This window comes from Tasmannia lanceolata, unplaced genomic scaffold (genome assembly GCF_043159265.1).
Source record: "Tasmannia lanceolata isolate RefF3 unplaced genomic scaffold, GAP_Taslan_0.1 ptg000011l, whole genome shotgun sequence".
NCBI classification, from domain to species: domain Eukaryota; kingdom Viridiplantae; phylum Streptophyta; class Magnoliopsida; order Canellales; family Winteraceae; genus Tasmannia; species Tasmannia lanceolata.
In genome coordinates, this window is record NW_027518688.1 from 27,326,603 (window position 1) to 27,449,897 (window position 123,295).

General features: G+C 38.7%; 8 protein-coding genes and 1 pseudogene across 15 annotated transcripts; 6 read left to right on the top strand and 3 right to left on the bottom strand.

Moving 5' to 3' along the window:
* The first annotated feature begins 2,284 nt into the window (after positions 1-2,284).
* LOC143886874 (pyrimidine d) lies at positions 2,285-17,467 on the top strand. 2 transcript variants are annotated; one of them, XM_077391042.1, is made up of 11 exons: positions 2,285-2,607; positions 5,018-5,100; positions 9,670-9,993; positions 10,187-10,442; positions 12,171-12,251; positions 12,354-12,461; positions 12,548-12,577; positions 14,308-14,429; positions 14,579-14,616; positions 14,701-14,800; positions 17,063-17,467. In XM_077391042.1, exons 1-10 carry the CDS (start codon positions 2,470-2,472, stop codon positions 14,796-14,798), a joined length of 1,278 nt encoding a protein of 425 aa, XP_077247157.1. In that variant the 5' UTR covers positions 2,285-2,469; the 3' UTR covers positions 14,799-14,800; positions 17,063-17,467. The 2 variants fall into 2 exon arrangements, with proteins under 2 accessions (XP_077247157.1, XP_077247156.1); XM_077391041.1 differs by having other exon boundaries at positions 2,287-2,607; positions 14,308-14,445.
* Positions 17,468-19,330: 1,863 nt separating this feature from the next.
* Positions 19,331-23,821, top strand: LOC143886876 (pentatricopeptide repeat-containing protein At3g09040, mitochondrial-like). The gene has a single exon (XM_077391043.1). It carries the CDS (start codon positions 19,440-19,442, stop codon positions 21,831-21,833), a length of 2,394 nt encoding a protein of 797 aa, XP_077247158.1. The 5' UTR covers positions 19,331-19,439; the 3' UTR covers positions 21,834-23,821.
* Positions 23,822-27,148: 3,327 nt separating this feature from the next.
* LOC143886877 (uncharacterized) lies at positions 27,149-41,571 on the top strand. 4 transcript variants are annotated; one of them, XM_077391045.1, is made up of 12 exons: positions 27,149-27,314; positions 27,406-27,474; positions 29,663-29,721; positions 31,798-31,888; positions 32,450-32,504; positions 32,660-32,750; positions 32,875-33,085; positions 33,169-33,285; positions 33,902-34,193; positions 34,333-34,440; positions 34,567-34,731; positions 41,239-41,571. In XM_077391045.1, the coding sequence occupies exons 1-11, from the start codon at positions 27,225-27,227 to the stop codon at positions 34,608-34,610; spliced, it is 1,227 nt and encodes a 408-aa protein (XP_077247160.1). In that variant the 5' UTR covers positions 27,149-27,224; the 3' UTR covers positions 34,611-34,731; positions 41,239-41,571. The 4 variants fall into 4 exon arrangements, with proteins under 4 accessions (XP_077247160.1, XP_077247159.1, XP_077247161.1 ...); XM_077391044.1 differs by having other exon boundaries at positions 27,150-27,314; positions 34,333-34,427; XM_077391046.1 differs by having other exon boundaries at positions 27,150-27,314; positions 34,333-34,427; positions 34,580-34,731.
* Positions 41,572-50,145: 8,574 nt separating this feature from the next.
* LOC143886878 (uncharacterized) lies at positions 50,146-52,144 on the top strand. Its single transcript, XM_077391048.1, has 2 exons — positions 50,146-51,900; positions 52,034-52,144. Exon 1 carries the CDS (start codon positions 50,799-50,801, stop codon positions 51,789-51,791), a length of 993 nt encoding a protein of 330 aa, XP_077247163.1. The 5' UTR covers positions 50,146-50,798; the 3' UTR covers positions 51,792-51,900; positions 52,034-52,144.
* A 597-nt stretch (positions 52,145-52,741) lies between these two features.
* Positions 52,742-57,226, bottom strand: LOC143886879 (peroxidase 41-like). Its single transcript, XM_077391049.1, has 3 exons — positions 56,546-57,226; positions 55,023-55,221; positions 52,742-53,634 (listed from the first exon to the last, which is right to left on the bottom strand). The coding sequence occupies exons 1-3, from the start codon at positions 56,756-56,758 to the stop codon at positions 53,060-53,062; spliced, it is 987 nt and encodes a 328-aa protein (XP_077247164.1). The 5' UTR covers positions 56,759-57,226; the 3' UTR covers positions 52,742-53,059.
* Positions 57,227-69,430: 12,204 nt separating this feature from the next.
* LOC143886880 (myosin-1-like) lies at positions 69,431-98,032 on the top strand. Its single transcript, XM_077391050.1, has 23 exons — positions 69,431-70,917; positions 77,144-77,248; positions 77,380-77,523; positions 77,625-77,775; positions 77,896-77,923; positions 79,365-79,530; positions 79,915-79,978; positions 80,124-80,137; positions 80,228-80,312; positions 80,798-80,901; positions 81,026-81,164; positions 85,388-85,506; positions 85,594-85,746; positions 85,822-85,911; positions 87,587-87,664; positions 88,562-88,720; positions 88,813-89,016; positions 89,384-89,589; positions 89,687-89,822; positions 90,658-90,787; positions 90,889-91,035; positions 91,318-91,397; positions 97,138-98,032. Exons 1-23 carry the CDS (start codon positions 70,444-70,446, stop codon positions 97,828-97,830), a joined length of 3,669 nt encoding a protein of 1,222 aa, XP_077247165.1. The 5' UTR covers positions 69,431-70,443; the 3' UTR covers positions 97,831-98,032.
* A 1,501-nt stretch (positions 98,033-99,533) lies between these two features.
* Positions 99,534-102,016, bottom strand: NRPB12 (DNA directed RNA polymerase, 7 kDa subunit). Of its 2 annotated transcripts, none has more exons than XM_077390289.1 (4): positions 101,878-102,016; positions 101,462-101,530; positions 101,246-101,338; positions 99,534-99,762 (listed from the first exon to the last, which is right to left on the bottom strand). In XM_077390289.1, the coding sequence occupies exons 2-4, from the start codon at positions 101,502-101,504 to the stop codon at positions 99,740-99,742; spliced, it is 159 nt and encodes a 52-aa protein (XP_077246404.1). In that variant the 5' UTR covers positions 101,505-101,530; positions 101,878-102,016; the 3' UTR covers positions 99,534-99,739. The 2 variants fall into 2 exon arrangements, with proteins under 2 accessions (XP_077246404.1, XP_077246405.1); XM_077390290.1 differs by lacking the exon at positions 101,878-102,016 and adding an exon at positions 101,714-101,848.
* Positions 102,017-103,005: 989 nt separating this feature from the next.
* Positions 103,006-113,069, top strand: LOC143886881 (pentatricopeptide repeat-containing protein At2g13600 pseudogene; annotated as a pseudogene). Of its 2 annotated transcripts, none has more exons than XR_013253936.1 (2): positions 103,006-104,975; positions 112,699-113,069. The product of XR_013253936.1 is annotated as a pentatricopeptide repeat-containing protein At2g13600 pseudogene, transcript variant X1 (transcript). The 2 variants fall into 2 exon arrangements; XR_013253937.1 differs by having other exon boundaries at positions 112,704-113,069.
* On the bottom strand, positions 105,844-118,241 carry LOC143886102 (uncharacterized). Its single transcript, XM_077390072.1, has 8 exons — positions 117,908-118,241; positions 113,446-113,724; positions 111,731-112,113; positions 110,583-110,672; positions 110,242-110,345; positions 107,601-107,647; positions 107,395-107,471; positions 105,844-106,390 (listed from the first exon to the last, which is right to left on the bottom strand). The coding sequence occupies exons 1-8, from the start codon at positions 118,239-118,241 to the stop codon at positions 106,097-106,099; spliced, it is 1,608 nt and encodes a 535-aa protein (XP_077246187.1). The 3' UTR covers positions 105,844-106,096.
* Between the last annotated feature and the right edge of the window lie 5,054 nt (positions 118,242-123,295).

The window sequence follows — 123,295 nt, forward strand, 5'->3', positions numbered from 1 at the left end:
GAAGCAAATAAATACGTGGATTAAAGAACTAAACAATCAAGAGAGCAATCATACAAGAGAACACGAAGATTTACGTAGAAAACCCTCTAACGAAGAGGGAAAAACCACGGGGCGAATCCGACGAAATATCCACTAATCAAATAAGTAATACGACATCTCTTTTTCAAGTTTTTCACCCAAAACTTGAGACCATACAAGAAATAAGAGAGATAAAATGTTGCCTCGTTGCGAACAACAAAATTCACTTTCTTACCAAAAATATTCACTTCGATCTTCAAGTCGAAGAAACCCAAATCCTCACAAAGTCTCCGTGCAACGAGAGGATTCAACGGCATGGTGAAAATCTCCAGGAAGAAACGCTCCAAACGTTAGGTTTTGATCCCACACAAAACCCCAAAAAAAGAGCACAAGAAAAACCCTAGTTTTCTTCTTCTTCTTCTTCTTCTTCTTCTCTCTCTCTCCCCTCTTTTTTTCTTTTTACGTTTTATCCCAAAATGTAACCACACAACACACCCACACTATCTCACGGCTTTGCTTTTCCAAATCGGAAAACAAGCCCACGTACTTCCTTTCTCTAATACAAAGCTTGGGTTGCCTATTTTAAAAGGGTTTTTATGTGGGTGTGGGGCCTACATGGGCTGGACCCCACAACATGAAGATTGGTACGGTTGGATTAATGTTTTGATGGCTCAAAGTGTGCGAAATCATATTCGAGGCCTTCTCACATGACTTAGTGCACTTAAGTCATCAAATGCCATTTCTCGTTACTTTTCAGGTAAAACTAGAAAATTTTTCACGAATAATTTGTGAAATATTGCCAGTTATAAGATATAACACAATGGGGGTGCCTACAGAAGGGAGCTACTATTTTATTTTATTTTCCTTTTTAAGATTAGCGGTTTCCTTTAACAGAGCGCTAGTGTTTCAAAAGGCATGATTTTCCGTTAAAGGTAGGATATTGAATTATTGATTTCCAAACCATGGTGCCCAGATTTTTGTACATAGGCATAGATTCTTGCAGCATAGGAATCTTGCTGCCCGTTAATATTTCTGGCTACCTCTTGGTAAGCATGCCCTGATTTCCCACCGCCCTGATTTCTCACCGCCGTCTTGGTAATCATCGCCCATAAATCTCTCTTTCCCTTTTTATGCCAGCCAAACATACTCTGGAATTGGAAAACTTTTCGATGGCAACAATTTCCATTGCTTCCCTTTTCTTATAGGCCAAGCCACTTTTTTTCTTCTCTTATGGCATCCAAACATAGCCTTAGTATTTTTGTTTAAAATGTCTATTTATTTGATGATTCATGCAGTGGGCTCATGTTGTAATTTGACTATTGGTATCACATGAAACTTAGTCAATTTGAGCCGGACAGATCCTTTCACCTTATGCATAAATTTTTTTCTAAAGGATTCATTAACCGACCCCAACTAGTTTGGGACAAAGGCTTAGTTGAGATGACTTGGTAGCACATGAGACCCACTAATTAGCCTTACAAATGGGTGAAATATAACTTGAAATATTTGGATAAACTAGTGGGCCAAATCTTCCTTTGTTTGGTCCCACCCCAGTCGAGGAACCATTAACCTTGCATTATTTGGACTTACTAGTGAGACCCACAAACCTACTTTATTTGGACCTACTAGTCGGGCCACATACCCCTTGAAGCAATGGTAAACTATTGAATGTTAAACTTTAGAGACTTCAAATATTTGGAGCTACTAGGGGTGCCCCCAAACCTTACTTCATTTCGATCAACAACTCGAAAACTTACTATTTGTAGCACATGAAACCCACTAATTAGGCCTGGACACAGGCAAAATGTGAAAACAAATAGTTGGACCTGCTAATAAACCTTCACGTAGTTGGACCCATTAATGGGCCCACAAGCCTTTCTCTATTTAGACTCGCTAGTGGAGCCCACAAACTTTCCTTCATCTGGGCCCATTAGTGGGGCTCATAAATGTTACTTTATTTGGACCTATCCTTTATAGATTGGAGGGCTAAGATCATCCCAAGATAATTTATCATCCGTTCCCCAATAGAGGGTCGACCACCGTGGTCTTCATTGAGTCCACTAGTTGTATGTATCAGTGAGGGACCACTACAAACCATGTCGGCCGATACTTTTGGACGAAAGAGAGAACCCCCCCCCCCACGGTCTATAGAGGCGCGAATAAAAAGGGGCATTTCCGAACACAAAACCATCCTTTATTTTCTCTTTGGCGCTCGCGCAAAGCACACAAACGAGAAAAGGCCGCCCCCTCCTTTTCCACCTCAGAAACTCCCCTCCCCGCCCCCCCCAAAAAAAAAACTCGAGCTTTTCCACTTCTACTTTTCTCAAGCATCATATTCCTCTGAAGAAAATTTTCCGGTAAATTAGTTTTGTTCTTAAACTCAGAAGAAGAGGCTACTTTCAGACTATTTTTGAGCGGGGTTTTGTGGATTATTATTTCTGTTGTTTTTCCATGGCGGGGAAGTTTTCAAGGAATTTTCTGAGAGAGGTTGTATGTAGAAAGCTCAGATTCGGAGGAGCTCCGGCATGTCTGAGACGATTGAGTACGGCCACAGGATCTGCTCCGTCCATTCCTCACTCTTCAAAAAGGGTATTGCGGTCTCTTTATCTTTTCTCTTCCTCATTATTTAAACTTCATTGCACTCCCAAAAAAATCTTTTTTTTTTGTGTGTTTCTGTTAATTTGATTTTGTATGTTTTTAGCGTTGGATTGAGTTTTATGCATATGCATGTATTTGCATTTCTACGCATTTTATTGTAATTTGCACACTTTATTTGATCAGTTGCATTTTTCGCCTCCTTTTTTTCTTCTTTTGAATGGTAAATAATCGATTTTTTCGCATTTCTGTGTTTCATTCTCTATGCATTCCTGAGAATTTGTTTTGGGTTTGGTTGAGATTTTCTTGGTGGTAGCTATTCAAATTTTTTTTTTTTTTTTGGGTGCTCCGTTGAACAAATATTTGAGTATTTTGAAATACAGGCCATTTGCATTGTATAGTACTGTCTTATTCACTTACAAGATTTTATAGGATGGGTGCATATATTTTTCTTGGGGAAAATATGGCCAGGAAAAAGTACAAGGAGGCAACTTGTTCAACGATCCAGATTGTTTATCTGCTATGCTTTGTTATGGATGGGTCATGCACTATAATGTTCCCCCATCCAGCTATCGGAATCTTTTTGATTTGTGGGGGTTTTCTTAACGGATGGAGATCAATGGGGTTATATTTTGTAACTATTCATAGAAATGCAACAAATTGGCGGCCTAGAATTTTCCCATGGGGGGAGAATTTTGGTGCATGGCTAATCTATAGCTAGGCCTAGATTTTAAATGTTTTGGATCATTGAACAAGTGCCACCCATTTGTACTTCTGCTGCCGCATTTTTTCCATAGAAAAATATAGGCATTCATCATGTAACAGCTCTGCATTTACACACCTTGTTTAGGAGAGGATCTGAGAAGAAAAGTTCTAAATTTCCTAAATCCACTTTAAGCACAAGTTTAGAGCTCAGATTTATTGTTAAAGATGAAACCAAAGTAAAATAAAATAATCCTAACCATAAAAATGAAATGGGTTGGTAGAATATGCTCCTTGTTGTGGTGATTTTGATGAAAAGCAACAAGTTCAGCATTTGATAATGAAATCTGCATCTAGAGGCTTAGGTTGCGAATCTAGTTTATGAGCATCAATTATGTGGTGTTAGATTTGGATAGTTTGGGGTTTTGTAATATGCTTTGGCATGTGTACGGTTTTGTGTCTAAAGATTTTTTTATCCAATTTTGGTAAAAATCCATGGAAGTTTTAATGGGAAAAGCAAAGAAGAAAGTTTGCTGCATTCCCCTGGTATCAACCTTAGTTACTACAACCACTAGTAAGCAAGAGGTTGCAGTGGCTACAAAAAGTAGAAAAGAAACTATTTTATGACAGCTTTTATGAATTATAAGATTTGAAGCCTGAGCAGCACTCAGGTAGATTATTTTTGCTCAACAATAGTTTGAGCCTTGTAGAAGACTAAAGAGATTTATGTGCCTTTAGAGGGTGTTGCCACCACGAAATCTGTTTAACTTTGATTCTCTTGTTATATTCATGGGTTTTCTTTGGTAGGTAAGCCTATATTGAACCCACAACCTCATGGTTGTGACTGAAAGCACCTTTCAACTGAGATATCGGCTCAAGTAGGTCCTCATCGGGGTTACTGAGGTGCCCTACCATTTGATTTTTGGCATGAAGTCTTCCTGTGCGTGTCCCTACCATTTTTTTTTTCTAAAAAAAGTTGCCTTTTTGTGGAACCTGACTTATAAAGTCTAAAGAGGACAATGGGTTATAGGGCGGTCCCATGATGCTCTTTATGGTGCCAGCCATGGCTGCCATCCATCTTATCATGTTTGTTTGTTGATGGTATTCATGAGTTTTCTTGGAAGTAAGCCGGGATTGAACCCTCAACCTCGTGGTTGCTAATCTGCAACACAAAGCTCCCTCCAGCTGAGAGTCTGAGATACTGGCTCAAGCTGGTCCTCAGGGAGGTTACCAGAGTGCCCTACCATTTGATGCCCTGCATCAAGTCTCCTTGGGTGTGCCTCTGGCTAAGGCTATGGTCTTTCATTTGCGTCTCACTTGCCTTTTTGTGGTACCTGTCTTGTAAAATCTAAAGAGGCCAATGAGTTGTAGAGTACTCCCATAATGTTCTTTATGGAGCAATCCATCTTATTTTGGCCTTGGTTGAAGTTGTGCCCAAGTATCGTGGTCTCATTGGATAGTTTGCTTTATGTACTATGGGGAGGTCATTATGAAAGTTGATTTCATATTTTTATCATTGCTCTATTAAAGAAACGAACAAATGCAAGATCTTTATTGTATTACATATGCTCTTTCATTTGTCTATAAGTTCATTTTGTAAGGATTTAAGATCTGTACCTGCAGATTCTTTTGACAGTTTAACTTTAATATGTTGACTGTTGAAAATGACATTATGTTATATCTGATTGATTTTTGACTGTAGGGAAGGTTATTGACTGGTGCCACAATAGGCCTTGTTATAGCTGGTGGAGCTTATGTGAGTACTGTGGATGAGGCAACCTTCTGGTACATCAATTTGAATCTTTCAATTATGATATACCACACTTATTTTGTTAATAGATCCTTGTTCTTTAATAATTTTGCATGACAAATCGTCTCTTATTGTATGTCATGTCATCTTTTAAACCCTTTTAGCAATTTTTTTTCATATACGAATAAAACTTTGATGGAGCTTGTATGCTTCAAACTGTCGGGTACAGGCGTACAGCAGACTCTTGTTAGTAAATTCATTGGTGGGCCATCTATTTTTTCAGCTATTCGTACTTTGGCAACAGAAATCCAGAATTATGTTGGGTTGAGCCTATAGCTAAAATCGACATGCTATCCGTTGAAACTGTGAGGTTGAGGATTCGATCCCAGCTTTGGAACCGAAAAAAGGAAGTCAAGTCTTTCCATACCCAGGTTATATGATGTGGTGCATTGAACCACTATAATATTTAGAGGATGGTGAGTCCAACATAGGTTTTGTTTCATTCCTCACTTTAGTTGCAATTCCCATTGGAAGATACTACAATATTTTTTTTCACTGTCAGTTCATCCTTCATTCTGTTGCTTCCATAGTCTTATTTTTGGACAGCATTCTGGATAATGTAAAACCTGGCACGAGGAACGTAACTTTTATTTTGTAAAGGATTTTCGAGTCCTGATTGAACGGATTTGTTTGAAGAGGGCTTGGCATATGAAGCTCGGAAGTTCATAATGCTTTCTTTCATAGAAATAACCTCCTCAGCTAATCGCTGTAGGACCAGGTGAACTTATATGAATAAAAAAACTACAAAAAGGGAACAAGGAAAACTGTTTATATTTCTTTGAGGAAAAATCATTCGGTTGAATCTGGCATGGCGTGTGATTACTGTGGCACTTCTTGGGTGTTCTCAATGTCTACTTTGGAGCTCGTGGAGGTGTTTGATTTTGGACCTCTTGGGACTAAATATAAGATGCTTTGGATGATCAAATTATATGTGGTTATTTGGGGTTTATGGGGTGAAACTTCTGAGAATTTCATTCCATAATCTATATATAAAAAAGGGACCAAACTCCTTACCTATAGACTTTACCAAGCCCATAAACCAGGTGGGTGTGTGTTGTAGGACTAATTTTATCATCACTAAGACATAAGACCCAATCACGTCTTGCCACTTGGACAAGGAAAAAAAACATGGACTCTTTAATTGACTAAACATGTAAAATAAAATCTATATAACACTATGACTCTAATAAGAAAAGCACACTTAATTTTTTTGTAATACATGATATACCCTACTTTTGTAAGGTATTCACTTAAGTGACCCGTGACCCCCGCCCACACCACACACACTCTCTCTCTCACTCACTCAACTTAAAAACACTTAAATGTCACTCTACAATTAAATAACTCTTTTAACTCTAATGATGGGCCCCATCTTCCTAGTTACGTCCTTGATTGCCGTGAAAGATGGTCCCCATCAAGGCATGAAGGTATTTAATGACAATTCAAATAGTTCTTTATGCGTGGAATGGGATTCGATGGGCTTAGGCCTTTAGTAAGTGCCCAAACTCATGACACTTTCTGAATATCCTATCTCAGATTAGAGAGATGTATAGAGTTAATAGAGTTTCCTCACTTATCCCTGATTGCATTGTTGACATCTCGATGGCTTAACCAGAGAGGGGTTGAATGTATAGGTTATTTTGTTCCCCCTTTTAATGCCTTTGTTTCCCCCTCCTTTCATCCAATATAATTTTTCGTTCTCCCTAGCTCTCTCTCTTTAAAAAAAAAAAAAAAACTCATCTTTCCTTCTTAGAGTCAAAATCTCTATCAAGTTCCCTCTTCGGACATAAAGGAAAAGTGGGACAATGCATATAGTGCAAGTAGGGTGTCAACACCAGCTTTATGGCTTTATAACGACACCCATACTCTCTCTCTCTCTCTGCAACATTTCACCACAAGCAGTGAAGCGGCCTTCTCAAGGCAAAATCAAGGAGGAAGTGAAGGAAGTCAAAACCATAGAAGTCAATAAGAAGAACCACATCCCGTATGCTGTTTAAGGATCTTTCTAACAAAATCACACGCTTCACATCTCTTCATATTCGTTACCTTCAGCTTTTCTTTCATTTTTAGATTTCTTTTATTGATTTCTTTTTATTGGATTGAGCATTGTTTCTTTGTGCCCTGTTTGGTTGAAAAAAAAGTGGAAGACGGCTGAGCATTTTATGGGATATGGAATGCCAAATGTTGTTTGGTTGTCAAATTTGAGCTCAAATTCCATTTGACTTCAAGACATTAAGGGGACATCATCATTACACTTTTTCCTAGGTGGCGCTGATGTGGCGGGAGTTGTCCCCTCTACTAAAATTCCAATGCCAAACCTCATTTTTGGAGTTTTTTTGTGAGAAGAAGAGTGTAATTTGTTTGTCTTATATAATCATTGCCTTTTCCCTTTCTTTCTCTTTCTTACCTTTCTCTCTCTTTCACCACCCATTTTGATAATGACACCCAAATATTTCCACACCTCTTCTAGCAATCAAATGCCTTACCGCTTTTTTTGTTTTGACTACCACTCTTCTCCCCTAGACAAGCCTACACATCCATGCTTGTCACCTCCCCCTTTGACTACTTCTTCCAATAAAATCCCAGAAACCAAACAGGGCATTAGGCTTTAGCTGAGTGAGGAAGAACAAACATGGTTTCCTTTTTTGCTGGCCTTTTATTTTCTCACTTTAAGGATTGTTTTTTTTTTTTTTGAATGATAGCCAATTTTATTGCTGTCAAAGAGGACCGAGATGGCCAATTAACAGGAATAACAAAGACATAACAGAACAAGGCAAATCACCACAAAAATGGAAAAAGATCAAGGCAGAAGAGAGTCAACTCTCTAGCTAGACTATCAGTCACTACATTGGCAGGACGACGAATATGCTGAAAAACAATAGAAGAGGATCCCACCGTTAGTTGTAAATTCCGTTCCAGTGGCCATTCCGTTTTGGCCACCGAAACGGAATTCGGGTGGGATTTCGGTCATTCCGGTGCATTCCGGTTGAAACTTTTCGGTCACACAAATCCCCTTTCTCGAAATTTTGGTGGGATTTCTGTCATTCCGGTGCATTCCAACAGCCATAAAATGGTCATAAAATGAGGGTAAAAGGGTCAAAAAGCAATCCCAACGGCTATAATGGCATTGTCGTATTCTTTTCAAAAAATTTGTGCATTTTCAGTCGATTCTGGGCGAAACAGGGCATTCTGCCGGAATGGGCCGGAATGGACCGGAATTCTGGCCGGAACGGAATGGAATTGATAACTAAGATCCCACCCAATCTTGTAATTCATCAAAGAGTCAATCAAATCTCCAAGGGTGAATTTGCGAACCATTGAGCCATCGGACGACATTCAAAGAGTCCCCTTCTACCACCATGTTATCCAGACGATCTCTATCTAACAACTTTAAATCTTGGTAAACTACTCTCACCTCGGCCTCAGTAGCATCCGCCACTCCAATGGGACCCGCAAAGGCCCAAATCACCTCCCCTAGCTGCTTCCTCAGGACACTCTCCTTCTTCAGGACACTTTCACCAATTTAAGTGTTTTTTCTCAATTTAAGGATTAGAATCCCTCACCAATGTCTGACCTGTATTGCATACGTATCGCCGTATTTGAGGTTGCAGAAAAAAGGCCCAAAGTTTGGGTATGAATTAGCCATATCTCATTCCCATATCCAAAGTTCGGGTACAAATTAGCCATATCCCAACCGTATCCCATACCCATATCCATACTGTATACTGCTTCGGTCCGTGGAGATAAGGCAACATTACTCTAGCAGTTAGAGATTGTGCTTCTATTTTTGAACATATTCATAGAAGTTTGATTGTGATGGAGGATGCAATGGCTAGAGAAGCAATTGAGGGAGTATCTTTTAAATATTCATTGTGCCATCACCTCTTTGATCTTTTAGTCATTTTTCTTTCTCATTGTTGTTATTGTTTTGTGGGGATATCTCAGTCCTCACTGTAATTCCCAATTTCTTTAATATCATGTCATTATCTGTCAAGAAGTAAACGGAAACTGAATTCAGTAATGATGTTAAAGATAGTAGCTTCAGTTATTTTATTTTATCTTTTTGAATGGTTATGGAGTGAATATATTAAAATTGGATAAAAAAAGGAACTACAGGGATTGGCTGAGGTCTTCAAAACAAACGTTACAAAGGAAACTATAAACAGAGAATACCACAAAGGAAATCTTAAGTTACTTTTTTAGATAAAATGATTGATTTTCTTGTATCCTTTCCTGTATTAAGTTATTTTCCTTTGTTATTTTTGAATGTAATGGAGTTACTATATTAAAACCTGAAGAAGAAGCACAAGGATTGACTGAGTGGTCACAACGAACATTACAAAGAAAATGATAAATTGAGAATACCACAAAAATTAGGAAGGTTTAAATTATTGTTGTTAAATAAAAATATAAAATGCTTGATTTTCTTGTATCATCTTCTGTATTCGTCCCTGCATTTTGGCAATTCGTGTTCTTGATATGTTCTATATTAACTGCCTTGTTTTTCATATGAATGGACTTATCTTGATTGTTATTTGGTACAGCGGGTGGCTATTTTCAGCAACAAAACTTGTGAATCCATTCTTTTCCTTGCTAGACCCAGAGGTTGCTCATAACCTAGCTGTATCAGCAGCGGCTCGTGGCTGGGTTCCAAGGGAGAAGCGGCCAGACCCATCAGTGCTGGGTCTTGAAGTCTGGGGGCGGAAGTTTGCAAACCCGATTGGTCTTTCTGCTGGGTTTGATAAAAATGCTGAGGCTGTTGAAGGTTTGCTAGGGCTCGGCTTTGGTTTTGTAGAGGTTGGCTCCGTGACCCCTATTCCACAGGAGGGTAATCCAAAGCCTCGCATCTTCAGATTGCGGAACGAAGGGTAAGCATGTACATCGTGTCTTGTTTTTCTTGTAGTCTAAGCCGCGGTCATGACTTGTTTCTAATTTGAATAGCATTGCTACACATATGCTTCCTTTTTGAAGTTGTCTGTAATAGGCGACATTTATTTATTTATTTATATATTTGAATGGCGACATTTATTCATTTATAAAAATGCTTCACTTTGTTTGCAGTGCTATCATCAATCGATGCGGCTTTAACAGTGAAGGCATTGTGGCTGTTGCTAAGCGATTAGGTGCTCAGCATGGTAAGAGGAAGATGGAGGAAACTACAAGCTCTTCACCTTCCTCCAACAATGAATTAGAACGTGGAGGAAAGGCGGGCCCTGGCATTCTTGGGGTCAACATTGGCAAGAACAAGACAAGTGAAGATGCTGCTTCTGACTACGTACAAGGAGTTCATACTTTATCCCAGTTTGCAGATTACCTGGTATTTTCCCCTTTCCCGTTCCTCATTTATATAAAGGCTTTTTTGCAAAAAGTGTCACGCCCCAAACCCCACCCCGGGCGTAAGACATGACAGCACCGTACACTTGCAAGATAAATCCCACAAGCATACAAGGCTACAAAGCAATAACAGAGCTATACTTGGCATTCCATAACTAAAATATCAAAGTCTCAAATAATAAGTACTTAACATTACCGAATCCAGAGCTTAACACTCCCCATAACCCAATAAAAACAAATAATCACATACGTAATCTTTTACAATTTTCCAAAATACTTATTGTCTTAATAAAGGAAATAACTAACTAAATCTCCAAAGCAAAACTCTTCAGAATCTACGCTTCCTCTTCCTCGTTTGCCTCACGAGGATCAAAATATGAAAATATTATAACCACAGTCAGCTGAAAAGCTCAGTACATAATAAAATATTACTCTAAGTGTTGGTGTAAGCATGCCATAGCTCAAAGGATCAATCAAAGGGATCAAAATTGTATACTGAATATTTCATAGGTTGCATAACAGATACCGAGTAATAAATAGAATGGAATAAAGATAATGGTATCAAAGCGGAAATCAAAGCCAAAATCAAATAGAGGTCAAAGTTTGAAGATGTCAAAAGTACAGTTTCACTTCAAGATCATCGGCCTGGTCCAGAAGACACATTATTGCTTATACCGACCGTCCACTATGTCGGAACTAGTTCCTGAAAGTTCAGATGCAAGTCAACAGGGCCAGCATTTTATCCCTCTGACGGGCCAGAAGTTCCAGTATGCTACCCTCACGGCGGGTATCAGAAGTTTGATGTACAACCCCCATGACGGGTATAAGAAATAATCCAAGCCTCCACAGAAGTGTCCATATAATATGTCCAAGGTCCATAACAGATAGTTTCAAAGGTTCAGAACTTCAGATTACAAAACATGGGTTCATAACAATTATTATCAAAAGGTTTACATCCTTTTTTTTGTAAAACCTTTCACCAAACCCGATTCAGAAAAGATTTACTCCGAACCCCTGTTTTGTAAGGGGAATCGTGGGTGCCGTAGAGTTTCTCATAGAAATACAAAAATGCATCACCCACTTCCTACAATCTCCACTGAATTTTTAAAAATGTACACCGAAATGTTACAATTTCCACCGAAATAGCCGAAATTTCAACCGAAATCGACACCGAAATTTTAGACATTTCAGTTGAAATTAAAATATAAACGAAATCATAATCATATTTTTACATGATTTCGGCCGAAATTTCGGCCCGAAACCAAGACATTTCGGTTTCGGTGGTGGCCGAACGAAACCGACACCGAAACCGAAATTTAAAACCTTGCAGATACCATGCTAAAGCAATGGTTAGGAATCTTTGTCAACCATTAGTGAAGAAGGATAAAAGCTAGGAGGAAGGAAGAAGAGAGAAAGGAGAAAGAAGAGGAGATGAAAAGTGACTGTGGGAGTGCAACTCCAACCTGACCACTAACCTTTATATAATTACTTTTTTTTTTGAAAAGTACCTTTATATAATTACTAAGTTCCACTAATTACATAAGTTGCCACTAATGTTAGGCCCTATGCCCCTATCTTAATTACATGAATTAACTTATAGGAAACATGACATAAATATAAACCAACATAAACTATTTTGACTCTAACAACATAGTGCCATTAATTTTTATACTTATTTGTGATATGTCTTTACTCTCGTTATTTGCTGCAGGTTATAAATATTTCATCACCAAACACTCCTGGATTGCGTAAACTTCAAGATCGAAAACAGCTGAAGGATCTTGTTAAGAAGGTTGTGGGCTTCACTTTTTATTGTTTTCTTGTTCTATCTGATTGATAACTGTACCACATAGCTATTTCTATTGATCTTTCGTATCCTAATACTTGTCATAAGGTACAAGCTGCGCGTGATGAAATGCAGTGGGCTGAGGAGGGCCCACCTCCATTGCTTGTGAAAATTGCTCCTGACTTGTCTAAACAGGACCTTGAAGATATTGCAGCAGTATGTGTAAATCTAGTCTAATCCTTTTTTTCCATCTCTAATTTTGTTATAAAGTTCTCTTATGGTTTCTTTTTGTGTTTTTCTAGGTTGCTCTTGCCCTCCGCTTGGATGGATTGGTAATGTTTTCTTCATCATATGCGTTAATGCCTTAGCCTTCTGCATTTTGAATTATAGGATGCTTTAATAAAGCCAATTCTTAGGATTATTGTGAGTTCATTATGGTGGTTATTATGCCATATGAATATATGTTATTTTGTTTTGACCTAGCTCGTATGCCATTGTTTAATGCAACAGTTTGCACCATATTTCTATCTAATGTAAATTCCTCTGAATTTCTTTAAGTTTCCCTTTCCGATGTAAAAACTTCTTTAAATCTTCAAAGATAATTCTTTTATTTGTAAACGTGCTTCCTGAATGCATTTTTCTTTTACCTACGATTAACTCAGACCTCTACGCTTCTCCATGTTGCAATACAAACTATGGTCGGTATATATTTGAAAGCTCAGACGGAGAGAATATACGGACTCCTTGAGGCTACTTAAGTAGTGCGGAGACTCTATCATGATCTGACGAATCTACAACTCTCTTTACTGAGCGAGAAAATAAGTCAGATCCCTCAAGTATGGTTTTATGTTTCATCTTGAGGCTGTCTTTTGTAGTTTTTATATTTCTTTTGAGATAATTTTTATTATTATTGCACCGTCCACATAAAAACAATTCTGATATTTCTAGCTTCCTTCTAAACAAAAAAATCAATAGTTGAAGGCTAAAAGGATTTTTTCATCCATCGTCAAAGCACTAAATAAGACATAATCCACATTCATCATTGTCTGGGAACTTGAAAGAATCTTCTAAATCTTGCTTTTGATGCTTACTTTAGTGCTCTTTACATCTTTAAGAGTTGAAAATTTGATGGAAGAGGTCCATCAATGTAGCCATCAATATTTTGATTATGGATTACCAGAAGATTTGATTATTCAATGAATAATAGCTGGTTCAAAGAACAATAATTGAAGGGGTAAAGTCCGACAGTTAAATATTCAATAGATAAAAACACAGGCAACAAAAACAACTTGGATCCAGGTTGAAGATATATTAACTTTTACATAAAAATATAAGGGGGAGCAAGGGAAGAATAAAGGGGATGATGGGAAAAGGAAAATGAATCACATTAAAGAAAATCGTCACGTATCTAGACAGGATGTATCTAGGTAATGGGATGTCAATGTGGTATATTTTTTTTACCTCAGGACATTATTTCTGCTTAAGTCAGTTAGAGAGCATCACATGAAATTTTACTTATTCGCCAAAGGCTAAAGACAGACATCACCACAGTCTTGCACGAGTGCATGTATAAAACAGAATAAAGGGGATGGTGAGAAAAGGCAAATGAATCACATTAAAGAAAATCGTCACTTACCTAGACAGGATGTATCTAGGTAATGGGATGTGGTATTTTTTTTTTACCTGAGAACATTATTTCTGCTTAAGTCGAGCATCACATGTAATTTTACTGATTCGCCAAAGGCTAAAGACAGAGATCACCACAGGCTTGCATGTATAAAACAGGATACATGCATTGTTGTTACTCGTGTAAGAAAAGAATCCATCATTTGCTTGTTGGTTTGAGTGGTTCAGTTTGCTCTTCCATTAGTTCTGCGTGACTTTCTATTATTTTGAAGTTTAACATGTGACGTATTGATTGAATCTTTTTAACTATTTCCCTCTTCAGATCATATCAAATACAACTGTTTTTGCTCTTCCATTACTTCTGCCGGTCTTTCTATTATTTGAAATTTAACTTGGGATGTATTGATTGAATCTTTTTAACAATTTGCCTCTTCAGATCATATCAAATACAACTGTTTCTAGACCAGAGCCTGCAAATAAGAATCCATTGGCCAATGAAGCTGGTGGATTGAGTGGGAAGCCTCTCTTCGATCTATCCACCAAAATTCTTAAGGAGATGTATATTCTCACTAGAGTATGTTGATGATACTAGGAAACATCATTTCTTTCTATAGTTCAGGGTTGCATGTCTCTCTTGCTTGTTACTTTTTTCCTTTCTCACACTAACGTAGGTCCCATAATTGTTCATTTGATTGATGCTGTATCAGGGAAAAATCCCTCTTATCGGATGTGGGGGTATTAGCAGGTATCAGTAGCTCATGGTGTCTTCTTTCTTACTGTTTATCATGAGGAAATATTCCACTTTCTGAAACTTGTTGGAAATGTACAGTGGCGAGGATGCATACAAAAAGATACGGTCTGGAGCAACTCTTGTGCAGCTTTACACAGCATTTGCGTATGGAGGACCTGCACTTATTCCTCAGATAAAGGTATGATCTTATAGTAGCTCAAGTTTTAGGTGCTTAAAGTGGAATGCATTGAAGGCAATAGATGCTAAACTTTTTTTATATCTGAGATTTTGTGAAAATCTGTGTGGAATGAAAAAGAAAAGTGTTCCATAATTTTCTCAGATGAATAGCATTATGTATTTTGATGCATGTTGTCTCCATCAACTGACATCATTTCAAACAGAAGGGTTACATGCTTTTAGTTACTATCTACTGCCTAGTGCTTAGATATTCTTGCAGGTGATATCGAGAGTAAGGTTTGAGATACTGAAGAACACCTTACGGTTGAAGTGGTTAAACGGCCAATTTAATTGCAAAACTCAAATTCTCACCTCATATCCTTTCTCTCTATTGTAATTTCATATAATTTTTCTGTCATTCAGATCTGTGTTATTTATTTATTTATTTTTTTGAATGGCAAAGATTATATTAAATAGAGGAAAAGGCGGGAGGCCCCGTGACTGAGATGTTCAGTACAAAATAGCATAGACTAAAGAAGAATACAAATAGAAGAACAAAACCGTCAAGGAGGGATATAACCAAACATCTCTAGGCTCTCGTTGCATAACCCTACCCTAGACAACCTATCAGCATCGCTATTTGCTAATCTTTTGACATGGTGGAATGAAATGGATGAGCCTGCTACTTGGTCTTGGATCTTGTCAAACCAATGAGCAAATCTCCAAGGGAAGGTATGACTCTCCTTTAGCCACCTGATAACATTAAGAGAGTCCATCCACTATCACTCCATCCATGAGACTGACTTTAAGAATCCTGATATACTCTGGAAAACCCGTCTAACTTCCACCTCATTATTGAAGGTACCCTCAAATTGCAACACACTCAAATATAGGGGTGGCCAACCGGTTCGGTTCTCGGTTCCATGAACCGTAAGAACCGAACCGAACCGTAGTACACAGTAGGACCGAACCGAACCGGACCGAACATAATCGGTTCGGTTCGGTCCGGTTCTTCGGTTCTAATGGCTAATTATTAATTATTAATTATAATTTATAAAAACTTTTAATTAAAGTTATAATATAAGTTACTTTCTTATTATAAGAATAGTATTAACTATTACTTATTAATATTATAAGTAATTTATATTATTATGTATATGTATAATAGAAATATAAAAATATTATATATATATATATATATATATATATATATATATATATATTCAAAGTTCGGTTCTTCGGTTCCGGAACCGAACCGAGAAAATTAGACCCGGAACCGAACCGAATAATTTCGGTTCTTCATCAGTGGAACCGAACCGGACCAAAAATATTTTTTTACAGTTCGGTTCCGGTTCGGTTCTTCGGTTCCGGTTCGGTTCTTCGGTTCTGGTTCGGTTCTGGCCACCCCTACTCAAATAATTGAAGGAATTGCCAAATGAACTCAACTCAATCAAGAACCAGGTTGAGTTAGTGCGGTAAAAATCAAGTTTTAGAAATCTTGGAAAAACTTGAATCAGTATTCGTAAAAATAGACAAAGTACACGGGAAGCTAGACTGGGTACTCGAAAAGTTTGTTTGGGTTGAATACTCGCAACAAAGATCTAATTTTATACTAGAGAACTTATAAAATCGTATTAGAAACCTACGATATAATACAGGATGGGACTCCTGGCCCCAATGTAATTCTAATATCAATGAAAATATGTCAACTTTCAAAAAAAAAAAAAAAGCCTACGTTATAAGCCTCTTAAACCCAAAAAAAATTCAGTTGTGTAAAGTTTTGGCTTGGCTTGGTTTGGGCTCAAGTTGTTAACTTTTAACCTTGGTAATTGCTATGTGAGCCCGATACCAAGGACATGGATCATAGAAATGGGGTAGAATGAAGTACTACATGAAGTTCACTAATCAAGAAAACATCTCTGTGGGAGCTTATCGCCTTTACAAGCCTTCACAAATTCTGCGGAGACTGATCAGTGTTTCAACTCTCTAACAATTCATTTTCTGGTTCTGTATTTGTTTATTATCTTCGGTGTCACAAGCAGGAACTTTTTTTTTTTTTTTTGTTGAAAATTAACAGAATTTAATAAATTCAAAAGAGCGGGACAAGATGTCCCAATACAGAGGTTAACGGAAGGCATAATAAGCCATTACATCCAAGCAGGAACTTCACCTTTGTTCTACATGCTATTGAGATGCCATTTTCTTTGGTGGGGAGATTGTGACATGCTTTTGTTTGTCAAAAAAGAGCAACTTGTGTTTATATTTTTGTTTTATTTTCTCACAGGCGGAATTGGCAGAATGCTTGGAAAAGGATGGTTTCAAATCAGTCCATGAAGCAGTTGGTGCTGACTGCAGGTAGCCTTTCTGTTCATTGATTCCATGAGCAAGAGAAGAGGTCAAAATTCAACCTTTTTAACTTCCAAGATTCATACCATACAATAGGATTTCAGAGAACAGGCTTCTTCAAAATCCCTTTACCCTGACTATCAGGACTAAATTTTGCCATCTGGTTTTGGATGATATACGTTTTATAGGGACCATTGAGAAGATTTTGAGACATTTTCTAGTGATTTGGAATTTGGGTTATCCCAGATTCTCATAAAATTATAAAATTTAATTATTTGTTGTGGAATTGAGCAAATGCATTACCATTCAAAAGAAAAATAAAAAAATAAAAATTGAGCAAATCCATTCCTTGTTCTTTTCGTGTGTTCTTGAATGGCTAGTGTGAAACAAGCAGTTACTCCAAAAGCTTAAGCAGCTGGAGATAGTGTTATTAAAAATCTTATATGCTTTTAACCCTCTCCCCCCACATGTGGTTCCTCTCTTTAGGGTTGGCCTACACGTGGCACATGTGGCCCCTCTTTTTGGTTGGCCATTATATGTGGAATTTTAATGTCAAGGAGTATTGAACCCAGAACTTATGTTCTAATACCACTTGAAACAACCAATTACTCCAAAAGCTTAAGCAGTTGGAGATGGCGTTATTAAATCTTTGAGTGCTGCTATGGAAACCGAGAGTGGAACCTGACAAATCCCCACATGCCACATGGCATGGGAGAGTACTTATGCCATTTTCATGGAGAAGAAAAGCCAAAAATCTAGGGAAAGATTGTTAGGTGTTACGAGGATATTTCGTTCGGTTCCACTCTTGGTCCCCAAATCGGTTACCATATTAACAGCTGGTTTCCACTGAGGAAAACAGAACAATTAGAATACTTATGTTGTAATCTACTGGGCCCACAAAATCTATGGTCCGGATGATGCTAATGTCAGTGGATAGGTGGCTCAGTTATGTGCACAACCGGGACCACCGATCGGCGCATCTCTTCAAGCAATCGTATCCGTTAATCAGTGGCTAGCAAATGGACCTCTAAAATGAAGGGGGATAATACTACAAGAAGAGTAATCTGTGCCCACTCTTATATGACAGTAGCGTGGTTTAGACCTTTCATGTAATAAGGCCTGCTGTATATATGATGTGAGAACAAAACCGGGCTTATTATCAAATGATCCTGACTGTAGAATCAATGGCTTGAAAGATGGACGGCTAAGAAACTGAAGGGGTCCACATTCGGTTTAGAATCAATGGTTAGAAATGTTCTCAACGCCATTCAGATCAGATGGATCAACAGTTCTGATCATGTAAATGATGTAGAATTGAAGCTCAATAAGTGCCTTTGAGGAAGGAGCATAAAACTGACATTTTTATTCAGTGTTTTTCCACGCCTACCAATAGGGGTGGCAAAATTGGCCGAACCGAACTGGAACCAAGCTGAAACCGAACCGAAAATTTGGTTTCGGTTTGGTTTAACCAAACCGATTCAAATTTTGGTTTGGTTCCGGTTCGGGGATCAAACCGAACTGAAACCGAATATTTCCAATGCTTATGAGTAAGGGGTGGCAAAATTGGCGGAACCGAACCGAAAATTCGTACCAAACCGATTCAAATTTCGATTGGGTTCTGTTTGGGGGTCAAACTGAACCGAAACCGAACCATTGCCACCCCTAATAGTAGGTCTTTCATAGTTTCATTTGATTAAAAAAAAAAACTAGGGTATTTCTTGTGTTAAAAATCATTACATATGTGGTATTGTACACCTGGCACATTATGGGTGGTCAAGACGAGTTAATGATCATGTTGATCAAGGTATCAATCCACGGTTAGGATCATCCAATCACAATGAGATTGAGATCAACAGAGCCAATCATCACAATATGCCATGTATCGTGTGTGCCCACCATTGATGTCGCATGTGTATTGTCATATGGTCCGTTGATTTTGTGGGCCATAACATTTTTGGGCCATTACTCCCAAAGCGAGATCCAACCGTGGTTTCATGATCATCACAATGAACAAAAAGTCCGATCTAACATTTTAGTCCAAAAAATGACACCTTTGATCAAGTTGTTGATGATAGATTTAAACCCATCCGATCAAGGTGGGACCAGGAGGACATATGGTCATCTAAGCTCCACGTGTCCTGCTAAGAATTTGTGTTACCAAAACATCGACTGAACTGTTTCCTACTAGAACTCCCTCTCAGGCAGTCAGGCGTACTCTAAAACCAGGGGGTGCTAATATTAAAAGAGAAGGATGTTAATTTATTATTTTCCCTTGACGCAGTTCTGTTTTACACACACTCCCACTCTAAGCCTTCATGAGAAAACCATTCCACGTTCTTCCATTTCCATTCAAAATCAAAATCCCTTTGAACTCTAACCGTCAACTCCACACTGCAAAAGCCCTCTCCTTTGAAACCTTTCCATCGTTTTTCAATATCTCTGAAAGAAAAGATCCAGCTGCCTTTGCAACTCTTCTCTGCTTCTCTTCAAAAACAAAGTCACCCTTTCTGGGTAATCAAATCCATGCTCAGATAATCAAACTTGGGTTCTCTAATGACATCTTCTCTCAAAACAATTTACTTGTGATGTACTCAAAATGTGAGGTTTTAAGTTCTGCACTTGGAGTGTTTGATGAAATGCGTCATAGAAATCTTGTTTCTTGGACTTCAATGATCTCCGGAGCTATTCAAAATGGTGAACTGAAAATGGGTTTGGAGCTTTATGTAGAGATGACAAGATCCGGGTTTCGCCCGAATGAGTTCGCTTTCGGTAGTGTTCTGAAGGCATGTGCTGGTTTGGAGTTAATAAGGTTTGGTTCTTTGCTCCATTGTATTGGTTTAAAGATAGGAATTGATTTGAATGTATTTGTTGGTAGTTCTCTTTTATATATGTATGCGAAATGTGGGGACATTGAAGCAGCTGAGTGCTTGTTTGGGGGTATGAGTGATTGCGACATTTCTTGTTGGAATGCCATGGTTGGAGGGTATGTATGTAATGATTATAGCTTTGAGGCGATGAAACTCATATCCTTTATGCATCGGAAGGGAATTGCCGCCGACCAATTCACCTTCACGAGTGCTCTTAAGGGATGCTCAATTTCCGGGGATTTGAAATTTGGCCGACAGATCCATTGTTTGATTGTCCAAAATGGGATGGAATATAGTTCGTCGGTGATGAATTCACTTATAAGTATGTACTTCAAGGCTGGTAGAAACGACTGTGCATTGACCGTCTTTAATAAGATGCAAAGAAGAGATATTATATCTTGGAATAGTTTGATTTCTGGCTTTGCACAAGATGAGAATGTGGGAGAAGTTATGAGCTTGTTCTCTAAAATGTTATTGACAGGATTTAATCCAAACCATGTTACTTTCTCAAGTTTATTTAGGCTATGTGGTGCTTTATATGATATTGCACTCGGGCTTCAGTTCTATTGTCTTGCTTATCGTCTTGGATTCCTCCACAATGCCCTTGTCTCAAATTCACTCATTGATATGTTTTCTAGATGTGGTGTGATTGAGAATGCATGTTTTGTATTCGAAAGACTCCCTACTAGAACCATAGTCACTTGGAATGAAATGATTTTTGGGTATAGCTTGAATGGATATAGCATAGAAGCATTAAGACTTTTCTGTAATTTACGAAAATCTGAAATTAAAGCAGATGAGTTCACATACTCGATTGTTTTAGGGGCTTCTTGTAATATTGAACATCAAGAAATAGGTAGACAAATCCATGCTAGTATACTTAAATCTGGGTTTGATTCAAATTGCTTCGTGTGCTGTTCACTGATAAATGCATATGCAAGTTTTGGAATGGTTGAAGCCTCGTTTAAGATTTTCCTTGGTATGAAGGTACTGGATTTGGCATCTTGGGGGGCTATGGTTTCCGCCTTTTCGCAGCAAGGCTGTAGCTATGAAGCTCTATTGCTTCTCAACGATCTTAGAGAATCCGGGGAGAAGCCGGATGAGCTTGTATTAGGTAGTGCCTTAAATGCATGTGCCAACGTCACTGCTTTTAACCAAAGCAAATGCATCCATTTATATGTCATCAAAGCCGGATTCGAGAAGCATTTATGCGTAGGTACTGCCATTATAGATGCTTATGCCAAATGCGGAGATATTGATAGCTCGAGGATGGCTTTTGATAGTTTGAACAGACATGATGACCCAGTCCTTTTCAATACCATGATCACAGCCTTTGCACAGCATGGTTTTGTAATGGAAGCTATTGAATTATTTGACAAGATGAAACAAGCTAGTATACAACCAACACATGCAAGTTTTGTGTCACTTATTTCTGCTTGTACTCATTTGGGCCTTGTCGACCATGGATGTAGGTTCTTTGCTTCAATAAGAAACCATGGGATGAATCCATCTGCGGAGAACTATGGTTGTTTAATTGATTTGCTTGCACGCCATGGGTTTCTTGAAGAAGCAAAACATGTCATTGAAGATATGCCCTTTGAGCCTTGGCCTGCAGTTTGGAGATCGTTACTGAGCAGTTGTAGGATTCATGGGAATCGAGAGTTGGGAGAGTTGGCTGCTGAGCGTTTGCTGAATTTGGTTCCAAACAATGATGCAGCCTATGTGTTGTTGTCGAAGGTGTATGCAGAGGAAGGAAGCTGGGAAGATGCGGGAAGGGTGAGAAGGATTATGAACGAAAGAGGAGTTCAGAAGGAGGCTGGGTACAGTTGGGTTGAGATATAGGTATGGATTCATAGAGAATTGGAGGTGAACATTTGTTACCAGAGAAATATTAATGCTGGAGGATTTCATTCTCTGGAGATTGTTACATGCATTCTCAATTCATCGTTTATAGGGGAGAGTTGAGATGAACAGTTGAAGCATGGGATTATGCATATTATTCTGATTTGGGAGTATTACAAAGAAAGAAAGAGATGCATTCGTTGTAAAGCCAATAAGGAAAGCATCGATCACTTATTCATACACTGTTCGGCAGCTAAACTGATTTGGAACTATATTCTCATGTGGTTTGGTATCTCTTGGGTGCTTCCTCTATGTTTCCTTTCTCTGTAGGAAGGGTGAAATTGTTTGCACCTCGGTCAGAAAGAGAAGATTTTGTGGAGCTTGTCCCCATTTGCTGTGATTTGGTGTATATAGTCGGAACGAAACCTTAGAATGTTTGACGTAAAAGAACATCAGTGTTTTGGCTTGTATGGTTAGGAGGAGGATTATTTCTTGGGCTACTGGAAGGAAGGAATTTTCCTACCATTCTATTGGGGATATTTCTCGGTAGTAGTCTACCTTCTTATCTGACTTTGTGCCCAAGGCCAAGTGGGATCCTCCTATTCTAATTACCATTAGGCTCAAATTTGATGGTGGCTCCTTAGGTAACCCTGGTCTGGCTGAGGTGGGATGGTCTTTTATTGATCATTTGGGTGTGATCCTCCTTGCGTTCTAGGGGCCAACTGGGTGGAGCGAATCCAATGAGACTGAAGTTTGGGCCATCCTCACCGAGCTTAGAAGTTACATCCGTTTATTTCATGGCTAGCAACTTTTGGTGGAGGATAACTCTTCAAACACTAATGGGTGGATTAGAGAGAATTCTTTGGGGCCTTGGAGGTTCACCAGCTTCATCAATGAGATTAGGATTGTTTGTGATTGTTTTCAAAATATTTTGAGTTTTTGCCATGCCCTCCGTAATGTTGTTGATTTGGCAGATGCGCTCGCCAAGAGGGGTGTAGTTTAGTGACTTTTTATGTCAGCCAATCTCTGCCCCTTTTGTAATGAGTTCACATTTTTATTGAACTTTTTCTTTTCTCAGGAAAACAAAGAAATGAGAAAAGCTTTTTCGGACTAGTTTGATGAGATATAAAAAATGGGAGATATTTTGGGAATAGGCTATGAGGAGAATGTTAACAAGACGAAAAAAATGCTCTTTGATATTGAGAGGAGGGACACAGAGGAAAAGAAGCGAAGGACCACGGGCCGAGGAAGCTGAGAGCTTAAAGCTCTTAGGAAATGAAGGGGGTTTCTTCCGTGTAATAGCTTTTGGGTGGAAGTCTGTGTTATTGGAAGTTTTTGGATATTGCTATGACTCTGGTGGTTTAGTGTTGGTTGGACGTATGTGTTAAGAGGTTGATGAAGATAGTTTTATTGGAGGTATTTAGGTTTATCTGAGTGTGCAAGGACTCTGTTCCTTAGCTGTCGGGGGATCCCTCCACCCAACCCCTCCCCCCCCCCCGGATGACCGTACCTTGCCTTGGGGGGTGCTTGGTGCTTTAGCTGTACATACCAAGATGAGTGGAAAAAAAATGAAAGAGAACCTCATGTGCTTGAGAGACTTTTGTTTTTCGTGAATCGGGGCATATTTAATCCTTGATCTTTGTTGGTGGATGATGGAAGTTATTGTGGGTTGTTTCTGTCGAAGGTTATGATGGTGGCTATTTTAGACGGCTGTGGGTGTAGAAGAGTTTTTTCTATGTTTCTTTTTGGTCCAGGGGTATGTTCCTGGATGCTCATGCTATGTAAACCGGGAGGGACTACTTGTCCCCAATGTATCTTTCATAGTATGAATATATAAAGTCATCTTTCAAAAAAGAAAAAGAAAGAAAGAAAAAGAAGTGAGAAAATCTTAGCTTCTTCTGACACATACCTAACACCTCACATCCTAAAAAAAAAAGATTACCTATCATGAGGGGAGGGGTTTGTTAACAACTTCTAGGACATAAGACTTAGACGCAATCTGAAGGAGTCTGAAATTGAACACTTTGGGTGCCTCATCAACAAATTATCGGGTGCCTATTTATCTAGATATAAAGCCGATCGGTGGGTATGGACACCCGATACCCAAGGGGGCTTTTATGTTAGGTCCTTCTTCACAAAGCTTAACAACGATGATGGGGTTGTGTCTCGCCGCGCTAGAATTTGGAAGCCGACTGCCCCACCACGTATTGCTGCCTTCTTATGGACGGTTGCTCACCGTGGTGTTAACACTTGTGATCGTCTCAAAAAGTGTGGTGTTTGCCTGGCCAGCCGCTGTGTCCTTTGCTACAATGCCGAGGAAACGATCGATCATTTATTCTTGCACTGTCCGTTCACGTATCGGCTTTGGATGAACATTATCAGGTTCTTTGGCATGACTTGGGTTTTCCACAATAGGATTACCAATGTCATTCTCGATTGGGGTGCTGCATTTGTGGGCAGCTTGGGATACAAATTGTGGTTGTCTATTCTCTACGCGGTTGTTTGGCATGTATGGGCTGAACGGAGTAATCGAATCTTCATTGGAAAACAGCGTGGAGGACTCTATACGGATCTTGACATCAAGCTCTCTATTATCAATTGGTCAAAGGCTAAAGGCGGTATCCCATATTCCGTTGGTGATGCTCTTCGTAACTGGAAATTGGTTACTAATGAAAGGTGTGTCCGCAATCGTATTGCTCCGAAATGGGCACCTCCGCCGGCCGGGTGGTTCAAGCTTAATTTCGATGGTAGCTCTCGGGGTAATCCGGGAGGTGCGGGTATTGGTGGTGTCATTCACAATCATTTGGGTAATGTAGTCATGAAATTCTCTGGCCTGGCGGGTGTTTGTGATGCCAACGAAGCTGAGGTGTCTGCACTTTTGTTCGGGGCTGCGGTGGTATGAGAAACATAACCTTGGCCCTCTTATTATAGAAGGAGATTCGGCGAATACTGTGGCTTGGGCGTCTAATCGTATTTGTGGGCCATGGAGACTGGCTCTCAAGATCGACGAGATCAGGGACTTGGTAACCATTATTCGTCCACTGATTACCCATATGAGAAGAGTGGCTGTTGAGTTGGCTAAGGCTGGTCTTGATTGTGACAGCATGCTCGTTGAGGAGTGGATTGAGATGGGGCGGACTGAAATGTGATCCCATTTGTTTTTTTGTGTTTCTAATTATATGTATGGCTTATAGCCTGGCTAGTTGGGGGACTCCTGGTCCCTTGTACATTTGTTTTTAGTAATAAATTGGTTGTTACCTTTCAAAAAAAAAAAAAAAAATCCTAAAGGAGCATTCTCCAGAATGAGTAGTACTGGAGAACATTAAGTTCAAGTTATCTATATGGAAATCCGATCTGGTGAAATTTGAGGATGACTAGATGGTGATCACGACCTCATAAGGGGCCGGTCAGCGCCGTTAATTCAGTTCAAACCATTATGACTATTTTCATTGGGATGAGGCTCCTTCTTAGCTCATATCAACACACAGATTTGGTAACAACTGGAGAAAAAATCAACTCAAGAACAAAGCAGTGTTGCTGTAGCTGGCCAATTTCTTCATCCATGAGCAAGTTTCAAAGTAACAGTTCATATCAATTGAGGATTCTGGGTTCTGATTATTATTTTTTAGAGCCCAAATAATTGCAGATGGTTTGTGAGGGTTCGTTTCCCTCTATGCAACATATTTTTTGGTGGAATGTGATTGTCTATTCCTTTCAGTTTATTGTTTTCTTTGATTGCTAGGAATATGGAAGAAAATCAACATAGTTAACACTTATTTGAGCTTGACCTCTGTCTATGTATCACTTCGAATTGTTTACATGTATTCATATTTTTCCTCTAAAAACACGTATTCATATTATTTGTAGGGAGCTATTTTGATTAATAACATGCAAGTAGCTTATAAACATCTGCTGTTAATCTTTTTGGAAGCAGTTATAATTAACTTTTAGGGGCCATTTGGATACGTGGATTTTAGAATTCAGGTTTTTAGTTTGAAAACAGTGTAAAAGAGGGTTCAAGATCAAGCTGATGTATGCTGTCCCGAGTCCTGACAGCATTTCTTGGATTTAAGTGAGAAATTCAGGTTTTAAAAACTTATCCTGCATTCTGAGATTTCTAAAACCTGAAAATATGGGAGGATCTGCTACTCTCTTGCTGATGGAAAGAAGAGCGAGAAGTCAAAAACGACGGCTGGTCCGCTTCTTCTCTTGTCTCTTAGCTACAATTTTGAAGAAATCCCGGATTCTAAAATCCTTGTATCCAAACAGCCCCTTAGGCTCCGTTTCTTTCTTTGTAAAATGGCCGTAAAACAAATTTTACGTCCATTTTTTCACTTAAAAATGGGTGTAAAACTTGTTTTACACCCATTTTACGTTGAAAGAAACAGAGCCTTAATAGAACAAAGCTAAAAATTACTGAGGGGGCAGGGATTGGCCCACAGAGAACACAACCAACACTTCACCCAAAGAACACAATCAGCAACCTTGTTTCCTCTTTGTAAAAGCAATGAGGAAAGAGTCGGTCGTTTATTCATCCACTGTTCATAGGCTAAACTCGTTTGGAACCATATTCTCGGGTGGTTTGATTTCTCTTTCATTGTAGGAGGGAATTGTTTGCCCATGAAGGAAGGATTATGTGAAGCTTCTCATTGAGAGTGATTCGGTGTGTATGGTCAGAATGGAACCTTGGAATATTTTAAGATAACGAAAAGAACACCAATGTTTGGGCTTGTATGGTTAGGAGGACAATTATTTCTTGGGCCAGTGGAAGGAAGGAATTTTTCACCATCTTATCTGACATTCTGACTTTGTGCCCAAGGCCATGTGTAAGCCCAAGTATGATCCTCCCATTGGCGGAGTTCTTTTGATTGAATGTGTACCGTTCATCACGTTGTAATTTTAATCCTTTTTTTCGCACACCGCTAATCACATGTTTAGCATTGTTTGAGAGATTTAGAGCCTCCTTGGATGCAAGCAAAATTGATTCTTACTAATCTTAATTGAAAATAGTGCATTAAGGTCTCATTATTGTTGACCGCTTAAGCTTCCGGCGTAATCGGTTGTTTCACATGGTATTAGAGCATTTGCCTCACGACAGGTCTTAGGTTCAAAGATAAGTCCTGAGTGATCGGTTGCCGTCACAATTAAAAACCAAAAACTATATCATTAGTAAAAACTAGAGGAATTCTTCTGTATGGAGGAGCGACCTATATGAATTAGGCACAAGGTCTGCCCACTGTAGCTCAGTGGGTCCCACCTTAATAGGTGTGCCTTATGTGGTCACACCCTTGACACAAATAGGCAGTCAACACAAAAATAATTGGAGGGGTGTGAAAGTTGGGTAATGCGCAGTCGGCAGAGGAGTTAATCGTAGAAAGAGGCGGTGAGAAAATGTGGATATTGGTAGGTGAAGGCGGGAATAAAGGACAAATTCACGGCTACTTTTCTTGCCTTCCTTTGATCAACCACCCAATGAAAATAGTAACACCCTCCAAATCCTCTCATTCTTGCCTTCTTCGTTTTCCCCTTTCTCTCTCATTATAATAACCTAATAATAATTGTGAAAACAAAGGAGGCGAGCATGAACAACGTCAATGACAAGAAGTCCGTCTCAAAGGAGCTCATTGCCAAACACACTAAGGTAATATTCAACAACGACAACGTAATTCAAATCGAAATTCCAGAATTCTAGATTTTTTTTATATGAATTCTTGAAATTTTTCCATTGATAAATCCAAGGCCGTATCTTCTCTTTTCCCAATTTTTCGTTTGATTGGTTCTACAATGATACCGACTCCTTCTCCATCAATTTGTTTACCTTCTGAATTCGAAACCCTAATATTTTTTCATTCTGACAACTTTGTTTTTTTTTTATTTAAAATTATTGGTCTTTGGTTCGTTTTGTGATGATAGGTGGTCCGATTGATTATGTTTGGAATTCTATCTGGATTTTTATTGGTTGACTGGATTATGTCCATCATTCAAAACTCTTACTTGCTTTTATTTTTTGAATGTCAAAAAAATGAATTATAACGAAAAAAGAACCGGGGGATCGAGAATATCTAACTCGATCTCCAAAAGATCAGAAAGCTTGGACTCTTTATTTTCTTTTCGTGCGTAAATTTATGTATTCTTTTGGATCCATTCCAAATTATATTTGCATTTTGAAAATCTAATTTCCCAAGCTTATGCATATGAAATATGTATATAGTGTTGGGGATAATTTGTATCTGGTGGAGAATAAAGAATAGTAACCGGTTTGCTTCAAGGCGAGAAATCGCTTTCCTTTAGACAGATTTCGCCCCCACTAGGAGTGTGCAAAGAGGATCCACGAACTGCCTCCAAGATACAATTAAGCTAGTAGGAATGTCCTACTATATTTGATGACGCTATGCACAAGCGGAGTCAAATCCGAAATGCCCTTAGAGAATAACAAGCCTTAGAGAATCAGCCTAATTACTGTTACTGCAGTATAACAGTAATTAGATAAACAATAATGAAAACAGTGTGTAAAACGAATTTGGTGGGAGTGAGAAAAGAGAGTATAATTGCACTGGAAGTCTTGAGAATTGCCCCAGAAATAAGTAAATTCGTTTATTTCTTGAAATGGCTGGGTTCTGCACTTTTTACTGAGGTGACTTTTCAGTGTGAAAAGCACCCCTGAATAGTGTCTTTCCAGTTCGGTTTGAATATTGGCCGTTAGATCGCGCCCATACGTGATTCAATGATCCAGATCAATCCTGGAGTGACTGTTGGGATATTTTAAATCCCGTCTTCCCCTGTAACCGTTAGATGATCCATCTACGGTACATATAGCACCCCCTAGATACTTGACCGTTGGGGGCACACAACCCAATGGATCGCACCCACTGACCGTTGGAGTACTGGGCCCGCTGGGCCGACCGTTAGGCTCGAATCAAAGCCCAACCCAACCGAACTATTCGGCACTGGGCTTGATGGACCTATGACCTATTCAGCCCACCTACTAGATCGATCCACAATTGTTTAGATCCAACGGTCCAGATCAAATCTGGAAAAATTAAAGGCTCCAATCTCTCCCCGCTACAAAGTGCGCCAATAAAGCGCCACTATGCGCCCTATAGCCCATTGCCCATTGCCTACGCCGCGCGTGCGCGAGCGCGGACGGTGCCGTCCCGCGGTTCGTCCAATGGCTAAGACCCCACGTGCACACAAACAAGAGAAAGGAATGGGTGAACTAATATATGCCCATCTCCAACTTTTCTCCGGAGCAATGAAGAACTATCTTTTCAATGCACTTCTACACTCTTTCCAAAAGCAAAAGCAAAAAGCAACCTTTTCAAAGAATAGTTTTTCCTTTCCCAAAACAACTAAAAGAAAATATTTTCCAAAATTTGTTTTGACCACAAAACACTTGATTTTGAAAAATCTTTAACATATAGCACAACTTGGTTGAATTGCTAGAACCTGAAATTTTGGTTTGAGTGTATAGATTGCGGGTCCTTTTCTTGTGAAGAAAATCATATATTGTAATATAGAGCAAGAACCTGTATAGTTTAGGATGTATTATCTATCTGTATGAAGAGCCCTGTATAATTTTAGAACCTAATGCTTGCAAGTGTTAATGTTTTACAATGATTGTTTGGAAGTTTCGGCATAATGTAGCATTTAAAATTTTGATTTTCATGGCTTCATTTTCTTTTACACAATCTGAATTATGTTGTTCCTTGTTTTACTTTTTTCTTTTCTATTTCACTTGAAAGTTGCTTATTTTATTCGACATATTTTACGATAGTGAAGACGCTTTATCTGCTATAGTAATTTCTAATGCTTTTAGAAGTTGTGTGCAGATATTGGATGGTCTACTTAGGCTGCCAGAGAATAGGAACTGCGCTGATTGTAGAAGCAAGTATGTATTTTTATGCGGTTTGTATAACTGAAGTAGTTGCTAATATTAGTTCTTATTATTGTGTTATAAAAGATTAGATTTTTCATGAATAAAGGATTTTTTATGGTCAAACCATGTTCATATATTCTTTACTATTGACCGATTGATTATTGACTCCTTAAGTTTGTGTATGTCTATTAGTAGATTTATCTATCATGCTATTACCAATGTTTGATGCTCATACATGTTCAAGAACTCAGCCGAGGTAAAACCAGGCCAAATCAGACAAATCAAGATTGATGTGGTCAGTTTTTCATTAAATCGGGCAGGTCAAATGAGTTTCTGATTGACTTAGTAGGGCTGAAACAGAGTCAATTCTGGTGAGTCGATGATTGACTAGGAAAACTTTTGAACAGTGATATTAGCATCTCTGATCTAGACAATGGTTTAACCATGGACCTTTGTCCACGATGGCTGAGTGTTAGTTATGAATAGAACTTTTCTGAGATAAACATATTTGTTCTAGAAAGTGCTTCGATTTTCTCCAATAGTTATTTCTTTTCCCTTCTCTTTTTTCACTTAGACAAAACCTATAGTGATTGTCGTTTTATTTCAGAAATTTTGATAAAAATGAGATTAAGGTCAAATCTATTTATTAGTTTTGTAGTCCTTACAATATGTATATTGTCCGCATTTATGACTCTTGGAAGAGCTCACTACACTATGGCCCTTTAAGATCTATGTATTTAATTCTTGAAAGTGCTCTCTCTTTTATCCAATCGTTCTTTTCTGCACTGGAACAAACATGCATGTTGAATGTCATTTTATTTGAGAAATTTAATAAAAATGAGATCAAAACCAAGTTTGTAAGTTTTGGTAGGCTTTGCATTCTGGAAATTATCTATATTTAAGAATTTTGTTGAGCTTATTAACAATAAAAGTGACGCTATAGGAATTTACAAAAAATTAATTATTTTCTTCTTTTTGGCACTTATTTTGCTCTTATTTCTTAAATATGTATATTTGAGACTTCATTTTGGATTTTGTTTTCAGTTTTGTTGATTTTATGAATGGAGCAATGATAGATACAAGGGAGCCCTTGCATAAAGAGCTGCAAAAGGGCTCTTCATTGGATCCACATCATTTTCAGTTACATTTTAAAATCAGTTGAAAAAGTAAAATCAGTTATATTTGATGACGTGGATCCAATGAAGAGCCCTTTTTTGGCTCTTTATGCAAGGGCTCCCTTGTATCTATCATTCCTCTTATGAATGTGGTATTAGATTAGATATTTCAGGTTAGACAGTTTTTTAAGAAATCCTTTCATACTTAAAATACATTTCGTATGATTTTCTAGATACTAGGTAGGTTACTTTGATTGAGCACATGCTTGCATATCTAAATGGTGTGATGCTTCTATGGCGAAAAGTCGGGTTACTGTTCACAAAATTTCTTCCATTTTGGTAGGCTTTATGGACTTCAAATGAAAACTTTTTGGAGTGTGTTGCTTTGGTTTCTGAAACACATGTTAATGTTCTCCGTAGATCATAGTTTCAAAATCCTCCTGTGCTGTCATTGTTGACTTGCCCGAGTCAACTCCCTTTTACCTTGGCCACATTCCAGTCTGAGTCCGCATTTTTCATTACAAAGTCTATGAAAACTCCATTGGCACTCGAGTTATGACCGTATCAACCGAGTACCCATCTGTGTCAACTGAGTACTTGATCGTGCCTTGCCAAGTCGACTAGGGGAAGCAAAGAATGCCTTCTTGAGTTCCTTTTTTTAATCAGGGATTACAAACCAATTAAAAGCATGTGAAATTTTGAGTTTCTTTTTTTATTCATGGATTACAAAACAATTAAAAGCAAGTGAAACTAGCAAATTGCAATCAATTTTCCTATGCAGCTGGTATTCTTTATTTTCTGATTTTCTCTTCTAATTAACATTGAAGCTGTTATCCTGGCGAATAGAAGTTGTGGTTGCACTGTCTGCACTTTCTCAAGCTTCTTTCGAAAGTGGTGGTGTTTTGAGTTTGTGTATGATGATTTTTTTTTATAAATATACTAATATTTTCATTATGTGCAATATTTTTTACAGGGCCCCACGATGGGCAAGCGTCAACCTAGGAATCTTTATTTGCATACAGTGTTCAGGAATACATCGGAGTCTGGGAGTGCATATATCGAAGGTAATTGTTTTTCCCTCATTCTCATTCTTTTAATTTCTTCAAAATTTCTTAAAGAATTGGATGTTATTTCCTAGTTTGGAAGTATACGGTATGGAGTCTTTTATTAACAGGTTCAAAACTTGTACCTGTTATTCATTGCATTCGGTTAATGAATTGTGTAAACAAATTATTGACATGAATGTTGACTCCTTTTGCTTAACTGTTAACTACATATCATTAATCTGGTCACTAACTAAAGCTATTTATTTCTGGCAATGTGATCGTTTAACTCTGAAACCAACTAGAATCAGCAAAGACAGTAAGATGGTCAACAGCCAGCAGTTGTAGTCTTCTATATTTTTTCTGGCATGGGTTATGTTTAATAACAAATTTTCATTTGATTTGTATGAAATCAGGAATGCTTTAATTGTTGCTTTCCATGCTTTGTTACTGATCCTTGATTTTTGTAGTTAAATTAGATGATTAATACCATCCTCTGCATCCTTGTAACCTGTTCCTATGTTAATTAATTTTTTTGGTTGATTCTTAATCAACGGATTAGCCTTTGAATGTGCACTTCAGGTTCGCTCTGCTACTTTAGACACATGGCTTCCAGAGCAGGTTTCATTCATGCAAGGTGAGAATGTGTTTATTTCTGCCCATCAAAAGAAGAATATGTTTAATTCTTTTTCTATGGATTCAACTCAACTTATTAAAATGGCAATTACTGCTGTTGAACTTTGAAAACTCTTCACTTAGAATCAAATCTTGACTTGTGTATCTTCCATGTAGCCATGGGCAATGAGAAGTCCAACAGCTACTGGGAAGCAGAACTGCCACAAAATTATGACAGAGTTGGTATTGAAAATTTCATCCGTGCAAAGTACGTCTAAAAAATGATAATTCTGTTGTACTTATGAAAATGTTTGTCCTATGTCTTGATCTGAAACCAAATGCATGGTTAGACATCATTAGATTATACAGTAATCTTCACCCATGTCTGCCAGGTATGAGGAGAAAAAGTGGGCTCCAAAGAAAGCAACACATTCATCTCTAAAATCAGGAGAAGAAAAGAGCTCTAGTATTGACCAGGGGCGAGATGGTAGAGGCGGTAGCGATGGTTCCAAAAAATCAAGGAAACCCTCCATTGAGATAGAGATTCCTGCTAATCAAATGCCACAAGCAATCAGTGCAAGAACTCCCTCAACACCTCATCAGGTGATTTGATGGTTTTAGTGCTTACTTGTTCTCGTTGGGCAACAAGTATCATTGCTTGCAACTACTAATATGAGTTAGTTCAGGTCAGAAGCAGTAGTGACAGTTCCAAAAACTCAAGGAAACCCAACATTGAAGTAGAGATTCCTGCTAATCACACGCCACAAGCAATCAGTGCAAAAACTCCCTCAAAACCTCCGCAGGTGATTTGATGGTTTTAATGCTTACTCGTTCTCGTTGGGCAATAAGCAACGTTAATGTTTGTTATATTTTTTTGCTTTCAACTGGTAATATGATTTATTTCAGGTGACAGCTTCTATAATATATTACTAGCACATGCCATGTTAACTACCGATGAAATTGAAAAAAATCTGAAATTCATTCATTAATTAACAAATTTATAGGGACTATAAAAATGAAAAATAACAAGTGTGTAGTAAAAAGATCGAGAGGATAAGTTACAATCTCTTTTGGGCAGATGAGGGGCAGCTAGGCACATGAAAGACTTTTGCCCCCTTGAATAACTTGAGTAGGAATGATAAACAATTTTAAGTGTAAAAATTGCACTTCACTCGTCCAAACTAGGCTGCAAACAAGAAGCTCCAATATTTCTGAAGTGACTAGTAAGTCACTCTCTTCATATGGTTATTAGCCAGGCAGTCAGAGGCTTTGTTCTTCAAATTCTCTTTCTCATCCTTTTATGTGCATGTACATAAAGTATGTGTTTGAATATGCGTGCTTCTGCACTTGATACTTGTACAATAAACCTGAAATTCAAATATTTTAAAAGCAATTACTGAATCTTTCTTACCTATCCAGGGTTCTTCAGATATGAAGGTGCCCAGACTCTCGCCTCCGTTGGCTTCACCACAGATGGCAGAAGGCAAATCCGAAATTCCTATTTCCCTCAAGAGTCCAACACCGATAGCAGAACACAAATCCAGAATTCCTATAACCCTCAAGAGTCCAACACAGATAGCAGAATACAAATCTAATACTCCCTCACCTAAGGTTGATTTAGCTGCTGATCTCTTCGATATGCCCTTTGTGGGAACCCCACAAGATGACAGAACCAAATCATCTTCTCCAGACAACTGGGCAACATTTGAGTGTATGGATTGTCACATCATACAATTCTCTTAGGATGAATCTAACTTTACTTTTTATATTTATTTTGTTTCATCTGGACCATTTATTAAAATTCAGCTGTATTTTATCCTCTATTATTATTCTAAAGTTGAAATATGCAGCCGCAGAAGGAGACTCTTCTCCAAAAAACGAGCTTGTAAAAACATTTCCAAAACACAATGGCACCGGGGCAGCTTCTGCAGACAGAAACTCTTGTGTAAGATTTGACTGTAAGCATCCAGCAATATCATATAAGCCGCGTTTGAATGATACATCTCATTTTCCATGATCCTAGTAATTTGTCTTAAATGATCTGAAGCAATAATTGTCTTCTCACACCTGCATTTCTCATGCAGCTGAAATCTGCAGGCGCAGATGCATATCCGAATCTGAAAGCTGAGCCTGTAAATCTGTCCCAAGTTGTTCGGCATTAGAGGTAGAGGCATTTGATACACAACCAGCTCAGATCACTGGGAAAAGCAGATGAAGATGAGGGACATTATCAAAATCTTAAAAAATAGGTGATTGTTTTTTTTATTTATTATTTGAATGGAAAAAGGTGATTGTTACCAAATTGCTTCTTTTGTCATGGAGTGTCTGCTTGATTTTCAAGCAGTAATAAGTACCCAAGTTCATTTCTGCATAAATTGGTAGTTTTGGGCGCAAACATAGAAAGCAAAAAGGAAAAAAAACCTACGCACTTCTCGCAGGCTCTGTTTGGATGCAGGGGATGGACCGGAATTCAGGGAATTCCAGCCGAAATGTTTCGATTCACTTTGTTCCGGTTTCCATTCTGGGATGTAATTTTTGGAAATTTTGTCCCAAACGGAATGGATTTGACACTTAAAAAACTACTTTAAGTTCCTTCCATTTAATATGAAGAAGAATCAGCAAAGCATATGTTGTTTACTTGAGTAACTACTTTCCTTATTCAATGAAAAATCCTCAGAATTTATGTACCTATGCATATATAAATTTATCATGATGCATTTCTTGTAAAGCAATGGAGCAAGAATAAAGAAATAGAACAAGAAGATGAAGTGCACGGTTGAGAATTCCTGCATACTTCTTTGCTTGCAGGCTGTGTCTATTTATAAGGATTTTTTATAGTCAATGATTTTAGTAACCAGCTATGCTTGGTACTGAATTTGATATACAAGGTAAGAGATGAGCAATCAAAGCTCTTAAAGAAGAAATGAATATAAATAAATACAGCAACAAATGAAATCAAATCTAATCCTAAGAATGGAAGTGAATTATTTACATAAAAGAATTTGAAATCCTGTGAGAATCCATTATTGATACCAACATGGAAAGTTAGCTTTTATAGCTTTTATCACCCTCCCTCAAACTGAGCGTGGGAACCACTTGAAGTTTGCCACGAAACCATATGAAGCGCTTGACAGGACGACCCTTTGTCAGGCTGTCGGCTACTTGGTCTTTGGTGTTGATATACTGGACTTGTAAGGCACCGCAACCAGCTCGTTCACAGACGAAGTGATAGTCAACTTCAATGTGTTTGGTACGAGTAAGAAAGACAGGATTCGCGACGAGATACATAGCACTGATGTTGTCACAAGAGAGAGTGCGACGTGTTCGGAGTCGAATTCCCAAATCAGTGAGGAGGGCTTGAATCCAACATAGATCGGGTGACGGTGGCCATGGCCCTATATTCGGCTTCAGTGCTTGATCGAGAGACCGTTGGCTGCTTCTTGGAACACCATAGGATTAGATTTGGACCAAGGAATATAGAACCACCGGTGGTAGAGCATCGGTGATCAGGTGATCCAGCCCAATCAGCATCAGAGAAGGCGCGAAGGCTGAAATCGGAAATCCTCTGAGGCACGAAAAGTGAGGCCGTGATCAACTGTGCCTTTGACGTAGCAAAGCATGCGTTTGACAGCTTCCATGTGAGTAGTTGTAGGTTTGTGCATGAATTGGCAAACCTGATTGACAGCATATGAGAGATCAGGTCTCGTCATTGTGAGATATTGAAGCTCACCAACGGCACTTCGATAACGAGTAACATCGGATAAAGGATCTCCATCTAGTGCCGAAAGTTTAGAGCCACTGATTGTTGGAGTGGAAACAGGCTTGGCTCCTGCCATATCAAAGCGTTGGAGAAGCTCAACTGTATACTTGGATTGAGTCACTGTGAGAGATGATTCAATGCGTGTGACTTCCATACCCAGGAAGTAATGTAAGTTGCCAAGATCACGCATGTCAAAACGCTGAGAAAGATACGCAATAAGAGCGGTAATGCCAGCATTATCGCTTCCGGTGATGACAATGTCATCTACATACACAAGAAGAAATATAGACCCATTGGTAGCATGCTTGTAAAAGAGAGACATGTCACTACGGCTGCAAGAGAGGCCGTGGTTATGAAGTGCAGAGCTAAAGCGTGCAAACCAAGCACAGGGAGCTTGTTTAAGACCATATATAGCTTTCTTGAGGCGGCAAACATGCGTGGGACGGGTTGGGTCTACGAATCCAGGAGGTTGTGACATATAAACCTCCTCATGAAGATGTCCATGCAGAAATGCATTACTCACGTCTAGTTGTCGTAGCGGCCAGTGATTGGAGCACGCCGTGGAGAGGACGAGGCGTATGGTAGGCACTTTGACAACCGGGCTAAAGGTTTCAGAAAAGTCGATACCCTGTTGTTGATGAAATCCCTTGGCAGCAAGACGTGCCTTGTATCGTTCTACAGAACCATCGGCTTGTAGCTTGGTTTTAAAAACCCATCTGCAGCCAACTATGTTGGCATTATGAGGAGGAGGAACCAATGACCAGGTGCTATTACGAAGGAGGGCATTAAACTCAGCCTCCATGGCAACTCGCCAATGGGCAATTTTAGAGGCTTGGGTGAAACAGGTAGGGTATGGTGCAGAGGAAGAGGATGCAAGAAAACAAGAGGGTAAAGGGTGTTTGGTAGCAAGCCATGCTTTGGGTTTGAGGATGCCATCCTTTGACCGGGTTACCATGGGATGTGTGTTGGTAGTAGAAGGGATATCAACTGAAGGGGATGGAGAAGGGGAGCTGGTTGGCATGGGATTGGGATCAAGAGAGACAGTGGTGGATTGGGGTTGTAATGGGGGTGATGGAGGTGAAATTGTAGTTGTTGGTGGTGGTGTGGAAGGTGAAAGCCAATGAAGGATGGTTAAGGTGGATGGAGGAGATGGCGGGGTAGCAGAGTGGGCTTCAAAAGGAAAAGAGGATTAATCGAAGCGAACATGACGAGAAATATAAACGCGACCAGAGAAGGGATCCAAGCATTTGTAGCCTTTGTGATTAATCCCATAATCAATGAAGATACTAAGGCGTGTGCGTGGATCTAGTTTAGATTTATTGTAGGGGACAAGCAGCGGGTAACAGGCACAACCAAAGGTTCGTAGCCCAACATAGCTAGGTTTGCTTCCAAACAGGAGTTCGTACGGGGTTTTGCCATGCAGAGTTCGGGATGGTAAACGATTAATGATGAACACTCTCGTTTGGAAAGCATCTAGCCAAAAGGAGCGTGGCAGATGGGCCTTGTCAAGAAGAGATAAGCCCATCTCAACCACGTGCCTATGTTTACGCTCGGCAAGGCCATTTTGAGGACAAGAAATAAAGTGGTGAATTCCATGAGAGGAGAGAAGGGAGGTGAAGGAATGTCCCATATATTCACCACCACCATCGCTTTGTAAAGATTTAATTTTTAGAGAAAGGAAATTTTCAACAAGACGTATAAAGTGCAAAAATCAAATTGTTACATCACTTTTACGGAATAATGGAAATATCCATGAAAAACGTGAGTAATCATCCACTATTAGTAAATAGAATTTATGTCCATAGTTACTTAAGCAAGGAGCAGGGCCCCATAAATCTGAATGCAACAATTCAAAAGGAGCAGAAGAGCGTGGAGAAGCAAGTGCAAATGGAAGTTTGCAATGCTTTCCAGCTAAACAACTTGAACATAAATTTTTATTGGAAGGAAAATGAGAAAGAGAAATGCTATTGGATTTTGCCAACTGTTGCAAAGTATGATCTGCTGGATGTCCTAAACGATTATGCCAGATTGTAGAAGGGGCCCGAATGGTAGAGAGTGCATGCATAGCTGGGATCGGAGCGCACGCCAGCTCGGAAGGGATAGAGCCCTCCCTTACTCGGTCCACTGTGAAGAACTTTCCCCGTTAAACGATCCTGTATCATGAACCCATGAGCATCAAAGATGAAGGTACAATCTAAATCACGGGTTAGTTGTGCAACAGAAATAAGATTTTTGGTAATCGGAGGAACACACAAGACATTGCGAAGAGGAAGAGAAGAGGTTGGGGTAAGTAGATCAATAGAGCCAGTATGAGTAATAGGGAGAGCAGAGCCATTACCAACATAAACAGAGGAGTTACCAGTGTACTCGGCATGATTGCCAAGATTTGTAGCGCTTGAGGTCATGTGGTTGGTTGCACCAGTGTCGGGGAACCATTGTTGATCCATGCTGCCAAGATTCATTGCGGCAAAGGATTGAGAGAGGTCAGCATTCTGAAAAGTGGGATCAAACCTTCGATAGCACTGAGGTACCTCATGACCGTCTCGAGTACATAGTTGGCAAATGACACCATGCCCAGTAGGAGTAGGAGGTGGACCAAGGATGCCCTGTTGAGGATTAGCAAGAGGAGCTCGCGGGGTAGGGTTGCCACGAGGTGGTCCGCGACCACGACGACCACGGTTTCGGTAGCGGGAACGACCATGTTCAGCCACAAAATGCCGTCGAGTGGATAGTTTCTTGAGCGAGTTTAGTAGTGCGTTCAAGAAAAAATTCATGACTAAGCAAAAGAGAGTAAAGTTCATTGAAGGAAGGAAGGGGAGGCGGGACGGTGATGGCGGTCGTGAATTCGCTATAGGAGGGGTTAAGACCACCGAGGGCATACATGACCAAATCAGTGTCAGGAATGGGGCTTTGGGCTATTTCTATAGCATCAGAGATGGATTTGATGCAATTGAGATAGTCAGTGATCGAGAGAGATCCTTGGCGTAGGTCATGAGGGTCACTACGAAGAAGGACAATCCGTGATGTGGACTGAGCTGAGAAGATGGACTCCAGGGTACGCCAGACATCGCGAGCCGTCGGAAGATTGACGACTTGTGCTAAGACGGATTCAGTCATGGTGGCATTGAGCCAACTGAGTAAAGTTTGATCAAGTCTTTCCCAGGCTTGGAATGCCGGGTTTGGGGTGGTTATGGATCCATCTGTGGATAGAACAAAACGAGGGGGAGAGGACGTGGATCCATTGACCATCTTATATAAGTCATGGCTGCGCAAGATATGGAGAAGTTGGCATTGCCAAAGAAGGAAGTTGTTGCGGTCCAGCTTGACGGAAACACGGTGAGTAATGTTATTTAGAGCCGGAGGAGTGAAGAGAGGAGTGGTGGGAAGAGAGGTTTGGACGGTAGGAGAGGTTTGGATCGTGGAGGAAGACTCAGTGTCGGCCATGATGAAGAGCAACGAGAGAGAGAGAGAGAGAGAGAGAGAGAGAGAGAGAGAGAGAGAGAGAGAGACCATGTAAAGCAATGGAGCAAGAATAAAGAAATAGAACAAGAAGATGAAGTGCATGGTTGAGAATTCCTGCATACTTCTTCGCTTGCAGGCTGTGTCTATTTATAAGGATTTTTTACAGTCAATGATTTTAGTAACCAGCTATGCTTGGTACTAAATTTGATATACAAGGTAAGAGATGAGCAATCAAAGCTCTTAAAGAAGAAATGAATATAAATAAATACAGCAACAAATGCAATCAAATCTAATCCTAAGAATGGAAGTAAATTTTTTACATAAAAGAATTTGAAATCCTGTGAGAATCCATTATTGATACCAACATAGAAAGTTAGCTTTTATCATTTCTAACGCTGTGTGAAATGAACTCATGAAAAGCTCGAAGGAAAAACATGGAGAGCGCAAAAAAAAAGATAATGTTTTGAAATTTCTCTCCAAAAACTCAGAGCAAAAGCTTCTCAATAGCAAAAAAATGTTCCATAATCATCTCCACTGTCCCGGACAAAGAATTTAAATTAAGTTTAGAATCAATATTTGGTTACCTGACTTCTTTTTTTGGGTGGGTAACCTGGGGTTAGGCGGACCCCGACCAGATATATTAAAAAAAAGAGGATTACAGCCTTTCATAGACAGTTCCCAAAGCATCGGAAACAATTACATCATTGAGTGAAGGGGATCTGACATGAGGGCGGATGGATATCCCTTTAAATTGGTAGTCAAATTTTGAAACGATATCAGCAGCTTTGTTAGCTTCTCTCCATGAGTGCAACATATTCCAAGAGTATGGGGAAGGCGTGATCGTGATCTTTGTTACAAAATTTAGTGATAATTAAAAATTCATGAGAATATTGCAAACTTTTTAATGCACCATGTAAAACTTTAAAAAATTTCGACTAATTTAACGATTTGCACATTTTAAGAAGAATTTGTTAATAATATGCAATATTTTTATAAATTTAGAGACAATTTGGTAGGTTAAAAATATTTTAATATATTTTATTCTTATATATATATATATATATATATATATATATATATATATATATAGGGAAAACTGTTCGTGAGCTTGAGCTCATATAAGCTTATATTCCCAAATCCAAATCTTCTTACTATGGTCATGATGTTTTAGAGACCCACTATATGCATTGCACACATGATACATATGTAAGGTGATTTAGGCTGTAATCTGGAAGGCCGTCACCAGGCGTTCAAATTTTCTGAACCCTGATAACATTTTCCTCTAAAAATTTCTAAATCCATACATACTATGGTGTTCATTCCTGGATTCCATTAACCTAAAAAAATGACTGTATTTCCTGGTACCTCTTTCTTCACTCTTCTTATTTGTGCCTTGTCCTTGCCTTCTCTCTCTTTTCTTCTATTTTTGTAGTTGGGTTAAATGCTCCTGATTTATTAATCTTCTTAGAATTCAGTTTAGAGATTTGACTCAATCCGACTTTTTGTTAGTTTTTCTATCTGATTTTATTTTCAGAACATTGACAGCAGTACAACACTGATTAACTCTGAATCAGAATAGTGATCATCTCTTGTTTGCAAAGTAGGAGCAGCCCTCTTGCCACACCAGGTGCTCCATGCAGATTTTTACCTGGTTCATAAGCTAGCATGATTTCTTATCCTTAATACAAGGCTATTTGTGAAGTCATATTCGAATTTGATGAGCAAAAGAGGGTTCTTCTTTACTTGTAAATTTTCATTATTTTATTTTTCTAAAGATTCTTGGTTGAGGCAGAAGCTGGTCAGGTTGTGATACCTTTATTTGTTTGGGTTTCGGTTAATAAAAGCAGGTTCAAATTGCTGAGCTCTATACATATTGTGTATGGGGCAAATGAGGTTCAAATTGCTGAGCTCTATACATGTTCTGTATGGAACAAATAAGTTATGCTTGCATTAGCTGTTAAATCTTCTGAAACCATGTCTTGTTCTAGTTCTGTCTGAGCTTGTTTTGCTATCAAGCATGCAGTTATTTTTGTCATGGGATTTTCGCCATAGGATAACACCTTTTACAGTGGGTTGATTTATCTGGCCTTCTACAGTAAGTTTCACATGATTTACAAATGCACACATGAAATGCTAGACCATGTTAGAATAAGCAAAGATACACATTTAGAGGTGAACTGATATCCGCAGGACCATGCTTTGATAACGAGGCGAACTCACCTTGTTTTACAGTTTTTAATTGGATGCATTGAGTTTTTTGGAAATTATAATAGCCTTGACAGTTGTTTAAATAATGTAAAACAAGGTGAGTTCGTCCCATTATCAAAGCACGGTCGTGTGGATATCAGTAGCCTATAAGTATTTATAAGCTTCATTTGAAACACTTAAAAGTGAGAAAGTACTATTACTCTTTTGTATGTTTTTCCCTTTCTTCTCTCCATGCATTCTTCCTTCCACAAGATTTGATTAGAGCTTCTACACCAAGATAATCTCATACGTAAAAACGTGAAAGCAAATTAAATAAGACAAACTGAGATGGTACAAAATGCTTGAATTTATTGGCCTAATTCCCTTTCCATAGCTTCATTTCTTAAAATTATTAAACTATTGAGGCCCTATTTGGATTTCAGGATTTTTTTTGGAAAAGTTTATGTAGGAAAATATTTCTAAAACTTCTTACCTTTTTTTTTTTACGCACGAAAAGATAACTTGAGCCAACCCTATTCAATTTTCACTTAAGAGGGCACTTCAATTTATGATAATATCACTCTAAATTAACTATAATCCCTCTAGATCATGGAAAGAAGAAATTTTCCGTTGGAAATGTTTTTCCTGCAATCCAAACAAAACCTAAATGAAATGCGAAATATTTCTTAATGCACCCATATTTTAGTACACATCTTTTGACCTATATGGTTCATACCAGCAATAGATGCTTTACATTATCAGCTTCTTAATATATTTAACCAGAGAAAATTAATCAAGCCTCTTTGATTAGTTTGAAAAAGTAGTTGGGACATAAAAAAAACCTTTTAAATGTTCCAGAGTCTCTTATCACAAGGACATTTGAATGACTTGAAATATTCTAAGGAGCCCCACTCCCTTTGTCCCCTTTTTTGTGGGGTTTCTTTCATGGAAAGCACTTTTTTGTGAATGAAAAGGGTGGAAATGGAAAATAAAGTATACAAAAATATTATATGCCACCAAAGTCCAAAATGAGATGGATTTGTTTCTTTTAGTGGAACACCATATGAGATAATGTGTGAAGAAAGTTTGTTGATATGAGATTTGAATATTGGAAATGGGGTGGAGGGATGCGTTCTTCACTACAGTTTGAACCATTTGAGTCTAATAGAGGAGGCAACGCTTGCTTTAAAGAGTGCCCATTTTTTATAATCTCAATGAAAGGACATTTCAACGGCTCCTCTCAAACATCCTATGGAGAAAAATCACTAGCTCTAAGTTTTAAATATTCATTCTCTTGACCATCATCTTGATGTGGAACCCACACAATTAACTTTTCAATTATCTTTACTATATCTTGTTGCGTTATATATTAGAATATCATTTAGAGGAAAATATAGGTTGATAAATAAATTGATATGAGTTCATCTCAATCATTGTTTTTTTTCTTTTCAGGCAATGTGGCCGATACAAACTGATAGTTGTCGACTGGTTTATGGGGTTCTTTGGTTTAATATTGGCCGATAAAAATAGGGAGATGATAAATTCGCACTCACTGTAGGATAATCCGCACCACTTTAACGTGAATAATGGGGTGCGGATTATCCTATAGGGAGTGCGGATTTATCATCTCCCTAAAAATATTTGGCAAATTTAAATACTTATCTTGTATTTGGTGGGCCGAAAGGCCCGAAATACTTATATATCTCGCTTGCGATAAAAATCATGCTCTGTTGTGTTAACTTATCAACTTCTCCCAGAGCTTGAGCTATTGGAGAAAGGCGTTATTTATCTTTTTATACTTTAACACTCCCCCGCACGTGTGGCCCACTTGGCAAACACGTGGCACATGTGGTCCCACTTTGGGCCGACCATCGCATGTGGATTTTTGCTATCCGGGAGGTTTGAACTCGAGACCTTTGGCTCTGATACCATGTAAACTACCACTTTACTCCAAAAGCTAGCTTAAGCTTTTGGAGAAGTTGGTAAGTTAACATGGTATCAGAGCCATCGATCTTGTTCGCTTGAGCACAACCCCTTCAAGCTCCGTTCTCCGGCGGACGGCCGTTATTGCTGTCCGTCCGCCCGGCCACTCCTCATTCCCACCGATCCATTGGATCGAGTATTTTTTTTTAACCTCCTTACCTTACCCCTACTTTGATGCCACACTTCTCTTTTGATCCGTACACTTCAAAGGAAAAAGAGACTACCATGCATTATCCAAAATTTTAAAGTTGATACTATTTACCGATATTTGTTGCGAGTCACTTGTTGTCGCTTCTTTTATTTTATTTTTTCCATCCATTTTCTTTGTCCTATTTCAGTTGAGGTACCTCTTCGAGGTGCATGCCTGAAATTGGTTACTCTACTCAGTTGAGGGGCCTCAATTCTTTGAGGTTCGTGCCTGAGCGAGTCAAATTTCATGAGGATCGGTACTTGCTGACTCATTATTTCTTGCCCGTCGAGGCTCATTCTGGCATTGGTCAATTGTGACCCATTTCTTGCCCATTCCGGCATTGGTCCATAGTGACCCATTTCTACTCGCCCATCGAGGCTTGAGTATCATCTAGTCCCATTGAGGCTATGATCTATTAGCTTTTAAGCCCTCTTCGCGAGTCAACAAGCGTGTCTTCTTTGGCAATCATTATCGGTTATCATCAGATTCGGCAACAACATCAGGGGATATTCGTCATCAATATACAGCAGTGTTCTTCAAATCAAAGGATTCTATTTTCATATTGGGGAATTTTTTATTGTAATCAAACGTATGTTGATTTTTCAATCTTGGTGGAAGATCCCACCGTTGGATCATCTTGGTGGAAGATTAGGAAAGTTGAATGGATGGAGCAAGCTTAATAAATAAGGATTTAAGATTTGATTTGATTTGATGGTAAATTGAGGTAGGTAAGCTTATTAGGTAACTATATTAAATTTAAATTATCTCTTTCCCTTCTCACTTAATCTCTTTCCATGTTTATTATATTCTTCTTTATATGTTCATCATGTAAGTGCTCTATATAAGCACCATTGATTCTTTTTGTAATTTATTTTTGTTTTTTCCACGTATTTTTTAATACGTTAAATGTTTGGGCATACGAACATAAACTTATATTTTTTATATAAAAACTACTCTTTCTAAGTAAAACATGACCAAAAGCAAGGAATAGTGGTTAAGTGCATGTGTTAGCTAGATTAGGATGTGATTTCAGCTTTGACTACAATGTCTTTTTCAATAATTTTGAATATGAGGAAATACCCATACACTATGTCAGAATTTGACGAGTAATTCATCAAATTTATGTTTAAGTCAAACAATGTTCTTATTTAAATTGAAAAGTACAAGGCTTTTTGAAGTTTTTTTTTTTTTTTGAAGTTTTTTTTTTTTTTTTCTTTTTTTAAAAGTTTGTAACTATGCACTAAGAAAGAAGCTAACTTTACTCTAACAGCAACCAAATGTCTCTAAAGCGAGATATAGGCATTTCCACAACTTAAAGCAATGACACTAGTGCACAAGGGACCTCTAATGCGTGCGATATGATGAGATTGGGCCCAGGCGCACCCTCTCTTTCTCTTTCTCTTACACGAACAGACACACATCTTTCCTGATAGAGTTTTTTTGCAAAGATAATAAAATACATTTGCTTAGGGAAATGATATCTGCGCCAGGAATTTTTGATAAACATGCGCTCCACTTGTTTGTCGTGCAGTATTTAAAGGAATGTCGGAGGATATTATGGTTCTCAAAAAAGAGCTTAAAACCCTTTAAATGCCAGACGATAAATAAGTGGAGCGCATGTTTATCAAAACACTTGGCGCAGATATCATTTCCCTTTGCTTATTACGGATGCTTGGTAGGGGTGGCAATGGTTCGGTTTCGGTTCGGTTTGACCCTCAAACCGAACCGAACCGAAATTTGAATCGGTTTGGTTTTACCAAACCGAAACCGAACCAAAATCCGAATTTTCGATTCGGTTTCGGTTCGGTTTGATCCCCAAACCAAACCAAACCGAAATTTGAATCGGTTTGGTTTAACCAAACCAAAACTGAATTTTCGGTTCGGTGTCGGCTCGGTTCCGGTTCGGTTCGGCCAATTTTGCCACCCCTAATGCTTGGGCTTATAATGAAAGGTACTTTAGTATATTTTTTATCTTTTTCTTAGTCTAATGCCCCTGTCAATATTTTCTTAGAATTTAACCTCGTGTTTTTTTTTTTTTTTTCCAAAATAAGTTGAAGTGGTATTTTACAAATTTTGAAACACAAGTTGATCTTTTACGAGTACCCCCTAAACCTGAGTTGGGCCTACAAAATTCCATGTCTAATAATGAGCCTTTAGCTTAAAACCAAAGCATGGTCCGGTTGGTCCTCAGACGCATCACGCGCCTTATGGGACCCTAAATGGGCCTATTCTATCTATACCCCTCCACGAAACACCGACTTGTCATTAAATAAAGCAAAGAGAAAGTGGAAAAACAAAAGATAAGAGTGCCACTACCCACTAGACCATGTGCCTCTACCTCATCATCAAAATATAATGATATAATGTAGCTTCCACTTTGGTCCGTGTAGCCTTAAAATAGGTGACTTTTGTGTTTTTAGCATCACTCTCTAGTCTCTACCCAAATGAGCTTACTTTAAGCTCGCAAAGCTCATGGAATCGAGCCACCCGATTGTCGGGCCCTATGTATTTGGATGGAAGGGTTGCAGCAAAACAATGGAGGAAAATTCTATTAGTCCTTGATTAGGATTAATCACAAGTATATGCAATAAGATCACAAGCCTAATTACAGTAGGACATTAGATCTGTATTTCCATGTCTCTTATACCCCCTTCCCCTACGCACCCACAAATAAAAAAACACTATTGGATTGGTGGTAGATAGGATAGTTTGGCTCAAAGCTTCTGAAAAATGAGAAGTTGTGAAAGAGCTATACTGAAGAGAAAAACTAGTTTTAGATTTTAAGAACTGATTGTGAAGTCCAAAAATGATTATTGGATTGAAAATTACTTCTCTGGACATTTATGTATGTATGTCTTATATTGGGGATTTGGTAGCGTCCATCGCAAAAAGCATTTCGTGGATGGCCTGTTGTTGCATGTCAGAGCAGCCACACAGGCTCACTTTCCAGCATATTTTGTTTCATTCATGAGGTGGCTGCTCTCACATGCAACTCATCAACTTTAAGACTTTAGGCATGAAGCATAAGCTCTGGTTCTACATTTGTTAGGAAAAAAAAAAAAAAAAGCTTAGCTAATTCCATGTATCTAACCAAAAATTTCCTTTTTTATAATTTGTCCATCTTCCCGTTAACTCCCAGTGGACCCTTCGTCCCCTAATTCCTTCTATTACACCAATGGATGATCCGTAATAATTTGCTACTATCCATATTACAAGGTGAAGCATTGTGCTGCATTGGTTTGGACAAAAGGGTCAAGACAAAACGATCATGTTAAAGTATAAAAGATTAAATACTGCCTTTCTCCAATAGCTTAAGCTTTTGGAGAAGTTGGTTAGTTAACATGGTATCAAAGCAAATGCATGGGTTCAAACCTCCTTGATAGCAAAATCCACATGCAATGGCTAAACCCAAAAGTGGGGCCACATGTGCCACGTGTAGGCCAACCCTTGAAAGTGGGGCCACACGTGAGGGGGAGTGTTAAAGTATAAAAGACTAAATACTGCCTTTCTCTTCATCAATCTTTTGGAGAAGTTGGTTAGTTAACACTCATTCCCTCGAGCCCACCACACCTTCGCAAGGAAAATGGGACAAAATTTTTTGATCCATTCGAATTTGGAGTATTTTATGTCAATGCATGGTGGCCATGGTGTTTACTTAATCATTGATTATGCCTAATAAGTTTAGGGCATTGTTGTCTTAGACTCTGTTAATGTCATTGAGAAACATATGAAAAAGATAGCTTACTAAATTATAATACTTCATATTTCAAGTTCTCACGTCAAGTTCCATAATTCTTTTATATGTTTTTAATTTCGAAGTTACCTTCGTCATCATTTGGAACATTATTGAGATCTATTTCAAGTACCTGAAAGTGGGCCAAGATGAGATTTTATTTAAAAGATGTTATTTGACCAATAGGGGCGGATTTTGCAAGGCTTGTAAGAGTTTTTAGGAACTCTAATATCCTGTTGACGAGCTCTTTAAATATATACTAAAAGACAAGATACTTTAAGAGGAAATATCAAAACATTGCAGTGCTGATATCATTTCCCTTGTTGGATTTCTCTTATCAAATGTTGAAACTCCAAAATAAATTCTCAACAAGCTGTCAAGTGTCAACAACCAAGAAGAGTAGTTTAAAATTGAAAAGAGGGGGTGGCAATATCAAAACTTAACCAAAGAACGGCAGGGAAAAACTGTGAACTGGAAGGATAAGAACGTAGCCAATAGGACATTAGCCTGCTTCCCCAACCCCAACCACGCCCACTGCCACCGAGGTCATTAAAAAACGACCGTTGAGAAATACATTCAAAAAAAATAAAGTCTCGTCCCTTTCTGGAACAGAATATTGCACCAAAACGGCATACGTACGATCGTATATCCTCCGTATTTTGGTTTGGTGGGTCCCACTGCTGAATTGACCAAAACACCCACAGCCCTGAGGCGAGAAAATAACGGTATGATTACGGCTGCAAAAGGGTAGGGTTGGGTCGGATTTTTCAAAACCCTAGCCCAACCCTGGATCCCATTATCTCGGCCCCGACCCGCCCTGACCCTGAGTCAGGGCCGAAAACCTCAACCCATTGCCCGCGGCATTAACCCAGAACCCGACCCGACCTGAGTTGGGGTCTAAAAAAATGAACCCTGACCCGCCCTCAGGGTTGGAAAATCTACCCCTGACCCTGTTCGGGCTCACGACGGACAGGGCCAAACTTGCACCCCTAGGTATGATTATCAAACGCAGCGTAGTTTCGTCAATTTATACCCCTGGACCAATATCACGGAAATAACATCATTGCAGCAAAATACGCTTTCTTTTACACGGGAAATGATTTCAGCGCTCCAATGTTTCCATAAACATGCTCTCCACTTGTTTGTCGTTTAGTATTTAAAGGGTTTTAAGAGCTTTTTGAGAACCGTAATATCCTCTGAATACGACACGACAATCGACAAACAAGTGGGGGCATGTTTATCAAAACACTGGAGTGCATAATTGACCAAAACACCCTTTATAAGAAGCTCTAAAGCCTCTAATCATTTGACTCGCAAATGACATCTGAAATCACTTGGCTTCGACATTTATAACCATTCGATCCGAGAGTTTGAATATGGGCCCCGCTCACATTTTCCTCTATCTGTTCATCTACAAGATATATTGATCGTAACGAAAGAAGGGTCTAGATCATGCTAATAACGTGTGACTGTTTCTGATTGTGCTTCTTATGATAGTCTCATATTAAGGCTTCTCTCAGTATCACTCCCCTCTTCTTCTGTTTAAGTTAAAGGGCAAAAGATCCAACCTATGCACTCCTTCTATTGGACACGCTGTACACAGTGACACCTGTTTGGGTTAGGTGCAAGTCATTCAATTGTTTAAAAATCTTATAATCGAATAATAACAGCCATCCGATCTTCAAATGGGTGGCTGAAATTAAAAAAAGGAGTGCCGGCTTATAAATGGACAGATACTACTATCTAGCTGGCGAGATTTTCGGACCGTCGATTAATGGATCTGCCGTGGAAAGTGACAGGAGGAGGGGCATTTCTCGTCATTTCACGTTATTTTAATTTTTAAGCACAGAAACCTACCCCAAACCAGGGGTGTTATCGTACTTTCATTAGCTTCGTCCTTCAAAATAATCAGCGGTAGTATTCTAGCTTTCATTAGATTGAGAAAAGTAGCTACACATACGTACACCGACACCTTAAAATACAGTGGGCCCCACATTGTTTCGGTGATACAAACCATTCATTTGATAGGCCCTCACATAGATAGGGGTGTGCCCAAAAAATCAGCTCTGTAGGATCATCCAAACCCTACAATTTGTTGAGGCAAAAATGGACGTGTGCCTATCAAATGAATGGTTTGGATCACCCAAATAATGTGGGCCCACTGTATTTTAAGCCGTCGGTGTAGCTAAGTTAGCTAGCTTATGGGTAGCTTCACTTAACTCATATCAGGTTTTATAACTTTTAAAATTAAACCTGTGGTTATGGGGTGAGCAACTTCAACAGCATCAACGGTAGAGATTTCATAATCTGCGAGGAGTTTAAGCATTCTCTCTTACTTAAAGCGAGAAACTTCTCTGTTTCTTTTGGTAGTGAAACTAGAAAAGCTTCAAGGCTCCGATAATGGCGTTTCTGTTAAAAATGTTCTTACGCCAGAGACTCTGAATCTCCTACAGTTCATGGCCGTCTCTGCTGTCCATGAAAGCGACCTCTGATTTCTTTTTTTGTCGAAAACCGGTAGGAACATCTGTCCATACAGCTGCCTTAAACAGACCCCTTTCCTTCTTTAAATGTAAAAGGAGATATTTTGAATCGGCATATGCTCTCTTGGCAGAGCTGCTAGTAAACGATCTTTGATTTTTCCATATCCTTTTGTTTCGTTTTGTTAGCTTAGGGTTTCGTTCGCCATATGGTTGCTTTTTTCATGACGTTTTTCAATGCTGCTTTGAATTTGTTTAGTAATTTCCTTCCCGATTCTCGTTTTTATGAGAAAAATCGGAAGAAAGACACGATCTTGGAACTGTCAAACATTTTTTCACCGTTTGGACAAACTCTAACCAGCTAGAATCTTAAACCAGAACTTCTTTTGTAGTTCAAGCTCTTAGTAACCAATCTCCTTAAATGCCTGCTTCAAATTCGATGCCTTTCATGAAAATGTGAGCTTTTGCTGCCCTTTGAGAACTAAAATCCTTCATTTCCTAGCCATCTAACCACTTCTTTTTTTATGGTTTTCTCGCTGAGGAAATTCATGGCCAGTACTCTCGTTACAAAATTAGATAAGAGCAGATTAAATACGGCAATCTGGACGGTCAGGATCTCATTCCTGTTAATCGGAATCATCTCCACTGTGCTTCTGCTGAAGAACGCCATCCCGTATTCTCTCAACCTCATCGTATCATCCCTCCCACGCTTCTGGAGCTCTTTCCGCGGATGGCTCTCTCCTCCTTATCTTTATGTTATTGTGAACTTCATCATCATCACCATTGCTGCTTCTTCAAGCTTCCAACAAAAGCTATCTGACAAGAAAATCAAAGCACGAGAACCGAAACACAGGGATTCGGAATCCTCTTCTCTTCACAAGACATCTCCACAGATCTGGTCTCACATTTCCTCTCTAACGCTCTCCAACGAATACTCGCCGGATTCCGGCGAGATCACGTCGGAGATTCTTCCCGTCAATTCCTCACCGCCAAAAGCTTGCTCTGATAGCTCCTGCGTGACAGATTCCGACGAGAGACCTCCGGTTTCCGCTCGATTATCAGTCAGAAAGAGCGGCAGGGAAAATTATCAACGGAAAACCGTCCAATCGGCGGCGAATTCAGTCGGCGTGGCTAAGCCGAAGAAGCATGACACGCTGGAAGCCACGTGGAGGGAGATAACAGAGAATCGAGGAAAGCCGCAGACTCGGCACCTGAAAAAGAGTGACACGTGGGATGCTCCTCCTCACGTGGAAGTGGAGCCGATGTTTGCTCCGGCGATATCGGCTCGGCGCGAGCTTAGGAAGTCGGAGACGTTTAATGACGCGACTTCATCGGCTTCTTCCGAGTCGTCGGGGTCAAGGGGGAGTGGTGGATTGAGGAGGGAGAGATTGCTGAGTCAGGACGATTTGAATCGGCGAGTTGAGGCGTTTATTAAGAAATTCAATGACGAGATACGGCTGGAGAGGCAGGAATCTTATAAGCATTACATGGAGATGGTTAATAGAGGATGTTATTAGAGACTGATACACAGAGTAAAAAAGAGATGGGTGTTTTTTTTTTGGTCCCTTCCTCCTTTTCTAATCAGTTGCTCTCTATGATGGAGAAGATTACAAGGCGGATTAGCAGGTAAATGTTCTTACCCTTAGCATGAGGAGCCTAATTCTTCCCCCACCCTCTTATGACATTAGCATGATCCTGACCCTTCATTAGATGGCTGCTGTTTTTTTCTGACTTCAATATCAATTTTTTATAATGACAGGTTTTTTTTATGCTGAACGTGGTGGAGTTAGCTGCGAGTAAATGGTGTGTATGATGAATGATATGTGTTTGAGATTTCTTAGTTTGTGCTTGGTATCTTTAAATTTTTCTTTTCTTTTTCCCATTTTGAATGACTGCTTTCCATCTTTACTAGTTTTTTCAGAGGAGATGTTTATCTTTCTTTCCTTTTCTTTTCAAATATGTGTAAATTACAAATCCCAAGGTGTTGATAAATTCCCTCCCTCACTTCCCAGTTCCCACCCACACAACATTTCTCCCATTTGAACTCGATCTCTCATGGAGGTTACTGTTTGTTAAAGTATAAAAGATTAAATAACACCGTCTCCAACAGCTTAAGCTTTTGGAGTAACCGGTTGTTTCACACTGTTTGAACAGCAATAACATGCTTAAATCCACATGATGATTTATGATAGAGACCTCTGCTTATCTCTTAGGCCTTCTATCGAACTTCTTATCCCCTATCGATCTGGTATTGTTTCTATGAGAAAAGGGGAATACAGTTGGGCGACAAACAGAGCTTCTTCCTGTTAGAATATGTGAGTTCTCATGATCAAAACTAGTTTCCTAATCTATCTAGATTACCTCTACTAGCCAACTTGCCTAGTATAATAAGATGATGCAACGGTGAGATCTCCACGTAATCCACCAATGTGATCTTATGAGATCTCACATATTCTAACACTTTCACTACTTGAGCTGGTTTTCTATGGTTTCCCTATACTTGTTGCAAGTGATGAGATATTTTCCATTAGAAATCAATTCCTGCTGAATAAATAAAGGCCCAATCGGTATTTCCTTCAAAGCACAATCCCGTATGTTCTATTCATGGAAAGCCCATCTTTGCTGCTAGAGCTGCTGCAATGTAAACAAGTAAGATCCAACAAAACCCGAAACCATTCCTCATCAACCAGAAGCAAACTCAATTCTACTCATGTACATCATTCTAAGATATAGATGGTAAATAGCCCTTTTGAGTACTCTCAAGGCCCAAGAAGGAGAATGCAATTCAACCATTGAAGAATCCACAATCGCGCCGGACCTCACCATCACTCCCCGTCTTGACCCCCACATTCCCAAGCTTGGTCATGGCGGCGACAAAGTAATCAAAGAAGAGTTGTTGATTCTTCGCCATCAAATTGACATAATCTCTAGTCGTAGGGTCATCGTAGAGCTTCTGGTCGCTTGCCAGCAACCCTAATCCCTTCTGGAGGTTTTGGTAGTAAGCATTATCGAAGATGGTCGGAGTGGACACATCATTGAAGGCCACGATCGAAGGGTCCAAGTTCTTCTGAGGGCATGGGGTCCTAAGGCTCTCGGCGTAACCTTGGTCCATGGTTGGGTCTATGTCCAACGTCTTGTTGTAGGTGTAGATCCTCAACATGAATTCCTTGCAGTGTGAGAAGCCTATGGTGTGGCCTCCAGATAAGGCCACCATGTCTTGGACTGTGAGGCCTTTGGACTTGAAGAGAGTGACGAATTGTGAGATGGATTGGTTTGGTAGAGGAAGATTGCCTGCCACTCTAGAAGCCTTGGACACAAGTCCGTCTCTTCTCCCTTTGTATACTTCCCATCTGGGTCCACCTACCTGATCAACAGTTGCGATCGAATGATTTAGCTTGAAATTTTCAAAAGAAAAATGAATATTACAGATGATTAAAGCAAAATTTTAAATCATGGATCGATATTGGCGCACTTGTATAGTTCCTTAAGCACACTTTCTTTTAGGTAAGCTGGGATCGAAACTTCGACCACAAGGTTGGAGAACAAAGCCTTGACCATTGAGCTAAGGCTCACTCCCTTAAACTTCCTTGAGCACTCTTCATTAAAGATTTTTTTTTTTCATGATAAATCGGCATCTCCAAGTGGAAGTGAGGGTGAAGTAGCTAAAAATGAGGAAACAATATCCAGGAAATTAGTGTATCCGGTGATGAGGAGTTGCTACAAATTCCATTGGATTTTGAGTAGAGTTTTTCATTTCCAGATTTGTAGCCACATCTCATCACCACAGCCACTGGATTCTGGATTTTATTTCCTGATTTTTAGCGACTTCACCCTCATCTCCAAGATGATCCAACGGTGAGATCTTAACCCGATCCAACCGTTGGATCCCACATATTCTAACAAAAAATACCTCTAGGGAACAAGTATATCTTTAAATTTGTAGTGATAACTATCAAAATCTTACTAACACATGATTGCAAAACGAAGTAGATGTTTATGTTCTCTTCAGATTTTTCTTTTTCTTTATTAGTTTTATTGTATTTATCTATTTCGTTAGTTTTTATCTCTTTTAATTAGTTAGGATGAGATAGAGTTAGATTAAGGATGGAATTTATCCTTATCCCTGGAGATAGAGATTGAGTTAGAGTAGGATGCTTGTCTGATTTTTATAAATTTAAAACCGTATGTACAGAGAAGGGAGATCTTCATTATGGAATAACAAATTCAGTTTTTTTTTATCTTCTTCCTTGTGGATTCAAGAATTTTTATAAAGAAGACAGGTGTTCTTCCTTTATCTAGGTGAGACGGTGATCCGCCTTTTCCGCACACTTCTACCCGCGTCACAAAATGACCAAAGTGGCCCTAGCTTTTGAAAACATAATTTGGGAGGTTAGTTGGTAGCTACACCCACAAATTTAGGCATTTTCCACACAGTTTTCTTGACAAGAGAGAAGATGATTTGGCAATGCCACGCCAAGATGGCCTATGGCTGCGTGGCATGCATGTGGGTTAGAACACCTGTGCGGTCTAACGCACATGCAGGTCTAGCGCACATGCAGGGTGTGCAACCAGGCCATCCTGTCCCTGGCCACATGCAAGGCATGCAGCCAGAGGTCTTATTGCTATGACCTCTAGGTCTTCCTGCAGTACCTAACACTTCTCATTGACATATAGAGCAAATTAAGATTGGTGCCCTGCCTAATTGTACAGGCATGGCCGCGTTGTGCAAAAGATATCATAGAACAAACCTACCAAGTTAACAAGGTCTCTGGTGGCAATGGCCATGACATCGGCACATGAAACTACTCCGGGACATTGAAGCTCTAAAGCTCTCTTGGCTCTAAAGAAGACATCAAATCCATCTCCGGGCAATGAAAGATTTATCTCTGCATCTCTCTCTGCCTTATTTGTGTCACTTGATGCTATCAACACGGACGCATCACATCCCTGCAAAAAAAAATAGAAAAAGAAAAAAAGTGATAGAAAAGTAGGGAAATGACATGTTCAACATATTAACGAAGTTTTTAGGATAATTTGATCACTTTTGAAAATAATTTATACTGTTAGTAATATGGGATTTGCTAGCGTCCATCGCAAAAGACTTTTCGCAGCTCGTCTGTTGCATGTCAGACCAGCCACCTCGTGAATGGGACAACAGCTTTTGTCTCCATTTACGAGGTGGCTGGTCTGACATGACATGCAACAGACCAGCCGCGAAACGCGAACGCTAGCAATTCCCTAGTAATATATATGCTTAGTGCATCTAGAAATCCATGAAAGTATTCTACATAAGATAGGCCTTATTTCGGTCAACTCACAAAAATAAAGGACGAAATATTAATAGGCTGGATTTCTCAATGGGCTTACAAAGCCCATCCCACTGATATGTGGGCTATTTTTGGGCTTCAAAAGCGATTGGTGGGGTTATAAAGCCCATCCCACAGCAATAGGCTAGTTTTTGGCTTCAAAAGCAATGCAGGTTCCACTCTTTCCTGTTTCCTTCTTCTCTATTAACTTTTTCGTGCACAAATATAATGGGTGGAAATGACTAAATTCATGGATGCATCAGACCCCATACGATACCTAATAATTTTTTAGATATGTAAAATGGGCTAGGCTTATCAATGGATTTGTAAGGCCTACTACACATTTATGAGGTCTAATCCTGGGCTTTAATAGCAGCCCTCATTTATGTCATCACTTTTCTGGGTTCTAATCTTTCTATTTATTTCCCTTTTTCACATTTCGATTAGCCTTCACTGTTTATAAAATAAACAAGAAAAGTAAATTATCTGTTTTTTTATTTTTATTTTTGCCAAAGATTTAGATCATTAGATGCTATAGATTTATAGTAATGAAATGGGCTTTTTATTGATTATATTTTGAAATTCCCAGTTGAAAAGCATTCATTGCCCAAGTATCTTAAAAATATGACACACAAAGTGCAATTTTAAAGGGGAGGAAAATGATATACCATGGTAACTTTGGTCTTCCAGTTCATGTTCTTCTTCTTCTTTAATTCATTGCTTATTTAACTAAAAAGAGGTGGATCTGGCCCTGTTATAAGAGCCCACTACTCTTCTCCCTTTAAAGTGCAATTTTAAAGGGAAAAACTGGTATACCATGGTAGTTTTGACCTTGTTCATTTTCTTCATCTTCTTTGATTCATTGCTCATTTAGCCAAAAAAAAGAAGGTTATGGCCTTGTTATATAGGCCCCAATGGGCTGGACCAAGCCACAGCAGTAACACAAGGGGGAGGATATACCAGACCTCAACAAAACAGTCATGGAAGAAAATGCGAAGAGCGCCGGCAGCTGAAGATAAGGCTTCTCGCAGCTTCTGAGACACGACATTGTGGATAATTCTCTCCACATTAGGGCAGCTCACCTTGTAAAAATCATAGCTTAGAGACGGTGTTGATGCTCCAACGATGCAAATGAACACCGAGAAGGTGATGATGAGAGAGATGCTGTTCTTCAACATACAGAAATAAAACACACGTCCAAGTCTCTCTCTCTCTCTCTCTCTCTCTCTCTCTCTCTCTCTCTCTCTCCTTATATAAAGAGAAGCTAAAGAGATTGAAAATTTGAAACCTCAGTCAGGAACCAGATGGAAATGTGGAGGAGACAGATAAGAAAATCCAAGATACTGCTCTTACTTGGATTGCAAAAAGAGACATTGATGGACAAAGGGAAGCTGGTTTCTACTCTTTCTCTCTCTGTCTCTCTCTCTCATCCTTTCCATCTTTGTAACTTTCTAGTTGTAATGCAGTAGCGGAGAGATGAGTGATGATGAAATAACAAAAATGCCCATTAATGAGATCTTTGATAAATTGGGGAAAGGTTTTTTGTTCCTGGGACCAACTTAAGGTGGGTAGTTCCTTTTTCTCTCATCTTGGGTGGTTTTGAATTTAACGAGTTTGTTGCATTTCCAAGGTGGTTATTTTTCTATCTTTTGATGGGAAATGCTAAGCCTTTTGAGAGGACTGGTGACACGTATGAACTGATCATGATCTAGTAATCTAAATTTACAACCTTAGGTCTGGTACTTTATTGTAATTCAATGATCTACTAATCTAGATTTACAGCCTCTTGTCAGGAACTTTGTTGTAATCCAAACCCATATTTTTGGGATATATGCGACGAGCAGAGCTCCATGAATCCGATGGTTCAGCTAGATGATTAGAAATTTTTTAGAATTTACATCTAATACTCGTTGCATTTCTTTATAAGGCAGCTTTTTGGCTGCATGGTCCATGTTACAAACTTACAAGAACCTTCCTTAGTAGAAAGATTTCCATGTCGTGGCTAAACCAGGTCAGTTTGGAGTTGAAATTAAAGGGGTATGTGGGTCACTTTGAAAAGATCATGATCAAGGAGTTCTGGACTTCTAGTCATGTTGGTTGTGAATTATATTGGCCATCTTGAAATGCCCAAGAAAAGTGGGGCTAGTGCTTATGGTTATTGAGAAAAGGTGATGGAGAACATGCATGTTTCAAAGTTCAAAGTAAGGCGTTTGTTTTTGTGCTTATGTGAGGGGGTTCAGGGATTGATGATGAGTGTGGACAACGGTGTTCACGTGTGGGCTAAAGGACGAAGGGTTTGTCAGGGGGTGATGGTGTGGATTCACGGGCCTTTTGAAGGCTTCTTTGTTAGAGAGCTTCCTTCCAAGACTGTATCAATTATGGGCATTAATTGAAAATGTCAACATTCTAGTCTTTTTTTTTCTTTTTTTTTTGAAGGCTTCTTTGTTAGAGAGCTTCCTTCCAAGACTATATCAAATTATCAATTATGGGCATTAATTGAAAATGTCAACATTCTAGTCTTTATTTTATTTTTAAGAAACTCTCTCTCTCTCTCTCTCTCTCTCATTTCTATTCATCCTCGTAGAAGGCCGAAGTACCCAGTGTATTTTGATAAGGAGGGTGTGCCATCTAATTTCTACCCAAATCAATCCCTAAATATTCCTCAAATACAGGAATCTTTAAATTTGTTTGCAGGCATACCTCTAAAAAGAGACATCTATCCAGATTAAAACACATTTCTTGGCCTTCTTTAATCCTCCTCTTCAAATCTTGCTCTAATTTCTCCATTTTCTCTAGGAGGGTCAGGCCATGGCCTTCCTAAAAAGAGACCTTATTTCCCCTTGCATATTGATCTTCTTCAAACTACTCACTCCTCTTTTCAAAGTTCAAAATATGGTGGTACTGAGAACTTTTGACTGACTTCAAACTACCCACATGCCTGGCATCGTCTCAAGCAAAAAAATGCACTTTTTGATAACTTTATTGTGGTGCTTGGCTGCCAATTTAGCATCCAAATGCCTCGAGACTACTTAGACAAGTTTCAGAGGTAACACAATTGCATGTCTAGCTATATCAAAACAAGGAGTGCAGATGTCCCTATACACATCAAACAAGTGGTTGTGATACTATGAATGGGCATATTTTTCCAAGAAAAAAATTATGAGCAGCCAAAATTACAATTGGGAGCCATTTCTTCAAGGGTTTTGCTAACGAGTGCCCTAAGGGCACCAGTTAAGGTGCATTGGAAAAAAAAATTTACACATTTTTATAAAGAAATCTCAAAACAAGTCTAAAAGTATGGAAAGTATGTGTAAAATGATTGGAAAAATTTTTCTCCAATGCACCTTAACGGGTGCCGTTAGGGCACTGTTAGCAAAACCCTTTCTTCAATAATCGAAATCATTAATTTGTTAGGCCTTGCTATGGATGGGTCATTCACCAAAATTCACCCCCATTGGATGATTCTAGTCCCTCCAATTCGAGAAAATAAATGTGATTCGGTGTAGATTCATCTAAAACCCTACACAAATTGGAGGCTTAGAGTAATCGTATGGGATTAGATTGTTTGTACATGCACCATCCATTTCAAGGCCTAATAGATAAATGGCTTAGATCATTGAGCAAGTGCCGTATTCATACTTTTTCTTTTTTCCTTTTTTTTCAGCATGGTTTTTTTAAATTTTATGAAATTATCCAGGGATTTGCTAGGGACCATTGCAGAAGGCATTTCGAAGGCCGGCTGTTGCATGAGAGACCAGCCACATAGGCTCACTTTTCAACAGATTGTCTTTCAAATTTAATTCATCTGAGCTCTCTCATGCAACAGCCGGCCCGTGAATTTTCTTATATGATGATCCCTTGCAAATCCCAATTATCCATTCATGAAAATGATTTACCTTAAAGTGTAGGACAACCTTGTAAAACTCAGCCACAAAGGCACGTACTCCCATTGGATCCACGCCATCAAATTTCATTTATAATAGCACTGAAATGTAGAAGTAAAGAAATAATCAATGCATTTTGGTGACATGGTTCTAATGGAAGCGCCCTTGCAGCTGGGTTTTGCAAGGGAGCCCTTCAGCTTAGTATTCCTCCATAAACATAAATCATTGGAAATATGTAGGATATTTCCGAACATTAGTGTTCTCCATTCGGATCTAGGATGCTCCATCAGATTTTGTGGCTACGTCTTAGTCATGATTCGAAATAGTTGTGGACCTCAGGATATGGATCCAATGGACATGTTCAGATCCAGCTGTTGTGCCCAAATCCTGTCCATTAATGGTCTGATCCTTTGTATTCTTCGGGACGTCGGAGCCCATTGACACACTAAGATCGAAAAGATGATTTTAGAGCTGAATTTTACAATTATCTCTTTGTTTTGATCCATCCGCTCCTTTATTTTTAAAACTTATTTCATACGCAATAATAGGTCGAGCCAAACCCAACCTTTGCTTGAGCTAGCCGAGTCATGTGCAAACCAGGTGGGACCCTTGCACCCAACCAGAAAGTCAAGGTTAGACTGTGTGGGACACAAATGGTTTGCCACTTCTCATGGGAGTGACAAAGAGAGTTTACAATTTCCTTACTCAATGTCACGTTGTATACATCAATAGATATCCATAATAAATCTTCTAAGGTTGGGTGTCACATTCATGGAATTGTTAAAAGGTGCTCAAAGGTCTGCCCACCCTTACATTATTGCCTCGTGATCGTGGCCCCTTTCCTTGCCCAAATGGGGTTTGGTCGTCCCACTTTTATTTCCCTTTTCTCACTTCACACTTGACTATTAAGAAACACAAACACATGGTGTTGGTTCTTCTTGCCCTCTTCGAACATCTCTTTCTGTTAAAACTTAAAAGCACTACTAGTGTCAAAGGCCCCATATCCACCTATGTCTTAGTCTCTATCTGGCCACCTATGTCTCAGCCACGATTTGTTCGGATCCTTATGGGTCAGATCTTTTTTGGAGTGGTTTCGGATCTATTTTTTTATTCGGGGTCGCAATCTATTTTGAATCGGACTGTCTAATGAGAGTGTCTTAGGTTCTACTTACATTGTACATAATTAGGACTTTAGTTTTTCTCTAGTCCTAAAACCCACATAAAACACCTCTTTTCTATCCAATTTTAGCCAACACTTCGATCCTCGGCCTACCACCTTCAAGACACCTTAAATTCTAAACGTGACCATGGTTTTAAATTTAGACCAAAATCCGAAATTTCGGGTTTCGGTCGAGCCAAAATCACACATAGTCGAAACGGTATTTTATTTCGACTGAAATTTCAAAATTTTAGGGGTTTCTTGATTTTTGTTAATTCTTGGGGTCGTTTGGATACGCGAATTTTAGAATCGGAGATTTCTTCAAAATTGTAGGTAAGAGACAAGAGAAGAAGCAGACCAGCCGTCGTTTTTAACTTCTCGCCCTTCTTTTCGTCAGCAAGAGAGTAGCAGATCCTCGATCCCATATTTCCAGGTTTTAGAAATTTTAGGTTGCAGGAGAGATTTTTAAAACCTGAATTTCTCGCTTAAAATCCAAGAAATGCTGTCAGGACAGCATACAACAGCTTGATCATGAACCCTCTTTTACACTGTTTTCAAACTAAAAACCTGGATTTTAAAATCCACGTATCCAAACGGCCCCTTGATATTTTTCTGAAATTCCGGCCGAAATTCTATGAGATAAAACTTTATTTCATCAAATTTCGTCCAAAATTTCAAAATTTCGGTTTCTGTGAGGACCGAAACGCATTCCGAAACCGAAATTTGAAACCATGGCCATGACCCCCTCCTTTTTCACTTCTTAATTCCAACCAAACAACCAAAACAGCCACCCTTCCTTTCCATAACTAATCCAAGTCCCTTTCTTGTTCACCGTGCCACCCTTTCTTGTTATTCTTTAAAAACCCAAGAATCACCACCTTCTTGATTCTCTGTAACCACCTTAACCACCATTCTTGAAACAAATTCAAGAATTCCAAAATTCACCATTTACACCTTAATTAACCCCATTAGTTCACTTAATGAATTTCACCCGTCAATCCCTTTTCCAACAATTCCTACAACCCTTTTCATAACTTTTCCTTTTCCTTCCATTTTCTCTATGATTTCCACAACCCTTTAAACTAATTGTCCCTCAACTAATTCCATTACGTTAGCCTTAAACTTACCCCTTATACCTAAGCTACCGCTGTTGGGCTACATTGTGTCAGTTAAGAGAGGAAAGAGAAGAAATTTGAGAGTGGGAAATAAGTGGGAAAATGAAATATTTGATTATGGTTTTGACTAGGATTTTAAGGGCATGTTTGGCAACCATGAAAAATTATTCCATTGAGATATTCATGGGTGCAATTGGGAAAGAAGAACTGACATGGAGGGAAGAGACATAAGAGGGCACTAGAGCACAAGGAATCCCATATTAAACAGTGAAAAAAATGTGACTTCAAATGTTTTTTTTTTTTCTATTTTTCAGGGGCTTCTTGCTTAGGGGTGCAACTCGGGTCGGGTTGGATTGGGTTGAGGCCAAACCTAACCGAACCCAAGATAGCATTCCTTCAACCCTAACCCAACCCAATCCAATCCAAGGCATGGGTTGAGAATGGTCAACCATAACCCAACCCATCTAACACGAGATCGGGTTGGGGTGGTATGGGTTCATCTTGGGCCAAACAGAAAAATACAATGACCAAAGGAAAATTAGAGGACGGAGGTCGGGTCGGGTTGCCAAGGCTTCAACCCTAACCTAACCTGAAATTAAATCATGTTGGCTTTTCCCAACCCTAACCCAACCCAACCCGAGGAAATGCCAACCCAACCCAAGCCAAAATCGGGTTGAACCCGTTGGGTTTGGGTTGAGCCCGGCCCAAGTTGCATCCCTATGTTGCTACCCTCACTCTGACCCTCTTAAGTTTCTCCCCCTCATCCCATCTCTCCCAACTGGCCCCATTAATATTTCATGGAATATTTTTTTATGGTTGGCAAACACGCCCTTAATGTTACAAAAATATCCCTCATGAATGTACATAAATGAACAACTATATCAAGGGTATTTCTGTACCTATTCTGATCTAGGATGCTCCATTGAATTTTTCGCTGTGGGTCACAATCCAAATTAATTTTGGACCTTAGGATATGGATCTAATGGACACTGTTCGGATCCAGGTGATGTTCCCAAATCCTATCTATTAATGTTTGGATCCTTTGGGTCCATTGGACCATCTAGACCCATTAACACCCCTAAAACCACACTCTCACTAGGCCCGACCTTTGGTCAATCAGTACTATTCCTTGGTGGGGGCCCATCTTGATTCAATAATGGGCCCAAAAACATGTTGATCTTAGATAATATTTTCCTTCTACATGAATTTTGGGCCAATGGATATCCATGGTAGGGCCATTTGGTGGACTGTCTAGATGACTAAATGTTGTCCCACACATATTACAGGTGTAATTACGGCAAGGTTGCTGTTTTAGCTATCAAGTTTCCAATTAGGAAAACAATCACTGTACCATTTTGCCCATTTGCCATGTACATGGTGATTGGGTCCATGAATATTGCTGACCCTCACAAGTCCGACCTATTGCTTTTTGTCCTACACTGCCGATTAGTCTAGATATTATTCTTGATCTTTGATTAAGCTTGATAAAAAAGAGATTCTGGAAGATGTCCTTAAGCCATTGGTTCCTTGTGGAGAATATTTTTTATGTTATTTTACCTCGTCTTCCCTTAAAAGCCGCAATCAAAATTGAAAAAAGAAGCCAACCTCCAATAAGAACTAGGACGTTTTGACAGATTTTGCTGAAACTGAAGAAATAGATCAGAATCAGGTCCAACAAATCCAACTAATGTCTCTTGTCCAATTAAGTTAAGACCCTTTGAATCCTTTGAACCATTGGGCTCCATCGACACCTACAAAATATTATTATCAACTAATAAAATGAAGTATTAAATAGAGGAGTGTTGTTATCAAAATTTACTAAAAAAATATCGTCAATTTAGAATGGTTATGAACTTGAAATCAAGTTGATTTGCGTAGTTCACTAAATCACTGAATAGTATAATGATTAGGGGGTCTTTTGGGATGCTCTATCGAGGAATTTTCAACAACTTATTTGGGTCTCCCCTTAGGAATTGGATGTCCTAAAAAAAGCCTTGGGATATGATAGTGGAAAGGGTTAAAAGAAGACTATCAACTTGGAAGAGGAATCTTGTCTCCTGGGGATGTAGAATCACTCTTATAAAAGAATTCTCAGCCAATATATCATCTCTCCTTGTTCACCCTCCCCCTCCCCTAGTAATTCCTTTGGATTGGGAAAGTGGACTTCTGACGACACTACTTTGGTTTGGAGATCGATAGGGTCGCTGCCTTGATGAACATTTTGGACAATCTTTACACTGGTAAGGCTACTCATCCAGTACATTTACAGTGAAGTCATTCTGCTCTCACCTAACGTCTTGTCCCCCCTTAATCGCATCTATCCAGAGTATGGAGTGTTCCAGCCCCTCGAGAGTCTACACTTTTAGAGGGACAGTTTTCCAAAACAAAATCCTCACCATCGGTCATCTTCGCCGTCGCCATACGCTCAAAGTAGATCATTGGGCCCTTTGTGTGGAGGCGAGATAGTCTGTGGATCATTTGCTACTTCACCACAGGTATGCTAGAGTGGTTTGGGCTAAGATATTTGATAGATAATCTCTTGGGTATTCCCAGCTCATATTGTCGATCTCCTGGATCAATGGTTTTTTGTGCCTTGGCCAGGAGAGGCATGATCTTATGAAAGCTAGTCCTATTGGCCACAGTTTGGGTTTTATAGAAGTAGCAGAATGCTCCCACATTCAAAAATGTAGTCGGAAGTGCTCCCTACCCCTTTAAGAGAATCATTTTGTTATCAATTTCGTAGGCTAGAATTCTCTCTTGCTTCAAAGCGTACTCGTCATTAAACGTTAGGCGTTGTTGGAGGGAGTTCTGTATTAGCTTTGACTGTGCAGTGGAGATTGTTCCTAGATGGGGGGCCCCTGAGCTCGAAAAGGTGAAGTTAAATTTCGAAAGCTCTAGCTTTTGGCAACCTGGGTCCGGTTGACATCAGACGCATTATCAGAGATGAGTCTAGTATCACCAAGTTTGCTTTCTTTGGGCCTATTGAAATCAAGGACTCTAGTGAGGCGGAAGTGAGGGCCTTGCTTCAACGCATCAAATTATTGGCTAGAGAAGATCTAAATAACTCAATTGTGGAAGGTGACTCCTTGAATGTAATCAGTTGGCTGGATGGGAGGCACACTCCCTCTTGGAGGTTCGTTGAGATGGTAGATGAGATTCTGGACATTGTGCAGGGCTACTTGGTTAAATTTTAGCATACTCTGAGGCCGGCAAATGTGGAGGCAGACAGGCTTGCTCAGGCCGGAGTTGATTGCTTGTCTTTAGAGATATTTGATTTTCTGCCTCCCTATGATTTTTCTCTGTTGTTGATTTATTTGCTTTTGTTCTCATTGTGCTCTCAAGCTTCATGGTTGTGAGCCCTTCTTCTTCATAAATAAATCATAACCATTTCAGGAAAAAAAAAAAAAAATTTTGATTCGCAACAAACTGAGAATCAATTTGATTCACTTAGGCTTCATTTGGTTTCCTCCCATTGGCGGAAAGGAAAGTGAAAAGGACCGAACTGTTTCATTGCATGCCAACGGATCATTTCTCCTTTGTAACATACACGTCGAATCCAGAAGATGCCCTAGACATGTGAGGAAATGTACATGTGCCCTTCAAGTCTAGGTAAAATGACTAAACTACCCTTAATGTTGCTGTTTTAGACGATGGATGGGATGGGTGTCGTTTTTCAATCTGTTATCAATGTGATCTGAACACATGTGATAATGACATGTATGTGAGCGTATTGCCACTTGGGAAAATTGCCGATGGGGTACATCAAAATACTAGAATTGCCAACGGGGGACTCACTTTTGAAAAAATGTTTGAGGGACGAAATGGGGTTATCAAGTCTCTAAAAGGAGTTATCAACCCTCGAAATCGGGTTATCAAGCCTCTTTAACAATTTTTCAAAAGTGTGTCCCCCTATGCAATTCTCGTATTTTGATGTCCCCCATTAGCAATTTTTCCTTGCCACATATATGCATGGTTGATTGTTAATGTATTGATTGGTGTTAATGTGTTAAAATAGACCTCACATATATGTAAGTGATGTGTAGGAGGACACACATTCCTTCACCTATAAAGTTCTTGGCCTTTTGTTTGTCTTGTATTTTCTAGTGGAAGCTTTTGGATCACATTTGCCCATTAATGTGGTCACATTTTCTAGTGGAAGCTCTTGGATCAGATTTGCCCATTAATGTAGTCACACAATGAACACCATGTAAATATCTTGTATTGTAGACTGCGTTTTCTATCCAATTTCTCCATTTGTTTTACTTTCTATCAAATCCTAAACCTATGGTGTAAAACAACAACGGGTATAGAAAAGAAAGCCACATTTCTACCCACCGAGGCGTTGGCTCTTCGGCATAAAGTCATGGGTTTGCTCCCTATTGACGAGTGTTCGAATCCCGCCCCCGACTTACCTGATACCCGTGGTGAGTGGGTCGTTGCGTGTATCCCGTAGGGACTAGTCCTACTCCCGAAGGGGGTGGGGACATCCTACGTCATCAAGCTCCTTAAAAGATATTATTAAACGAGAGCCATAAGTCTGGCAAATTCCGTTGAGAACAATAAGATCAGATGATCCTAAGGCCTTGGTCTGTCAAGACTCATAAAAAAAACATTTCTATGGAAATAAAAACTTTCCAAGATTTTATCCATAGAACCAAACAAGCCCCTTGACTATTTTTCCATGGAAAAACAGATTTCCATAATTTTTTCCCTAATGGCCAGTTCGGATTGCAAGAATTATGGGGTAAAGTTTGAAGGAATTTTTTATTTTTTATTTTTAAAAATTTCCTACGTTTTCAACACACGAAAATAGATAATTTGAACCAGCCCTATTAAATTTTTATTTAGAGTGACCTCCAATTTATGATGATATCCTCTTAAATTAACCATAATCATATCCTATATTATGAAAATAAAAAGTTTTTCTTGGAAAAACTTTTCCGTCATAAATGTCTTCCTTGCAATCCAAACAGTGCCTTAGTTGCCTCACCGTCACGTGCATTTCTACGAAATCTTATGTTATGGCCCCTGTGATCACGCTGTGTCTCAATATATTGTTGGATAGGGGTGTAGCTTGTTTGACTTAGATAAAAGACAGAGTGGGGGAATATTCACCACCTTAGTTTGAATTTTGAAATGGATTTATTTTTAAGAGTGTATTAATGTTTAGATCTTTTCATTTACCCTCTGTAATTATTAATTAATCTACAATAAGTGTCACTCTCATATATCGGAGATTTTATATGGGACTATAAGGGCTTACACCGTATAAAATCTCCATACATATAGTAAGGACATAAACATGGGTACAAATAGAAATTATTCAAATTGGGTGATTTGATAGCCAACGTTAAGTCAAAACTCACCGGGTTGGCTATGTATTTTCTTGGCTCAGTACATTGTTTAAAACTTTTTTAGAAATTCCCTTCTTTCATTTTTCTTCACATATATCCAACACTGTTGTCTTGAAGAGCAGGCAAGGTTGGACCATGGTTTTAAATTTCGACCGAAATCCGAAATTTGGGGCTGAAATTTCGGATTTCGGTGGAGACCGACACCGAAACCACCCAAAACCGAAATGGTCATTTATTTCAGCCGAAATTTCGGTAAATTGAATAAAATATTGGTTTCGATTTGTGTACCAGATTTCGACCGAAATTTTGAAATTTCAAGGTCGGAAACCGAAATTTTAAACCTTGGGTTGGACTGAAGGTCCCAAAATTTTGGCGATCCACCCCCAAGGAATATTCCTAGATATTCTAAAATATTCCTAGTATATCAGCATATTGGAAGGGTGGAAATATCACTTCCTTTTCATTTGAAGTCAGTCAAGTCCGTGAAAATTTCGTCCGAGTCCAGGGATATTGACTCGCCAAAGACAGGTTTGAAGCCAAACGAGTCGAACTCATTTTTTATTTTCTTCTTCCTAAATTCGCGGCCTAAACCGAGGAGAATTAGAATAGCTATAGGCCGAGCCGGGAAAGAGGGGAGCCGATTCGAAGCCGCCAAATACGACAATTCAAAGGAGAGAGACGAAACGGGGCCCCCTTTTGCCGGCTTTCCACAAAAGCTGGCCAGCGTGCCGTTATGGATTTCTATCATTTAGTGTTGCTCGTTGGTGCCCTTCGATCAAGATCTGATGGTTCATATTTGAAACGGACCCTACGTTTCCGTTTTACGCTTCCCTCTTCTGTTGTCATCATTCCTATTTTGTCAAGCCAAATATTTAATTGCCGTTGCTTTCATAAAATCACGAACGTGTCCCTTGTTTCGACCCCGTCTTCCACTCCTTTTAGTACAATGACAAAAATGACCCCAACCAACCGCCTATACGGGCTTTAAAAAATAAGCATTTCCACCCGCTCTGATTTTTTAATAAAATTATGCCCATAATTTAAAATGATTAATAGAGAAGAGTAAGTTAAGAGCTAATTTCTACTTTAAAAAGGGGCTTAAAATTTGCTATAAATAGTGTGCCTAAAAGATGTTCAAAAACTATTTTAATATAGATATAACCTTTTAGGGAATTACTAGTGTCAATCGTGGAAGGCATTTCACGGCTGGTCTGTCGCACGTCAGACTAGTCACCTCTTGAATGTGAATGGAGGCAAAGTTGCGCTGAGCTACTAATAACAACACTGCAATGTTTTGATAGTGGGTTGCTTCGTATATTTTAGGCCTTCTTCATTTTGGATTTTGAGTCTAAAGCTGATTTTTAGACCCAAAATTACATTTAATTTTGTGTCCAATAATCGCTCTTGAGTACTCAAAATCCAAATTAAAAGAAGAGGCCCTAAACAAGCTGCCAAAGTTTTTTGAGAATTATAATTGCCTTTGACAACTAGTTAAAAGATATAAAGCAAGGAGGGTTCGTCTCATTATCAAAATATGGTCTTTAAACAGTGTTCTCCACCTTTTATTTCTTATTTATATGTTGTAAACACAAGAGGCTCAATTGGCTTGGGTCAAAAATATAGTTACTCATACTTTATAAAAGAGAAGTGACATTTCCACCCTTTTTCTAGCATTTTCACTTGTTTTATTTCTCTAATGGTGATAAATAAAACAAAATGGGATTGAAATGCAGAGAATTTATATGATGGGTGGCTGTGAAAACACGTGAAATCTAAAAAAAAGTAGGTACGGCCCACTTTTTTTGATGATCCAAACTGTTCATATGTTTGGGCACAACGTAAATAGGTTGTGCCCCAAAAATCATTTCCATAGGATGATCCTGACCCACCGATCTGTAGAAGATTTCATAAATGATTTTGGGGGCACTACATATTCAGATCAGTTCAGATCAGAGGGTTAGAATCATCCTATGGAAATGATTTTTGGGGCATAACCTATTTACATTGCGCCCAAACAGTTGAACGGTTTGGATCATTAAAAAAAAAGCAGGTACTGCCTACTCCTTTAGACTTCACGTGTTTTGACGGCCACCCATTATATAAATTCTCTTGAAATGCTATCATTTCTAGGAAAAAATAAGCATAATGGGTGGAGATATCAATTTAAATTTACAAAAAAAATAAAAATAAAAAAAATTGAGGAGGCAAGGACGTACTCGTCATATGGTGAAAAGTTTAGCCGTAATTTTGTCCTTATCCCTTTCCAAAATTCGATTTAAATCTTTTTGAATATTGGTGGGAATATAAAAACCCATATCCAAGGGTTTGATGACAAATGCTTTTTATCTGCAACCTCAGAATAAAAAAGAAAAACAAAACAGGAAAAAGCTGTTCCTTTTTTTTTTCCCACTCGTTCTGGATTTTTGAAGACTTTTTTTCGAGGATCTCTGATCGAGTCGGAGAAGAAAACGTCTCTTTTCAGTATTTTAAGACTTTTAGGGTTTTGACTACTGTTTCTGAGAATTCCGATCTTTGGATTCTCCGAAAATCTCTCGTAAACCTTACGACAGTTCTTGCTAGCTTTGATAATCTGTTTTCCGACCTCCGATTTTGTTCTTAGATTTGAGATCAAGTTGTAAAAGGAGAGGTTTTGGAGTGATTTTGCTGAATTTGTTTTTGCAGTGTTTGTTTGAGAGTAGAGAAATCGTTTTGCTGGAGATTATTCAACATTATCAGGATTTCAATTTTTTATTCTTCTTACGAGGTTTTGAAGGTTTTCTAGGGTTAAAGATCGAGTTCTAGAGTGGATGATTCGAAACTTTTTAGGGTTTTTGTGAGATTTTTGGGTGTTTTGAGTGCAAAGATTGATTTTAGGAAGTACATTGTTGGAGGTTTCTGAAGATTTAATTGTAAGATTGGTTGATTATGAAGATTTCTGGCTTGTGAGTGAAGATCAATTTGAGACTGTATAGTTGATGTATTGTTCTTATTCAGAGTATTTTTGGTAAGTTCAAGGATCGGGCTACAGCATCAATTCTACGAATTCTCTGTTTTTTTTGGGCTTCTTTTTGTTGTTATCCTCTCGATCCTCACTCCAGTAAAGGTAAATTGCATTGCATTTGAAGAAATTCAACTAGTACTGTTATCAATTTTATATATTCAAGGATTATCAAATCCCTGTTGAAACTGTTATGGATGATTGAGGAATTAAGACATTTGGCCTATTTTCTATCAAGCAAAGGTCCCCGCCATACAGTCGAGCAGATAAGTGGCAGTGGGGACCCTGGTAAAGTGTGATAAGCCATTTGGGGAAAAAGGAGGGCTTTTTTTTCTTCTTATAGTCTATATATCATGGCATCAGCTGAAATACCTTTATCAGGGCAACAAAGCTCTTCAGAGAAAACGCCACAGATGCCAATGTTGAAACCCCAACCCCTGGTTTTGCCTTCACTCCAGACAATACGATCATTGCCTGTTGATTTTAGGTTTACTGGTTCACCTGGGTCTGTTCCTGTTGGAAACCCTCAAGTAAATGATGATCAGACAAGTTTTTCCAATATTCCGGAGGACGATGTTTTGGCGGGTGCACATGTTGAGGGACTGGAAGGTAGTATTAGCAGTATGGACCCGAGTAATGAAGACTCGCCATATGGCAGGAAAACCATCTCTTTCGAAGAGAAGCCTTCTGTAGATGATGAATATTCAGATTCCACAACTCCTTCTCGCCTGCCTGCATTATCACCATCTCGTAATGAATACAGGTGGAGTGACACTACCCCTAATGAATACAGGTGGAGTGACACTACCCCTTATGGTGCAAGGAAGGTAATCTGCTGCTCATATTTTAGTTCTACTTTTTCTCCAGGGTTCAGATTATATTGGGTTTATGTTTATGTCATCTAGTCTTAGTTTATGTATATCATGGTCAACTGTTTCTTTCAATGGTTCGAAGATAAATGGTGGAATTACTGATGGGCTTCACAATTTGCTTATTTTTGTAATCTATGAACTGGAGAGTTCTGGAAAAGTCTATATCCATCACTCCGACACCTATTATATATGTCTGTTCAACTCTGGCTTCTTCACCTCATGAACCCTACTTCTCATTACACTTCAATGGATCTTGGTCACATACTTATTTTACTATAGGGTAAAACACAACTAATCCCATTGGAAGCACAAAAAGGGCAGTGCGAGTAATTGTCATTTGGTTGTTTTCTCCAACTACCAAAATATGCAACTCTAGGCAATAAATGAGTGCACTAGTTACTTTGCGCAGCCTATTTTTGGGGTTGAGGAAAGCTGCAGGGGACAAGATCACAAAAAGCACACAAAGTGTGTTATGGTCATGGTGGCTTATCCGTACCAAGAGAGTGCTACACTCATATGACTTAAGGTGGATCTAAGAACTGTGCCTGCAGTTACTGGATCATATCCTCCTTCACGTGTCAGTAATCAGTATTACCACACTTCTCTATGTTCCAACGATAACTCAAACTGCCTGTCCACGTAGCTGGTTCCTCTGATCATGGATTGCAATCTCACTGATCATGGGAAATCCCTCTCATCTAGTGTTGCACTAATTCTTCTAACCATGCAAAGTATCTGCGATTATCCACATATACGGGTGCCACACATCTAAAACGTTAGCTACGCATAACATGTTAATGTTGATATTACATAAATCAATACTCTATTACTATATAAAATATAAACCTCTAGAATTGATTTAACTCACTGCTGAATCCATCAACCCTTTTTTGTGGAGTTAGCTGAGAATATCCTCCATATCTGTGTTGGGTTCCAAGACTCATACCTGTACATGGACAACATAGCTTACCCTGGACGACTGTTGGGGCCTACCGTCTTGACTCTTGAGCTGATGCCTTCCTCTCTTGCATAGTTAAGATACAACATACTATTGGAACACCATTCGAGAGTTTGGAAGGGTCACTTCTCATTAATTGAAGGGTAATTTTAATTAAGGAAATCATGTGCATTGGGTTTAGATATAATTTTTTTTTAAAACAAAAATCGGGTAACTAAGAGCAGATTTTCCTTGACGAGCAGCAATAGAAGAAGGGGATCAACATTTTTTTGGATGAAGATGACCTTGATCTTAAGGGTGATTTTGTTAAGGTAAACTTGGTCTTTGAGTTTAGATATGATTTTTTAAAAAAAAAAATTCTTGCAACTAATAGCAGATTGTCCTTGACAAGGAGCAATAGAAGAAGAGGATGAACATTTTCTAGGATGAAGAGTAACTTGATCGTAGGTCTGGTTGTAGCTGAGTTATGTGCTTCCTCTTTGGCAGAGTGTCATTGTGTCAGTCATGATTTTGAGAGGCTTCAATAGTCTTATTCTTAAACACATGACAAATTACCAAGAAAGCCTTGATGATTAGTGGAAAATGTAAAGCACAGGCTCCAAATGTGCATGACTACTTTTGTATGATTGGATTGGTTTTTAAAGGCATAAGACTAATTGCAGGTGGAGTAGGTTTGGTCGGGATTCAACTCAACATTATACTTGGAACTGCTTGGGCCTTGCTCCAAGAGGATGAGATGATAGCGTTCTTCACGGGTAGGCAACCATGCAAAGAATGGCCGAATTTGGAATAACAACCTGGAGTACCTTGAATGGTTTGGAGTTCGGGCATGATAATAATGGACTAGTCTCCAGTGAAGTATGAACTAATTGAGAAGGATTCAGTTGATCTCGATGAGAACACAAATATCTGTGAAGTTTGAGAAACTGAGCACAACATGTGATGAAGAGCTGTTGGAGGATGGGTAATAGCACCTAGATCCTATTTGCTGAAAAAGCGTACCTAGATTACAGCAAAGATAGGTTACAACACTAATCTGTTATGTTTAGAGTTGGTTATAGCGAAGGTAGGTGTTGCAAGGGGGGTAAATAATGAGATTGGGTTATAATGATGACCGGCAAAAATGGGATTCAATGAGGGATGTTCACATAAGCAATCTACCGAAGTTACCAAACACTTGATGCATGCACAACCAAGAAATAACATAGGAAAACATTCATGTGTTCATGATGTTGTTCACTAGATTTGGAATGTCAGAATGGGGGTGATGCTTGGTGGCGCTATTCCATGGTTTTCATTCGAATTGCTATGTTTCATTACATTAATGTTTTTTTTGGATTCGTCTGGTTGTCATGATGGCTTTTTCAAGGTGAGTAGTTGTAGGAATGAATTTCCAGTGAGGTGGGTACTTATAAAGAAGAGATACAACTTGGAAGTGGCAGATGGATTATGAAAACTCTAAGAACAATAACGAGGTGTTACAAGTTTTAGAAGGATTACAAGAATGGATTTCATCAGATGTCTTGAAGGTGTCAAGTGAAGAGAGATCACATAGAGAAATTTTGCGTTGACAACATGTGAACAAATGATACAGTACATTAACATTCTCTGATTGCCCACATGCATTAGAATTAACAAAAGGGAGCTGATACTTGTACCTATTATTTATGGTAGCAATCCAGGTTGTTGTCTTTTTTTTCAAATTATTTCAAAAGAAGAAAATACTCATCCCCCCCTCTATCTCTCTTCACCTCCCACCACCCACCACCCACCCACCCACCCACCACCACCACCACCACCATCTCCTTTTTCCTCACTCCACTACCACTTTCTCAAGATTCCCGTCTTAATTTTCCTTTCCCATTTTAAAGCATCGCTATTATCATGCTTACCATCATCCGTTGTAGGATCAACTCCATCTCCCTAACAAGCTTGGTCCCCTCATCTATACAATGTTTTAAATTTCTGTTTCAAAACGGAAGCATTTTGGTTTTGGTGGAAATCTTGCAAAATCACAGAAACATGCAAATGATGAAGCTTTGGAAAATGCTAGAATAAGCACAAATACATATTTAGAAATCACCATATAAACAAGAAAGCCATCCATAATGGCTTAATTATATCGAACACCTAGCGACATGTGTTGTCGCACATGTCTAGAATAGTACAGTCAATAAAGAAGTACAATGTAATGAAGGTATTATTGGTCCCATGCCGATCTGACATCCCATGCGTAAGATACAGTTACTTTGCTGTGCAGTTTAATGATGTTACCTATATTGCATGGATTCTTTGCCCCCCTATGCCGAATCCGTGTCGACACGTCTTCGCATCCGAATCGGACATGGATTCACGTGAGACACACTTGGATTCATGTCGTAGCCGTGTTCCGCACGAATCCTGTTTTTTCTTGCGAATCCGATTCATCGTTGTCTCTTTTGAAATGCGAATCCTGTATATTTTCGCTTTAAACGTATTTTATTCTTAATACAAAACTCGCCTTAACCCTCCAACTCTCTTAATACAAAACTCGCCTTAACCCTCTACCCTCAATGTTTTCATGAATATATATTCATAGACATATATACACACACATATATTTAAATTGTAAATTTTAAAAATTTTATTTTATTTAAAACTTACCGAATCCGAATCCTTCTTTTGGGGGTTTTCCAAATCAGACACCTCGAATCCGTGTCGGATCTTGACACGTGAATCCAAATCCATGCAACATTGGATGTTTCCTACCGAATATCATTATCTACATTCATGAAAGGAAATGCAAATCGTAATATCTTTCCATTTTTTTGTTGTTACGACCATTTCGGTCGAACATCAAGAATTTCGGTTGAATTTCGATCGAAATTGTGGGAATTTTGACGGAAATACATGGAAGAAATCCATTGAGATTTTGTTTCGGTGGGGATGGAAACAGAAACATTTTGATCGTTTCAGGGAAATTTAAAACCATGCTTCTACATACTCTCCTCATGCATGTTATCTAATCATCGTAATGTATCTCTTCAAATCCGACTTGGTTGGAACCTAAGGATTCCCTTCAAAACCTTAATTGCTTCTTTGGTTGAACGTTCTCATATGTTGTCTTGTCCCTTCCGTTCCTATCGACAAAAGTCAAAATCGATTGAGAACCAATTAATGATCACATATTTCGCCGTTTGATTTTTTGCATTAAAAAATTGGCTTCTCGAATTCGATGTCTAACATTTCTCGAATTCCAATACTTCAGGATTCTCTAAGACACTTCAAAATCTCTTTTATATGTTTTTTCTGAATACCACTACCACCACTTAACAATTACCACATGTTTTGAGTTTTACCCATCCTAATAGGCTAATAGTAAGTTTCTTAAATGGTAATAAAGAATTATATCTACGTAACCTATTAAAATTTTCAATATATTACTTGTTATCATGGTTTTAAATTTTGACAGATTTTGGTCAACACGGAAACCGAAACTGCCAACACCTGAAACGCTACTGGATTTTGGCCGAAATTTCGAAATTTCGTGTTTTTATAATTTCATCCAAAATTTCAAGAAATTCAAGCCAAAAATTTCATTTTTTTTAATTATATAGCCATTTCCCCAAAATTTCCAAAATTTCAGCTGAAATTTGGTATTAAATAAAATATTATTTTTAATTGGATACCCGATTTTGGCTGAAATTTCGGTTTCGGTGAGGGCCGAAACGCATACTGAAACCGAACTTTAAAACCATGCTTGTTATAAGCATATTGTTATGTAAAAAAATAATTGAGATTTGATTAAAATATTTTGGCAAATCCACGAATTGTTCTTTTTGAGGTTTGCTGAATTCGACACTCGTATCTGTACTGATGCAACATAGCTTCTCATGGATCTTGGGCTTTTAATTATTTCAGGAAGTCAAAGCTAGTAATTGATACATCCCCATGGCATCACTCTTGAAGTCGTGATGAGTGTTGATCATAGTGGGATTGTGGCATTAAACTAAGGAAGCAGGATTCTTTCCTGGGAGCGGGGAACCTCGATTCCCCGGTTCTCGAATCTGAAACAGGATTCTTCTCGAATCCCCAAAAACTGGAAATTTCGGTTTGGATTCGCCGGAAACCCGATTCCCACTTTTGGGAATCGCGGTTTATGATTCCCCGGAAACGCGATTCCCACTTTTGGGAACCGCGGTTTAATGTTATGTGAAACATGATTTTCCGGAGATTCCCCGGAGATTCCCAACTCCCCAACGATTCCCGGCGACTCCCCGACGACTTCATGATTCCCGATTCTGACCATTCCGGGAACCTTCGATTCCCCTTTCGATTCTTGCTCTGGCAACCCGGCATTAAACACTACTGAAAACATAAAACTTGAGCCCAATTCAACGTACTTGGAATTTTAGGAGGAATTTCCAGTAACAGAACATGGCCTGTGCGCTTTCTCCTTCATCTCCCAAATTCTCTCCAAGACACTTGATGATTCAAGAAGACTTCTTTATGTATTTAGATACCGGGCGTACCCTGTACGTGACAACCACATTGCTTCACCATCACCCTCTTTCTCCTCCTCAGAAACTGCCACACTTCAATCACCAAGGTCACACGCATGATGCCCTTGTTTTCAAAACCTTAAAGCAACCTAATCCTATGAGGGTGAATATGGTAGGGAAAGTATGGTGGGCTGGGGGTTTGAGGAGGTAATAGTGGGGCGGTGGAGAGATGTGGTTGCTGATGGAGAGAAGAAGATTAGGATATTTTTTTCACTTTCCAAAAGTTGAAGAAAAAGACAACGGCATGAGCTTGCTATATCACAAAAGGGGAGTGCGGATATCAGCTCCCTTGACAAATGAAAAGTTTAAAAGCCTACTTCCTTTTTTAAATTACAAATGACTTAGTTTATTAGTAATTCATATGCAGTGGACATGGCATGTTGTCCAACTAAATTAACGTGTTATTCACTTGAAACATCATTCTATTTACAATCAGCACTTCACCATTGGGAAAGAGTTCATATACGTCAACTAATCCTATGGGATCTATATTACTGACCATCTCCAATCAGTTTCTTCCATGGGAGTTATATCAATTTGTTTGTAAAGACTGGCACATTGATGTATATAAGATGCTTTCCTAATATGCTCAGATAATGGTTGATAATGTTGGTATATCAACTTGGTGTTTATTAATTGCATGACCTACATGCCTACATGTTGAAGTTTATTGTTGTTTCAGAAGAAGCTTCAAGCTTGGTGCCAACTTCCAAATGGCAACTGGGTGTTGGGGAAGTTACTCTCAACAACAGGGGAAGAATCTGTCATTTCGCTTCTTGAAGGGAAAGTAAGTTGTTTTTTTTTTTTTTTTTTGAATGGCAAAGGGAAAATAAGTTTCATTGTCAGAAATTCTGCGGGAAGATATTTCAAGTTGCATCTCTGTTTTTTTCTTACAGATTAACCTCTATGTCATTTCAGGTGTTAAAGGTGAAGACAGAAAGTTTATTGCCTGCAAATCCAGATATCCTTGATGGTGTAGATGATCTCATGCAGCTTAGTTATTTACATGAACCATCTGTACTGTACAACCTTCAGTATAGATACTCTCAAGATACAATATATGTGAGTGTTATTCTCTGTGTGGTATATTTCCCCTCTTACACGTTTCCAAAGGTTTAATGTTTCTTTAATGTTCTTGTGGGTGTTGTCTGTTTGCATTGTAGACTAAAGCAGGGCCAGTTTTGGTTGCCATCAACCCCTTTAAGGAAGTCCCTTTATATGGAAATGATTATATTGAATCTTATAGGCATAAAACTATGGAGAGTCCACATGTGTATGCAATAGCAGATACAGCCATCCGTGAAATGATACGAGGTGATGTAACCATAGCTTGAGATTTTTAACTGCTGCACCACGGGAAACCGCCTACTTTTTTCTTGTTTAAAGTATGCTTTGCGGTCACCACTAACTCCAGTTTTGGGCATATTTTTGCAGATGAAGTCAACCAGTCTATCATTATAAGGTTGGTGAAACTCATTTCGTTAAGTTCTGATAATGGCAGGACATTATCTGATTAAATATTGTTAATTCTACTGTTCAATTTATTCCTATTTTATTTATCTCATCTCCCTGTTTCTCACCGAGAAGCAGTTTTCTTGCAATATACCTGATGACGTTATCCTTTTACAGTTGTGAGTGTTTTCTAGCTTAACATTAAAACAAGCAGCTTTTATGGCACTGGAGTGTTAACCTGGCATACACAGAGATGTATGTGTTGCTTGTATTTTCAAGCCACTTCAAAATTTTTGATTATGCGTCCTTAACCCTGCTTTGAATTAAGCTCAGGCGTATTTTGTACCCATTATTCTTCATGCTGTCTAGCCATTGTTTAGTTCTCTTTTTCTTTGGGTCTCATTTCTTTTGGATTCTTCAAAGTCTTGAATGGGGAGAAGTGTTCACACTAGGCCTTCACTTATTAATCAGTCTCACCTTTCTCCACTTTTTTTCATGCACATGCACCATTACGACCCTGACTTCTTTTTTTTTTTTTTGGAATGGTGCTCATTTTCTTTTGTGGTCGTTAAAACTATGATGGGCTACTTCGACATCTTTTTATTTCATCTCTTCTCAACCTTTTTAAGGGGGAGTATTTTGGAGCATTGGACAATATTCGCAATGTGGTCAACCCTTATTTACACAATGGAGATTGAATTGTTGAAGACTATGAATTCTCTTATTTTGAATGTTAGGGGAATGCTATTTATGTTAAATTTCATGTCATTATCTTTGTTTATGAGTATAATCCACTGTAAATGTGATGAAATCCTCGACTTTTCTCTTTCATCTTTTTATTATCTAAGCTATTTATCTCATTTTATTCCCTTTTATTGTAATTTATTCATGCTTAACGAAATTATGTTAAATTGTTACTTACGTGGTCTTAATAAAAAGTTCCCAGGCTTTTTGGCAAGAGGTATACCTCATTGGCAAAAAAACAAGTTTATTTTGCATGAAATGGATACATACTATGATGAAGAATTGTTCGTTGTACTTTCTGTGAATGTTTTCTGTTGTTCCCATACTCCAGCATATACACAAATGATAGTTTCCATATTATGCTAAATGATGGCTATGGTCAGTTCCCAATAGAAAAGATTAACATATGGCATGGACATAACTGGAGTATAGTCTGCTATGTAATATAGGAACTGGTTGTTGTGAATGAGATTAAGATACTTCGGTATTTTGTTCCCATCCTCCAGCATATACACAAATGATTGTTTGCAGAGACTCAAAAATTGCTGCATATGATCAAAACATAGATTTCGTAACAATTATTAAAACAAATATTTTTGAGCCTTTTACTAATATTTCTATATGTTACTAATATAGAAATATTAGTGATTGAGCGGTTTACTAATATATTTCTATATGTTACTTATCGACTTTTGATATTTTTCCAGTGGTGAAAGTGGGGCAGGAAAAACTGAAACAGCAAAGATTGCAATGCAATATTTGGCGGCTCTTGGAGGGGGTAGTGGAATAGAATATGAAATTTTGAAGACAAATCCAATATTGGAAGCCTTTGGCAATGCAAAAACATCAAGAAATGACAATTCCAGTCGTTTTGTAAGCCGCCACTTCCTTTTATGACTTTCCCTGAAGCTCGCTTAATACCAATCACAAATATGGTCTCGCAAATTTTTTGATATGGGTATTTCTTTGGAGGTTTTAAAATTTCGGAAAAAAAGTCAGAAATAAATAATGTCTTGAAATTATTGCGATGTTGTCATGCTAAAAATAGAAATGAAAATATTGCAATATTTTTGAAAATTTAGGGACAATTTTGGGGTTTTATCGTACTGAGATGTCTACCCTAAAAGGGTAAATGTGACAGACATTCGTTAAAACTTCTTTGATTATAGAGTTCAGGGCTACTTTGTTTGAAAAGCTTTGATTTTCCCAGTTTCCATATCTTGTTAGTTACGTTTTTCCATTCCTTGGAACTTGCAGGGCAAGCTGATTGAAATTCATTTCAGTGTAACTGGAAAAATTTCTGGTGCCAAGATTCAAACTTGTAAGATCACTGTACCTTTGAATGATATCCTTGAGAGAATCCATCCAGAGATCTTTAACAATAACATTTTCTTTTCCGTGAAACTGACTTTATTGCCTTTATTTGTGTCTTGTTTCTACCAACTTGCTTCTTCAATTTCGGGCAGTTTTACTTGAGAAGGTATTTCAATTTCCTTTCAGGTCTCGGTTTGTGTTGTTGATTCAAGTTTCCTGTACCTTTTTTGAATTAACATGTCAATTTTATGAGCAGTCAAGAGTAGTTCAGTGTGCTGAGGGTGAACGATCGTATCATATATTTTATCAGCTATGTGCTGGAGCTTCGCCTGCTCTTAGAGGTTTGATATTCCTTTTCATTCCTTAGTCTCTCATTTTGTGAATTGGCAGTGACTCTCTAAGCACTGATTTGAAAAAATTTATTATAAATTGTTAAGCTGCCAGAGCTCTATGATTATCAAATTCAGGAAATATTTCTGTTTGGTGAATTTTTTCATGAATTTTGACATGTGTTATCCTTTAAAACTGCATAATGTGTGGACTGGTGGCGATGAATGTTGTTTATGAATAGTATCTTCATTGTTTTAGTGACAAATGCTACCGTTGTTGAGCATGCAAACATAAAATCTTTAAAATTGCTCTTTTATTTCCTTCCCAATCATCTCAACCACTATTCTACATTTCCACTACACAAGTAAAATGATGTGGCATATTTTAGTGTTCTGCTTTCCGTGCCCTTGCTCTTTTTTACTCTCATTCCTTGTATATTGATGATAATGTCACTTCTTTTCTTCCATTTTAACTATTCTGTTGTTTTGAAACTCAGAGAAATTGAATTTGAAGAAACTGGACGAGTATAAATATTTGAAGCAGAGCAGTTGCGTCTCTATTTCTGGGGTGGATGATGCCGAAAGGTTTCGTACTGTGATGGTACATATCTAATGGCCTGTTATTTCTTATGGGTTAAATTTCCAACAAAATCATTTGTGTTTTGCTATCGTTTTTTGTAAGCTAAAATGTTGGCTCCCTAATTCACCTTAGAGCTATTTTCCAGGAAGCTTTGGATATCGTTCATATCAGCAAACAAGATCAAGATAATGTCTTTGCAATGCTTGCTGCAGTTTTGTGGTTGGGTAACATCTCCTTTACCGTGATTGATAATGAGAACCATGTTGAAGTTGTTGAAGATGAAGGTAAAAAAATCCTCTTGTAATTTTTTCTAGCAAATTTAATGCCAGAAGATATTCTAAATGTCTTTGCCATAATTTGTTTTTCAAAGCTTTTATAAATTCTTCTATTTGATTCGCTTCCAGTAAATCCTTTTTTGTTGGAAACATCTACTTTAAAATAAACTCGTAAAACCATTTTATTTATTTTGAATGGCAACGAAGTATTAATAAAAATGAGCGCAGTGACTGGGCCCGAGGTGGTCAGAAACAAGCCAATCTATAGAGAAAGGAAATGTACATCCGAGAAAAATCAAGAAGGAAAAAAGTTAAGACTCACCAGGCCAGCCAATCAGCGTTGCTATTTGCTGAGCGCCCCATATGCAAGATTTTAAGTTTCGGGTTCGGTTGCAACAGAATGGAAATGTTTCAGTTTCGGTTAGTAATTACTGTGGAAATCCTGTAAAATCAAGGACACTATTGAAACATTATGCAAATGATAGAATTTAAAGATGAAGCTTTAGGAAATTCTAGAATAAGCACACATACACACTTAGGTTTCATTACAGAAGTAAGACAATCATCCATAATGGTTTAAAAACATCTAACACCTACTGACATGCACTACCACACAACTCAACTCAACTCAACTCAACTAATCCTATATCCCAAACTAGGTGGGGTCGGCTAATGAATCCTTCAGAAAATTTTCATGAAGAAGGTGAAAGGATCTACCCGGCTCAAATTGACTAAGTCTAATCCTGACACCACGTGGGTTCGTCTACATGGATCATTTTCTTTCATTCTATCCTATCTAAGGTCATGTTCTCTTTTATGTTCCTAGCCCTCAAGTCTTTCCTCACTGTTCCTAGCCCTCAAGTCTTTCCTCACTGTTTCTACCCAAGTTGTTTTCAGTCTGTCCCTACCCCTTTTTACTCCAACTTGGCACCATGGTTTTAAATTTCGACCGAGGAATGAAACGAAATGGTACCGAAACCGAAATTCCCGAAATTTACCAAATTTAAATTTTGGTAATTTCGTCGAAATTTAGAATAAAATAATACTTTTTTATTCCGTTAATTTTGTCCTAAAAAAACGGGACTTTGTGCGGCAATACCAAATTTCGCCCGAAATTTCTGGATTTCGGATGAAATTTCAGTTTCGGATTAGTCTGAAATTTTAGCCAAAACCGAAATTTAGAATATATCAAATTTCACATGTAATTCATATAAATATTTATACATACTACATGCACCACAGTTCGCATGGAATTCATATAAATATAATGATGTAACATATGTTGATAACATGTTCTTTGTTATGTTCCTAGCCCTCAAGTCTTTCCTCACTGTTTCTACCCAAGTTGTTTTCGGTCTGCCCCTACCCCTTTTTACTCCATCAACTTGGCACGATTCACTTCTTCTCACTGGAGCATCCAAAGGCCTATGTTGGATATGAACATACCACCGCACATGTCTGATAATTTAGAACATACCAAATTGCACATGTAATTCATATATAGATTTATACATAATACATACACCACAGTTCGCATGGAATTCATTATTACACTTACGATTTTGGTTTATGCATTCCGGTCGTTTTGGTTTCGGTGGGGATGGAAATGGAAACATTTCAGTCGTTTCTTGTCGGTTTCGGTGGAAATTTAAAATCATGCACGTATGTTGGAATTTCACAGGGTGCCCCTCTATTCGCTCAAAAATCTCTTTGATCTCATTGGCGAACCTCTACTGGCACATTGGTTACAATTAGAAGGTCAAATCATCTTTCTCAACCAAATGAATCCTAGACTTTAGAGCCTGTACTTCCGCGTTGTTTGCATCCCTCTCAAATAACGGGCTAGAGAAGGCCCGCTTAGTAGGACTACCCACCTCATAAATTAGAATCCCCATTCTTGCCGACCCTGGATCCCCAAGGCTAGAACCGCCAAAATTCAGCTTCACAAACCTAGGCGGGGGAGGCGTCATACCCCTGAATTCAGTGCCCACACCTGCCCGTCGAAAAGCCCCACAATATGCTCTAAAAAGATCCACTGGGCATCGAACAAATTAAAGTACGGAGGACCATATCCCTCTGCCACCACGTGTCGACAATTGTCAAGGCTATTATCAGGGCCCATATCCATGCCAGTCACTTCTTCATCCTTGACCCCCAGACTCCTGCCCTCCATAGACTTTTTTTTATGGTTAAGCTGGGGTTTAACGGACCCCTACCGATATATTAGATATAGAACAGATGATACAGTAAGAATGAAAACCATCCCTAACTCAGAACAAGCGAGAAGGGGAACCAAGGCTCTTCAAATATGAGCATCAAGCACTAAGCCTAAGAGAACAAAATGATCAATACTTCTGAATTACATAATCAACTAATTTTGAAGGGGTGTGATGGGCTCTTTGTGAGCGCTTTGGCCAGATTTTCTTGGGAACTTCCTGCCAATTTGATTCTCCAAGTTCTGGGGTCTCCTTTTCACCGTTATCCTCATGTTCAACTTGAATCAGGTGGACTTGATTGAGTTCTTCCGCCCAGGATACATTCTTTTTTGGGGAGACTCTGGGGATGAGGAAATCTCTTCAGGGTCGGAGTAGTCCTCTGATCCAGTATCTTCTTCACTCTCTTCGTCTGTCCGTCTGTCCACCCGATCATCATTGACAGAGGTGGTGGGAGTGGGGGAATGTCCTGTGAGACTTTGGAATGTGTTGAACACTGGGTCTTCTGATTGGCTTTGAGGAGATTCACTAGTGTCCTCCACCTCCTCCAGTATGGAGTATGGGTTATACAGTTTGGGCCCAGAAACTGGTTCACTACTTTGAAAGGGGGTGGTCAAAGATTGAGCTTCTTCATTTTCTTTCATAATCGGCTCTCCCCCTTTGGCTCGCCATTCCTGTTTTATTTTTTTTGGTTGAATGTTGACATTTTTGGGGCAGGTTGCGTTTGTGTGACCAAAGTCCTTACATTGGAGGCAAGCAGACGGACGCCCTCCAAAGACTTTGTAACAGCAGCGTAGACAAGCTCCGAGGCCTCCACCTGACCTTGGCACAGAGACCCACACACTGCCTCCTCATGGGCCTCACCGAACCTCAGTCCCTGAAACTCGCAGTTCCTTCAACCACTGCAGCAACCCATAACATCATTCCTTAAATATCAATGTCATCCAGGCAAAGGGAAAGGGGGTAGAACTCTGAGACCATCTCGCAAAGTGTAACCTCATCCCTGCTGAAACCTTGATAATAGGATCTATCGAGGGAACTATTTTTCTGTAATCTTCCACTATTCCCATAGAAAGTATCTACCGACAACGCATGCGTAAGTTTCACCACCCCCTTGCAGAAACCTTGGTAATATGATCTATCAAGGGAAACAACCTCTCCTATTCTTCCACTAATCCTATAGAAGTATCCACTGACCATGCGTGCATAGGAACCCCATGAACCTCCCCCCAGACTATTTCCGTCACCACCCTGTTAAACATGTTCCACCGCTTTAGATTAGAGAACATGCATTCCTGCCTTCTGAGCAGCATGGAAGAACACTCTTCAGCCTCCAACACCTCCAGGGCCGAGACACGAACTTCAGCGAGGCTCACACCAACAACCTTTTTGTGAACATGCATCCCTGCTACAGTGTTCGAGCATGGATCTCTAATACAAACTTCCCTATCTACCTTGCTCCAATATTCTCTGCAACTCCGACATGTCACACGTCTTAAAGCTGCAGGAGCATTTGCTACATTCCCAACCTCCTAGCCGTCTTCGGCTCTCCTCTGCCACCTTCTCGAACTTCTTCTAGTTGCTGTCTTCCTCCTGCGGACGACTTCCCAATCTTCCTCCACCACGTCAACCTGGGCACCTTGGTGTCCATGCCTACTAAGAAGCCAACGGTCCTCTCTGTATCTGGACCCAGCCCATCTCGTGACGTCCCTCCTGGTATTTCTTTCTGGTCGCATTCTCTCTAGTCTTGCTCATTCTCATAAAACCATTTTTTTTTCCAACATATGTGATATCTGTGGTTGAAATTAGGTTCATTGTTTTCTCTCTCTTTTATGTTTGTAATGTTATTGCTGACTTATTATAATCAACTACTCTACATGTGTTTGCTTTTGCATAATTTTTTTGTTTGAGACATCATTTATTTGGTTAGCTTCAGATATATTAAACATTTATTGAATATATATGTTGTTGTAGTCACTTGCTTCTTTAACTTTCTATGATTTGTGTTTTTCTTTTCAGCTGCAAATAATGTTGCAAAATTGATTGGATGTAATGTTGGAGGGCTAAAGTTGGCTTTGTCAACTCGCAAAATGAGAGTTGGAAATGATAATATTGTTCAAAAGCTTACACTATCCCAGGTTACAAGTTTTCTTATAATTGGCATTTGTATTGGAGTTTTCTTGCATGGGAAATGTAAATTTCTCTAACTAGCTTGCATTTTATAGGCCATTGATACAAGAGATGCGTTGGCGAAATCACTCTATGCTAGCTTATTTGAGTGGCTAGTCGAGCAGATCAACAAGTCACTGGAAGTAGGCAAGCGACGTACAGGCAGATCCATCAGCATTCTTGATATCTATGGCTTTGAATCTTTTGATGTATGGGTCTGATACTTTATGCTTGTGCCATCCCTTGTTTTTCGAGTAAATATTCATGCTAAATAACTTTTGCAGAAGAATAGTTTCGAACAGTTTTGCATAAATTATGCAAATGAGAGGCTCCAACAACATTTTAACCGTCATCTATTCAAGTTGGAACAAGAGGTAATTATTTTGATTATTCTGGCTTCTTCATTTTGCCCATCTAAAGAAATGACAGGATCTGTAATTACACATTAAAGGATTCCTGAAATTAATCTCTATCAGAAAGTTTTGTCCAAAAATTTGATAAGTAGATACTATCTTTTCTTCTTAGTAGTTTGTAGGGTTTACTAGTGATTCCTTTTATCTGGTAATGTTCTTGCTAAATCTAAATTACTTGTGGGTGTATGCATGATATATAAAGTGAATGTAAGCTAGGGTTAGGCAGGACCTCAAAGAAAGAAAATAAGGGGTGCAACAAAAGGGATTATCAGGAGGTCACCTATCCTAGTACTAATATAAAAAACAAGAAACTCCCACCTGAAGTAGTCCATAAAGGTTTTCTTTTCTTGTTCTCTTGAACAATGACAAGAAACTATATTAAAAGAAAGAGGAAATACAAGACATGAAACAGAGAAATGTAAGTAGAAATTACCATAATGACAAGAAGATAAAACAAATTCAAAAGTGGTAATCCTCTCTATGAAACACCGTCCATAGTGATGGAACCTACCACCTCATTGGGACCAACAGAATCTGAAATCTCTCCATGTAAATCTAATATTTCCCTATTGACATCCTCTAGCATCGTGTTCTTGATTCCCTGAACCACGTCCATGGAATAAATGTTGACATTCAAGCAACTTTTGAAGAAGTGGTGCCCTACACCCACAATGGTCAGTCTGCCTTGAAGATGCGGTTGCTGGCAAAAAGGATTATTAACTTTTGCTTCATGCAGATCTTTCACTTTGATTGGACCTGAGAAAACCAAGAAAAATTGACATTAGCATTTTGAAATATGGCACCAACGTCTACAAGACCTAGATTGCCACAAGGGCTTCCATTTAGGTTGTGTTATGGCACCTTGAGGAGTCCACTAGCCAGTAGCCACTATCTCGTCCAAGGATGGTCTACTAAAAGATTAAATTTTCAATTTCTAAGAAAATTGGTCAGGAATATGCTTTGGAACTCCTTCTTGAAAGTGAGAAATAGATGATTTTTATCTTGACATCTCAAATTAGTTGTCCAAGACAGTCTATGATCCTCGAATATTCTTTTGTTCCTTTCAATCCACAATCCCCAAATCATAAGTGGATACTCTCCACATCATCCTTTTTTTCAAGGGGCCTTTTGATGGTAAAATTGGTCAGTCACTAGTGCGGGAAAAACTTGTGAGATTCCAATACACCTTTGCCCCCCTTCTTTTTGAGAAAGAGGAGGCCGAATATGATAGGGGAGGAGGGGAGGGTAGGGAAGTAGTTTCATAATAAATTTTGTTCTCATCATTTACTTTGCATACTAGTTGTAATACTGCCTAATTTGTGGGTCGTGCTTTTCACCATCCTCATTCTTGTAGTGCCTCATTTCTAAATAGACCAAAATCATTTTAATGGTGCTGAAGCTGCAACATCTTGCTTTAGGCTAAACCGCTAAACATGATATCAAGTTGCAGACTTGTTGATTGTGGGTGTAGAATGCTGATGTCTTCTTTATTGCCTTTTATCATTGTTCTTTGGAAGGGTTGTGCTAGCCTCTTTATCCGGATTAAATCGCTGTATTATTTTATAATTCATACTTGCATGGACATTTTCTTTGCTCAAAATTTGTCATGGCATCATAATATTATTTTTGCTTTCAGGAATACATCCAAGATGGCATAGACTGGACGAAAGTTGACTTTGAAGACAACCAGGACTGCCTAAATCTTTTTGAGAAAGTATGTATCTCTTTAATTCTTCACTGTATTATTGGTTTTCGATTATATATTTTTGCTTTTTTGTGGCCTTAAACACTTCCGAAGGGGGAGCATATATGCTTCTTGGCTTCAAATAATGAGCCCTACAACTGGAGGACACTAATTGCTCTTGGTCTGTGAGATGCCAGCTTTGTTACTTGGAAACGTATATGTGTGACACCATTAGACACGTACACAAAATGTTAGAAGAGCTACAGGGTGATTTCAGGATGTCCAATATGCACACGCATTTGGACAAGCATCAAAATATAAAAAAGGGAGAATGTTTTAATTTATAAATCCTTAAAAACAGAAAAAAAGAGTGACATATTCGTCCCCTTTCTTTCCTGGGCCAGCCCCCTCTAGTTTATTTATGACTAACCTTTTGCACTACAAGCGGATGGCCCAAGGAAAAAAAGGGGCGAATCTATCATTTCCTGAAAAAATATTGAAGAACTAATCAAATTATGAATTTTTTTAAGAACTTAAAGCCATGTCCAGATTTGTTGGCACTCATATCCATTTCAATTTGTATCCCCTTGACTAAGATATGTAAATGTGTCATTCTCTTGTTATGTTATAAGCCAGAGTATTCATAAGAGTGGACTTGCATACACTTATGTCTCAATTTTGCCCTGCAATCGAGATGTTGGAAGTTGGAGCATGTTGATGTTTTGATAGATATCAAGTATTCTATGATTTTTTTGTTCTTACCATTCTTGTTCCTTTATTACACCTTTACATTTGGAACTTTGTTATAATTGTCTTTTGTAAATGATAGCATTGCCAGTTATATTCTTTCTACAAAACAAATTAGTTGTTTTTTTTATATAATTTAGAATTCACTGTGTTGATCTTTTCTCATTATCTTTCATGCAGAAACCATTAGGGCTATTGTCTCTGTTGGACGAGGAGTCTACTTTTCCAAATGGTACTGATTTGACGTTTGCCAACAAGCTTAAGCAGCACCTGGATTCTAATTCTTGCTTCAGAGGAGAAAGAGGCAGAGCTTTCAATGTCTGCCATTATGCAGGGGAGGTTGTTAATTAAAACCCTTAATGGGCCTCTTATTGCCATGGTGTTGCGACTGACTGCCTGTGGTTTGATGATTTACTTTCTTTTTTACTCAGGTAACATATGACACAAGCGGGTTCTTGGAGAAGAATAGAGATCTATTACATGTAGATTCTATTCATCTACTTTCATCTTGCAAATGCCCACTTCCTCAGATATTTGCATCCAATATTCTAACTCAATCTGAGAAGCCAGTGGGTAATGTATATAGATCCAGTGCTGTGGATTCCCAAAAGCTAAGCGTTGCAACAAAATTTAAGGTACATACACTTCATAATTCAAAGTGTTACTTTTATATGGAAAAATGTTTGCTTGAACTATTCAGTAGCATTCACCTTGAGGAAGATAATCATGGACCAGTTACTGGGCTTGAAAGTTTTCTTGTCATTAGTGCTAATGACTACAACACAATTAACTGCTTGCAATTTCAAACATTCTTTGCCCTTTACTATTCTAGGGCAATTATGGTTGTCAGACAAGCAATTTGGATGCAAGGGTCAAATAGAAATATTCTCAACTGCATGTAGAGAAGACAATAGAATACCATATTAAGAAATCGCCCCATGCAAAGTTAATTATGTTACTAACTTTGACGCCTTCCTCTGATGATTCCTTGAATCATTATAGGGTCAATTATTCCAATTGATGCAACGACTTGAAATGACAACACCGCACTTCATACGCTGTATTAAGCCAAACAACTCTCAACTTCCTGGTGTCTACGAACAAGGACTTGTTTTGCAGCAACTAAGGTGCTGTGGAGTCCTAGAGGTGGTTCGAATATCAAGGTCTGGTTATCCTACAAGAATGTCCCACCAAAAGTTTGCAAGAAGGTAAAACAATACATTTTTCATGTATTAATTGTAATTGTTACAGCAATGTCTTAGATTTTTATTCATTCCTGAAGTAAGTTGCTGGAAATTTCGTTAGGTATGGTTTTCTTCTTCTAGAGAATGTTGCATCTCAAGATCCACTCAGTGTGTCAGTTGCGATTCTTCATCAATTCAACATTCTACCAGAGATGTACCAAGTTGGCTATACAAAACTGTTCTTTCGAACTGGACAGGTAAGATCTACACTTTTGGTTGACCCACAGTTTTATAAAATACAGTGACATCTGGATAGTGATAGAAAATTCAATAGTCGTTCTCTGAAGTTTTGTAACAGTGGCATGACTTCTTGATTTCATTTAATTCATTATTTATTTTATCCCTACTTAAATTTTTACTATTGTAGCATGGATATCCTACTTTGGGTGCTGCTTGCCTTCAGAATCTCATAATTCTTATATGCTTTTAACTATATAATAGCTTATTTTCTACTCCTTAATAACTGGACACCTTCCATTGTAGAATGAAGCCAAAACCCCTTTGAGTGTTCCTTGGTATCTTATGCAGTTATGCCTAACCAGGCATGAAATAAAATTTGAAAGAAGAATTGATGCGTTTAAAGCGTTGAATCCAGGTTTTATAAGCCAATGGGATTTGATATCTGAATATAGATTATAGTTGCATGGGTTTTATAGTGTAAGGGGGAATTTAACCCACGACTTGAACAATGTGGCATTGAGCTCCTTCCGAAATAGTTACCAGCTCAAATCCACCTGAGGTCCACTTTGAAATCTCATCATTCCCAAATGCTTCTCACCATTCACAAATCCACTTGAGTTGCGACACCCACTCATCAACCCTCTCTTGCTTGATGCTTCTTGGTTCTTCTGTGATAACTAGGGTTTAGTTTCCTTGTCTAATCAAAAGGAGTAATTGTTTGAGCTAGTAATTACAGTCTGAGATGTTAGAATATGTTTTGCATTTTATTGCTTCTGCCAAATTAATTTTATCACATATTGACCTATTGCCGGTCACCCAGTTCTCACTTTTGTGGAATTTGACAATCCATAGATTGGTGTGCTTGAAGATACAAGAAATCGAACCCTTCATGGCATTTTAAGGGCACAGAGCTGTTTCAGAGGTCATCAGGCTCGTCGGTATCTCAAACAGCTTAGGAATGGAATTGCTACATTGCAATCATGTATTGTATTTCTTACCTTTTTTCAAAGTATATTTACTTCAATTGGGAATTGGGAATACAAGTTCTTGAGGAATTTCTTTGTCCTACCTATATTCTTGCAGTTATACGGGGTGAGAAAACAAGACAGGAATATGCAATCCTGGCACAGAGATACAGAGCTGCCGTGGTTATACAGAAGGGGATAAAATGCAGGAACACTAGGAAACGGTTTTTGAATGTTCGCAATGCCTCAATATTGATACAATGTGGTAAGATTCTGAGTGTTTGTTGCTGTGGGGAAATATCTGCCCCTATTTAATTTATTTGCTTTTAATTGAAGTCTTGTTATTGTTTCTAAAATAAAAATAAAAATGGGTCCTTGTGAATCTTCAAAAATTCAGTACTTTAGGAGCATGGAAAATTCGAGTTGGTTTGTCCTGCTCGTGTATCATTTGCAAACTCTGGTTTTATTAAAGAATGGCTAATGGACTGATACCCTCTTGGAGTTTGCGTTTACAAACATTGATATCAATAACTGAACCATTTGACAGTTATTCGGGGCTGGCTCGTCAGAAGGTGTTCAGGAGATGTAGGTTTGCTGAATGCAACAAGGGAACTTGGTGGTGTAAAGGTATTTCTTGTCACAACTTGCCCTTTTCCTGTAATCTATATTGACTCATTGACTGCTTCGTGGTGCTGAGAACTGCAGACTTCCCTTACTTTCTTCAACATATATAACAGTTTCCTCCTTGTCTTTCCCTTTCAATATCATCATATAGCAAATTTTTTTTTGTCATCTTTGAGTTAAGATCGGGAAACACTGGAAAAATTAAATATATAAAAAATATAAAATTTGAGAGAAAAAAAGGATAACGAATAATATCATGAATTTATTGTGATATTTTCATTATATTTTTGTGATAAAAAAATAAAATATGAAGATATCATGATGATTTTTCAGAATTTTGTCATGTCATTGAGAAATTGCAAAATATTGCGATATTTAAATGATAAAGGAGATGGTTGTGACTATGACAAGTATTACCAACCTATAATCGCAAGTGAATCCTTTGTGCCTAGAAACGACTACTGAACCTGATCGGCAACCCTGGGATTCCTCGTGAAAACTACACCTTCATCTCGATCAAAGGTGGGATCCCAGATCGCTTGAAGCTTCCTATTCACCTTTTGGGGGGTCCCCCGTTGATAGATAGGGGCAATCTCAAGGTAGACAGGACAACGACTACTCTACGACAACTCTTCTTTTTGTCCCACTACTAGATTGAACCACCTGAAAACATCACTTGGCTATGGTGACTCACTGACTGGCTCTTGCTTTCTCACTCATCATACAGACCACAACTACCATTCAATATATATATATATATATATATATATATATATATATATATATATATATATATATATATATATATATATATATATAGAGAGAGAGAGAGAGAGAGAGAGAGAGAGAGAGAGATAAGTGTTCCTACACGGCCGTGTAGATAAGCTTATCTACTCCTCCCTTAAAAAGTACAGTGGGCCCACTCATTGTGGATGATCCAAAGCATTCATTTGATAGGTCTTATCATAGATAGGGTGTGCCCAAAAAATCAGCACCAAAGGGTCATCCTAGCCCTTCGTTTTGTTGGGCCTTGTAGAAACAGAATGGACGCACTGTGTAAGATGCGTAAGATGCGTCCATTCTGTTTCTACAAGGCCCAACAAAACGAAGGGCTAGGATGACCCTTTGGTGCTGATTTTTTGGGCACACCCTATCTATGATAAGACCTATCAAATGAATGCTTTGGATCATCCACAATGTGTGGGCCCACTGTACTTTTAAAAGGGAGGAGTAGATAAGCTTATCTACACGGCCGTGTAGGAACACTTATCTCATATATATATATCATACTGACCACAACTTCTGCTAGTTCCATTCTCTGATGTACTATATAGCAGTTCAATATGCACAATAGATGGTAAAACATTGAAACAAAAATATATTAACTGCTATGATATATAAATACAAAAGTATCCAAAAAAAGGGGAATATTAAAAAAAAGGAAAAATTATTAAAAAAATGCAAAGTTTTTGTTAAATTGTGAATGAAGGGTAGACATTTCAAAACAATGAAAGAGGGGCTGTCAGGTCTTGTCAGGGACGGAAAATGACAAGAATACACTTATCTTTTAAAAACCTTCTTTTTACACATCTCTCTCTCACCTACGCATTTGATCTTTTTGTTTTCTTCTTTCCTAAGCTTTTCCAACGTGAAAACTCCATTGGCAAGTTATCCAAGCTCCATTGCCATTGTAGTTTAAAAAAAAAAACTCCATTGCTAACGTTTCCAAGCTCCATTGCCATTGTAGTGTTGAAAAAAAACTACATTTGCAACGTGATAAAGCTCCATTGCCACTGTAGTTTTGAAAAAAAAACTCCATTGCCAACGTGATAAAGCTCCGTTTCTACTGGTTTCCTTCGGATTTCCGACGTTTGTTTCGGACTTCCGACTCGGAAGTCCGAACCAACCTTCGGATTTCCGACGGAAACCAGTCGATTTGCCATTTCTACTGGCTTCCATTCGGAAGTCCGACCATTGATTCAGACTTCCGACTCGGAGTTTAAAGGGTTCCCTAGTGGTTCCGGGGTATAAAATGTGGTTCCCTAGTGGTTCAAGGGCAGAAAATGTGGTTCCCTATTGGTTTCAGGGTATAAAATGTGATTCCCTAGTGGTCCCGGGTTATAAAATGTGGTTCCCTGTTTGTTCTGGGGTATAAATGTGGTTCCCTAGTGGTTCCGGGGTAGAAAATGTGGTTCCCTAGTAGTTCTGTGGTATAAGATGTGGTTCCCTAGTGGTTCTGGGGTATAAAATGTGGTTCCCTAGTGGTTTCGAGGTATAAAATGTGGTTCCCTAGTGGTTCCGGGGTATAAAATGTGGTTCCCTAGTGGTTCTGTGGTATAAGATGTGGTTCCCTAGTGGTTTCGGGGTAGAAAATGTGGTTCCCTATTGGTTCCGGGATATAAAAAGTGGTTCCCTAGTGGTTCCGTGGTAGAAAATGTGGTTCCCTAGTGGTTCTGGGGTATAAAATGTGATTCCCAAGTGGTTCCGTGGTATAAGATGTGGTTCCCTAGTGGTTCCGGGGTAGAAAATGTGGTTCCCTAGTGGTTCCGGGGTAGAAAATGTGGTTCCCTATTGGTTCTGGGATATAAAATGTGGTTCTCTAGTGGTTCCGGGGTAGAAAATGTCGTTCACTAATGGTTCCGGGGTATAAAATGTGGTTCCCTAGTGGTTCTGGGGTATAAAATGTGGTTCCCTAGTGGTTCCGTGGTATAAGATGTGGTTCCCTAGTGGTTCCGGGGTATAAAATGTGGTTCCCTAGTTGTTCCGGGTAGAAAATGTGGTTCTCTAGTGGTTCTGTGGTAGAAAATGTGGCTCCCTAGTGGTTCCGGGGTATAAAATGTGGTTTCGAGGTATAAAATGTGGTTCCTAAGTTTAAAATGTGGTTCCCTAGTGGTTCCGGGGTATAAAATGTGGTTCCCTAGTAGTTTCGAGGTAGGAAATGTGGTTCCCTAGTAGTTTCGGGGTAGAAAATGTGGTTCCCTAGTGGTTCCGGGGTATAAAATGTGGTTCCCTAGTGGTTCCGGGTTATAAAATGTGGTTCCCTAGTAGTTTCGAGGTAGAAAATGTGGTTCCCTAGTAGTTCCGGGGTAGAAAATGTGGTTCCCTAGTGGTTCCGGGGTAGAAAATGTGGTTCCCTAGTGGTTCCGAGGTATCAAATGTGGTTCCCTAGTGGTTCTGGGATATAAAATGTGGTTCCCTGGTGGTTCCGGGGTATAAAATGTGGTTCCCTGGTGGTTCCGGGGTATAAAATGTGGTTCCCTAGTAGTTTCGCAGTAGGAAATGTGGTTCCCTAGTAGTTTCGGGGTAGAAAATGTGGTTCCCTAGTGGTTCCGGGGTATAAAATGTGCTTCCCTAGTGGTTCCGGGTTATAAAATGTGGTTCCCTAGTAGTTTCGAGGTAGAAAATGTGGTTCCCTAGTAGTTCCGGGGTAGAAAATGTGGTTCCCTAGTGGTTCCGGGGTAGAAAATGTGGTTCCCTAGTGGTTCCGAGGTATCAAATGTGGTTCCCTAGTGGTTCTGGGATATAAAATGTGGTTCCCTGGTGGTTCCGGGGTGGAAAATGTGGTTCCCTGGTGGTTCCGGGGTATAAAATGTGATTCCCTAGTGGTTTCGGGATATAAAATGTGGTTCCCTAGTGGTTCTGGGGTAGAAAATGTGGTTCCCTAGTGGTTCCGAGGTATAAAATGTGGTTCCCTAGTGGTTCCGAGGTATAAAATGTGGTTTCCTAGTGGTTCCGGGGTAGAAAATGTGGTTCCCTAGTTGTTCCGTGGTATAAAATGTGGTTCCCTAGTGGTTCCGGGGTATAAAATGTGGTTCCCTAGTGGTTCTGTGGCATAAGTTGTGGTTCCCTACTCGTTCCGGGGTATAAAATGTGGTTCCATAGTGGTTCCGGGGTAGAAAATGTGGTTCCCTAGTGGTTTCGTGGTACAAGATGTAATTCCCTAGTGGTTCTGGGGTATAATGTGGTTCCCTAGTGGTTCTGAGGTATAAAATGTGGTTCCCTAGTGGTTCCGAGGTAGAAAATGTGGTCCCCTAGTGGTTCCCGGGTATAAAATGTGGTTCCCTAGTGGTTCAAGGGCAGAAAATGTGGTTCCCTAGTGGTTCCGGGGTATAAAATGTGGTTCTCTATTAGTTCCGAAGTCCGAAACAAACGTCGGAAATCCGACGGAAACGAGTACAAACGGAGCTTTATCACGTTGGCAATTGAGTTTTTTTTTTCAAAACTACAGTGGCAATGGAGCTTTATCACGTTGCAAATGTAGTTTTTTTTAAACACTACAATGGCAATGGAGCTTGGAAACGTTGGCAATGGAGTTTTTTTTTAAACTATAATGGCAATGGAGTTTTTTTTTAAAACTATAATGGCAATGGAGCTTGGATAACTTGCCAATGGAGTTTTCACGTTGGAAAAGCTTAGGGAAGAAGAAAACAAAAAGGTCAAATGGGTAGGTGAGAGAGAGATGGGTAAAAAGAAGGTTTTTAAAAGAGAAGGGTATTCTTATCATTTTCCGTCCCTGACAAGACTTGACAGCCCCTCTTTCATTGTTTTGAAATGTCCACCCTTCATTCACAATTTAACAAAAACTTTGCATTTTTTAAATAATTTTTCCTAAAAAAATTAACAAATTAGGAGTAAAAATATAAGGGAATCTAGAGCTCTGTCAAGCCATTACAATATGCATCTCTGGTTGACTTGTGATGATATGTTGGTAAACCAAGATGTCTAGCATGCATGTATATGCATGTTCTTATATGTGTCTGAGATACATAGTCTGTACGTATGTATGCATGCAAATACTATGGGGAATCTTATCTCACCAAAGTAAAGGTTGTGTGGAAGTTTCTACTGGGAAAAAATTGATGAAATAAAAATTTTAATATAAAGAATCAAAAATAAGAAAAATAGGAGAAAAGTAATAGAATCGGATAAACTGTGAGGAAATCATAAAGGGGTATGTGGCTTTTTCTTGAGTGATACCAAAAATTTCCACACGCACGCACGCGTGCGCGCACACACACACACAACGTTCTTTACATGATCAACTAAAAAGTCTGGAACTGTATTAAACCAAAATCAATTCTGTTTACTAGTGGCTGCCAGGGCAGCCAGTAAATCTGCTGTCATATTTCCTTTCTGGTACAAATAAGAAGCCAACCATCTGGTGCGTCTGGAGAGAACAGAAAAACAGTCCCACGAGGTCACCTCTGTCTGCCATAGAATGCTGCTGCTGACATCGCTGATAAGTCTTTTTGAATCACCATCGATCAGAACCTTCGCATAGTTCAGATTATCTATTAAGTGTAAACCCCTCTAGATGATCTGCCCATCCTGCTTTGAAATTTGTTTGTGTATGGAAAAAGATGTTATACGCAGCAATGTTCATTTTGATTGCGGATGAGACCCCTGTCCTGCTTCCCCAGGGTCCCTTTTTGATGCTACATCAAGAGCATGAAGAAAAAGTGAATGGCCATCGTTTCCCAAATTGGCAGTTTCATAGACCATAGTCTTTCTTAATGTTTACATAACCATTTCTTTCAGTATTTGCATCGGTACATGCATCTACATTCTACAATCATTTCTTTCAGTATTCGTATATATGCTGCAACGGCTCCATATTACATGAGATTGAATAGACGTTAGCTTCTCTGAATAAAGAAACTTCTGCTCTTTTTCATAATCATTTTTCAAAAGTTCGTATGTAAATAATCAAATTACCTTTTGCTCTTCCTACTCTAAAAAACAGGGGTCCGATTCCGATCAGGTGCTTGTGAAGCCATCAGTCCTTGCACAATTACAAAGGAGAGTTCTAAAAGCTGAGGCAGCATTAAGAGAAAAAGAAGAAGAGAATGACATACTCCACCAAAGACTCCAGCAATATGAAAGCAGATGGTCCGAGTACGAGCTGAAAATGAAATCCATGGAAGAGATATGGCAGAAACAGATGAGATCTTTACAATCGAGTCTTTCCATTGCCAAAAAGAGTCTTGCTATTGATGACGCAGAAAGGAAATCTGATGCATCTGTACATACAGGTGGCACTGACAAGGATTATGAATGGGATGTTAGTGGCAACTACGTTGGAGCCAGGGGTCAGGAAAGTAATGGTGTGAGACCTGGAGCACGTGTTATGGACAGAGAAATGAGTGCGGGTTTGAGTGTTATCAGCCGCCTAGCTGAGGAGTTCGAACAACGGACTCAGGTTTTCGGCGATGATGCAAAGTTCTTAGTGGAGGTCAAGTCAGGGCAGGCAGAGGCGAGCTTGAATCCAGACCGGGAGCTTCGCAAATTGAAGCAAATGTTTGAAGCTTGGAAGAAGGATTACAATTTGCGTTTGCGTGAGACAAAAGTGATTCTGCAGAAGCTAGGGACTGAGGAGGGAAATGCAGATAAGGCAAGGAAGAAGTGGTGGGGGAGGAGAAACAGCACAAGGTTGTAGTTATTATCAGCTTGTTTGAGGAAAAAATTCGGTAGTGCTTGTTGCAGGTTAAAAAAAAAAAAGAAGTGTGATTGGAGTGGATTGTCATTTTCTCATGACTAGTTGCTTTTTTCTGCGTTCGAAATTTAATATCTCATTGTTACATGTGGATCACTTATTTTCAAGTTCAAAGATCATACATGGTTATTATTTACACACAGTATCTTGAGGGCCTCATTATAATTTTTGGATGCAGTGCAATAATCTTTCATTTATTGTCGTTTCTACGGGGCAAACTTGGGAAAGGCTCAACCCGTACTCCCGGTGGGTTCAACCCGATTTTGGCTCTGGTTGGGTTGACATTTCTTGGGGTTGGGTTGGGTTTAGGTTGGGAAATGCCAACTTGATTTAATTTTGGATTGAACCAGGATTGAGGGCCTGGGTGACCCAACCAAATCCCGACCTGCCCCCTTGCCTAATTTTATCGCAATTTTCACAATCTTATGGATATGTTTTTTGAGAAATTATATGGTGCAACCGTCGAGTCCTGTGTGAGCAGTATGTTAACAGCATGGTTTAAAATTTCGGTTTCGGTGCCGGTTTCGGGAAATTTCAAAAATTCGGTCAAAATTTGGTAATAATTAAAAAAGCTTATGTAATTCATTTCGAAATTTCGGCTGAAATTTGGTTTAGGCCGAAATTCAAAATTTTGCCAAATTTCGGTTTCGGTGATTTCAGCCGAAATTTAAAACCATGGTTAATAGTACCCCTGATATTTGATCCAACAGCAGCATCTTAAAAAGTGCACTGTTCGATCAAATATGAAGGGCGGTGGTACCGTCCACAAGGGGACTTGATCGTCAGGCACCATATGAAAACTCATGTTTTTTTTATATTTCTTTCTGTTTTTGCTGCAGGCAAACCCAAACTAACCCGACCCGTTTTGATAAAAAAAAGAGAGGGAAAACTACTAAAAAACCCCTCAATCAAAACCTTACGTACTACAAACCCCCAAAATTTTCTTAATTACCAATAATATTGTATGGTGCCATAATTAGTTTTTAATTCTTTTTGTACGCATTCTACCCATAATTTTATTACACATAATGTAAAAATCCCAACAATCTCTCTTGCCATGCATGTATGGGTGTAAAATAATGGGCCCCATATGAAGATGAGGTGGGGGAGACCATTTTTCCTCATGTTTTGATCGGTGGGTCCAATGGGCCAAGAATGCTATGCTTGGTAATATGAATTTAAAACTCATTTTCATGTGGGCCCACCATTTTTACCCCTCGTGTTCTGATGTGGCGGCCCACCATATCCACCCAAGCCCATGCATCTAGGGGGACCTACCATTTTATACCTATGTGCAGTCCCACTACCTCCACCCATATCCATGCATCCGGTGGGACATCATTTTTCCATGTTTTGATCGGTGGGTCCCAAGACCATGCATTGGGGTGGGCCCAATATTTTACTCCTCATCTTCATATATAGGGCCCATTGTTCTACATCCATATATGCATGATAGTATAACCACCGTACGGGTATGGTGGGTGGGAAATGGCTTCATTTGAGGAGATATACAGGCCATCACCAGGGTCCTCCATGACTATTTTAGTCACTAGTAATTCGATTGGGAATATCATGGTATGTCAAACCATTCAATACACACTGGAAGTGATTCTTCGATTCCAAGCCATTTCCAACAGCGAGTGATATATCAATAAAAACAGCAATCCTTTAAAAAGTTTTAATCAATTAAAAACCCACAATTTTTGTCCACGGATCTGCAATGTTTTGCTGTGTATCTTCTCGGAGGAAAACGAGTTCTGACAGAAGAACACAATTACATATTGTTTTTCTTTATAAGCTTCACTAATAACAAAGTTGCATGCTTAGATGCTGCCATTCTTTTCCATTCCCTTCAGCGTGCTTCATATTGAACAACTGCACCAAATTGGGGAGTCATGATGTAAATAAATATGGTATAAGCACAAATAATATGGCATAACTTTAAAAGCAGCAGACTATGCAAGCAAATTCATAATTCAAATATAAGAAAAAAACTAAACTATTCATCAGATTGACCAAGTTAGGATCCAATTCATTGAACAAGATAATGAAATTCAGATCCTCCGCAACGGCAATATTATGGTGATGGTAAATGAAATGTCAGATTAAGCCCATTACCTATCATACCCAGCTGAAGAGGGTCATGTTATAGGTTGGTTATAAAAACTGTTTTAGGTTAGATTTTTTTTTTTTGGGTTACTTAAAACATTTACCCAAGCTTTCTCTGCCATGGTTCTGCTACCAAACCCATGCGAATTGGTAAAGTTTGTCCCATGCAGAACTCAATACCAACAAAATCGCAGAACTCAATACGGACAAAATCTCCCCCCATATTTTGTGGTTGGCAGAGAACTCAATTTACCATGGCCATGTTTGTACAGAAAGATTTTTTTTTTTTTTTTTCCATAAAATATTAGCTTACCCTATGGTAAGGGAGGGCGGGAGAGGAAGAGACCTGAGAGGGACTGGGTGAGAAGAGGGCACGAAAATGATCATAAACAAGCGGGGAAAAACTTTTACTCAAAAGAAAAAAAACTTAACTCAAAATACAATTTACACTCCTCACCCTCTCCTCAACCATGCCCTCTCAAGAGTCTCCTCCAACCCAGTTGCCAAATATGACCTTAATGTTTATTCAAAGTGTTTATGACCATGTGGTAAACACCTCAAAACATCATGTAGCTGAATCTTATTTAGACCCACACTGTCATCCCATCGCTTATGAACCTTTACTATTGAAAATATATACTATATAATGGGAAAACTTGTGTGGGCTCTACAGACATGTATAAGTGTATAACCTTATAGTTGGTAGTCGGATGCGGCTGACGAATAGGAGATGAGAGATTTCAGAACATTTATGAATAATTTTAGACTTGATTTATGTTTTTTAATATTAATATTAATATTTGGCAACTGGTATAATGATTGTCAGTGTTTGAGTTCAGCACTGATTTATGACATTAATTAGGCTAATCAACAGCTAATTTCAATTCTACATAAATTTGGTAGATGTTTTAAGTAACAAAATTTGTGTCTGGTTTTTAAATCCAGTTGATGCAGTATATTCAAAGCTGGAAGAACATTAACTCCAATCCAATCACTCCAAGTTTAAACCTAAAATGCACATCAGAATCAATAAACTACACCACAGAGACAAAGTGGCTTAGAATCAGCTTAACATGTATGGGTGGGAAACGATTTCAATTGGAAACTGGGTGAAGTACTATAACCATAAATGCCCAACTAAGAAGCCTAGCAGCCTATTCATAAAAATTATAGTATTTCTTGCCGAATGAAGATAAAATAAAAGAGTAACAATAGAAGATTAAAACAAGGAACTGCAAAATATACGTACTTCTGCGGGTGCGCTTCTTGTACAGGATGCGGTAACCGCACTCACGGCATTGGATCACATCCCCCGGCTTCAGCGTGTTCTCCGCTCCACAATCTAAAGGTTAAAGCAGAGGGGAAAAAAGAGAGGTAGAAACAAAACAAAAGAATGAATAAGACCAATTAAAGGTAAAGGATTAAAATACATAAAAGTAAATGGAGAATTCAAGATCAAAATTACCCCCACAGATGTAGCTCACTGGTTCGGGTTGAGGAGGATCCATGCTTTGAAAATTATAAAATCAGGTACCTGAAAGAACAAAAAATCCAGAAACCATTGGGGCATGGGAGGAGAAAAAATAAAATAAAATACAAACTAGGACTTTTAAGTCCTCAATCCTTTTGTAGAAAATCTCAGGTATGAATCTCCGACAATTCCAAAACTGTACTTTCAGATGAGAAAAAAACGAAAATTAGGGTTTTGGAGTTCCACCGTCTTGCACAAAATTCAATCTCTACGAAGCAGGGAAAGATCCGCCGAAGAAATAAAAAAATAAACAAAGAATCACAGGGGAAGATGAAACTAAAAGGGAGTAATCCTCCAAAATAAACAGACAATTTGCAGAATTAGGGCAGAAAGAAGAAGAAATTGCGCACCTTGAAGGCAGAGAAAGGGGGTTAGGGTTCCGTTTGATAAAATCGTCAGAAAACTTGTTTAAACAAATAAATCTGACCTAAAACCCTGCGTCAACCTACACCTACGCATGACTTGTACGAGAAGTTATTAGGTAAGGTGTTGTCGTATAGTCCAACTACAATGTATATTTCAAAGAGTCCTACTTCATAGAATGATCCAAACCGTTCATTTTTGGGCCAGGTCGTAAATAGGATGTGCCCCAAAATCATATCCATAGGATGATCATCCTAGCCATCCGATTTATAAACGCTTGTCCCACTATAGATCGGAGGGTTTCGATCATCTTTTGGAAATGATTTTTGGGGCTCATCCAATGAAGTGAAAATCTCTGTACATAGGCTGATCCTAAACTAACGATGGATAATCCTGTGAAGTCCAGTATTTTTTTCGAAAAGTACACTGGGCCCACTTCAAAAGATGATCCAAACCGTTCACGCATACCGAAAACGAAATTTAAAACCATGGTACTTGAATAGAATCCGGGGCAATACGAGTGGCATAAGCTATTTTTTAGAGATGGGAACCATGGGACTTGAATAGAATCCGGGGCAATATGAGTGGCATAAGCTATTTCTTATATATGGGCTTTCGATAAGCAATTGGAGGACTACCGATTAGCCTTGGCAAGGGCATTACTTTCGTATCTTTTTGAAAGCAAGATAATTGGCTCACTAAAGTATAGGTAGTAGAGTCATCGTTTCGAAAGCAAGAGAATTGGCTCATTAAAGTATAGGTAGTAGAGTCATCGTTATATGAACACAGGAACGACTAAACCGCTGCTAAGCGGCCACTCTGGAGTAAGGAAACAATCCCTCTCCTATCCCAGCGCTTGGGTCGGGAATCTTTGCTCTTCTCTTTTGCATTTCCGCTACTTGGGTTCTTATTCGTTAAAGAGCGAGTAGAGTTTGTGTAAAACAACCAGTTACTCCAAAACTTTAAGCTGTTAGAGTTGGTTTTATTTAAAAAATTATTTTTCAACACTCCCCCGAAGGGATTTCTATTAATATCAAGAAGTTGTTGGGTTTAGACCCCATTCGCTGCACCTCCCCCCATTCCTCCCCCCATCAAATGGATGGTGACATTTTATAATTTCCCAAATCTTCAAAACTAGGGAGATGATATTTCCACCCCCTCCTACATTACCCTGCGCCCCCCTTGTAACGTGATTTGACGTGAACTTTAAAGCTTTTTGACGTCAAATCACGTTATCAGTGGGGCGCATGCGTACTGGGGGTGAAAATATCATTGCCCTAAGATAAGCTATTCCCGGAGTTGGCTAGATAATTTTATCTCGCATAAACCCTTTTAACGGGGCATCAGAGAAAGAGGGATGTCTTAACGGCTTTTCAAATAGATGATATGTTCAAAACAAACTGCAATTTTCTACTGCACAAGTGTAGAAGCTTCGAAGAACTCAAGCAAATCCACGCCCAAGCAATAACCCAAGGACTCCAACACTTCCAACCGCTAGCATGCAAAATTCTCAATACCTATACAAAGTTCAGCAAAACAATAGATGCCCAGATGGTTTTTGACCAAATGCTAAACCCAGATGTTGTTTCTCGAACTAGTCTCATGTCACTTTACTTGCAGATCAATCACCCACATGAAGCCATTTTGATCTTCTCTGAGATCATTTATGCAGGACTAAAACCCGACCGGTTTGCGATCGTTGGTGCACTCACGGCCTGTGGTCGTAGAGAAGATATGGGTCATGGAAAACTTGTTCATGGAATGACCTACAGACATGAATTGGGTTCTGATACTTTTGTTCATAATGCGTTAATAGATATGTATTGCAGAAATGGGAAGATTCAAACCGCCCGCCTGGTTTTTAATAGGATGGTGGTGAAAGATGTTGTCTCTTGGACAAGCCTACTTCATGGGCACATCAAGTGCAAGGATTTAGAATCCGCACGCCAGGTATTTGATGAAATGTCTGTTAGAAACACAATATCTTGGACGGCAATGATAACGGGGTATATCCAAGGAAGGAATCCAATTCAAGCTTTACAACTCTTTCGTTGGATGAAATCATTATGTGAAGTTCCTAATTCGGTCACGATTGTAGGGGTGCTTTCGGCTTGCGCTGATATTGGTGCTTTAGATTTTGGGCAATCAATCCATGGTTATATATACAAAGCCAATATGAATTTGGATGTTGCTGTCTCAAATGCATTGATAGATATGTACTCAAAGAGTGGAGGTGTTGAAATGGCAGAGAAGGTTTTCGAGAAGATGTCCAAAAAAGATGTCTTTTCTTGGACGACAATGGTATCGGGTTTTGCTATTCATGGAAATGGAATCACAGCGATTCGAGTGTTCTTAGAGATGTTGAGATCAGGGCTGAGTCCAAATGAGGTTACTTTCATTGCTGTTCTATCCGCGTGTAGCCATGCCGGACTGATTGAGGAGGGTAAAAAATGGTTCCATAGAATGAAAGAATTATACTCTTTAGAACCTAAGATTGAGCACTATGGATGTATGGTCGATCTTCTTGGACGGGCCGGGCATTTAAAAGAAGCAGTGAGGCTGATCGAACAAATGCGAATGGAACCAGATGTTGTCATTTGGAGATCACTACTGAGTGCTTGTCTAGTACATGGGAACACAGAGTTAGCTATAACAGCAGGTGAAAAGATCATTGAACAAGAACCGGATGATGATGGGGTATATATACTCCTATGGAACATGCATGCTAGTGGAAATAGGTGGGTAGAAGCTTTGGAAATGAGGAAAATGATGAAAAATAGGAGAGTTACGAAGAAACCTGGGTGCAGCTGGATTGAGGTGAATGGTGTTGTTCATGAATTTCTTGTCGAAGATAAGACACATCATCTTCGCGGAGAAATCTACTCAATTCTGGAAGGGATTACCAAACAATTGAGGCTGGACTTAGCACACCACTAGTAATGAAAGAATCTAAGTTTTATTTATTGCATCAGCAATAAAGTTTTTAACCCCAGTTTGAGGCCTTTTACTGCCAAAAAGGATAGCAGCCCGATGTGGTTTGGGAAATAAGATATTAATATCACTACAGTGCCTACTACAATGACAGGTGAATTAAGAACTTTTTCAGTTGGATTGATTATGTCAACTAACATATTTTTTTCATGTCATGTCCATTGAAATTTGATGCTTGGAAACTTCTTTAGGTACATATGCATTTAGCTTCCCCAATCCCTCCTATACTGAGTTATATTTGTTTTTATTGGCTGCAACTACTTTGGTTTAACAAAGATGTTTTACTCTGTACTCTGTAATATTGCTGGAGGATAGCTTGTATTCGTTTTAGAATTTTCCTTAAAATTTGATATATGAGTATAGTTTTACTATAAGGTGTAATATTTTACAAATATCAGTATACTCTTAGTGCTTCAGGTTTTCTGGGATCATCATGTATCAAAGACATAATATTATACGAATGCTAGTATACACTAATTATCCACCAGGCCAACAGCCCTGGATATCAGTTTATAATGCAAATTTAATGTTTCTTTATTGAAAGTAAAGTTAGGGTTAAGAATGCCGATACCTTAGATTCATTCCTCAAAAGCAGTCAGAATCTAAAACCTCTCAGGAGCAGAAGGTCATCCCTATTAAGCCCCAGATAATTTTGTACTCAATTGAGCACATAACAACTAATAAACCTTGTGGGGCAACTAGTTGTGTTTTGAAACGAGAGAAAAGGAAGTGAAAGAGAAAATGGGCATGTTTAAAACAAGAGAGAATGGGGTGCAAGACAAAGGAGATGTGCTTTGAAACAAAAGAAAAATTAGTGAAAGAAAAAATATGTTATAGAAGAATTGCAGGAGACTATGATAATGATAAAGCCATGATAATGATAAAAATACAAGAACTACATCAGAAAGAAGGTGGAAAGGTTGGCCATCTCTAATATAAGAAAAAAAAAGTGTTCTGAATCACATTCCAAATATTTATTCAAAATTCAATGCATTGTTTGCAATTTAATAGTCTGCCTCCATTTACTTGATGAAGCACCACAACTCCATCAAATGGACGAATAGAAATCTCAAAACAGAGTTTTAAAACCCAGCTCACATGAGACAAGGCATTGTTTCACATATGAATAGTTTCATATTGTTGGAAACAAATAGTTCCTTATTTTATGAAACAAATAGTTTCTTATTGTTGCAAACGATCAAACGAGTTAATATCTTAATCGAAATCTGGTAATGGCAGCACAATGTGAGATGGGCTACCTGATTCTCTCTCGGAATCTGCAATAACCATTGCAGGAGCAATATGTTCAGAACTTTGACTGGGGAAATTGTCAATCAGTTCTAAGGAAGTTTTATTTTCTTGACATAGTGCGACGTTGGCCTCCATCTCGTTCTTGCTCCTCGACTGCAGCATGCTGTCGCCTTCCACTTTTTTGCCTTGGTTTCTGTGACCCCGTTTCACCTGATCTCCAGAGTCTGGTGGTGTGGTCCCCTTTTTTCCTCTAACAATCTTCAAGAGGATAAAAACATAAATTAATTTGAAATGTTCAAGCCTTCACCATAACACTACCAGAACAGAATGCATGATTATTAATTTTATGCATAATTTAGTTTCAGAGAAGGTAAAACAACATTTTCCATTTCTAAAATTCAAGGCTATTTGATCTTCCAACAGTTAAGTGAATAAAAATTTTCAAAATATATCAGGTGCAACAGAGAACAGGATTAGAGCCTTTGGACATATCTAGTGTAGGCCTTTGGATGCTCCGGTGAGAAGAGACGACTCGTGCCAAATTGATGGAGTAAAAAGTGGTAGGGACCGACCAAAAACAACTTGGGTAGAAACAGTGAGGAAAGACTTGATAGCTAGGAACATAACAGAGAACATGACCTTGGATAGGATAGAATGGAAGAAAATGATCTACGTAGAAGAACCCAACTAAAGCCAGGATTAGAGCCGGGTAGATTCTTTCTTCATGAAATTTTTCTAAAGGATTCATTTAGCCAACCCCAACTAGTTAGCTTTGTTGAGTTGAGTTGAGATCAGGTGCATCGGATTAGAGGGCAAGCCTTGGTGCAACGGTAAGGTTGCTCCATTGTGACATGGTGGTCATGGATTCGAGTCATGGAAACAGCCTCTCTGCAAAGCAGGGGTAAGGCTGCATACATCTAGCCCTTCCTAGAACCCGCAATGGCGGGAGCCTCGTGCACTGGGCCGCCCTTTATCAGGTGCAACAGATTATGCAAAAACAATCGAAGGACATGGTCCCTTAAAAATGAAAAGAAATCCTTACTACAGAAACTGAAAAATCAGTATACATTTCTTAACAGTAAAAGAAATACTGCATCTAGATCATATCAAAGAAAATCAAGGAGAAATTGATGAATATCCCAAAGCAGCTATGCAACCAATGCTATTAATGACTTGTTTCTCTAATACCTATTATTGTCAATCAAACCCTTCTCTAGATGCCGATGTAAACATAACTAGGTACAGACATGAACCCAACTCACATAGTTAGCACAGGTTTTTCCTTTGTAAATAATAAAGAGGTCTCCTGTTTGAAGTCCGTGCAATTTTACGAAGGCACCTGAAGTAAAAAAAGAAAAAATGAGACACAAAACAAGGTGATATATATAACATTTATATATTCAATAAATGTTTCCAAACTCAAATATGGAAAATATAACTTTGAAGAGTTTGAAATTCCTTTTCATGCCTGTATTTTCCATGACATACATCCTACTTCTGTTGTTGGGCCAGTACCTGAGAAAATGGAAAATACAATTCAGAAAATTCCCCTTACTACTTAGCGATATAAGCTGTTTTGAGTTCCACAATGCTTGACTAAACAAGGCCATCATTAAAAGTTGGAAAAAGATTTGAGCGTTATTGATTTGTCAATTTCTCTAGATGACTTAAAATATTAACTTTTATCACTGTTTGTTGCACTTAAGGGGGCTCCCAAGTCCTGAATTCTAATTGAAGCACACTAACTTTCCTGAGTTCAAATCAAAATCAGTAGAACTTGCTCCCAGCATACCTGATATTTTGAAGGACTATTGCATTAGTCAAGGCTCTGGTGACTTGACTTTGACTACAGAAAATCAAGATCTTAGATGCTCAATTGGTAAAAAGTGGGGGGATGGAGAGGCAAAAAGGTAAAAAAGGCTATTTTAAAATCTGAAGCTTCTACAGATTATGAGCGTCATGACCGAGTTCTGATATGGGTATACTTTTGCTAAGAAAATGTTCGAAAATGTGGCAAAAGGAAAATTTTGAAAAAACTGAATATGTGACTACACACATACACACACAGATATATATATAGAAGACGGTTTCTACACAAGTGTAGATAAGTTATCTACACACTAGCTTAAAATACAATGGGGGCCCACATTGTTTGGGTGATCCAAAGCATTCATTTGATGGGCCCTCACATAGATAGGGTGTGCCCAAAAAATCAGCTTCATAGGATCATCCTAACCCTTCGAACCGTGGAGGCAAAAAATGGACAGATTTGTGAAGGTTTATACACGTCCATTTACCTCCGCAAATCGTGGGGTTGGGATGATCCTATGGAGCTGATTTTTTGTGGACACCCTATCTATGTGAGGGCCAATCAAATGAATGGTTTGGATCACCCAAACAATATGCCCTCCACTGTATTTTAAGCTCGTGTGTAGATAACTTATCTACACTTGTGTGTAGAAACCGTTTTCTGATATATATAATATATAGAGGACATACTCTCTCTCTCTCTCTCTCTCTCTCTCTCGATATATATATATATATATATATATATATGAGGAAAGTGAAGCTACACCGCCGGTGTAGCTAACTTAGCTACACCGCCTGCTTAAAATACAATGGGCCCACATTGTTTTGGTGATCCAAACCATTCATTTGATTGGCCCTCACATAGATAGGGTGTCCGCCAAAAATCAGCTCCATAGGATCATCCCAACCCTTCAAACTGTGGAGGCAAAAATGGACAAATTTGTGAAGGTTTTTACACGTTCATTTTTGCCTCCACAAATCGTAGGGTTGGGATGATCCTATGGAGCTGATTTTTGGTGGACACCCTATCTATGTGAGGGCCAATCAAATGAATTCTTTGGATCACCAAAACAATGTGGGCCCATTGTATTTTAAGCAGGCGGTGTAGCTTCACTTTCCTCTCTCTCTCTCTCTCTCTCTCTCTCTCTATATATATATATATATATATATATATATATATATATATATATATATATATATATATATATATATCGAGAGAGAGAGAGAGAGAGAGAGAGAGGACACACACACACACACACACACACACACACACATATATATATATATATTAGTAAATGGTTTCTGAGTTCAAGCTCAGATAGAATTTCTAAGATAAAGTTTTTAAATAGGGTGGCTGCCTATGTTGTTTGGGTTATGTTAGGTATTGATTCTATAGGACCTAACATAGATAGGGTGTACCAAAGAAATCATCTTCATAGGATCATGGTAAGCGTTGATTTGTGGAGGTTTAAAATGGACGTCTATGTCAGATCGAACGGTTAGGAGGATCCTATGGAGATGGTTTCTTAGGAAAAACCTATCTATGTCAGCTTCTATGGAATGAATGGCTTGGATGAGTCAAACAACATGGGAGATGCCCTATATAAAAACTCTACCTCGGAAAGAATTTCTGAGCTTGAGCTCAAATACCGTGCCCCCTATGTGTGTGTGTGTGTGTGTGTGTGTGTGTCTATATATATATATATATATATATATATATATATATATATATATATATATATATATAGGGATTTGCTAGTCAATTTCGCAGAAAGCCATTTTGCGGCTCATTTTTTCAGGAGAGAACAGCCACCTAGCAGCAGACTGTCTCATTCATTTAATTCATGTGAGGTGGTTGTTCTCTCCTGAAAAAGTGAGCTGCGAAATGGCTTTTTGCGAAATTATCTAGCAAATACCTATATATATATATATATATATATATACATAAGAATTTTTTTACATATATATTCATAAAAATATTTGAATTAATCACAATTTATCCAAAATTTGTTTTTTGTTTTTTTTGTTTTAATGGTATTTGTTATTTATTTGTTAAGCTCACAAGTTTGTCAATATTTCAATTTGTTTACATAAGAATATATTTTCACGAAAAACACAAAATTTCCAAATAAATACCAAATTTTGTAACAATGATCATGGGCTTCGGAAGTGGGAGTGGCACTATCAGTAAAACGCAAGTATAGTCCAGACCAGAACTCAAATTTTCATTTTGAATCCCCATTAACCTAGTACAAAAGTATTTCACGGTCCGCATTTTGCACCATGCATTGAAACATTACCTATACTTGAATTTCCAAATAATTGGGAAATGCATGTCATCCATAAGCAGATATGATGCATGTCCTCTTTGAAATAAGGGAGGAAGATTTGCCTCTGCGTCCTTCTGCATTGCCATTGTAAGAAAGACAAAATAATCCATATCAATCAGATTTAGCTATGAGCAGAGAAAGAGGAAAAGCTACCATTCTTGTCTGAACATTGTGGAGAATAGTTTTAATATCCAAGTAAATAGCAATCATGTTCAACTTTGCTCTACAATTGGAGGAATGATGGACTAAAAATAAATGATAAGAATACCAATTGAAAGCTCTCTGATTCAATAAAAGATTAAATATCATACTTTCGGCAGGACAATCCTTCCAAGGGAACTAACATCAGTGTTTCGCAACTCTTTCTGCAAAATCATTGTCCATCCCCTCCCCTCAAGATCCTAAATGGAAGATCATAATCATAATTAATTTGTAAATTGATGACCAAATATAACATAAGCAGGTGAACTAACTAATAAAATGGTAAACACTACTACCCTGTAAATAATAGCAAATTTCTCTGGACATTCTCAGCAACAACAGGCATATCTTATTGAATCAAACTCAACACAACAACACATTACTCTTCGTATAATTGCAAACAAATAGAATAAAAGAAGGTTTGGTTTTATGAAAAAAAAACTATCCATATTTCATCCATAAATTCCCACCCAATGTTTAAAAGCCATAATTTAACTGTTGGAAATCCTGATGTGAGGATGACTCTGTAACCTTGTTGTGTAAGTAACATGCTCAGTCATGTTATGCAGTGTGAGAAATGAATTATATAGCTATAGCATGCACAAGAAACTGTACCACTTACATAAGTCAGGATGTATCAGAGTTTATTTTAGAAAGTATACAATAACATTGATAGTAAAATATCATGAAGGATAATTTAAACCTAATCATATGTACGTATCATTTCCAATGAAAAACCATATTCATGTCATATATAAACTAAACAATTCTGTTTTGAAATACTAATACTAAATCAGTCTCAATATCTACTAGAGGGCATTTATAAATTTAAAATTTAACACATTTAACAAACAACATCAATTATTGTAAACCTGATTACAAATTGTATCAAGCTAATCTGAAATAGAGGCAAGATCGACTTGTGTCATGACCTTCCCAAGTCACTCATCCAGTCAGGTCAGTTTTATACAAAATCCGAGAAACACAATTTTCGTCACCCTAGAGTTACATGGTCTTCTATATTCCGATCATTTTCTTTAACAGAATTCCAATACAGATAAACCATTCTGCTAAACTAACTACCATTAGTTGAAATTTGAGTAATCTCTAACATTTCATAAAGATTGAAAGAGCTGCGAGGTAAAAGAGAAATCTTTGGATATAATGGTGTGTTGTAAACTACTGCTGAAGGCTTTGCTATATATGGCCACTTCTCAATGGACAGGAATATATTACTGTAAAAGAGGATATCACAAACCTCGCCACGCTCAGGTAACCAAAAGTTTGCCATATTCAGATATCCACGAGGGTATACTGCCCTAGGACAAGGGAATGGCGGCCTTGAACTTGGATCAGCTCCGAAAACATTATGGTATTTCAAGGGGAAACCATGATTACCCAATGGCTCGACATTGGCATTCTGATCAACCATCTTTCGTTTGCGACTCGGAACTGAAGTACCTGAAGGACTACCAATCCTTAAAACTCGAGAAGTTTGCAAAATGTTCATCCCCTGATTCCTAGTCCCTTCACGTTTGGAAGGTTCACCAATGCAATAATTCATGTGCGGGTGCCATCCGGCTGCAGGAACGAAAGTGTGCTGGGGGATAGCTGGTTGGGGCAGAGAGTTAAACTGGAACACTGCGTAGTCACAAAAGTTAGTTCAGTTGTAATTCAACCATAATAGTATCATATCATATGGGATTACTATTTGGGGAATAATACAACGAGAAGCTCTTAAAATGTGCAGGCATGTGAGAAGCTTAACCTGGACCCACTGACGTGATGACATCATGATCCAGATCCTTCCAATGTGCCCCGACTTGTAGATGGCATACTAAGGAAAATCACTGTCTAAAAACTCCAAACTTTTCAAACAACTCGATCATAGAAACTGAATGTGAACTCTTGCTCATTTTTATAAAATTTCCTTTTGCAAGTAATTGACAAGAAAGTTGGGATCATCTGCTAAGTTCAATTTCTGGTCATGTCGTCTTCCTGATAGTACTACCAAATGAAGGATCTGGATCATGCTAGGTGAGCGTGGATTATGCCTCTAACAGTATAGTTCCCTAACTGTGAGTGTTCACGTGTGTGCATAAATATAGCATTCTGCAACTTTCATTTGATAGATGAAAAAAATATAAATTTTATTTTCAAGAGAAAAACTTATTTTATCATGTGGCTTTATGGAAGGACAACTAATAATGACTGTTTCTTTCTCAGTGCAGGTGTAATCACTTGGTTTCCAGAAAATCACGGAGGCAAAACATGCTGTCCATCCCTCATGTGCAACTCCCATTAGTAGAGGTCCTAAATTGGATATGGGTTTTGGATCCACCTTTTATAGGGATGAAACTCTGCCAAATATTCTGCGTGAGAAGTGAAATGAACGATTTGCTTATGTGGATCTTGAGTAGAAAATAAGTTATTTTGTGAGATAGGGAAGGTTGGTGCAAGTGCAACTATCTTCTAGTACTCGCACAGAGATTAGTCATGGGAATCACTTATCCTACATCAAAGGATGCATATCAAGCTCACATCACCTTCAAGATGATGAAAAATTCATCAAATAAACACGGACGCACACACAGACAGACGCGCGCGCGCAAGTGTATATATAACTCTCTCTCTCTCTCTCTCTCTCTCTCTCTCTCTCTCTCTCTCTCTCTCTCTCTCTCTCTCTCTCTCTCTCTCTCTCTCTCTCTCTCTCTCTCTCTCTCTCTCTCTCTCTCTCTCTCTCTCTCTCTCTCTCTCTCTCTCTCCGTGGGCGTGAATAAGTCTATGCATGCACATACACACAAGGACACAACCCCACAGGCAATACTTATGCACAAAGATCTTATTAATATAAGGCAATATGTGGAAGTCATTAGATGCCTAGAAATGGTTGTATAAAGTGATTTAGGCACAAAATGATGCATAACATCAACATCCAATGAAACATTGTTTCTTAAGGATGATAAATCGTACCTGGATTGTGATGGAAGTTGCCTGTCATATGATTATGGGAAAACAAGCTCTCCCTGCCGAGTGGAAGGCTTTCAAGATTGTGTGGATTACCAAGTACATCAACCTTTCTCATCGTATTTGGTACTGCAGCACCTGGAAAACACACATTGTCGTGTGGAGCGTTGGGAGAGGCAAAAGGATTATTCATGGACAGTGGTGCCAATGAATTATACATCAAAGGGTGCATAGAGATATGCTCAGATCCTCCACGATTAAAAGCTGTCTCCAGTAGAACTTGGCCTACAAAAACAAAAGCTTCACATGATTGGTATTTCTTTAAATGTGATCTCTTTTGGATTTTATAGGCTTCAGCTACACACTTCATGAATTACCCAATTTCAATAATTTAGATTTCATTTGTCATCAGAAGAAAGATTCAAATAAGGAACAAGAATGAGTGTTCTCTGAAAAAAAAAATCAGGATAGTACTTAACTACTTATATTCCATTTTTTCCCCACTGGTGAATATAAAGCTAACCCCATCAAGCACATGAGGTGACCAGCTCACACACAAATTCCACTTAAAATGCAAGTGGTGAGGAAAACCTTGATAACGCAGCAATAGAAGAGAGGATTCTTCAAGGAGCATTCATCAGTTTGCTTCCATCCAGCAACATATTTCTGTTGGGGTTCCACACAAAAGCAAATAGTCCCACATCGGATAAGTGAAATGGATGGGGATGTGTTATATGGGAATGGGCACCCTCCCTCTAACGGCTAGCTTTTAGGGGTGAGTTCTACCCGGTTAAATTCCCAACAAATGGTATCAGAGCTTTATTGCATTGATCCTTGTTTTCTGCAAGTGGTATAAAAGCAGCCAGTTGCTTCTTTGGGATCGTTTGACCTGCAAGTCTCAGGATATTTGTTCTAGCTGATCTCTTGTAACTTGATTTCAGCGGTTTGCAATTATGGATTTTGCCAGTTCGGTATGTGGAATCGAAAAACTGAACCACACAAATTTTTACTATTGAAAATCTTGCTTGGAGTCATATCTCCAGGGTCAAGACTTATAGGAGGTGGTTAATGGCACTCGAATTGTCCTAATGGCTAACTTTTAGGGGTGAGTTCTACACGGTTAAATTCCCAACAACTAGTATCAGAGCTCAGGGCGTGGTAACCCCGGTTTGCCTCCAAGGGTGGGAATGTCCCTCGAGGAAGATCTCGGAAACCCCGGTATAGTATTTCGTGGTTCCCACCCACGTTGCCGCAGCGTGGAGGGGTAAGATTGTCCACGTTGCTTCCGCGTGGAGGGGGAGATTGTTGGGGTTCCACGTAAAAGCAAATAGTCCCACATCGGATAAGTGAAATGGATGGGGATGGGTTATATGGGAATGGGCACCCTCCCTCTAACGGCTAGCTCTTAGGTGTGAGTTCTACCCGGTTAAATTCCCAACATTTTTCAACCCAAAATGTTATTTTATTCAATTCAAAATTAAAAATCTGAAATTCAGTTAGTGCTCTCTTTCTACAGAAGATATCCCATTAATATAAGCTTGCATTTCTGTAATGAAGAATGTAAGCATTAGAGTTTCTCTGAACAAGGCAAATTATATTTAAGAAAATAATATCAAAGAACAATGTTATCCACTGTACTGGAGCTGATCAAATCCAAATTGACACCCAAACAGGAGAGTACCAGCTGATTTAAACAATTTAAAATAAATTTCTGAACGGGAACTATCCCATGCAAAACACCCACAGCAAAAGTTTACTATGTTTCTGTTTTGTTGGAAAAGAAAGATACAGAGCATGGGGCTGCCATACATTAAAACAGAGATCAGATAGGGGTCTGGCTAACCCCAGCTTACTCACCAAAAAAAAAAAAAAGTTTCTGTTATGTAAGTACACATTTGGAAGAGTTAGATGACATTTAAGTTGAGAATGTTTTACTTTCGGTAGGCATAGCTTGGCACTGTCAAACTAGATTAATAAAGTTAATTGTGAACTGGTTCCCAGCACTGCTACCTTGGAGTAAGTACTGCTTCTTGTATATGGGCAATTAAAAGAACTAAATAAAGGCTGAAATACCTGAAATCGGAAGCTGAAAGGATAATTACTGACGTGAGCTCCTTAGTTCTTTCCCAAAACTCTAACATTTCATTTGGCTCTGTTTGGTTGCAACTTGCAAGTATTTAACTCGTAGATTAGTGGTGGAAGTAGTCAACAGGGATTAAACACTCATTGGATTTACCAAGAACTTACCTCGTAGAATAGGTAAGTAGTGTTTGGTTGTCAACCTCGTAATGTATTGGTATGGGGTGTCATTACCAATATAGAGAGAAAAGAGAGGGGTAAGAGAGAAAGTGTAATGGTCCTGAGTGGGGGGCTTCTTAGGTATGGGACTAGGTGGGACCCAGCCTGGCATGGGATACGTTTAAAGGGCCTAGCCTAACATGAATTTCATCAGCTTGATCTCGAGCTTTTGGCGTATCGGTTAGGTTCCTAGTGGGAAGATAGAAAAAGCATCATTCCCAAGAAATTCATGCAAAATTCTACCTTTTGTGGATTTTGGCATGGATTTCGTAGGGAGGAGACAACAGTGGCACATCAGCCGACATGCAATGATCAGCTATGAGATATCTCTGGTAGTCTTCTTGGATGTCAATGGTATATTGGAAACCAAACTAAGGGTTTTGCTGACATGGAAACTACATTTCTTTTTTGTCAAGCTGTTGAGTCAAACTATAGATTAACAAAGTTAATTGTGAACTACTTAATTACAGGCACTGCTACCTTAGATTTGGAATATAATTAGGAAAATTTGCCACCCCTTGGAGTTTCGTATTATATTGGCAATCAAAAGAACTAAATAAAGGCTAAAATAACTGAAATCGGAAGCTCAAAGGAAACTTATTGTGGCGACTAAGGGCCCGTTTGGATGCCTGAGAAGATTTTGATTTGGATTTCTCACATTTGCAGCCCTTTTTTCGTTGTGATTTGGATCCGGATCAAATCCTTGGATTTCCAAATAAGCGACTCACAGTGAAAAAAAATCAGATTTCCAAATATGCTGTGGAAATAAGTAATTGGAAATCCAAGCAATTTCCTTCACCCTCGTTGCTCCTCAACCTCTCCCGGCCTCCACTAGGAAGTACCCCCTTCTCTCTCTATTTCCCTCAACATGAGCTGGCCGATCTACTCATTTTGTATTCAAAACCCAATTCCAAATCCAAATACAAAATATGAGTATCCAAACAGGCCATTAGTTCTTTCCCAATCACTAGCAAGAATCAAGGCTGTTGAATTTTTACCGAAAGGAATGTATGGTCGGACATGGAGGTGTCCAATTAGAATTGTGGGTATGCGGAATAGACTCAATCACTTGACACGTGTCTCATCCCATGACTGTCGAGATTAATTTGGACGGCGCTTGAACATTTTAAGGATTCTTTGGATGCCCCCAAATTTGATTCTCATTTGCAAATAAGATTAAATCAAAGAGAAAAGTGTTTCTGCGCACGTGCGAAGGGAACTCCCTACACACAAGTAGCTTAAAAAGCCACTGATTGGTTCGTATGGCGGGTCCACAAAAAGCGACCAATCCGTGGCTTTTCAAGCCACTTGTGCGCAGGGAGCTCTCTGCGCACGTGCGCAGAAACACTTTTCTCTAAATCAAAATACAACAATACTGTAATATACAAATCCCAAACAATAATTACATTAAACTTCAAAATAATGTGAAAATAAAATACGAGTAAAAACTTTATAAAAGACTATTGTTTTTGTTGGAGAATATCATTGTCCGTCGTGGACCTACGATGATGATCGGGTCCGTGAATATTATAGCCCGTCACAAGGTGGCCTATTGCCATCGATCCCACCTATATTGTACGAGTCTAGTCAATTGATCAAGCATGATGAAAAAACATTTTTGAGATGTCATTTGAGCCGTTGATTTCTGCAAGCCTCAATCATGTGATTGAGATCTTGTTGAGCATTGGATCCGGGGACCCATTTGGTTGATGGCCCATCGGATCAAAGATCCTGACAACGAAGCACATATACCACATGCACAGTGAGTCATGGCTGCTTTTTGTTCATTAGTGGGACCATTCTCCATGGGGATTGAAATCCTTGATAAGCTGTTATAAGGTGTTCCCAGGATTAGCTATCCTTTTTGGATATCTTGAATAAACACCTATTAGGGAGAACATTCAAGCCTTTTCAAGGGTTAAAAATAATAATTAGTGAATAAAAGTTGATCCAGCTGAGTAAGTGAGTTTTAGCATAAATTTATAAACTGTAATCAACAGATCGAGTCATGAATCAAGAGATCAACAAGCAAAAAGTCTAAGCAAAACTGAAATTCAACAAGAGATCTTAAAAAAATAAAATAAAATAAACAATAGCTTACTAATAGTAATAGCAATACAAATGGTAATGAAAATAACAATAGATTGATTATTAAGAATACAGAACTGACCTCCTTGTAACTGTACCCCAGGTGCCTGAGCCAGTGTCGGAACGGTGAACCTCCGATTAGCCTGAAGAAACTGCTGGAGACCGATCAAATCTACGGTTCCGACCCGAATAGTCGGCACAAAATTCAAAGAAGAAGACCCCGGAACGGACGGTGGGATCAAGTTTGGCTGTGGGACCAGCACTCCTTCGTCTACTCCAATCGCTTGATCCACCGTCCATTCTCCAACTGCCATAACGCTGCTTGGAATCGGAGCAATATCAGTCTCTGTAGAAGAAGAAGGAGGAGGAGGAGGAGGAGGAGGAGGAGGAGGAGGAGATGAGGAACTCTTAGTCATAACTTGAGAGAGGGAGAGAGGATGAAATGGGTGAGTTTGGGTGGTATTTAGTAAAGTGGGGGGAGCTAAATTTAGGGGGGGGCGTTTGGAGGTTGGAAGCATTGGATGATGTGGGGGCGTTGGATTCCCATGAGTTTTTGAAAGGGTGGAAAGTGCCAAATGTGGGGAGGATAGTCGAAGGACATGTATCGGAATCGGAGTCCGTGGGTTTTACAAGGAGACGTAACGGATCGGTCTTTTTCCACGCAAAACATTAATAGCTGATTTTTGGGGTGTTATTCTTCTGTTTCCAGCTTTCGAAATTGAAAACGGAAGAATAGAGTGAGAGAGAGAGAGAGAGAGTAGAGTCTTTACGTGTAACCGTGTTTAAAGTGTTTGGCGCGAAAGTCAGTAGTAAATACTAAATAGTACACAACCTCAAAGGAAATAAGCTTCCCTTGTTTTGATATCAACTATTGTCTGTATTTTATCTTCTTTCTTTTTAAATTACAAATGGGATGTCAGCCTATGTAACAATGAGAAAATCTATAGTGAAAGGATTCTAAAATCCTTGTTAGTGATTACTATGGAAAGTTTTAGGAATAGAAATGCAACTTGAATAACTACATATGGTATTAGGAGTAGGAATGTGACAATATTTTGAAGTTCTTGGACTACTACATATGCTATATTGATCATGAGGTATAGCTCTTGCAATATGGTGTCAACATGGTTGTGACTCTAGAAGGCAAGCAAGCATATGTGTGCAAATGGCTGTGTATTTTCTTTTATACAAGGAACAAGGCAATTTGCTTAATTCCATTGTTCGTCGCCTAGATGGGGTGAAAACATCTGAGTTGTTGGTGTGTGTGGCCAAGATATTATCCTACATATTTTTTATACTACACTTAGCCAAGTTAAATATTATATATTACGTGACGCTAGCATTTTTAAGGATTTCAAAATCATCCCCTACCATAAATAAACGCGTTGTTTCTTGTCTAAATATAAACCTTATTACAAGAAAAAAAATCTTAAACTTAGGCTAAAAAAGGTAAGTAAAAAATAAAAAAATAAGGATACAAATATTAGTGTTATTGTCTATTTTTCATAGCATTTCAACACGTATCCTTGTCGTCTCATACTTCGAATTCAATCATCTTATCATGATTCATCTCACTTGACGCAGCGCAATAAGTATGCCTTGCTGGATAAAGAGCGAAAAAATCTGAGGGAAATCCCGGATTGCGCGTTAATTCAATGGTTCCGCGTACGCATGTTCATGTATCTACACCCACGCGTATCGAACATATAGAGGGTCAAACCATTAATCTAGACCACCCATCTTTTTTTCTCTTTGTGGATGGATCGCCATGCAAATTTTCATCAGGCAGATCATCCAAGTGTTTCATTCATTCCCAAGATATCGATTGAATGGTGAGGATCATTCATTTAGAAAGATTTTTGGCAATGGGCATTCGGATGTAGGACCTAAAGTTGGATGGTCCCTCTCTAGAGCGGGTTACTTGTGATTTAACTCGGTGTAAGTTACACATGTGTATTGGTCGCATTGATCGAATTAGGGGTCAGGACCATGAATGGGGATTGTACTATAGGTTTTTGGCAATGGACCATAAATGGGGATTGCACTACAGTATGATGTATACCATTGGCACCCCAAATTTCCTCTTATATCTTATCTTATGCTCTGTTAAATTTAGATTAAATTTGTCATTATTGTGATGCTTAGAACCTAAAGTTGAATTAGAAAAAGAAAAACTTACCTATTCATCTCTAGATTGGTACCATACACCTTCTATCTATAATCAAGCTTTATGTAGGGAGATAATATCAACACTCCTTTGTTTTTTTATATCAGCAATTCTCTAATCAGATTTCATTGGCACCTCTTAAATATTAACACAAATTAGTTATCTTCTTCAATTGATGTTGGTTATCTCTAATCATGGTCCTGGCCCTACATAATTCGCTTAATGCGACCAATGCACATGTGTAATTAACTTGCACTGAGTTAAATCACTAGTAGCCCGCTCTAGAGAGAGACCTCAACTTGCACTCTCGATTAGGAAGAATCATCACATCCTCACCATTGTTTGCAATCTAAAAGCTCACCCGGTCACCAACTGCAAAAGAGACCTTATGTGCATGCATGCACATCATTCCAATCCTATATCCAGTGAGGTAATGAGAACATCAACTGTCACCGTGTTCCCTACCAAATGATATAAATTGTTACGCTTCTCTAAATCATATAATTAACTATGTGTTTGTCATAGCGCTATCAGCTACTTATCGTTGACTGCCTACAACTCATAGAGATCAACTGGACTAATGACTCTAGATTCCTTCACATCTTTAAACATATGCCACATCATCCAATATTCAGGTAACTCTATCAAACATTTTGATCTTCATAGTTTTAAATCATGTGACATCTCTACTTGACCGATCTGAATATGTCAAAATATTCTTGTTTTAAGCATACATGACAAATCAACTAGAATTTAGAATCCAATCATATCGAGAAGTAATTATATTTATTGAGATTGGCAGGATATATATATATATATATATATATATATATATATATATATATATATATATATATATATATCCAACATTCTCTCTCTACTCATCTCTACTATATACCACCACTATCATATTTTTAGCACAATTTTCAAACATGTTAGCTCCCTTCTAATAGTCTTTCCTGATGTATCTGTAACCCTTAAAATTATAACATTGCATACCTTTCTCATTAACTTTGGATCTCGACTTGTATTTCTGGATCTCCTTATAGATGACCTTCCACTCCAATTGTCTCTATACGAACAACCAATCTATGATCTTAACTATCTTCAAGATCGGGCTTCCTGCTAACTCGTTTGATATGAGTGACAACATGACTTGCAGCTTCACTGCATTTTTTTTTTCCAAATAATAGCATGGTAATTAGATTGCCGTAAGAATCACGAAGAAATGTAAGAAGTAATAAGACATCGTCAACTTCAATCTATATATTTTCATCAATTTTGTAGAGCTGATCTTACAGTCTATTGAATATCTTCATATGTTTCATAGGATCTTCACCTCCCAACATCCTCAACTTGTACAACTTTTGTTGGCCAATATTTTTCGACATATAAAGTTTTTTCAACTTTTCCTACAATTTCAGCATAAATACTTGCTCCACGAAATTAAATATACTGTCACGGGCAGTATACAATCGAATATTGCTAATAATCCTCAAATCAATGTCTTCCGCCATGCTTGGCTCCTTTTTCAGCTTGTCACCAATTCCTTTCAACACTAAGCAAGGCCATGTAGAACTAGATTTCTCTTCACTCTCCTTTACCATAGAGTGAAACTAACTTTTTCATCAAATATGTCAATCTTGAATTTCAAAGTTGATCCATTTGTCACCGTTGCAGATCAACCTCAGCTGACTTTAAACTTTGAAAGTAAACTGTTCAACTCCAACACTAGTCCAATCAGATCAATGAATGACGACTTGACTCAGTGATACTCTGATTTTCTAGACAAAGAATGTAGGACAAAAATATTTTAGAAATAAGGGTGGGTTTTAGACGTTTTTTTGACGTAGACGATATGAAGCTCCTTTGAGATCTGCACAACTCCAAAATCAAAGTTTTATTGCATAGAGATCTGAAACCTTGGTACCTTGTGACATATCCAGACAAAATTATGCATCTCAATATAATCTTTCATCAATCATTCGAAACTCTTTTATTCTTGATTATTCTTCATCGACAATTGCGTTAACAATCACTATGATACCACTTTATTGAAAATAATGGAGTTGGACCTGACACGACCTACACAGTCCATGCATGATTTAAATAATAAACAGAACATAAGCCACACAATGAAGACATTAGTTTACGTGGTTAGACTAGATTTCCTACATTAATGGGAGAGAAACTATCTTCACTATGAGCAGCAAACGAAGAGAGATAATAAAGAGATAGTCGGCAACTTCTTAACTCAATCTTTATATGATCAATGCTCACAACTTGAAAGATCAACCCTAAGAACACCCATTAATGTCTAAGCGAAATTTCAAGCTCTCAATCACTCTCTTCATATCTCTCTTCTCCTCTTTCCTTAGGTATAATAATACCTTATATAACTTAGGTCGAAGACAGAAGCCTCTTACACGTTTTCACAAACTATAGATATAATTCCAACTGCTTAATCCCAAATAAACTGAAAAATGGATGAAAAAGAAACACAACAAGATAACAAGGATCTGGCCTATTTTTGTGTTATTGGGACCGTTGATCTGGTGGATCATCATGAGGGCTCCTTAAATCAACGGTGTGGTTTCTCTTGGCCGAACCTTAAATGATGCCTATATCAAGAGGCTAGGATCATTCTCTCAAAGGTGGGGTCAATCAGGGGCGATGCCAGAAATTTTGCACAAGGGGGGCAAAAATTATAGTAATTTTTTATCTATCTTAAAATTAAGATGAAAAAAATTTCTATCTAAAATTTTGCACAAGGGGGCAAAAATTATAGTAAATTTTGCACAAAGAAAGGGAGATAAAAATGGTAACATTAAAATTTTAAACTTATTTTCTATCTTAGGGATGATTGGAAAGGGGGGCATATTTTTTAAAAAAGGGGTAAGTATAAAAAAATATTAAAAAATAAAAGTATATATATATTTTTTCCAAAAAATAAGGGGGGCAATTGTCCCCCTTTCCTTACAAGTGGCATCGCCCTTGGGGTCAATGGCAATGGCCCCATTGCTTATCGTTGGCAAAAAAGCCTCAACGGTGGGAGTTTTTATACCGTAGAGAGGCAATGCAGGATAGTGGGACCCACATGAACGGATGATCTCAACCATTCATTTGTTGGTCAATGTCATAGATAGCCCATGCCCAAAAATAGCGGCCATGGTTAAGCCTAACCATTCGATTTGTTGAGGCTTAAAATGGTTGTCATAAGGATCACCATATGACAACCATTTTTGGGGCTATCTAAGATGGGGACTAACAAATGAATGGTTTAGATTTTTCACTCATGTGGGC

Coding starts and splice junctions, on each gene's coding strand:
- LOC143886874 (XM_077391041.1), top strand. CDS start 2,470: ATGGCGGGGAAGTTTTCAAGGAATTTTCTGAGAGAGGTTGTATGTAGA. Junction 9,994..10,186: donor TTCAGATTGCGGAACGAAGG/GTAAGCATGTAC, acceptor CTTTGTTTGCAG/TGCTATCATCAATCGATGCG. Junction 14,446..14,578: donor AGATGTATATTCTCACTAGA/GTATGTTGATGA, acceptor ATGCTGTATCAG/GGAAAAATCCCTCTTATCGG.
- LOC143886876 (XM_077391043.1), top strand. CDS start 19,440: ATGAGAAAACCATTCCACGTTCTTCCATTTCCATTCAAAATCAAAATC.
- LOC143886877 (XM_077391044.1), top strand. CDS start 27,225: ATGTGGATATTGGTAGGTGAAGGCGGGAATAAAGGACAAATTCACGGC. Junction 27,315..27,405: donor TCAACCACCCAATGAAAATA/GTAACACCCTCC, acceptor GTGAAAACAAAG/GAGGCGAGCATGAACAACGT. Junction 31,889..32,449: donor TGGGAGTGCATATATCGAAG/GTAATTGTTTTT, acceptor TGTGCACTTCAG/GTTCGCTCTGCTACTTTAGA.
- LOC143886878 (XM_077391048.1), top strand. CDS start 50,799: ATGGTTTTCTCGCTGAGGAAATTCATGGCCAGTACTCTCGTTACAAAA.
- LOC143886879 (XM_077391049.1), bottom strand. CDS start 56,758: ATGTTGAAGAACAGCATCTCTCTCATCATCACCTTCTCGGTGTTCATT. Junction 55,222..56,545: donor TCCATGACTGTTTTGTTGAG/GTCTGGTATATC, acceptor TTTTTTTTGCAG/GGATGTGATGCGTCCGTGTT. Junction 53,635..55,022: donor AGACCTTGTTAACTTGGTAG/GTTTGTTCTATG, acceptor TTGATCAGGTAG/GTGGACCCAGATGGGAAGTA.
- LOC143886880 (XM_077391050.1), top strand. CDS start 70,444: ATGGCATCAGCTGAAATACCTTTATCAGGGCAACAAAGCTCTTCAGAG. Junction 70,918..77,143: donor CCCCTTATGGTGCAAGGAAG/GTAATCTGCTGC, acceptor TTGTTGTTTCAG/AAGAAGCTTCAAGCTTGGTG. Junction 77,924..79,364: donor AACCAGTCTATCATTATAAG/GTTGGTGAAACT, acceptor ATATTTTTCCAG/TGGTGAAAGTGGGGCAGGAA.
- NRPB12 (XM_077390289.1), bottom strand. CDS start 101,504: ATGGATCCTCCTCAACCCGAACCAGTGAGCTACATCTGTGGGG. Junction 101,339..101,461: donor AGTGAGCTACATCTGTGGGG/GTAATTTTGATC, acceptor TTTAACCTTTAG/ATTGTGGAGCGGAGAACACG. Junction 99,763..101,245: donor CAAGAAGCGCACCCGCAGAA/GTACGTATATTT, acceptor AATTTGGTGCAG/TTGTTCAATATGAAGCACGC.
- LOC143886102 (XM_077390072.1), bottom strand. CDS start 118,241: ATGACTAAGAGTTCCTCATCTCCTCCTCCTCCTCCTCCTCCTCCTCCT. Junction 110,673..111,730: donor GGTTACCTGAGCGTGGCGAG/GTTTGTGATATC, acceptor TCTTCCATTTAG/GATCTTGAGGGGAGGGGATG. Junction 107,472..107,600: donor GTATGTCATGGAAAATACAG/GCATGAAAAGGA, acceptor TTTTTACTTCAG/GTGCCTTCGTAAAATTGCAC.